Source organism: Felis catus, chromosome B1 (assembly GCF_018350175.1).
Source record: "Felis catus isolate Fca126 chromosome B1, F.catus_Fca126_mat1.0, whole genome shotgun sequence".
Taxonomy (NCBI): domain Eukaryota; kingdom Metazoa; phylum Chordata; class Mammalia; order Carnivora; family Felidae; genus Felis; species Felis catus.
The window spans coordinates 63,545,065-63,689,243 of record NC_058371.1 but is presented as its reverse complement, the minus strand read 5'-3'; the positions used below and the strand labels follow the sequence as shown (position 1 = coordinate 63,689,243).

At 36.6% G+C, this 144,179-nt stretch overlaps 1 long non-coding RNA gene across 1 annotated transcript; it reads right to left on the bottom strand.

The window, feature by feature from the left end:
- Nucleotides 1–44,238: 44,238 nt before the first annotated feature.
- On the bottom strand, nt 44,239–143,541 carry LOC123384887. The gene is made up of 6 exons (XR_006596602.1): nt 143,063–143,541; nt 107,423–107,543; nt 104,924–104,984; nt 92,356–92,513; nt 50,864–50,920; nt 44,239–44,274 (listed from the first exon to the last, which is right to left on the bottom strand). It is a non-coding gene; the product is annotated as an uncharacterized LOC123384887 (long non-coding RNA).
- Between the last annotated feature and the right edge of the window lie 638 nt (nt 143,542–144,179).

The following is a 144,179-nucleotide window of genomic DNA, read 5'->3' as shown; positions in this document are numbered from 1 at the left end:
GGGAGTCTGCTTGGGATTCCCTCTCTCCCTCTCTCCCCGCCCCTCCCCCACTCATGCACACGTGCTCTCTCTCTCAAAATAAATAAATAAATCTAAAAATAAACCTCAATCTTGAATTTTTTTCTTTGTTCGTATACCAAAATTTAATACGATATCTAGGTATTAAACAGAATAATTTTTGATCATATTAATGCTTTATAAATGAATAACCTTACTTTTAATATTAAAATGAAACTTTATCTCCTAGAAATTGTTGCACTGCAACATTTCCAAAAATACCTATTTTGTTTATATTCCTGATTCAATCCTGGAAAGGTATTTATATAGTATGTCTCATTTGACCATGTCATTGTGGCAACTGCCTACTGTTTAATGATTTCTTTTGTCTTAGTTGCCTAATAATGATTAACTAACCATATACATCAAGGAACATAACTTCTTCAGTTAACTTTAATTGACTTGGTTCATATATGAATACTTATAGTAGTTACCTTTCTGTTATCAATATCATATATTGTAAATTAGCCACACAATAAAAAACTGTTGGGGCACCTGGCTGGCTCAGTCCATAGAGTGCGCTACTCTTGTTCTCTAGGTTGTGAGTTTGAGTCACAACCGCACTGGTTACAGAGACTACTTAAAAATAAAATATTTTTAATGAAAAAGGAAAAGAAAAACACTGTTTTTCTGAATGTCCTCATTTGTAATTTATATTATTTCTTATTTACTCTGCTACATAGACCAAATTTAGAAGATGGAAACACAGTCAAACCTCTATATTTAAACCATAAGATCAATGCATAAGAAAGAAAACTAAATATTTAAGCCATATCCTTTGGCCATAAAATTTCTTATGAACATGATAAAATTGATCAAAAATCTGGTTAGAGCCCAGTTAATTCCATGAAAACATGCAATAATGATAGCTAATGTTTATTGAGGTCTATTATGTGTCAGCTATTTTTCTAAATACATGCATTAACTCATTTAACCCTCGTAACAACTTTATGTGATAGGCATTATTATTTTGCCCATTTTGTAGATTGGAAAACCGAGGTGCAGAAATGGAAAGCAACTTGCAAAGGCCATGCAACTACTGATGTCCCAGGTAGTATTTAGAGCCCAAGTAGTCTATACTCTGAGCCTCCTTAATAACTATGCAATACTGCCTCTATTTAAAAAGTAGCAAATGGAATTATTATTAGTGAGGACACACACAAAACATTATAAATAAGGGAGGACTTTGGCCCATATTCCTGACCTGACTGGTCTCTGGGGCAGTATTCTGCTTCCACCATGTACTTCAAGTTCCTCATCTGTAAAATAAGAGCAATAATAGTATTTATTTTATAGGTTGTTGTGATGATTGCCTGTCTTTATACATATGAAGTGCTTCAAACAATGCCTAGAACAGACTAAATGCTACTTATTAGTATTTTCCAACTAAAAGGAGATGATTTATCCTCTTGGTGAGCATTTACTTAGCTACTATGCAACTGAAAATTAATAAACTATTATTCCAGTTTATACATAAGTCTCTTGTGTACTTATTAAAATTGGTTCTCTTTCAAGAGTTCTGATGTACATGCAAGGCTGAGGCATGATATTAGACTTGGATTGACTAATAGGTTTTAATTTTTGAACCATCTCTAAAAAATTGATGGCAGTTTCTTAAGTGTATAGTTCAGGTTCCTATAGTCACATAAGTGTACAGCAGGAAAGAGTGTTTTGCTGAGTTCATGTTAGGCTGTGACCTTGGGTCAGAAACAGCAGGAAAGAGTGCTTTCTGAATTCATGGTTAGGCTGTGGACTTGGGTCAGAAAGGCCGTCTTCAGTACCATGGACAGAACTTTGCATGCCTGAAGGTGCTGACACCACTTGATCATTTGGAGGTGGACGAAGAAGCATGATGAGAAAAAAAAAATGCTCTATTTTCTAGAAAATTTAGCAAGTATACATGCATGTGCATATACTTTCATTAATGTCTTGTATATATAGCAGCATTTACCATTCTGATAACAAGAAATCAAGATCAATACAAATATGTTAAGCAACACATAAACGAGGAAGAAGTGAAAAGAATAGCTAAAGCTTCAGAAGCGCTGTATTGTTCCCATGTTTTTAGTTATACCCAAAGGAATGCATGTGGGTATTTTTCTAAGCTTTCTAAAATCATTGGTTTATACATCTGTACTTCAGCAGAGCATATTTAAAGTGGCAAGATTCATGAGATTGGTAAGAGTTGGCAATAATATTTTATAAGTCTTATTTTACTTAATAGAAGTTTATGTACTGCATGAAGTTTATAGGATATTTAAAGAAAAAGTGCAATATGCTTTCTCACCCAAAATGTTTACACACGTTTTTTTAAATATTTTACCATAGAATTAAAAATTTTCAGTGTGCTTTCACTTTAGTAGCATTTTTTTTTAATTTATTCATTTAAATTCAAGTTAGTTGACATACAGTGTTGTATAGGTTTCAGGAGTAGAACCAAGTGATTCCTCACTTATTGTATAAGACCCAGTGCTCATCCCAAGAAGTGCCCTCCTTAATGCCCATCACCCATTTAACCCATTCTCCCACCCCCCTTCAGCAATCCTAAGTTTGTTCACTGTATTTAAAGAGTCTCATGGTTTGTCTCCCTATCTGTTTTTATCTTATTGTTCCTTCCCTTCCCCTATGTTCATCTGTTTTGTTTCTTAAATTCCACATATGAGTGAAATTATATGGTATTTTTCTTTCTCTGCTTTATTTTGCTTAGCATAACCCATTCTAGTTCCATCCATGTTGTTGTAAATGGCAAGATTTCATTCTTTTTGATCGCCGTGTAATATTCCATTGTATATACCATATCTTCTTTATCCATTCATCAGTCGATGGACATTTGGACTCTTTCTATAATTTGGTGGCACTGGAGCCTACAGTGAACCCAGTGCTGCTATAATCATTGAGGTGCATGTGCCCCTTAGAATCAGCATTTTTGTATCCTTTGGGCAAGTTCCTAGTAGTGCAAGTGCTGGATCATAGGGTAGTTCTGGTTTGTTTGTTTTTTTAAGTTTTATTTATTTTGAGATAGAGGTAGAGATAGAGAACACAAGCAGGGGAGGGGCAGAGAGAGAGAGGGACAGAGGATCCAAAGTGGGCTCCAGGCTGACAGCAATGAGTCCAATGCAGAGCTCGAACTCACAAAGCCTGAGATCATGACCTGAATTGAAGTCGGAGGTTCAACTGACTGAGCCACCCAGGTCCCCCCTCTATTTTTAACTTTTTTGAGAAACCTCCATACTGTTCTCCAGAATGTCTGCCCAGTTTGTACTCCCACCAACAGTTAGTAGCAGAAATATTAAGTTTGCTTCTGCCTCCTTGCATTTAAAAATAAGACAAATTAACTTCTGAATGGACCTTACCACCTGGTAAATTCTAAGATAATGGCATTGTGTAAGTTCCCATAGCAGGCAGTCAGTTTTCCTTGGCAAATGTTTATCTTTACATGTGACTTCCACTCCTAAACTCATAAAGCCTTTCTAGATTCCCTTTTTATAAAATGACATCTCTCCTTCTTCTGGATCCCTCCTCTAGATTTCTGTAGTACTCTGTAACTACCTGTTTTTACATTTTACATTTTTTGTTCTATTTTGCAATGAATATTCCTTGCTGTTATACATCAGTTCCTTAAAACAAAGATTGTATCCCCTCCACATTTGTAACTTCCACATTATCTAACATAATGCATTACACATAGAAAGCCATTAAACAAAGTTTATGAAAGAGTCATACAATATTTTGGGTATCAACTTTTTTGAAGGAGTGTGGGCTGGAGGATGCTTTGTGGTATTCAATACATTCTTTGGGTAACTTCCCAGAAAAACAAAATAGATATGCATTTCTACAAATATATTTCAAAATATGTGTAGCAGAATTAACAATCATCAAATATACCAGCCGAACTAGTATTGCAATAATATCTAGTAGTCCTGCCTTAGAATAGAATATTTCCTGTTAGGAAGAAACCTGTCATGATGCAAATTATTTTGATGTAGTGGTAACCTCCAAATATACAGGCAGGCAAGATCCCCAAGGCCACAGAAGAATAAAGCATACAGAACAATTAAAAGGTTCAAACAATATGATTTATTTAATCATATTAAGATACGTAGTGAAAAGCAAAGGAGAAAAGTGGCATAGGTTAATGCACTTGCGATAGTATGCAAGCAGAGTGGGAGACAATACTACCTATCTTCTGGGTTATGCAATTCTCCCTCTCTGTGTCTCTGTCTCTGTCTCTGTCTCTCTCTCTCTCTCTCTCTCTCTATCTATCTATACACATAAATACATACACAAAGAGGGATATCATCTCCCTCTGTCTCCCTTCTGAGTTTCACTATCCATTAATGGCATAGTTACAAGCACCAGAACTGAGGTTTGAGTAAATAGACTCCACAAACAGAAGAAGCCTAAGACCAACATACATACTTGCTCTACCAGAGAGACGCAGGGCAAGTATGCCTGAGCAATCACAGGACTCACCATTTGAAAATGAAGCTATGGATTTCATTTGTGTTTCTTGAGTAGAAGACAATACGAGGCCTGAATGGGCATTACCAGTGAGTGACCAAATTAAAGCCTAAGAATACTCAAGGGCTTACATATATTTTAGTGCCTCCCGAATACTATGTGTCTCCGATATATTTACAGTGCCCCAAACTTTAGGTGTCTTTTGATCTATCTTTTTATATCTATGTTCATCTCACACAGGATCTGCTTACTATCTTATTTATCCTACCCAGCTCATCTTACAGATTCTGCCTACATCTCATGAGCTACTTATTTACACATTGTATATACACACCTAACACATCTTACGGATTTTGTCTATGTGCTCCTCTTCTTAGGATATTCAAATATTTTCAAATAATTTGTTCAAAAAACCTGTTTAGAAATATGGAAACAGGGGCGCCTGGGTGGCTCAGTCAGTTAAGCGTCCAGCTTCGGCTCAGGTCATGATCTCGCGGTCTGTGGGTTCGAGCCCCGCGTTGGGCTCTGTGCTGACAGCTCAGAGCCTGGATCCTGTTTCAGATTCTATGTCTCCCTTTTCCTCTGACCCTCCCCTGTTCATGCTCTCTCTCTCTCTCTCTGTCTCAAAAATAAATAAATGTTAAAAAAATTTAGAAATATGAAAACAATTGTGCCATTAGGTTACAAATATATTGTATATTTAAAACACTCAGGGGACCCCTGGGTGGCTCGGTCAGTTGAGCATCTGACTCTTGATAACAACTCAGGTCCTGGTCTCACTGTCATGAGATCAAGCCCCGTGGCAGGCTCTGCACTGAACGAGGTCTGCTGGGAATTCTCTCCCCCTCTCTCTTTTCCTCCCCAGCTCTCTGTCTCTCTATCTCTCCCAAAATAAATAAACTTAAAAAAATACAATGTTTTAAAAATATTTAAATAAAACTTCGGAAAAAAGTTAATAGAAAATAAGTTTAGCCTGAGGCTTATGACAGAATTTGTTTTTATAAAAACAAACAAACACGAACCTTCCACAAAGCCGTGTCAATGAAAAAATAAAAACTATTTATATATAATGTAATGGCATTAGAAGGAATTGGGGATATAAAGACAGAAAATAAGTAGCACGATTCAACAAATTAAAAGATCCTGGTAGGAGCTGCTGTAATGGTCAGGACAAGCTCGGTTATGTCATGTTCACAAACACCCCAAATCTCAACTTTAAAATTACAAAGGCTTATTTCTCACTCATTGTTGATGTCCAACACAGATTCTGCCAGGGAAAGAAGACTACTGTCTTATAATGCCACCATTTCAATATGAGGCTTTATGTTTTATCATGGCAGGAGATAAGTGAATGGAACAGCTGCATGGTTTTTAAGTGCTTCTACCCAGAAGTGACACAATCACTTCCACTCACATTTTATTGCCCACAAGTCACTTTGCCACACCTAGTTTCAAGGAGGCCTGTGGCAAGAAAGAGAGGAAAACTAAAAGTTTTGAAAAGCACTGGTAAAGTCTTTCATGGTAATTATTAACATGAAAGCAATAATCAGAGATTTACCAAATTGAAAAGCAACATGAGATGGTGAAAATTGAATCATATCTATATATCTATATACATATCAGATATCTCTACATTCATATACCTATAACATATATATGCAAATATTCGTATGTATACACATATATCTATAGATACACACACATCATTGGGATGAACTGAATGCAACCTCATCCCTAGTCAGCAGAAAATTTGAAATCAAAATAATCTACATTGGGGTAACTCCTCCTACACCAGATGGTTGGGCATTATTCATGGCTAATGAGTTGGTCCTTGTAATATAAAAAGCAGACCCTGCAATTTGTCGATTGTTTCTTAGAACAATGAGATCAGGATTATTCATTCATGTGGTAGGACAGCCAAAGTCACAAATTTAGTATAAACATGCTTTCCTCATATGATACTACCTTGGCAGCCTTGGAAAGAAAATCAACATTCACCTTTTGAAATGTCACAGTTTTAGGTGCCCTGTGAGAAATGTAGCGTCAACATTTGCTGGAGGTTGGGGAAGACTCAAACTAGAATGAGGACGCCCACTGACTTTGGAGAACAGAACCTACCCTGTTCAGCAGAAAGTGAGGAGAACAAGTTCCAGTTAGTCTGTAGGCTGCAGCTAAAATTGTTGAATTAACAAGACCTCAGAAGAATGCCTTTCTTCCTGGAAGGGATGGAAAGGTGGGGGTGAGGTAAGACTCTGGACTGTGAGATTTAGAGAAGCCTCCTGGGAGGAGGAGAGGGAAAGTAAGAAGCCATGGCTGAGAGGTAGGGTTCACACATCAACTTCCTTGGTTTGTTTTATCAATATATGCATTTTTTTATTTTATGTTTTTGCATAATATAAATCAGGCCCTTTACGAAAAGAACTGTGTGTTTTATTCTAGGTCAAGCAGTCCTCAAGGAAGATGGTATCTGATTTTTCATATTCTTGAAGGTTCCCAAGCAGGAAGACACTAAGAGACCTCTGAACCCTCCACCCCCATCCTTGAGGATGAGTGAATGAAGCTACTACAATTTCCCAACAACTGAATAGACAGCCACTGACCTACACATGGCATCCCTAGCTTCTTACCTGCCCCGAGACTGAATTTCCTGCTCCTGAACCTTCCCGCTGGCAAACACACACAGTCCATGGACACTCTGTGGGACTGTGAGGAGAGGTGTGAGAGCTGGCACCTCTGCTTTACTGGTAAGTCCTTGGAAAAGGCACTTCACCTCTCCTCACCTTCCTTTCCCTCATCTCTGATGTAGAAATGGTAATGTCTGTGTAGTTTCTATCACTAACACATTGCAAGGGTCAGATGAGTAAATGCACATGAAAATCCCCTGAAACTTTTAAGAGCTGGTTTTGCTAGTAATGATCTGTTTAGTTTTAATATTCAAATTAAGTAGTCTTTATATTTACACACTTCTTTTTATTTTTTTTTAATTTTTTTAACGTTTATTTATTTTTGGGACAGAGAGAAACAGAGCATGAACGGGGGAGGGGCAGAGAGAGAGGGAGACACAGAATCGGAAGCAGGCTCCAGGCTCTGAGCCATCAGCCCAGAGCCCGACGTGGGGCTCGAACTCACAGACCGCGAGATCGTGACCTGAGTCGAAGTCGGACACTTAATTGACTGAGCCACCCAGGCGCCCCACACACAGTTCTTTTTAAAAACAAGTCATTTTCTGAGGGAAAAATATCTAATCTGCTATGTGCATTATGTATTTTATCCTTACAGTAAACATATCTTGTGTAAGCATACTTTTTTCACATTTCACTGTGCAGCAAGCTATTCTACCTGTGGATATAAGAAGATGAGAATGTTTATTTTAAAAATTAAATCTTCCTAAGGGGAAAATAGAGCACTAACTTTTTTGGTGGTCAGCACACTGGTCACTAAAGAAACTTCTGCTGATAAATATGTATACTTTATTATTACGGCTATTCATAACACAACTGACAAAACACTGTAATTACATTGGTATCTATTTTTCATAAAAACTTGACACGGCTTGACAATTTCATAGAATTTTGGAATATTAAGCTTAAATGGACCTCAGAAATAATTTAGACCATGTCTAGATAAAGTAACTAAGACCCAGAAAGGTTAAGTGGCTTTTATAAGGTTCTACAGATAACCCTTGGCAGAATTACGACTCTGACTTAGAGTCACTTTACAAAATAGTGAATTTCAAGATTTTTATAAAGAAGCCTTCTCAATTTTACTTAGTAAAGAGAATATATACTATAGTGCTGTATGAGAAGAAGAAAAAATATTTTACTTTAACACTAAGTAGTACATTAAATTGAAATATATACCCATAATTAGTCAGGTACTGTTTCATTAAGTTTTAAATATTCATTAATTTCACAATGTATAAAAAACACTATTTATTAAAATAAAACATGAAGAGTATGTAATGTATCAAATAGTACCTGAAACAGTTGAATATGCTATATAAAGTATTTCTCTTCTAAATCAAATATTCATTCTAAAAGAGAATTAATGAAAATTGTCCATTATCATGTTTTTATGTGTCCAAAAAGTATCAACAACATAAAATTTGTGCATACGTGCACACACACACACACACACATAAGCACACTTATTTTGTAAAATAGTTGAGTCAACTTATTCTAAGGTGTGTTTTTTTTTAAAGATAACTATGCTAAATGTCATCAAAAGAGCTTTTAAACATGGTTCTTTGCAATTTAAGGTGTTACTATCTTTTTTTGGTTACTATATTTTTATGGCCAAATTCCTTGGTTACTAAATTGTCTCACAACTATCTAATGCTTTTGATAAACAGAATAGTTTTTTTCTTCTTTTGGGAAGTAGCAGCATTCATCTGCCACTAAATCATGTTGGTGGGAAAACAAAGGTTAATAAATAAGAGATTTAATAAAAGCATAGTTAAATAGGATTTGAGTTCAATGGCACCAAAATGGGAATTAGACAATCTATGTAGATTTACACAGGATAAGGCTTTCATAATATATAAGCAAAAAGAGGCAAAAATGTATTTCTTTCAACCTTTATTTCTTGGCATAGAATAAATAGGAAACCCCTCTTAAGAGAAATTTATAATATGTGAATAAATTTTATGATGTGATCTAAGAAGTCATAAAATAGTGAGTTGAAATTTATCATCAAATTCTACTATGTAAAGAGTTCATCATTCAGCAAGACATTTATTGACAAAGAAACAGAAAATTACATGAGAGTAACCCTCATTTGAAGAACTAGTGTGAGCAGCATCGACAAGGTCTTGACCTCTAAGACTAAATGGAGGCCTGTTATAGAGCTGTGGCAATCCCCAACACCTTACATGGCTTGGCAGTGTGACGTCATGTCTGGCCTCACATCTGTCTTTCCTCCTGTGGAGCATCTAAAGCACCAGGCTTTGCTGTTATCAAGAGCGTAAAATATCTGTCCTCTTAGAAGCTCTCATAGGATTTGAGCACAAATTGAATGAGCTCCGACATCTGTATAAAACTCATTTATAATTCTTGGTATTTGAAAGCTGTTTCATAATGAGCATGTTAATTACCCACTTAATAGAGAGGCGTCATGTTCTGACATTGCTTTGAGCTTGACCATTAGGAAAAAGTTTCTGCACAACTTCATCTTCACTCCTCACAGCTTTGCCATTTCCTAGTTACAATTCAGTGTCAAGCCCTCTATTTTTATGGAGGATTTATTAAAAAAAAACAGATTGTACAGCCTTTTCTTACTGATTGTGAAACTATGCTTAAGGATACTGTACCCTCCATCATTCAATGTCCTCTATCCAAGGACACACATGATCAATTTGTGCTGTAGTTTAGTTCAACCAAAAAAATCATCTTTATAGATGGATGTGCATGCTTTCAGTTGTCACAAGATGAAGGCTGTGTTTCTTTCTTTTTTAAATCTTAGCTGAATGAAAACAGCATCAAATATACTCACCAAACACTGTAATTCAATTCTGGTCCTGAAAACATTTCACTTTTTCTGCTAACTTTAGAGACACCATTCAGTTTTATACCTCCAATAGACAATTTTGAACTCTTATTAAATCTATAAACTTCCTCAAAACTTTTTTCAATCCTGCCTTCTTCTGTTCCATTTATCTGCCACAATCTTTGTTCTTCTTTGAAGGCCGAATCTCACATGGACATTGAGCCTAACTTTACCGGAAGAATGTATCAGGGAACCCTAACTAGTCAGATTTCCTGTCTGAGACAAGATATAATGCATTAGATTCAAGATCCAGTGAGCTGAATAGGTCATGGATACCTGGATCCCCACTTAGCAACACACTTCTCTCTTCTTCCTTCTCATTGTAAAGATTGGGTTTCTGCCTCAGTTTCTGGAATTACAAGTCTCTTGTTTGGAATAGAGACCTACTCTAAACACTAACTAGCTTTTTTAGAATACTGATAACAGAGGTGCCAGGGTGGCTCAGTTGGTTGAGCATTTGGTGAGATCTCACACCATCTCACAGTTTGTGGTTTCAAGCCCCGTGTCAGGCTCTGTGCTGACAGTTCAGAGCCTGGAGCCTGCTTCAGATTCTGTGTCTCCCTCTCTCTCTTTACCCCTCCTCCGCTCTCTCTCTCTCTGTCTCTCTCTCTCTCTCTCTGAAAAATGAATAAACATTAAAAATTTTTAATAAAAAGTAAAAAAAAAGAATACTGATAACAAATGTAATATCAGATCATGTCTCTCATACAAGAAAGATTCTGTGGTTATGTATCCCTATGTGAGAGCTGGTGTCCTCCAAATTTCAAAATTACTCAGGAAACTAATATAGTCATTTACTCAAGCTAAAATATGATCACTACTTAGAAACCACAGCTGCCAGACTCTTCACCTGCTATATTGGATTTGCTGATATACTGGTGTTTGCCCAAATCAAGCTCAAGTTTATGATTTGTCACTTTTATCCCAGGCTATTCCAATCTTCGTGAACTCTCATCATCACCTACAGTCCTACTGCATTAGTCAACTCATCCTGAATTTCTCAGGCAATTTTTTCCTACCTTCTATTCTCTCTTGAACCCCTCAATAATTGCTCCCCCTTCTCACATGTAAATGAAGACTTTCTCGTTAGATAGCTTCCTCATCCCCACATATTATATACCATCTGTATGACAGAAAAAATACACGTGCTTCCACTAAGGTATCAACTCTTCTTATTCCCTAGATCCAATTTCCTCTCATCAGCCCAAGAATTATCCTCTTCAAGTACTCTGATTCAATTTCGCATTATTAATTTTTCTCTTTTTATGGGGACTTATGGTCAGCATAAAAATGTACTGTTGTTTCTTCCATCTTTAAAAAAGCAACAAAACCAAACTTTAAGAAAAAATTTCAGTTGTCCACACTTTCTGATTCTATTGTCATACTCACTGGTTCTGTCTAGAAGTCACTCCAATCAGGGTTTCATTCCATCCACTCTACTAAAACAGCTTTTGTCAAGTTAATCAATGACCTCCACAACACTTCTACAGTTTTATTTTCAGTCTTCTTATTTGACTTCTTGGGAACATTTGAGGCATTCAATCCTGTCCTTCTTGAAATGCTGTAGATGGCCATTTGGTTTCTGGAACACTATCCTTTTCTAGTTTTACTCATAACTGACCATTCTGTATCTCCTGTGATGGATATCTTCCTTTCTCTAACTTGTAAATACTGGAGTGCTCCAGGGATTTATCGTACCCTGTCCCAATCTACATGAATTCTTTGGGTGATCTCATCTAGTTTCATTGGCTTTAAAGTTTATTTATTTATTTATTTATTTATTTATTTATTTATTTATTTATTTTTAGAGAGAGACAGGGAGAGAGCGCACAAGTGCACACATATGATTTGAGCGGGTGGAGGGCAGAGAGAGAGGGAGAGAATGAATCTCAAGCAGAGTCCATGCTATCAGCATGGAGCCCAATGTGGGGCTCAAGACCACAAACTGTGAGATTATGACTTGGGCAGAAATCAAGAAACAGTCACTTAACCAACTGAGCCATCCAGGCATCTCCAGTTTCATTGGCTTTAAATGGGATCTTTATGCTGAGGACTTTAAAATGTCACTTCAGACTCAACACTTTTGATGGACTTCAGATTAATATATGCAAAAGTCTTCACTTGAATACATTTCTCAAGCCTAACTCTTAGTACCAACCCTTCTCCCTCAAGCTTCTCCCTTTCAGTAAGCAGCACTGTGCTGTCATTCTTAGTGTCTCATTTTATATCACATCCCACATCGGATCCCCAACAAATTCTGTGAAAGTATAATGCAAATCTTATCACTTCTTGTCTCCTCCATTGCTATTACCCCATTTCAAGCCATCATAATCTTCATCTAGAATATGGTCAAATCATCCTATCTGAATTCTTGCTTTTACTCTGTCTTTCCTCCACAGAGCAGGCATAGTATTTCCTTTAAGACATTAAGGCTGATACATTCCTCACTTAACTACCCTTCTGTATCTTTCCATAATACTTAGGAAAAAATCAGTCTTTACCTAAATTTACAAAGTTCAACAGTTATATGACCTGGTGCTAGCTAACTGTCCATTAGCATCTCTTACCACCATCACTCTGAATCACTAATTGCAGCCACACTGGCCTCCGGCTATATCTTCAACCAGACAGACATGCTTTTACCTCGGAGCCTTTGCATTGGTTATTCTCTCTTCTTAGAATGTTCTTTCCCCATGTATCCTCTTCCTGACTTCATCCAGGCCTCAGTTCAAATGTTAACCTCCTCCAAGAAGCCTTTGCTGATAAAACCATGGTAAAAATCATAATTTGTTTCCTTGAATTCTTTGTTTATTTTATATCAGTTACCATTACCTGTCACAGAAACAACCAGTGAATTCAGTCCATTTTGCTTCAAAAATATCCAATTCATGAGAAGTTAAGCCTTTCTTTTCTGGCTTCATGAGAACAAAAAAACGAACTGATTGATTTTAAAAGCTTATTTGGGCATTGAAAAGACACAGAATGTGATCAATAGTACCTCCAAACTCTCTCTTTTAAAGAGTATTATGTGAAAATGTTAAAAAGTATATTATGGGAAATTCACATAATATTATTATGGTATTGTCTGGAAAATTCTGGGAGACAACTGTCAGAGAGAATAATGGTGCACTTCTCACATAGTCTGACACAGAACTAACAGTATTTTTCAAATGCTAAATGTGCTTATACTACATGCTAAAAATCTCATTTCTAAAATACTCATCCTGCTCATACCATTGAGATATACTTAGTTGAAAAATCTGGCACTGGGGCGCCTGGGTGGCTCAGTCGGTTAAGCAGCCGACTTCGGCTCAGGTCATGATCTCGCGGTCCATGAGTTCGAGCCCCGCATCGGGCTCTGTGCTGACAGCTCAGAGCCTGGAGCCTGTTTCAGATTCCGTGTCTCCCTCTCTCTGACCCTCCCCTGTTCATGCTCTGTCTCTCTCTGTCTCAAAAATAAATGTTAAAAAAAAATTAAAAAAAAAAAAAAAAAATCTGGCACTTTATGCCTGAACTCATAAACAACTTGAACAGATACTAACATCCTTTTGCTTTGATGTGTTAGGCAAATATGTGAAGTCTGAAAACCAGAGCTTCAGTCTTGGTTCCACCGTTTACTATGTCTGCAGTCTTGAATGAGTTATTCAATACCTTATCTTTGTGTTCTCATCTTTACAAAAAGAAAAAAAAAAGAAGCAGATACTTTGAGATACTTAAAATATATACAATGAAATTGTCTGAAAACTGGGAAGTTATTAGTAATCTCAATTAAATCTTCGCAAATTTTATACCATGTTTGTTGTATACAAATGATGGCATACAACTGGCAACAACTGTTTAGGCACAAAGTCATATACTGGGTATTTTACCACAATATAAGATCATAAGATTTTAGAGGGGCTAATATGTTTATCAAGTCCTTTAATTACTACCATATGTGGAGGAAATGATTATGAAGGGAAGAATCTGTTGCATATCCAAAGAATATAAGCTGGTATAGTAAAACAAATACATACAGTTATTTATTTGCATAAGATCTTCCTTAGAGTAGCTTCAAAATCCTAATATTCATGTAGCAGTTACACGAGGAAGATTTCAAGCTAGTAAAAGAATTATTCTTGTTTTATACATTTCACCATTTATAGTCCAACTGATGTCTGCCAATTCACTTAAACTCACACGATAAATCAGTGATAGATTAAAAATAAAGTCTTAAGACAGAAATGTAATTTTTCAATTACTTTTAACACTATTTCTTTACAACCATTGCTATGATGTGAGTATATTAATGTGTTCTTCCAATCTTGTGTTATTGAAAAAAAAAATCTCAAAAGATCCCAGGGAGGGCATTCTATTTAATTTGCTAAGAAGTAGCAAAATCATCTTATCACTAAAAGAAAATGGGTAAATATTTAAAGATTACTAACCATAATATAAATTTTTGAAGTGTACTACCATAAAGCTAATATGCATTTGATACGCAAAAGAAATTGCCACCTTCTAGAATGGTTCTTTCAAATGTCCAGTGGTACACATGGTATGGCACGTCATCTTGGATACAACATTCCTCTGCCTTTTCTTTATCTTCAGAGGAAACTCAAGCCATTACAAAGTCCATCTCAGCATTTTTGATGCTGCTATGGTCATTAATTTAGCTATAGTTTATATAAATATAAAATGTTTACAATAAAACATCATTTATTGTCTTTTTATTCTGCCATTAGTTAAGTTGACTATGAAGTGCATTTGAAAGAGAAAACAAGCAATAATCATCAGGAAAATACTGTAAATAAAAGCCATTGGGGATTGGGAAGTATTTGGCTGTGCCAAATATTAAAAGATCTTATATAGCTTCTGTAATTAAAACATTAGAGCATGAACAGGGCATCGGAGCATGAACAGACTGTTAGACCAATGGAAGTGAATTGGAAAATATAGAAATAGAACTAATCTCATATGAAAAATTAGCATGTGATAAAGTTATCTTAAATCACTGGGGAAAATATGGACATTTTAATAAATGACATTGAAATAACTGGATAGCAGAGTAACAAAACATATAATTGAATCTGTCCCTGTACACTATGTCATGACAGATTCTAAATAGATCAAATATTAAACTGTAAAAAATAAAATCATGGAATGATTAAGAGAAAACATGGTTATATTTTTCTATAACTTTGGGCTGGAAAAAACTTTTCTGACTACACTCAAAATCAAGATGCAATAAGAGAATGAAAAACTGGACTAAATACAATGTTAAAATTAAATAAATAAATTTGAATTTCCAAGTTCCATACTCTTATGTATGGAAAAAAATCTATATGATAATGATCAAAATATATAAAATTAAAAAACAGAAAAATATTTTTAACTCAAATCATTTTTCCAACTATATATAATGTCTTTCAAATTATATGATATTCTATTATTGATGGAGTATTAATAATTCTAATATTTAAATAGATTTTTAAAAAAAATTTTAACATTTATTCATTTTTTTGATAGAGACAGAGTGTGAGCGGGGGAGGGGTAGAGAGAGAGGGAGACACAGAATCTGAAGCAGGCTCCAGGCTCTGAGCTGACAGCACAGAGCCCGACGTGGGGCTCAAACTCATGCACGGTGAGATCATGACCTGAGCCGAAGTCGGACGCTTAACCGACTGAGCCACCCAGTCGCCCCTTAAATAGCTTTTTAATTTTTTTTAACGTTTATTTATTTTTGAGACAGAGAGAGACAGAGCATGAATGGGGGGGGACTAGAGAGAGAGGGAGACACAGAATCGGAAACAGGCTCCAGGCTCTGAGCCATCAGCCCAGAGCCCGACGCAGGGCTCGAACTCACAGACCGTGAGATTGTGACCTGAGCTGAAGTCGGACGCTTAACCGACTGAGCCACCCAGGCGCCCCCTTAAATAGCTTTTTAAACTAGAAGGAAAAAAAACAATATTAAAAATGAGCAGGATATATGAATAATTTGTGGAAAGAGAAAAGCAAATGATCCTTAGACATATAACAAGATGCTCAGTTGATCTTGAGCATTGATAATGGAAAATAAAATTTTGAAACAACTCTGAGATACCATTTCTCCTCTATAAGTCTGGGAAAAATCTGAAAGTTGGACAATAGATTTTTGCAAAAAAGACCTCACGTCAACGTTGCTGATTATGGCAAAAACTGGGAGGCAATACAAATGTCTTTCAGTCATTTTGTCTTTCAGTCAAGATCTACATAAATTATGACCCATTTATTCAGTGGAATTGTATGTGGCTATTTAAAGAATGAAATAAAAATTTTAAAAAATCATTTGATTTCTCACTGCTAATGAGTGCCATTTTAACCAGAATTTTCTGTTTAATTATCTGCTCACTAACCCAGAAAAAGGCATAATTTTTAAATGGATATTTTAAATAAAATTGAATCATCACAATATATGTTTTACTTTTAGTATTCTCTTTTCTTTTTGCCTTTTTAAAAATTTTATTATTTTTAATTTACATGCAAGTTAGTTAGCATATAGTGCAACAATGATTTCAGGAGTAGATTCCTTAATGCCCCTTACCTATTTAGCGCATCCCCCCTCCCACACACAACCCCTCCAGTAACCCTCTGTTTGTTCTCCATATTTAAAAGTCTCTTATGTTTTGTCCCCTTCCCTGTTTTTATATTATTTTTTCCCTTATGTTTATCTGTTTTGTCTCTTAAATTCCTCATATGAGTGAAGTCATATAGTTGTCTTTCTCTGACTGACTAATTTCACTTAGCATAATACCCTCCAGTTCCATCCACGTACTTTAAAAATCACAATATATATTTTGTTTTTAGTATTTTCAAAAATCAGCTACAGCTAAAAATTTTCTAAATAACCACTGCATTTAAACTTTCATTGAGGTATACAAGACCATGTATGGAGCTTCCAAACAAACTTAACTAAATGCAGTGAAAAGTACAAGCTGACAAAGTTATTCATGATGTGGAAATTCAAATCAGATAAAAAAGAACCTTGATTTGGCTAGAGACTTGAATCTATAATTCACATTCAACAAGATGAAAATCACCATTGCCGGGAATATTATAATCAGTAACCCAAGGAGTCTGTAACTAGCTTGGCGGTGAGGGGAAAGAGAGAAGTAATCAAGTCATCAACACTTGTCTTATTAATGTCAATCTTACAAGCACATTTTTTTGAAAGGAAACACTAAATAAGAAGGATTCATATTTCTATTACAAAGTCATACACTTTTATTTCAGCTTGAAAATTTGTGTTAGAAATATGACAAGGAATATAACAGTCTGGCACAAGAAAATCAAGGACTATCATCCATTCATTCATAAACTGTAAGATTGGTGTGTACATAACTATCATACCAAGGGTCAAGTTTTATGCTAGGGACTGGATATGTGAAGTTTACTGTTGTTGACAAATAAATGATTGTAACTCAATGTGATAAGTTGTATGTAAAAGTACTTATAAAAGACTATGAGGAAAAACTGAAACATCATGGATGACTTCATAACACAAATAACATGTGAGCTGTGTCTTGAGGAATGTTTTATTCCTTATTCTATTTCATAACCAGATGGATGAGAAGAACACCCATGCAAATGGATTAGCAAGTACAGGATATGGAGTATGATATTATATGATCTATTCGGGAAATGCAGAATAGTTCTGTGGTAGCAGTATTAATTGCAGGGAAAGTGGCTACAAATGAGGCTAAAATGTACCATGAAAGCCGTGATACGAAGAGTGTCACTTTCACTAAGCTAAAACGATTTGTAAACTTTATGATGGAAAATAAGATACTACCAATGGTACTTAAGCAGGATGATTAGATTTGGGTTTTACAAAGAAAACTCTGATATTTGGATTGAGGAGGTGAGAGACTAAAGAGATTTTCCTATTCCTATTTTCCTTATCTTTGGTTGGTACTAGTCAATTAGTCGTAACAACTAATTGGGTGTTTAAGGTAACAGACAAAAAAGTTAAGTATGACTCAGTAATTTCTATCTCTTACAACAAGACGAATTCATGTTGGCACAAAGGGGGTGTGGGAAGAGAACAAGTTTGGGGAAATAAAAATAAGATTAGTGTCAGATGCCAGGAACTTCCAGGAGATGCTGAAATGATAGTTGAATATACAAGTTTTAAGCTGAGATATGAAGACTAAAGAAACAGGTCTTGGAGTAAACAGCTTGCTGGTGATATAAAAACTGTGGAGGGTGGGGCACCTGGGTGGCTCCCCACTCTTGATTCCAGTTCAGATCATGATCTCATAGGTTCATGGGTTTGCACCCACCCGAGACTCTGAGCTGACAGTGCAGAGCCTGCCTGGGATCCTCTCTTTCCCTCTGTCTCTGCAACTCCTTCACTCACACTCTCTCAGAATAAATAAACATTAACTGTGGAGGAGGGTGGATAATATTGACCTGAAAAACTATGGGAAAAAGAGTTCCAACAACAGAATAGAACCTTGGACCATTGGCCTTTTAAAGGATGGAGAGAGAGAAGGAATCTAGAGACTGGGAGAACCTGGGTCAAAGATATCAAGGGAAGAGAGAATTTTATGAGGTGCACATTATTGTTAAATGCCTTACACTAGTCATAAAACATAAAAACTAAAATGTTGCCATTGTAAACTTGGGGACCTTATAAGAAGAGTCAATCATTGATGAGGAGTAAAAAAAAAAAAAAAAAAAATACTGCAGTGAGCAGAAAGTAATTAGAAGTCAAGCAAACAAAGACAGTGTGTCTATACCTTTCTCAATAAATCGCATTTTAAGGAAATGAGAGCTTCGTCTATATTTTAAGATTAAGTTATTCCCCAGTTTTACAACAAAATATTGTCAAACTAAAATACAGTTGAAATACTTAACTTGTTTGCTTTGTGTAAATAAGTTTATGAAGTGGGAGAATAGAAACAAAGTGAAATGAGAATTGGAATTTATTACTCACTTAACACAAGCCCCAGTAAGTTTAACAGAAAAATCAACTTACTACACTGTGATTTCTACAAGGATTCTCAGACCTTTGAGAAGCCCTTCCCTGGTTTTCTCTCAAGGGTTTTCCCTACCCTGGACTGTAAGGAACTTTAATTCTTCAGTTAATGAGACTTTTGTAGGTTCTGATTCAGACTTTTGGAAAGATTCCAATTTGACCACAGAAAGTTCCTTCCTTCCTTCTTTTCTTCCTTCCTTTTTTCTTTCCTTCCTTCCTTCCTTCACTCTTTCACTCCTTTACTCCCTCCTTCACTCCTTCCCTCCCTCTTTCCCTCCCTCCATTATTTCTTCTTTCAGCTTTTAGGCTAAACCACATTTAAACACCCATCTTTTACCTGTTTTCAAGGTCTCGATCCCTAAAATTCCTACATTTTCACCTTTTCTGTTTTCTTCAGTCTCATTTTCAAAGAACATGGCGTACCTATGAGCTGTTCCTTAAGTTCTTGCATCTAGCTGGGGTTATTGCTTCTTGTTCCTATGTCATTTATAAAGCAGAAATGATTGACATTCCCTGAGACAAAGCATGGTTAAGCCTTTCTTGGTTCTGGTTCCAATTTCTCTTGATCGCTCAAATGTTTCAACTGCCAAGGAAAATGACCCTTCAGAATTCTAGTTATTAAAATTTTACCACATATTCTACTTTACTTTGCAATATCACTGCAGAGTATTATCCACGCTAGATGTCAAACAGATACCTACAAAAATATACACTGTCTTGTGCTTTCTTACAGCATGTGGTTTAGTGTCTGTATGCTGCAACTTCTATCCTTTCAAAGAAAAATCTCTCCATGTGAGCGGTGACTTAGTAAGCGTAAGTTGAAATATCTAGTCCTAGGACCCAGCATAAGTGCTTAAAAGAAATATGCAGAAGCACAACTCTGAGCCTTTATATTGTTTAAGTGGAAAGAGTCTATAGAGGAAAATAAAATATAAAAGCGGATCAGTTAACTATTGGGGCATCACAAACCACCAACTATTGCTGCAAAACTTACTGGCTTAAAACAAAAACCATTTACTTTCTCAGAGAAGCAGCAATTTGGGTTGAGCCCAAATGGGTGGTTCCTCTGCTGGTTTCTCCTGCGATCACTTATGTGGCTTCAGTCATCCAGCTCATGGTTCAGCTGGGGCTGGATGATCCACAACGGCCTTGCTTACCTATCTGGCAGTTGGCACGGGATATTGCTTGGAGTGCCTTGGTTCCTTTCCATGTGGTCTCTTATCCTCCAGGAAGCTAGACAGTGATTCTTCATATAATGGCTAAAGTGTTCCAAAAGATCAAAAGCAGAAGTAGCAAGAACTCATAAGATCTGGTCTTAGAAGTCCTACAACATTGCTTTTGCCAAAGCAAACCTCAAGGCCTGTCCAGATACGAGGAATATAGAAGTAAGTTTCATTTCTGATGGGAGAAATTCTAGGATCACATTGCATAGAGGCATAAATACAACGCAGTGTGATTCACTGGAGGCCTTTATTCATAATTCTCTGGAAGTCATAGCAACAAAAACAAAATGATTTCTGCCTTAATAAGAAGCAATATACTTTTATCTATCAGACATGATTATAACTGGTTAAGTGTATTCTCCCAGACTACACTATGAGCACGTTAAGGGTTAACATCTTACCTTACCTCTTTTAGAATGCAGAGTTTACATTAAAATCTCCACACAGTAAGAATATAAATAATAATAATAATAATGTATAATAGCTACTGTTTATTGAGTTCACTATAGTCTAAAATCTTTGCATGAATATCTCATTTGATGCTCACAATAACACTACTAGGAAAATGTTGTCATCACCCTCAGTCAAAAGATGAGGAAACTGAACCTCAGCAGGAATAAATAATGTAGCCAAATTACATGAATGGGTAAAGGTGAGATTAGAAACGAGTTCTGCCTCACCACTGAGCCTATCATCTCTACCACTAAGCCACACTGCCTTACACGACGATGCCTGGGAGGAATGTGACACGCATGGCTTTGTCTAACTCCAGGCAAGAATATGCACACACTAAAGTATAACTGAGTCTTTCATTTACTGTTTCATATATTTCTTTCTTAGTTATTAGGATTTTGTAAGTCCTGACGGTGTGAGAGGTGATTTGTTTTCATCTCAATTCTAACACATTTTGAACTATTTTATCAGCCTATGGGGAAAACAGATTGTTATTTTTATTTTTATTTGGTTTGTTTTAAAAAAAAAACACCAAAAAGCTGGTTTACTAGTAAAACTATTGTAAACAGTCGCCTGGGGACATCTCCTTTGGCAGACAACCTGTTTGCAGAGTCCAATTCCCATCAGCTCAGTAGTTGAGATTAATGATATGGGAAGAGTTTGAACACTACAGGTGGCAGAATGGGTGATTTAACAGCAAAGCTGTGCAAATCAATCTACCCTACACCTCACAGTCATCTTGTAAGTTTACAGAAAAAGGGAAAAAGGAAGGAAGAAAGAAAGGAGAGAGGGGAGAAAAAGAATATTCCCCACTTCCAACATATGGAGTGATGTGTGATCTATGTTTACTTTTTATATTTCTCTTTTTCTTTACTTTACAACATCCATATGTTACCAAAACAACTTTGTTGTGATGTACTTCTCACTGATGGGAATTTGTGTATAATGCAAATAACACCCTTCTTCCTCTGAGCCCCGTTTTTAAATGAAAGATTGGCTAAAGTTGTACCTTTGAGCAGGAGGCATGTAGAAAGAAAATGATGCTGGACAGGGAACTGCAGGCGACTGCAGGAGAGGACAGGGTAGATTCCCATGTTTACAGGATTTTACCAACCTGATCTTCCCTCATGGTATCAACAAAAGCGGTACCATTTGACCTGACGATTTCTTAAATTGTCTCAGACATCCTGGAAAGCCCAGCTTGGCAGAGAATGCAGAATTCTCGCCAAGTAGCACGAAGTTACATTTGGATCATACGGCCCGACTGACCCTAGAACTCCATCAAGCTGCCAAATAGTCTCACCTTGGTCATTTTATTAACTGCACAGTGGCATGGCTCTACATTTGATTAGATGGAATTTTTTGGACGCTACTGCTTAAGTGACAACTGAGCTTTACTGTTTACATAATCATAAGAAAAGATGTGTTAAAAATATATGTGCAAAATAAAACATTTATAATAGCAACAAAAACTAAGAAGTATTTACTGTTGGGGTTCTGCTAGCTGTCCCCTAATGTCTATTTGCCCCGTTTTCCATACTAACAGAATGCCAGACTTTTTGTTGACTCATAGTGTCCCAAAATAAAGGAAATGTTTCTCAGACTTTCTTGCCACGAACGGGTGGCCATTTGACTTATTCTGGCCATGGGATATAAGTAGGAATAGGTGCAAGGATTCTGTTTCCAGAGGCTTCCTTGTAAGATACCTGGATGTTCGTCTTGACTCCTTCTTGTGTATCTTTTCTTCAGTCTTCCTCCCTGTCATACAGATGTGTTGGCTGACATTCTTACAGTTATCTTGAATCGTGAGGACCAGAACTGATGTCTGAAAGATGACAGGGGAATGTGGAAGACTGCAGCAGAGATATCATACCAACCCTTTGTGAGATACTTTCATGTGAGAAAGAAAGAAACTTCTTCCATATTTAAGCCACTATTACTTTGAGTCTTTTTTACTTTCAGCCAAACCTAGCCCTAGATGATATACCTAGGAATAAAATCCATAAAAAATGTACAAAACTTATGTAAAGCACACTTTATTTAATGAAGGACATAAATGAATACCTTGAATCAGTAGAGAATCATGCTAATTTTCTGGTTGAGAAGGCTCAGTATTATAAAGATATAAATTCCTCTCAAATTGATCTATAAATTCAATGCAAACATAATCAAAATCTCAATTGGATTTTTAAATTTTAAGGTGATTCTGAGGTTAATCTGGAAAATTAAATGTACAAGAGTACACAAAAAATGTGAGAAAAAGAATCGTGATTAGGGACTTGCCCTCTAATATGTCAAAATATATTATAAGATAAAGTAATTAAAATAATATGTTATCTTTAATGTTTATTTTTTTATTTTGAGAGAGAGAGAGAGAGAGAGTGAGTGAACAGGGGAGGGGCAGAGAGAGGGGGAGAGAGAGAATCTCAAGTAAGCTCCGTACAATCAGCACAGAGCCCCACGCCAGGCTCAAATCACGAACTGTGAGATCATGACCTGAATGGTAAACAAGAGTCAAATGCTTAACCAGCTGAGACACCTAGGTGTCCACAAAAAATGTGTTATTGGCATAGAAAGTACAATATACATCAATTAAATAAAAATACTCAAATATATATGTATATAAACACATATAGTATAAATGAATATAAGCAGGTAGCATATATACATATATATACATGCATAAGGCTATATATATTTATATGCAACCTGGTTATATTCATATACTAGCATATATAAAAATATAAATCTAAACAATGTAAACTCATTAGGCCACGAGGATAAAAGGAAAATCTACGATTTTAGAAAGGAAAGGTGGTACCTCTCAAAGAGACATCACAAATATGAGCAAAAGAGTGGCATTTACTCTTGTAAACAAGATGGGCGTGCGACAGTCCCAGAGTCTCATGCCAGCCTGTCACCAGGTCCCACCCTTGCTATTTACTGTGGATCCAAACCTATTTTCCTCTAAATCCAACAGTTTATTTACATTTTCCTGGAGAATGTTATCTTAACAAGAGAAATACTCCCAGACTTGACAATGTTTTGAATTTAAAGAAGGTTGGGTAAGATTGTGAAATGTCTTAGTATTAAAGTAAATATAAAGGACAAGAAAAATCACAGTTTTAACTGTATATAGTATTGACAGGGTATTTATCAATGAATTTAGATTTCGGAAAAACTGCAGATTCTACTAGCATAAGTCCTAGTAATGTGTACTTATAATTTAAATTTAGACAGGTGATTTAATTTATTCCTATGTAACAGAATATCACTTATTTTATATACTAGGAAATTACAAAATAGAAATGCATAATAGTTATGATTTCAAAATACCTTAACTAAAAAAAGAAACAAAAATATTTTTTTCTTTATTACTACCATAAAATTTTGGTCTTTCTCTTCAAACTGTTTTATCAAACTGGTCTATAATTATTGATCATTGAAATGTTTGCCATCTGTTATTTAAGAGTCACAGATATTTTATCCTATTTAACCATTGAGTTCCAATGATACAAAAAGGTATTTACTAACTATATAAACATGGAAATAATTGCTTGGAAGGGAAAGTATTTATCTAATTAATTATTATCCTTCTATGAATCCAAAACAAGTGCCTCAGAGTAGTATGACACAATGGAAAGAATCAGAATCCTGATTCTTATCTACCAGCTATGTGAACATACATTATTTACCTAACCGCTTTGACAATTAAATACAATTTTTAAAATGCAGGTAAATTGGTTGGCATGCAGTTGACCCTTGCTAATTATCATGCTTCCTTTCCACTAAGTGTGCCAATGGGTTTGGGAAGCTTCAGCTCAAGTCATAGTTTATGAAACCCTTTTTTGATTATTTATAGAAGCAATAATTTAGAAATCTATTTGATTTAATAATCATAAAATGATCTAGATTGAGATTTCTGAACCCTGACACAAAGTTACTGAATTAGAATGATAAGGAATAAATTCAAAAACTCTATAGAAACAACTTTCCAGGAAATTCTGATGATCAATTATAGAGGAACAATACTATCTTAGACATTTTAGTAAATGCAAAGAAGCATATTTAAAGTAGCTGGCAATAAAATTCAGCAAAATTAAAATGGTAAGAATGAACTATGAGAAATGCACATTTATTTGCATCTTCTAAAAGCTAAAGTCTCTTCATTTTAGCCATATGTTTTTTTTTAATTTTTTACAGTGTATACTAATATCCATATAGTAAAGATTAAATTATTCAAATAGATAATCTTGGCTATCTAGTACCATTATTATAAACTCCTAAGGAGCCATCAATGTTTCTATGTGGTCTGCCTAAATCTACATTTTGCATTACAAATTGCTTTGCTATTTGCTTCATCTTACTTAGAACTTCCTAATCATTCATGACATATGACATTGTGTTGGAAAGACACACATGGAGCCACACACTGTGCTCTATTAATTTTATTTGTTTACTTAGTGAAGGTTCCAGCCACTGCATCTCAATAGCTTCCCCTTTTTCTGGGTCAAGAACATGAAATGACAAATGGAGTGTGATGCTCCTGGAAGTCGTTCCAAGAGTTACTTCTCCTACCTATCTCAGGTTGCTATATAACCTAAGAGTCAGATTTCTGGAAAGGTCCTGCTGAGATATTTTAGTTCATGTTCCTGCCTCCAGGCTAGGTCTAGTATCCAGCTACCTAGTAAAATACACAGCTCAAAGCCAGCTTTATCTAGATGTACTGTCCACACGTAGAAAAGTGAGTATGCACATGTGTGAATGTGAGTGTGTAAAATAAAATATGACCCCCATAATGCTAATGTTTTTAAACTAACTGTAATACATTAGACAGACTTTTAATAATATAGAGAAACTACCCCCATGGATTTACTGATTTGGTAACTATGGACATTTTATGCAGTGGTTTGGAGTCATCAGGTTGCTTGATCCATTCTTGTTCTCAGCTTATCAACACCAGAACTTTGATTACCCAGAAACAGAGCAGAAAGTAGACCAAATGGTAGGATTTGATGGGTGCCAAAATCTTGTGTCCCCCATAACATCTGTGTACACAGCTGTAAGTCTATCTTCTCGCCTTAATAATGGGTTCAATTCAATGGAGACTCTGGAGCCTGACTTCCTGTATTCAAATCCTGTCTCCACCACTTCCTAGAACAGGCATTATAGTCAAGTTCCCTAACCTCCCTGTGTCTCTCAATCAACTATCTGCAAAAACATAAAATAAAATACCTTTTTGAACTGCTGAGATAAAGTGAGGTCACCTATGCATGCAAAGCACATACAACAATACTAGGCCCATTATAACTTCTCCATGTTGACTATTATCTTTACTACTATGATTATTACAAACTACTGTGTAAACATTTAGCTGCAGTGACTCTGCAACTCTTTCCCACCATTATAAATTGATACTAGGGGCTAATAACTTTTTTTTAATATGAAGTTTATTGTCAAATTGGTTTCCATACAACACCTAGTGCTCATCCCAACAGGTGCCCTCCTCAGTACCCAGCACCCACTCTCCCCTCCCTCCCACCCCTCATCAACCCTCAGATTGTTCTCAGTTTTTAAGAGTCTCTTATGGTTTGGCTCCCTCCCTCTCTAACTTTTTTTTTCCCTTCCCCTCCCCCATGGTCTTCTGTTAAGTTTCTCAGAATCCATAGAGGAATGAAAACATATGGTATCTGTCTTTCTCTGTATGACTTATTTCACTTAGCATAACACTCTCCAGTTCCATCCACGTTGCTACAAAAGGCCATATTTCATTCTTTCTCATTGCCACACAGTATTCCATTGTGTATATAAACCACAATTTCTTTACCCATTCATCAGTTGATGGACATTTAGGCCCTTTCCATAATTTGGCTATTGTTTAAAGTGCTGCTATAAACATTGGGGTACAAGTGCCCCTATGCATCAGCACCCCTGTATCCCTTGGGTAAATTCCTAGCATTGCTATTGCTGGATCATGGGATAGATCTATTTTTAATTTTTTGAGGAACCTCCACTAGCTTTTACCTGGAATCCTGATCGGATGAGACACAGAAGAGATAAAATTAGTTGCAGCATTACAATGATACACACTATGCCCTTTTTCACACATAGTGTGAATAGTAAAAATTCCTTCCATTCAAATATTAACCTTTTGTGCAAACCCAGTGCAAGTGATTTCGTTTTTTTTTTAAAATTTTTTAGTGTTTATTTATTTTTGAGAGAGAGAGTGAAAGAGACAGAGTGCAAGTTGAGGGATAGAGAGAGAGGGAGACACAGAATCTGAAGCAGGCTCCAGGCTCTGAGCTGTCAGCACAGAGCTTGACGTGGGTCTTGAACCCATGAACCAAACCATGGGATCATGACCTTAGCCAAAGTTTGACACTTAACAGACTGAGCCACCCAGGCACCCCAGCGATTTCCTTTTTTATAGCAGCCCCCCGTTCACTCCAACATGAGATTGCCTGACCTTCTGGAGCAAGAGTGGTACCTAACACATAATTCTATGTAATCAGGAACTGTACTACATTATAATACATTATATTACAAGACAATACATTAATTGTATTAATTTATTTACTCTTCACAATATCTCCTGAGTTGGGTACTATTATTTCCCCATTTCAAAGATAGAAAAAATAAAGCCTGGGGTCACACAGCAAGTAGTGGAACAGATTAAAATCTTGGTTTTGAGCTCCAGAAGCTGGTTCTTGACCTCCCTTCTTCTTTTGAATGTTTCTGGATTCATACTGACCTTGTGACATTTGATCTCATGAAACTACTTGAAATTGCCCATGGGGGTACCTACTGTAACAGAAGCAGAGCCCTTCCTGGTTCTGCTCCTTAGTCAGTTGGTAGAGGAGAGGGCCCAGGGCCCAGGGCCTCCTACAGTGATTAGGGCTGCTACACCTTCATTCTGAAAAGCCCCTGTGAAGTGCCCTGCAGGTCTGCACCACTCCAGGGACTATCCAAAATGACCAAACGGAAGAATTCCCCTCAAAAGAATCTCCAGGAAATAACAACAGCTAATGAACTGATCAAAAAGGATTTAAATAATATAACAGAAAGTGAATTTAGAATAATAGTCATAAAATTAATCACTGGGCTTGAAAAAAGGATAGAGGACAGCAGAGAATCTACTGCTACAGAGATCAAGGGACTAAGGAATAGTCAGGAGGAGCTGAAAAACGCTTTAAACGGTATGCAAAATAAAATGGAAACGACCACAGCTCAGATTGAAGAGGCAGAGGAGAGAATAGGTGAACTAGAAGATAAAATTATGGAAAAAGAGGAAGCTGAGAAAAAGAGAGATAAAAAATTCCAGGAGTATGAGGGGAAAATTAGAGAACTAAGTGATGCACTAAAAAGAAATAATATATGCATAATTGGTATCCCAGAGGAGGAAGAGAGAGGGAAAGGTGCTGAAGGTGTACTTGAAGAAATAATAGCTGAGAACTTCCCTGAACTGGGGAAGGAAAAAGGCATTGAAATCCAAGAGGCACAGAGAACTCCCTTCAGACGTAACTGGAATCGATCTTCTGCACAACATATCATAGTGAAACTGGCAATATACAATGATAAAGAGAAAATTCTGAAAGCAGCAAGGGATAAACGTGCCCTCACATATAAAGGGAGAACTATAAGACTCGTGACTGATCTCTCTTTTGAAACTTGGCAAGCCAGAAAGGAATGGCAGGAGATCTTCAATGTGATGAACAGAAAAAATATGCAGCCAAGAATCCTTTATCCAGCAAGTCTGTCATTTAGAATAGAAGGAGAGATAAAGGTCTTCCCAAACAAACAAAAACTGAAGGAATTCGTCACCACTAAACCAGCCCTACAAGAGATCCTAGAGACATCACTACAAGCATAAAACATATAGACATCACAATGACTCTAAACCCGTATCTTTCTATAATAACACTGAATGTAAATGGACTAAATGCTCCAACCAAAAGACATAGGGTATCAGAATGGATAAAAAAACAAGACCCATCTATTTGCTGTCCACAAGAGACTCATTTTAGACCTGAGGACACCTTTAGATTGAGAGTGAGGGGATGAAGAACTATTTATCATGCTACTGGAAGCCAAAAGAAAGCTGGAGTAGCCATACTTATATCAGACAAACTAGTCTTTAAGTTAAAGGCTGTAACAAGAGATGAAGAAGGGCATTATATAATTACAGGGTCTATCCATCAGGAAGAGCTAACAATTATAAATGTCTATGCACCGAATATGGGAGCCCCCAAATATATATAAAACAATTACTCATAAACATAAGCAACCTTATTCATAAGAATGTGGTCATTGCAGGGGACTTTAACACTCCACTTACAGAAATGGATAGATCATCTAGACACACGGTCAATAAATAAACAAGGGCCCTTAATGATACATTGGATCAGATGGACTTGACAGATATATTTAGAACTCTGCATCCCAAAGCAACAGAATATACTTTCTTCTCAAGTGCACATGGAACATTCTCCAAGATAGATCATATACTGGGTCACAAAACAGCCCTTCATAAGTAGACAAGAATTGAAATTATACCATGCATACTTTCAGACCACAATGCTATGAAGCTTGAAATCAACCACAGGAAAAAGTCTGGAAAACCTCCAAAAGCATGGAGGCTAAAGAACACCCTACTAAAGAATGAGTGGGTCAACCAGGCAATTAGAGAAGAAATTAAAAAATATATGGAAACAAACGAAAATGAAAATACAACAATCCAAACGCTTTGGGATGCAGCGAAGGCAGTCCTGAGAGGAAAATACATTGCAATCCAGGCCTATCTCATGAAAAGCCCCTGTGTCACCGGCTGCCTCTATTCCCACATTCCCTGGACACTGTGGGGGTTGGCCAAGAGGGTGTTATTAGCACTAGGTGCTGCTACCCACCCACATCCTATAGGAAGGGAAAAATAATTTTCCCACTACCCTTCCAGGTTCTTGGCTGAGACTGCACTGTCATAAAGATAGATTAACAGGGGGGAAACACAGAAGTTTAGTAATATGTATACCACCAGAATGCATGGGAGAGACCCAGGAGAATTGGCCTCCCTGAAATGGCCTAAGCCATCACCTTAAATAACATCTCTGGCTAAAGACAAAAGAAGATGTTGGTAGGTGGGATAAAGTCAGAGCTGGGGAGTATCAGGTAAAGCATACTAAACAAGAGTAAGGTTGTTAAATTGATTTAGGCCATTGCCTTCTCCGTTGCTAAAAGTTTCTAGAGTTTTAAGCACCCCTCTCTTCCTGGTACAAAGAGGAAGACACCCTTCCAAAGGGAGATTTCCCTTATGAATGTAAATGTTTCTTACAAAAAGGTAACTTCTGTGTGGTTTTCAGAACTTTTCCTATGCTGTTTCTTAAAAATAATCTTTATGCCAAAGAGATATTTTGGGATGGCAAATTCTGCTTTCGCTTACTACCCTCGCTGTAGCCTTCCGTCTTCCCCCTACCAAGCACCTGAGCTCAAGGACCACAGAAGGGCAACTGCAGGTTGTGACATGTTAGCCTGGACTGGTCCCTGCAGTCCCCCAGCCCTTAGGCTGGGAGAGACCTGCTCTGTCCAGAAGCATAGCAGGACAGCCAGGGTGTTTGGGCAGCACAATGAGAGGGTCGAGGTGGATCTGGTCAGTAGGTCCTCAGCCATCTAGCCCCATAGCTCCACATCCTGTCAGTGCTGATATGGGAAATAAAGACAGAAAGAAATGGTAGATAAAATTAAATTTCCTTGTAACCTGCAGCCCACTGACAAATACTTGAGGCAGGCAGAGTATAACATTCCTCCAGGAACTCCCTACTATCTTAATGTTAATGCTTTGCTAGAGAAAAAACAACCTTAGCTTGACAATAGCTAGGCCTCCAGTATCCTGTGAGTCTTCTTTAGTATATGAAAATCCTTTTGGAAACTTCCCCTTGCCTTTACCTCCCCCGACTCCCAAGTATATAATCAGTCACTCCTCACAATCTGGCAGGTCTTTCTGCCCACGGGCCCCATCCTCATCCTTTAATAAAACCACCTTTTTGCACCAAAGATGTCTCAAGAATTCTTGGCCATCAGCTCTGAACCCCAACACTCCAAACCACATCAAGTGCCACCACCCACAGTACCACCTCGCCCAACACATGCCCCCTTGTGCTAATTGGCCCTCTCCTGTGTGGTGACCCATTCTACCCCAACTCCAAACTCCCTGGGGCATTTCCTTGCTGATTTTTCAATGTTATGTTTAAAGAGTGGAAAATGAGAATATGAGTTTTTATTTAAAAAAAATGGTGCCAAAAAAAAAGCTTTGGTGAATATTTTATTGCTATTTACTTTCCCCACAAATTTATGTAATTACTCTGCAATTAGATTATAAGCTCATTGAAAGAAAAGACAATACTTTATAAATTTTGTGTTCTCCCCCAAATACCCACCACAGCAGTAGTAGTTCTAAAATTCCTCTATAGCAAGGGATTAATAGTACCTTCTACTGAGGGGGAAGATAAGGGGTAAACTAGGGGATGTGCTTAAAGCTTCATTTTCAAAGCAAATGTTTTAACTTATGTTATATATTTACCGGGGCCACTTGTGGTAGTAGAAAGGCTGAGAGAATTTTCAGCTGATAAAGACCCCCAATTACCCTCTGGCCCAAATTCTGTACAATAGTGCTATGCATTGTTGAGGAAGAAAAATTTTCTTCTACCCTTCAAAGTTTCTTTCAGATGGTCTAAGAATTATATTGAGACAGATTAATAGGAGAAAATCAAATTTAATTTTGTATGTATGGAAACCCTACCTATATAAGATTCGAAGATGAAAGGTACAGTGAGGTATATGTAACATCTTTGGCTAAAGAGTAAGATCAGGGTTTGGGGCTTCAAAGGGAGGGGGACAACTCTAAGGCAATAAGAAGAGCAGATGTTTGATAATTAAATGTTTTCCCTGCCATACAGATGGGTCACTCAGACAAAATTTATCTCTGGGAGTAACTTCAATTGTGGGAAGGGCCTCCAATTTAGATTCTTCTAAGTGATTAAGGGAACAGTAAAAAGTTTCTCTTGAATCCACAGGGTCTCAAAATAGTCCATATGCCAAAGTGGCACATTTTGGGAAGACTTGCTCTGAAGTCCTTTAGCACATAGGAAGCACTTAATGAATACTTGATGTATTATTTCATATATGTGATAACACTAAATGACAAAAAAATGTGATGGTGCCTTCATAGATTAAGAAGGGCAATATTCTTAAGAAAAAATGGATAGTCTGCCCCACCCACAAACTAGATAACAATTAAACCCCCTGCTCCAGTTCTCATTCCAGAATGACCTACTATACAAGCCCAGTGATCTATAGTCACTCGGAACCAGTAGCAGACAGATGGTAACCTTAAAAAGAAAGTCTAATCTTAGGAATTAGAATTGAGATTTTATAGCACAATAAAGTCCAAGACCATATCTTTTTCCTCTATAAAGCTTGCAGAAAAGAGCCAGAATTTAATTAAACTGCCATTACTCCTGAATTACGTATTCTGTTTTCTAATTTTCCCCAAAGTTCTTCATTATCTTTTAGTTTTCAGCCCAAAACAAAGGAGGACGAAGAGGAGGAGAAAGAGGTGGAAGAGGGGAGGGTAAAGGGGAGAAAATGGCCACTAGAGGAAAAGGGCACTATTTAAGGGAACTATTGGGGAATTAAAAAAATCTCCCTTCTTCTTATCTAGGTTCTTTGTCTGGAACTAATAATTTCAATTGACATAAGACAGATTAACAGAAGAAAAACAAACAAAATTTTATAACATATATTCTATACACACACACACACACACACACACACACACACACACACATAGGAGACATCCAGGAAAACTGAGTAACTCTTAAATGGCCAAAGCCGTCACCTTAAATACCACCTTCAGTTAAAGACAAAAGAAATAGGTTAGGGGTGGGGAATTAGTTATGGAAGGTTATGAGGAAAAGACAATAAACAAGAGTGAATTATTATGCAGAACTTTAAGTTGTTAGAATGACAACCACAGGTCCAAAATGGAGTTCTTTATGCTGGACCAGGTCTCCAAACTGGTGCTTACTATCTAATAAAATTACAGTTTCAACTTCTCCCACAGTAGGAGTCTTAATCACTCAATCAGGAATTTTCTGCTCAGCACCAACAAGGTAATCTGTCACATGAGCCCTCTCCATCTACCGATGGAAGATGAGTTAATCCAGCTAACAAACCTTCCTGCTTTTCCCCCAAAGGGAAGGTGACCTTGCCTGAAACAATCCTTTTGTGTCTTTTGCTAATTGTTCTGCCCCATTTCTACCTATACAACCCTTCCATTATGTACAGTTCTTTGGAGCTCCTTTCTACTTGCTAGATGGGATGCAGCCTGATTCATAAATCATTGAACAAAGCCAGTTAGATCTTTAAATCTACCCAGTTGAATTTTTTTTTTTATCAAACTCCATACCTTTTCCAGTTTCCATTTCTAGAGATCTGGGTATTCTCTTAGTTGTGGTACAGAGAGGGAGACACTCTTACAAATGGATATGTCCCTTATAAATGCAAATGTTTCTTACCAAAGGTTAACTTCTACTCAGTTTTCAGAGCTTCGTCTGTATCTGCTATATCTTTAAAAATAACCACCTTAAAATATCAATATGACAAAGAGGCATACTTTGGGGTGGTATATTTTGCTTCCCTGCGGAAAATTAGCAATCATTTAATCTATTTCCCACTGTGAGGGAGCAAAAATAACTTTCCTCTACCTTTCTAGGTTGTTGGCTGAGACCCCACTGTAATAAAGACAGAATAACAGAATAACAGAATTCTAAAGATAGAATATTCTGATGGAATTGTAAAGGTAGAATAACAGAAGAAAAACTATCTATCTAAAGATATAATAACAGGGGCACCTGGGTGGCTCAGTGGGTTAAGCATCCGGCGTCCGACTTCGGCTCATGTCACGATCTCGCAGTTTGCGAGTTCCAGCCTTGAGTCGGGCTCTGTGCTGACAGCTCAGAGCCTGGAGCCTGCTTCCGATTCTGTGTCTCCCTCTCTCTCTGCCCTTCCCCTGCTCACGCTCTGACTCTCTCTGTCTTCCAATAATAAATAAACTTAAAAAAAAAAAAAAAGAACAAAAGAAAACAAAAACAAAAGTTTAATAAACATGTATATTTCCTGTGACATGGGAGAGACCCAGGAAAATGGAGAAACTCCCTGAGACGGTCCAGGCCACCACCTTAAATATCATCTCTAACTAAAGAAAAAAGAAGATATTGGGGAAGAGGGGAGATGAGTTATGGGAGGCTACCAGGCAAAGAACAGTAATCAAGGGTATGGTTGTTACACAGTTTTAAGTCCTTGCCTTCTCCATGGATAAGAATTTATAGAAATTTAGCCTTCCTCCTCTTTCTGGTACACAGAGGGAGACAATGGAAATTTCTTTTACAAATGGAGATTTCCCTGGTAATGTCTCTTACAAAAGGGTAAGTTCTTGGTTTTCAGAGCTTTTCTTATGTCTGCTTGTTTCTTAAAAAATAATCAGCCTAAAATAATCCTTATGCCAACAAAATGTATATTAGCGTGGAAAATTCTGCTCTTTCACTGTCTCAATGCAAGGGAATATCACAAGGGATCACATGGGAGGACAGGGATTTACAGTACTTGAACTCAGGCAGACCTGTTTTACTTCCTGGTTTTACTAGTCAACCAGCTATGTCAATGAAGTTAGACTATTTAACCATTCTCAGTCTCATCTTTCTCATTTGTTAAATGTACGTCTACATATCTTAGTGAATTAAATGAAATAATGTGTACAAAATGCTCAGCACAAGGCCTGGCACATTAGAACGCAGTCACTGTTAGTCATATCACCATTAGTGTTCCCAGGGCTGATGCTGCCTATTGATGGCACAGGATAGGTTCAATGTAGAAAGCTGAAATAGAAATTCTTCCTTACAGTGTGCTAAGGCAAAACGTCTTACACACTGGTTATTATTGTGATAGAATTAAACAACATTCTTTTTAACAGCCTTATTCCAACATAATTCACATACCATACAATGTACCCTGTGAAAGCATGCAGTTCAATGATTTGTAGTCTATTTATAGAGTCGTGCAAACATCACAACAATTTTTGAACATTTTCATCACCTTAAAAGCAAGTCCCAAACAATGTATTTTTTGACAATAATTTTTATGTTTTTAGAATAATGTCATAAAAACATTCTCCTCTAGATTACAATTACCAGATACATAACACAAAAGTGGAAAAGTGGTAAACAAAGTAGAATAAGTCATATTTATGGATTATCAGTTTACTCAAACATACTATGATATAGAATACCATAATGACTTTATAAATAGGTTCAATGAAACACTAGTCACATTAAAACTGAGAACAATGCTAATAGAATTGATATAGCAACAGTCATAAAATAGTACATGTACATCTCTTCTGTATTTAATTATTTAAGTTTGTAAGTGTTCAAATGCATCACAGATTTTTTTAAATCTTAGAAAATATGCGACTATTATACAGAAATAGTAGTCAAGTACTCAAACATTTCAAAACCATAGAAAATAGAATAATTTCTCTGTTCTTACTCTTAGTGGTATTGGATAGGGAACCAGAAGTCTACATCCCTTCATGATTAATTTTCCAGGTTGTTTTTATTAATCAGGATCTATGGGAAATAATAGTAATAGTAGAGGATTAAAAAAAACACCTATGGAACTAGATGCTCCTTATCAAATCTAACTGGGTAAACTTAATAAGGTTAAATGACCTCCCCAGGCATCAGTTTTCTCATTCATAAATTCAGGATATGGTAGCACATGTAGTCCATAAGATTGTAATGAGGATTACATATATAACATGCATAAATCAATGTCCAAATAATTCCAAAAATATATAAATAACCCCTCCTAGGAAGTGGAGCTTAATTCTCCTCCCCCTGAATATTGGCTGGACTCATTAACCTGATTACAAAGACTAGTGCATGGAGAGGGAAAAATGGTACCCTTACAGTGGAAAAAACTGGCAAACAATCTCCCCTGTTCAACACCATCTTCCAAAAAAAACCAGTAAAAAAAAAAAAAAGCTATAGTCACACTCTGCTTAAAACTTTCCAATGGTTTCCGTCTGTGCTTACAATACAATTTTGATTCCTTGCTATCACTTTCTAGGTCCATGGTCTCATTCTCATCTACTTCATAATGGATGCCTCTTCCCTCTCTCACTATGCTCTGGCCTCACAAGCCTTCTCAATATAACTCAACTGATCCAATATTTTCCTTAAGTGCTTTCCTTGTGGTGTCTCTGATCTTGCCATGACCAATCCTTGCTTATCATTGTCACTTCTGCTCAATAATTGCCTCTTCACAGATGCCTTCTCTGACTATCCTACCTAGACTGCCCTCTACTTGGCCACTCTGTCAGCTTACCTAGTTTATTTCCTTCACAGAGTCTATCATACCATAAAATTTTCTTGATTATTTGTTTACTTACTTGCTTGCAATCTCTCCCATCATGAGAAAGGTTGTTCAGTGAGGGAAGGAATTCTGCCTATTTTGTTAAACTCCATACCCTCAGTTCCCATAAACTTGTGGAAGCCAAATAATAACGTGTTGAATGAGTAAATGACAGAGAAAATAGTAGGGATGTCCCCCATAGTTTTCATGTATTTTAGTAATTACAAAGACGGTCAACCCTTAAATGAGGACTAGATGAAGAGAAGAATGTCTGTTTTTTAAATTTCTGTGGTTATTCTCTGATAGTTACCAGTCTTTCTCAGCTGTAGACATTTACTATATCTTTAACTTTCATGCTTGGCACCATTCATTTCTGATTTAGCATTGATCATGGACTCCTTCATGCTAGTCAATGAGCTGTAGAATTAATCTCTCTGCCAAGGCTGGGGCCATATTAAGGGAGGGTGTCCTAAATACTTCCTTCCCTCAGATCACAGCTTTCCTTTAACCCTTACCATATTTTCTCAGCTCCAGTAAGATTGTCGGTGGATTTCCTTGTCCCCCACTAGGATTGTAGCCCTTTCCGAGCCCAATGTAATTAATTGGGACTTTGCATCTTGTCTAGCTGTCCAGAATTTTCCACCTAAGACAGATTCCCTTACCTCTGTGATTCTTTTTCTCTTCTTTCCCACATCTTAATTGTGTCACCCACCTAACTTTAGATATGGCCCACCCCATACTCTTACAGCACCTAAAGAACTAAGTTAGAACCCCTTGGTTCATGTATAACTGAGTTCCTATGCCTCCTTGGACCCAGAGCATTAAATGATAGCTATTAAACTCAGGCTTTCTTCTTTTTCCACCAGCCCCTGCAGCTGAGGTCAGAGTATTCCTAAGGAAAAAGCCCATTAACATCATAAACCCTCTTTAATATATGTGGCAAAATATTCTTAAAGTTATCAACCATAGCAGAACCTATTTCAGTTTCAAGATACTTAAAAATAATAAGTAAATCATCATTGTATATATAAAATGTAGTAACAGACATTAGTAAACTGTGTAACATTCACCTGAAAGTGAAGACCCATTGGCAAAGTTTGATAATTACAATTAACCATGACACAGTTCCAAAATCACTTGGACTGTCCAATAACTTTGAAGGTAATATTATGTTAAGGAACCACATACCTAAAGAAAATGTTTACAATGTTCTGTGTTTTTGTAACAGATTTACTATCACCTTTCACAGAACCCAACATTTTATACTTCAAGTGGTACAATCTATAGAATATTGATTTGTTTTTATTTGTTCAGATTCAACTGTCAGTAAAACATAAAGAAGAAAGAATTCAGTCCCACTTAGTGGAAACTCACAAGATATAAATGTAGCAATATAATATCACATACAGGAAATATTGTGACTATCAGAATATAACAGGAACCATGTTTTAAAAATATTAAACCAATGTGTTTTCCCTTATTAATCCTGTTCTTTCCCCTATAACTCTTTTGGCCACTATGGGTATACCATGAAGGTTATTACCCAGAAAAAGTATGACTGCAGTTTGCCTAGACTCCAGCATATAGTGTAAGTAAAGAAGAAAGGAAAATAACATAGAAAAGAAGTTCTCAACAGAATAAGGGAAAATCTAAAGAAAATGTTATTTGGAAAAGATGAGATGATATTAAAGAATTACATTCAGGATCCCTTCATCCCTCATTTGTGTTGAGAAGATAGAAACCTCATTGAATGTCTAACTCAGACAGCTCCTGCACCCTGCTCCCACCTCATAAAGGACACCTCTTTGAATAGCACTTTACATCAACACAAAGTGGTAATATAAGAGGAATCATATAGCATATTTGGGCAGCAGGTGGACTGGAGGTAGCATTCCAAAAATCTTCCTAGATTCATGTGTGATATGAAAGGTATCCAAAATCCCTTGTGCTGTAGGTAGAACTAGAAAGAAGATGTGGGGTTCCTGGCTGCCTCAGTTGGTGCAGCATGCAACTCTTGATCTCAGGGACATGAGTTCAAGCCTCACATAGGGTGTAGACTGTACTTAGAAGAAGAAGAAGAAGAAGAAGAAGAAGAAGAAGAAGAAGAAGAAGAAGAAGAAGAAGAAGCAGAAGCAGAAGAAGAGGAGGAGAAGGAGAAGGAGAAGGATGTTCTAGCAGATGTTACCTGGCTAGCAAGCTTGCTAACGGTGATGCTAGTGTTGGTCGCTGTGGCAGAGGTAAAATGTTTATATATCAAGATCTACTGGATGAACCACCAGGTCCAGGACTAAATGAAAGTCAGAGCCAGAACTAGAGATAGCTTTAGTGCTGGCCCGAACAAAAATGGGATCTTACTCCATGGAGGGCAATATATATATATATATATATATATATATATATATATATATATCCATATCCATATATCTATATCCCTCATATATATATATCTATATCCCTCATCTATCTATCTATCTATCTATCTATCTATCTATCTATGGCCATATAGATCTATCTATCTATCTATCTATCTATGGCCATATAGATAGATGAGGGATATAGAAAGATAGATAGATAGATGATATAGATATAGATATAGATATAGATATAGATATAGATATAGATATAGATATAGATAGATATAGATAGATATGCATCCAATAGCCAATATTCCAGTTTGAGTCTGAAGACTGTCAGCTGTAGAAACAGGAAGAGCCAATGATGCAGATGAAGGAAATCTGCTAGAGAATTCTCTCTTGTGCGGGGAGTCTGGTCTTTTTGTTTTTGTTTTTGTTTTTTCAAGTCTTCAACTGATTGAATGAGGCCCACTCCCATTATGGAGGGGATCTGCTTTACTAAAAGTGTACTGGTTTAAATGTTAATATCCAAAAACACTCTCACAGGAACAATGTTTTATCAAATATCTGAGTACTGCATGGCCCAACCAACTTGTCCCATTAAATTAATTGTCATTTGGTTGAACAGTAAAACACTTTGTTGATGTAATTATTATATTAGAAGGGGAAAGTTAACTAGATTTAATGGAACAGAAATGAGCAAATATCTGTTAAGCATATTTTGGACCTATATAATTATGGTATAGCCCTGCAGGGAATCAGATTAATGGGACTGAGTGCCCAGACTATGGGCTGGCATAGAATGAGAATGCTTTGGGTGGAGAGGTAACAGGTATTTACTCTACGGAGCTATGTGCAGATATTCAATCAGAAAATAATTCTTTGATCACACATTCCCTTTAGTCTTCACTATTCTTTTCAAATCCAACAGAAGTTTTAAATTAGGGAAAGATAGTGTTAATAAAATAGTAAAGGCTTAAAGAAATGTTTTTATCTCATTTTTGTAGTTGACACAGGCAGTCTTTCCTTTCTTCACCTTTTCATTATTACCACTCTTAAATTGGGTGTCTCACACCACAGGACTTTGTTAATATCCAATGGTCAATCGGGTAGCTCATTCAGTAAAGGTTGGAAAAGAAATCTTTTTCCAACTCACTGTGGCCAATTCTATGGAATCAAGAAGCTACTAATTAAAATTCACTTTTTTTTAGAGTCAGAACACAGAAGGTGTTAGTTAGGCTAGTAAAGTTCTGAATGTTATCTAAAGTTGTGCCATTAATAAAAAACAAAGTTTAAGCAAAAATATTTTGTCCTAAATCTGGAGGGATTAGAAGAGCAAGAGAAGAAAGGAAAACTGGCACATCTATGGTGATCAAAGGGGAAATGATATGGAGGAAAAGAAGACTCTAGAAGGAAGAGTCATCCCCTCAAATGTCAGCAATTTTAGCCTGCTCATTAGTACACTCTTCTTCTTAACATTCTATTTGAATAATTTACAGTTAAAACAGGTATAATCTAAAAACAGTCCATTACCCTAAACAAATTGATGACACATTAAGGCAATGCTCCAGAAAAGGAGAAATAGGCCCAAGGGCAGAATGACAAGGCCAGTCTGAGTATAGTCAACACCATTCATGAATGTGTCTTCACTAGCCATGAAAGTCTCACACTCTCATATTTAGGATAACATCTGATTGTGCTATGATCATGTGCAAATACTAGGAAGGTATTACAGAACTACTGATGTGTTTAGATATTCCTGTATTTGGTTGAATTTATGACAAAAAATGAATGGCCCTTGCAAGATTCATAGGCAATAGGACAACTGAAAATCAACTTGCTTCTTCTGCATATTTTATTATCTATCATAAAAGTAAAACATGACAGAAATAACTAAAACTGAATGGTTAAATAAGAATAGGTCATTCTCACAAACTTGGTTTTAGTCCTTTGTAATCAAGAGGCATAACATTTTCAGGATTGACCTGGCTGGTTGTTTCTGTTTCAGAGGAAGGTGCAATCTGCCTAGAGGTCTGACCTTAGAGTTTAGAGTGTCATTGTCATTTTTTTTTGTTTTTGCTTTTGTTTTTATACTGAGATGATCTCTTCTATCCTCCTCCAATCTATTTAAACATGAATAAGCCTAAGTCACACTAGACAGATATCTATCTATATAGATATCTGGTTCAAAGTAGAAGAGAAGGAGGTAGGTTTGGGAAGTTTACCTTCAGCCTAAGGTGTCAGGAAGAAAGAAGTACTATGTATGAGGCTCCAAGTAGGTGAAGACCTGGGAAGAGAGCAGAGCCTATTTACAAAGGTTAACCTTTGTCCCAAATGACATTCATATATCCTGGTGATGCTATCTACTGAAATCGTGACCACTACCTATACCACAAAATCATTATTTTGAGAAGCCAATCATAAGTCCTCACATCTAGAAAATATCAACACTCCACTCATTTGAATACCAAATCCAGTATTCTTTGTTTGAGTTTGCATTTAACTTTCTCAGGTAAGGCCTCTTGCTAATTACAAAGTTGTGGCAAAGGACTAACAAGGAATCTCACCAACCATGGAAAAAAGAAAAAACTCCATGCATTTCATGACTGGGCAGGAAAGAGGATAGACTTTAACAGATGAGGATGAAAGAGGTTTCAGGAGAGGATGAGAAACTGGAGCCTTTCATTAATTCCATACTTTCCTTTATTACAGGATTTCCCTCCATCACTCTTTGCTTACAGTTGCTACAGGAGGACTGAATGTTCCCAATGAAGGCCTGAAGGTCATCAAGGACCTCAACCAGAGGGAGTGAGGGCTAGTGTCACTGTGAGGTTCAATTCTCTGCACACTGGTGCTACATGAGTAAACAACTCTGTGGTGTTTTGCATAGCTGCAGAGTTGTTATGTAAACCTAGGCAGGCCCTAGCAGAGGACACAGCAAAGGGAGCAGAGTAAGATCTTCCTGAATGTGCTGTGCCCATTCAGAGTGGACACACTCTTCCAGAGTGACTGGCAGAGGATGCTGATCTTTTGAAAGAATGAGGTAAAGCATGATTACCAATATCTGATCCTTGATTCACTTTTAAAAATAAACTGTACTACTTTAAGAGTGACCAAAAGTTCTGAGAGTCTTCTTATCAATAAGTGGGGTCTACGTCCCCTCCCTTGCATCTGGATGGGTTTGTCACCAGAGACCACAAGACTTGACATTTACTGCCCATGGGCTTTTACTTATTAACATTGGTCTTATGTTTTTTTCTTAAGCTCTTCTTTCTGGCTTATCCCTTAACTCAGACAAATGAAACCAAAAACCACCCCTTAGGTGATGGCAGCTGCCCTGACAAGATCTCTTGTCTTGACCTTTTGAGCTAAACCCTCAACTCACGTCTGTGCAGATGCACCAAGGAGTGACGTCTAGAATGACCTACCATTACCTACCATTGTCTTGACCTTTTGAGCTAAACCCTCAACTCACGTCTGTGCAGATGCACCAAGGAGTGACGTCTAGAATGACCTACCATTACCTTTATCTTATAATAAAACTAAGATTTCCACCTAAGGAGCCTCAGCCTCACTTATATACAATGTATGTATGAGCATGTTTCTTTAAAAAAAAATTTTTTTTAACGTTTATTTATTTTTGAGACAGAGAGAGAGAGCATGAACAGGGGAGGGTCAGAGAAAGAGGGAGACACAGAATCTGAAACAGGCTCCAGGCTCTGAGCTGTCAGCACAGAGCCTGACGCGGGGCTTGAACTCACAGACCGCGAGCATGTTTCCTTGAGGCACTTACAGGACCCTATGCCTTCTTCTACATACAGTGACAAGGCTTCTTTGTCTAAATATTCATTTGGACCCTAAACAAAAGGACCCCTTTCATCCTCCTCAGGGAGTCAAGGCTTTGGAAGCTTAATCTCCTTATTTTCTATAAATAAAAATTTCTTTGTGCAACAACTCACCTGGTGCAGTTTCTGATTCACCAAGGAGTGAATTTATTCATGTTGATTCTGTGAAATCTTGACCAATAAAGTATGGGAGAAATGATGCTATACCAAATTTCTGAGCCCAGAAATTAAGTGACCAGTCGCTTCTAGTCCTGTCTTGTGGAATAGTCACTCTTAGAACACTGCATCCAAGCTGTGAGTAAGCCCAATCAGCCTATGGTGAAACCCACATGGAAAGCAAATTAGGCTCCTGGCCAATAGTCTAGTTGAACTCCCAGCCACCAGCCAGCACCCAACTTTGGTAACCATGTGAGCAAGCCATCATGGAAGCAGATCCACAAGCCCCTGCAGACACCACATAGAGCAGAGATGAGTAATAAGTAATTATATCATATATAGCGACTTGGCAATTTTGGAAAGACCACTGAGTTAAGCACAGCTAAGAAAAAAGGTTCAAACATCTATATGACACAATAAGCATTGTCCAAAGTTAGGATAAATAAAAATAAAACATTTATCAGGTGGATGGGAACTTAAAATTATTTGATAACAAAAATTGACTCCCATTTTGAAGTGACTGAAAACCACTATTTTGTCAGAGAAATATATTTTAATTTAAATAGTTAATCAAATAAAGTGTTGTGTAACAATTAGATACATATACATACACATGTCTCTATAAACCACACTATTATTGTCATCTTATACCACAGCAAATGTTTGCAAATTAAACTCTGAGACAAAACAATTGTTTAGTTTCCCCCTAGCCTCTTGAGAAAGAGGACTGCAGGAAACCTAAGAGGCCTCATGGAAAGTCACTGGCACCCAGACCACATAGGGTTTTAAAGATCAAAGTAACATATGCAAACTCCACTGACTTCGGATGTTAAATCAAAACATGAAAGCCTTTTCATTCTTGAAAAACTCTATTGGATTTTGTCAGAGAATTTGTGTAGGATTGTACTTCTCCTGTTTCTCTGTTTTAATTATTAGAGGTATTTGCATGAAAACAGGGTCTTTATTTTTAAGAGTTCATCTGTTCCTGCTGTGCTTCCCTCACTTGAAGTCATAATCCAGCATAAGATAAATACCAACAGGATGAGATAAACTCTTTAAAAGGCAAAGATTTTGTTTTCATGCAAATGATTCAAATAATGTTTTTGAAGTCAAACATAAGATTGATGGTATACAAATAACATTGTCTGTAATATTTGTTCTGTATAGTCTAGGATATTTTTTTCCAGTCTTTGCTGTACAAAAAAAACTTAGTGTTCACAGGACATAATAAACATTTTACTTATTAAGAGCCAAGATATATTAGCAAAAGAGTCAGTTATGGAAATGCAGCAAAATAGATCAAATATCACTTTAAATAAGGTTCACATCATATTTAAGCTACACTTTAAATAAAAAAAAAATGTCAAAATAATTCTATTGTGACTTTGGAAAGTCCCCAAGCCAGACACAGGATCTTTTATAATAATGTGTCATTTCCTCATGATTTTATTTCTCTAGATTTAAAGGTTTTTTGTGTCTCCTCAATACTATTCTGTCAAATACATTGAGAGATGGTTATTTCTTAGTCCACTGTCCATAGAATTATCTTCAATGTACTGGGTCAAAAAATTTATGATGCATATATACTTAAGAACTATTGCAAAGATTTTAAGGACAGATCTTTCAGTTATAATTTCAAATATTTTATTTCTAAATTATAAAGTATTATTAATATCAATTAATACCTTCAAATATGTGATCTTGCTTGGTTTTTCAAAAATCTTTGGAAGAAAAGAGAAAAGATGTTGTTAAACCACGTTTTAAAGTGAGTGCTAATTAGAGAAGTTAAATTACTTGCTTAGAAGTCATGTAATTATGCAACATTATTTCTGGGTCTAGAATTCAGGTATTCTGGCTTTCAGACTCAGCATTTAACCACCACATTATGCATATGACAAAAGATCCTTGGTATAAATATAAAAAAATGAATTATCAAAGTAACAAAACTATAATGAAGTATATATTTTACTATAAAGGTGTCAGAGTTATCATAAGCCTGAATCAAGAAGAAAGACATTAATTAATAGTGAGTTCATTTGTTGTTTTTGTTTGTTTTTATTTGAGAGAGGGAGAGAGAGACAGAAAATGCAAGTGGGGGAGAGGGGCAGAGGGAAGGGAAGAAAGAGAGAGAGGGAGAGAGAGAGAGGGAGAGAGAGAGAGAGAGAGAGAGAGAGAGAGAGAGAGAGAGAGAATCTCAAGCAGGCTCCACACTCAGTGTAGAGTCTGACATAGGGCTCAATCCCACGACCCTGGGATCATGTGAGCCCAAATCAAGAGCTGGATACTCAGCCAATTGAACCACCAAGGTGCCCTGTGAGTTCATTTATTTTGCAAATGATAAGGACAGTTAGTTTATAGCTGGAATAGGGATTTTAAAATTATGGAACAAATACTACTTAAATATAAATGATATTTATATTTTGTTTCTATATGTCCTAAAAATACTTCAAGACATAACATTTAGAAAACATTGGTTGAGAAAGCAGATCATCATGATAGAAAAACAAATGGGAATATGATTCTGCCTAGTTTGAAAATTAATTCCATATCTAGTAGCTTACAATCACTATCTTTCACTAACAGAATAAACACACACAGGGATATCTTAGAAAACAAGGACATAGTGTAATATGCTGTATGATTGGTTCCTCAGTCATTTGCTTCTTAAAAATACAGTCAGAATGGCAATCTCATTCTTATCCTCTCTCTTCCTCTTCCTCTCTTTCTGTCTCCCATCCTGAGTTTAACTTCCACTAAAGTTTCTGAAATTTAAATACAAAATACTTAAAGGTTATTATGATACATTATTCTAAAATTTTAAAAAAGTGTTGTTATATGGATAGCCTCCTAATGCAACTAACCAAAATGTCAGTCTTTGGTCAGAGCTTACACAATGCCCAAGTAGTTAATAGTTTCCTATAATTTCTGTCGAACACATAAAAGATGAGGTAAGTTTTTTTGCTAAGGTGATATCAACATATAATCTATCTCTTCTTATGAAATACATATATACTTCTTCCACTTAAAAGAAGTTTGTATATGTGAATGTATCTGTTACCTACAGCTGAGTAACAAATCACCCCAGATTTTACTTGTGCATAACAATAATGATTTATTATTTCTCATGACTCTGGTTCTTCTGGTATCTCACTCAGATTCACATAGACAGCTTTCTTCAACTGGAGGGTTATTGAGGGGTAGGCTCAGCTGGAGAGCTGGGACAATTGGACCCTTCTCTCCACGTGATTTTTCATCCTTAAGGAGGCTAGTCCTAGCATCTTCACATGGTGGCAGCAACATTCTAAAAGGGTAAGTTCCAATGTGTAAATATATATCAAGCTTCTGCTTGCCATATGTTCGCTGATGTCCCATTGACCAAAGCAAATCACCTGGCTAAGCTGGGTGTCAGTGTTGTTGGGGACGATCACTACATGAGGGCATTGCTTGCAAGAGGTATGGTTCATGGAGAGCCAATTTTGTTGCCTATGTACTACAGTGGGGAAAAAATGCTACTTTTAAATAAAACAACCTGTATGTTTAGAAAAAAATACTCTAAAGGAGTGTAACCAGATTATCTGAATGCTTTCACAGTGAGGCAGCTTTTAGGTCAGGGCAAGTCACTATTATACTATTTTGCAATTTATTTTATAAATAAAATATAAAATACTTTATTTACAATAAAATTTTACAATATTACAAATATTACAAATTATTACAAATTTTATTTTACAATAAAAATAAATAGCAAGAACTTTTTAAAGGAAACCCACTGACTTTAATTAGAAGGAGGAAAATATAATTATTATTGAGCAATCATTATGCACTTGGTACTTAATCAAGTGGAGTATATATATTCTCACTTAATAGACAACACTGAAAAATTTTTTGTTAAATTTAATTTGTTAATGAAAATTATAATCTTGAATGCTCACTTATTAAGTATTGTGCTCAAGTATTTTCATTATTTTGACTAATATTCTGAAGACATTAGTTCTAAATTAAACAACTGTAGTTTAATGAGACATTCACACTCTTTTCCTTATAGTTCTGGCTTCAGCAACACATATACTGAATTTGGAACACATGATTTCTTTCCTTATAATAAAATCACTTAGGATTTGAACCAATCCTTTACTGCTACTCTTGAGTAACAGAGACCCAGAATAACATTGGCTTCAACAAGACAGGAGTTAATCTCTTTCTCAAGGAGAAGGTTGGACATTGGCAGTTCAGGGTTGAGCTCTCCTGCTCTGAGGCTTAGGTACCCAGGTTCTTCAAGCTTACCATTACCACCCCTACAGTATAGCTTTGGGCACATGGGCACACCTTGCTGCAGTGGAAGCTGGGAAATGCTGACTAGCCTTTTTCCTTAGTGTTTATTCACTCTTTCTGTGGAGAGAATGGAGACTGGATATCAGGGGACATGGGCAACCTTTGCTTTACCTTATATGCAATGACCTTATATGCTTTACTTTGTATGCTCAATCTCTGGGGTCAGAGATTATTATCCCTAATAGTACCCTTAAAATGGATGATTTCTCTGAGTGATACTAATTAACCTATAATTAGAATAAAAACACTTGGCCTTATTAGGACTCTATTCTAAACATCATGTTTCACGCTATCGAGAAAGTTGGTGCATTTGCAACTACAGAACTAGCTATGTTGAATTGTTATAATAGGCACAGTCACTATTACTCACTGAAATTCACATGAACAGGCAAGAAGCATCAAGTAGAAAGTCAGACAAGCAATGTCTCAGGGAATGAAAATGCACTAAGACAGTTGGGGAGGGGCTAATCGGCAACAGGGGTTGGCTTAGAAAGGAAAGTGCTAGGGGTGCCTGAGTGGCTCAGTCAGTTAAGCATCCCACTTACGCTCAGATCATGATCTCAAGAGTTCGTGAGTTTGAGCCCTGCTTTGGGCTCTGTGCTGACAGCTCAGAGCGTGGAGCCTGCTTCAGATTCTGTGTCTCCCTCTCTCTCTGCCCCTCCCCCACTTATGCTCTGTGTCTCTTTCTCAAAAATAAATAAAAAATTAAAAAATTTTAAAAAAATAAAGAAAGGAAAATGCTCCCTTAGACTGGTGAATTATAAGGAAAATTTTTTAAAAAAAGGAGAAAGGAAATTTTCTAGTAAATTAAAACTAAGGGAAAATTGTATTACTCTACCTTTGTGGTAAAGGTGGTTCATTGGTTTTAGATATTCATTTCACATTGACTAAATGACCACATGATTTATTAACTTTTCATACCACCTTTCTCATACATTTATTCAGAAATTCCTACAAACATATACATATTGGGTTCTCCTTGACACTGTAACCAGCTCTAGCTCAAGACCATCATTCTTTCTGGGCATCCAGAATATACCAGCGCCACTAAAGGAGAAGAGCTGGACCTGACCCACATCATGTCAAGGGCCTGCCTCAGGGAAGGAAGCCAAAAAATTCTAAAAGGTTAAGGTAGACCACATTTTCAAAAAACACCTGCCACAAATTACAATTGTAGCATTTCCTCAATTCATTTTAGGCACTTCCAAACTTTCTCAGGTAAATTTGATTTATTCAGTCACTTCATTGGATCTCACTGGTTTTACCATGGAAACTACTTCAATTATTCAAATGTTATCCATAGCTTTATGAATGCTGAACACTAGTCTCTGTCTAAATAACATCATTCAGCCAGTGAGTGACATAACCAGCCCCTGAATGAAAGAAATTTAGCTGCTGACTCCAGACCCATGCAATGACTGATTCTAAAGAAAATGCTTAGTTTCCACTATAAATCTCAGTTCTTCTGTCAACTACGATGACTGAAACTCTTGTATATTTCTTCAAAACAGCCCTGCCACACTCCCTGTTGTGCTGATTGTTCCAAATTAGAGATCTGCTGCTTCCCTGTGGGCATCCTGTAGGAACATATAGATTTTCTATTGAGCTGCGAGGGCTTCACATCAGTTTTGCACAGTAGCCAATTTAAGCAGATTGGAGCATTATATGCAATCCTACTGCGTAGTCAGCATTGGAATTGTCTTACTAGGATGCATATGATTAGGAAGAAGTCCTATCCCCTGTCACACACACAGTGAACCAGTGTGACCTGCCAGAAAGAGCACAGGCTGAGGAGCTTACTGTGGCCTGACTGTTCTAACTCTCACTTCTCCCATCTATAAAACTAGGAGGATAATGCCTAACTTTCATGATCACATGAATTAGCGAGAACACATGTAAAATACCTACCATAGTATCTGAGATAGAATACTACTCCTCATTTATTATTACAAAAAGGGAAAGATCCTTGGTTTAGAGAATGTCGAAAATCAAACATTTTTCTTCAATACTAATATTCAAAATGGAATCCTGTTAAGGCTGTCAGTGATCCTGATATTATGGGCCCTCTTGTATAATTAAAAGTAAAATCAATGATAAAGAATAGTTTTAGGAACTTTAACAAATTTCTGACTTTTTTCATCAGGATTACTTTTTTTTCTTCTCAAGAAATGTCAATATTCAAAATCTCTCGCCTGAAGCACATTTTTAATTTGCCTTAGGATAATCCAGCACTATTTGAAATGTGCTTTAATCACTTTCTCTCAAAAGCATCCATTCCTTTCTGATCTTTTTACTAAAGATTTCAAAAGAAAGAAGAAAAGAAAGAAAGAAAGAAAGAAAGAAAGAAAGAAAGAAAGAAAGAAAAAGCCTGAGAAATTTATTACTATGAAAACCTGAGCTAGTGCCTAAAATAGAAAACAAAGTGTAAATGTCTGTATTGAATATATTGAGTATTCCTATTGGAGCCCTGTGGCAAATATTTAAATTTCATGATATGAAAATTAAATAGAAATGTATCTAAAAGCAGACTGGGGTAGTGTAAAGAGCCGAGGCTTGGAACTGGAGGACCCAAGTAGGATTTATTCATTAATTCTAAAAATATTTACAGAGTGCTTGCATTATGCTAGACAATCTAAATATTATAGTGAGCATGACTGTATTTCCTGCCTTTATGTGTTCTATGTCTTATGGAGAAGATAGTATACATACAATTGTGAGGTGTTAAAACAAAAGTAAAATGGATTGTCAATTTATAATAGATGTACCAAAATGATTGTAAGGAATCAAGGAAATCCTTCTGAAGAAGTGTTTTCTAAACTAAGACCTGAATATTGAGAAATGATGAAGAATGGAGAGTGGAGACAGCAGATGAAGCAGAATGGAAAGGTAAATGTTTTTTTCTATAGAACAGTGTTTCAAAAGGAAGTGACATGAGCATATTGGCACTTTAAACTATGCTTTCGACTGCAGAGTGAAGCACAGTTCAGAGGCAACAAGGGTGGATGTAAGGAGATCCATTAAGAGCGTCTTGCAGTGGAACAGGTAAGGTATAAGCTAGGTGACAGCCATGTAGATAAAGAATGGTTGGCCCTTTGCAATGCTAAAATTGACTTCTGCAGAGGACTTGATTCTTCATTAATCAGAATGAAGAGGATGAACAACAGGCCAAATATGATGTCCAGAACTAAGACTAAGGGGTTGAGTGGACAAAGATGCAGTTTACTAATCTAGAAAACACAGAATAATGGAAAGTTTGAGGTTGAAGATGATAAGATGCCTTCAAAATACTCAAGGGAAGATGTCCAGTAGGCAGTTAGTTATACAGGTTTGGTTTTCGTTCAGGAGTCTGGGCTGAGAAAAATCTCAAAAAGTTCTTACAAGACTACATGGCATGTAGTCAACATTCAATAACTTCACCTATGTTTATTAGTAATAGTATTATGAGTTCTATCACTATCAGTATATAGAAATGTAACCATTACCAATACGCAAAAGACTCCAAGAGAACCAAAGCCAATCAGTCATAAAGTTCTTTTACTCATTTTGAAATGGTGGTAAATTTATACTTGATGAAAATATAAACATAATCCACTTTATTTAAATAAGCAAAAATTCTATCTTCATATGCCTCTGAAGGAAACATCAGTACTGAGGCTAATGTTCACCTTGGACTCCAAGTCAAAAGTTCCATTAATCGCTCAACCTCTGGTTAATCAGTTGCTTTTCAAAGTTTATCAGGCCTTTGCTTAAATTTCCTCCAGTAATGGAAAGTGAGATCATCAACCTTGGAGAATAAGAGTTTTCTATCATTTTTCCCTCAGAGAATACTTACACAAACACTATTAAACAAACAAACAAACAAACAAGTCTTTGTAGAAGTTCAGGAGTCCTGCAAAGGAGTTTCAGCACACTCTTGGAGAAAAAACAAATTCAGGATTAGATGCATTGAAGAGAATAAGAGGAACAGTTTCACTTTACCTGTGTCACCCTTCCCTTAAGACAGCATAACATGGACACCAAAGCCATATCAGGAAACTACAAGAAAAGAAAACCAGAGGTTACATCACTACTGAATACAGATGCAAAAATTCCCAACCAAATTCTACCAAATGAACTCAACAGTACTTTAATAGGATCATACACCATTATCAAATGGGATTTACCTCTGGGATTCAAAGACGTACAACATCTGTAAATCAATCAGTGTGATATATTACATATAATGTGAACTATTATATATAATATGAACTATTATGTATAATATGAACTATTATGTACAATATGAGCTATTATGTATAATATGAACTATTATATAAAATATGAACTTTTATGTATAATATGAACTATTATATATAATATGAACTATTACATATAATATGAAATATTGCATATAATAAGAAATATGATATATCATAAGAAATATATCATAAGAAATATATCATAAGAAATATGACATATCATACGAAATATAGTATGAAATATGATATATCATATGAAAGAGGATATATCATATGAAATATATGAAATAGGATATAGCATATGAAATATGATATATGAGAAAGGATATATCATATGAAATAGGATATATCGTATGAAAAAAGTATACATCAGATGAAATAGGGTATATCAGATGAAATCTCATATGAAATATGAAATGCCATATGAAATATAAAATACCATATGAAATATGATATGCCATATGAAATATGATATACCACATGAAATATGATGCATAATATGAAATATGCTATATCATATGAAATATGAAGATGAAAGACATAAGTTATTCAGTTATATTTCATTTGTATACCTCCTTAGATATACAAACAACAGTGACCACAAAATAAGAGGAGACAATGTAGATGCATGTTTTCTCAGACAGGGTGTTTTGCCCAAAGCTAGATTCTCACGCATTTTCTCGTCCTCTCTTTACCTACCCTGTCTTCTGTTCTCATCTAATCCCATGGTTTAAAAACTGTATTTAGTTGGATGTCTTTGAATTTTCTCTACCAGATGCTTCTAACTCCCCTGAGCTACAGACTCTAGACAGACACTGTCACTCTTACTTAGATCTTACTGGAAACCACATCCTAGACATGTCCTCATGCCAATTCCCAGGCTTTCCTCCTGATTTCTCTGTAGCTCTCACAGAAAGAAATAACAATGAGATTAAAGCCCAAGTCTTCATGGAAAGCCTTCCAAGCCCTTCTCTGTATCCTATGACCTGCATGTGTTCCCAGTGCTAGAGGGCCTGAACCAATGCCAGGATATGAAATATTATATGTAATAAGAAATATTATATATAAGAAATATCTATAATAATAAGTATTATATAGAATAAGAAATATTATTTATAATATGAAATATGCATACTATGAAATATTATACATACCATGAAATATTATATATATGGAGACATAAGACATAAGTTATTCAGTTATATTTCAGTTGTATACCTCCTTAGATATACAAACAACAGCGACCACAAAATAAGAGGAGACAATGTAGATGCATGTTTTCACAGACAGACTAGTTTGCCCAAAGCTAGATTCTCACAGATTTTCTCATCCGCTCTTTACCTACCCTGTGTTCTGTTCTCATTTAATCCCATGGTTTAAAAACCGTATTTAGTTGGATGTCGTCTGAATTTTCTCTATCAGGTCCTTCTAACTCCCCTGAGCTACAGACTCTAGACGGACACTGTCACTCTTACATAGATCTTACTGGACACCACATCCTACACATGTCCTCACACCAGTCCCCAGGGCCAGTGGCCCTTTGCTTTCCTCCTGATTTCTCTGTAGCTCTCACAGAAAGAGATAACAATATGAAATATTAAACATAATATGCAATATTATACATGTTATGAAATATTATATAATATGAAATATACACAAGAAATATTATATACAATATGAAATATTTATGCAATATTAAACATTATATATAATATGAAATATTGTATATAATATGAATATACCCCATTAATAAATGAAAGATATAAATCATATGATCATCTGAATAGATTCAAAAAAATATTTGACAAAATTCAACATTCTTTCATGATAAAAACTCTCAACAAATTGGTTGTAGAAGGAACATACCTCAACATAATAAAAGCTATATATGAAAATTTCACAGTTAACATCACACTCAGTGGTAAAAGGTTGAAAGCTTTTTCTCTCATTTCAGGAACAATGCAAGGGTGCATACTCTCACTACTTTTATTCAGTACAATACTGGAAGCTCTGGCCAGAGCAATTAGTCAAGAAAAAAAAAAAACAGGTAAAAGGAATACAAATCAAAATGGAAAAAGAAAAATCATCTCTGTTTACAGATGATATGATCTTATATATAGAAAATTCTAAAGACTCCACCAAAAAAATTGTTAGAATAAATTTAGTAAAGTTTCAGGATACAAACCAACATACAGAAATTAGTTGCATTTCCATACATTAACAGTGAAATATCTGAAAAAGAGATAATAAATAAAATATACAATAAAAACAATAAAATAGTTAAGAATAAATTTAACCAAGGAAGTGAAGTATCTGTATACTGAAAACTATAAGACTTTGATAAAAAGAAATTAAAGAAGACACAAATAAATAGATATCCTATACTCAAGTATCAAATGAGTTAATATTGTTAAAATGTCCATACTGTTCAAAGACACTTGTAGATTCAATGCAATCTTTACCAAGATTCTTATGGCAGTTTTTATAAACATAGAAAAAAATTCTAAAATTTGTATAAACCATAAAAGACCTTGAAACCAAATCAATCCTGAAGGAAAAAAAAAAAAAAAAAAAAAAAAAAGGAAGCTAGAGGCATCAGACTTCCTAATTTTAAGCTATTATTACAAAGATACAGTGATCAAGACAATATGGTACTGGCATAAAAACAGACACATAGGTCAATGGAACAGAATTGAGAGCCCAGTAATAAACCCTCTGTATATGGTCAACAGATATTTGACAAGAGAGCCAAGAAGATTTGTTGAGTAAAAGAGAATCTCTTCAATAATTAGTTTGGGTGTGTTTGGATATTCATATGCAAAAGAATGAAATTGGACACCTATCTTACATCACTTAAAAATTTAGCTTGAAATGGACTGAAGATTTGAATATAAGATATGAAACCATAAAACTCCTAGAAGAAAACACAAGGAAAATCTTCTTGACATTGGTCTTGAAAACAGTTTTTTGGTTATGACACCAAAAGCACAAACAACAAAATAAAAAAGAAATATGTGGGGTTACATCTAATTAAAAGCTTCTATAAGCAAAAGAAACAATCAACAAAATGAAAAGGCAACCTATGGAATAGGAGAAAATATTTGCAAGCCATCTCTCTGATAAGGTGTTAATATCCAAAATATATAGGGAACTCATGCAGCTCAACAACAACAGCAGCAACAACAACAAAACAACAACAAATAATCCAATTAAAAAATGTGCAAAGGACCTGAATAGAAGACATACAGATGGCCAACAGGTACATGAAAAGATGATCAACACCACTAATAATTAGGAAAATGCAAATCAAAACCACAATGAGATATTACCTCACACCTGTTAGAATGGTTATCATCCAAAGTATAAGAAATAACAAGTGTTGGTGAGAGTGTAGTGAAAAGAGAACTCTTGTGCACTGTTGGTGGGAGTGTAAACTAGTATAGCCATTATGGAAAACAGCCATGAAGTTTCCTTAAAAAATTAAAAATAGACCTACTATATGATCCAGCAATCCCACTTCTGGCTATATATCGAAAGGAAATTAAATCATTATCTTGCAAGGATATCTGCACCCTCATGTTCATTGCAACCTTAGTCACAATAGTCAAGAAATGGAACCTAAGTGTTCATCAATGCTCATCAATGGATTAATGAATAAAGAAAATGTGATATATATATATATCTACATATATATACACACATATATATAGGTATATAGGTATATATATGTGTGTATATAGGTATATATATGTGTGTATATAGATAGATATATATATGTAGGTATATATACCTATACATACATATGTAGGTATATATGTATGTATATATAGGTATATATGGATATATATATATAGATAGATATATATAGATATATATATGGGTATATATATGGGTATATATAATATATATATATGGGTATATATAATATACACACACACACACACACACACACACACCCTAAAAAGAAGGAAATCTTGCCATTTGTAACAATATGGATGGACCTCGTGGGCATTATGCTAAGTAAAATAAATCAGACAGAAAAAGACAAATACTGTATAATCTCATATATGTGTAAAATCCAAAAAACATTGAACTCATAGAAACAGAATAGAATAGTGGTTGCCAGGGGCTGGGTGGGAAGGGATGGAGACATATTGTCCACAAGGTACAAACTTCTAGTTGTAAAGCGAATATGTTCTGGGGATCTAGTGTGCACTATGGTGACTATAGTTAACAATACCGTATTATATACCTGAACGTTGCTAAGAGATTAGATCTTAAATGTTAAGCACACACACGCTCAAATGATAATTATGTGAGGTGATAGATGTGTGAACTAACCTTATTATGGTAATCACTTTGCGATAAATGCATGTATCAAATCATCATGTTGAACACCTTAAATTCACACAAGATTGTATGTTAACTATATTTCAATAAAGCTGGAAAAAATAAGATAAAAACTTTTTCCATTAATGACAGCCATAAAACGGCAAAAAAAAAAATCTTAATTTCCCAAAAGACACCAGAATCAAGTGCAATGTATGCAAACACCTGGGAAGGTTAGTTACTATAGCTAGGGCTAAACTGAGTATAATTTTCTAAGATCAGTGACATCATAATACCAAAATTTGTGCCATCTCTTTAGACACTGAGAGTTAGATATACATAGAAATATATCTAAACCACGGGCATAAAGTGACATGAAGGATTTCAGTTTCCATTTACTTTCTGCTGTTGGAGTTTGTATTTCCTTTCCTACGAACTAAACTCCATTTCCAATAATCTTGTGTTAGTAGTGCTAGCAGGAGGACTGAGTAGATCATACCAGCCCCATATTTCAGACATTGTCCACAATATTAGGAGAAGAGATAACCAACAAACACAATAATCCTGGAACTAATGACCCAGGGGACTTGTGAAGTGTGCTGACGTAGGGTTACATTGTAATGAGATCATTTAGAAAAACTGATGCTCTGGGTATCAGCCTTTTGTTTGCTCCACAAAATAAGACCCTCAGCAGAAATTTCTGGATTGGAGCATAGATTAGATTCTTAATTCAATGAAGAATTTCTTACCTCCCAAATAGCAGGACCAAGTATTTTTAATATTTAAAAATTTTAGCATTTAAAAGTAAACATTTTATATTTATTTTTTGTCATCAATTATAGTTGATAATCTTATTTTCATCATCCATCATTTATATAGCTAACTTACAAAAATCATATTTGGTCTTTGGTAAAAAAAAAAAAGCTGGCATTTTTAAATGCTTTGCCATAAAATTCAGTATTTGATATGCATTTTTTCCATTAGTTCTGCCCTAACAACATGATTTTCCTACAAAGGGATTCCATATCACTTGTAAAAAACTTTGAACTATTAGAAACACTGTAGTATAACTTTTTTTTTTTTACCATACAGCATCTAACCCGCTTCTTATGATAATCATTTGATAAATTTTATATGAAGACCTACTAATGTCCATCATTAGTCCCCACGGACTGCACAGGACTACCCACTCTCCTCAACCTGTTACCAAGAGTGGACATATGACCCAGACTTGGACAAGTAAAGCATAACATTTCTCTAAGCACAGGGATTAGCTTAAGAATGGCCACATGACAAAATCAGATTCAGTAAATTTAGCTCTGGAATATGTGTGGACCTATCTACTGGGGAAAGAAAGCAAGTTCTCTTTTATGTCTTCAGTACATGAAAACATGATACTGGTGGCAGCCAGGATTGTCCCTACTTAGAAAGAAATGTGATCCTGATGATCTCTAGAGCCTCTGGATCAAACTGTCCCTCATACTATCCCTGGACTTTTTCATCCCATAAGTCAATATTTTACTACTATGCTTTCTGCTTAAACCAGTAAGTACTTTCTTTCTTTTATAACTAGAAGAATACTAACTGATACTATGTAATTTAATCTTAAGAGAGGCATATGAAGAAACTTCAGAAAGCAAAACAAATTCAATATGTTCCTTTGCCGTGAAAAAAAAATGCAGCCCCTAAACTCTTGGATAGAAGAACACAACCCTCATTTACAGAAAATATAATTTCTGCACACATTTCTTTGGGAATCAGTGATAGATGATAGATAGATAGATAGATAGATAGATAGATAGATAGATAGATAGATAAATAATTCACTGGCTATCTTCCTGGATTGCCAGATCTGTGGCAATCCTGATTTCTTCTGGGTTTTGGAAAGCCTTATTTCAAATCTTAGCTCTATCTCTGCTAAGCCTCAGTTTCCTCATATGTGAAATAAACACAATAAAAATAGAACCTATCTCATAAGCTTTCATGAGATTAAAGAAGATGGTGCTTCTAGAACTCTGTAAAATGAGTGTTCAGTAAACATTAGCTGTTAGCTATTATTCATAGATGGCATTAAGGTAAGGATACATTTATATTCATTGAAGCTAAAGCAGAATAGAAAGTTAAGTCATGAGTAGGCAAATTTCTGTTAGACTTCTGGTCTTGTATCATTCTGCTTGGACAAAGAGACAAATCTTGCTAGATAGATGTAAGTTTTTTAAAAATTTAAATATACTTTAATTCCAGTGTAGGTGTGTATCTGGCCTTAAATATTTGCATTTGTTATTACCTCTACAGAAATGAATTACTTCTAGCATTTGGTCAAACTAAGAATGACTATAAATGTTTGGGGCATTCTGGTAAGTTTCCATTTTCTCTTTAATTTCATTTATTTGGTGTATTAAATGGCCAGCCTCTACCTGTAGAAAGATTGAATTTTTTCCTATTGAGAAGGGAAAGATAGCAATGACAGCATTTGCCACTTTAGTGGGAGCTCGTATCTTGGCACAGCCAAAGAGTAGATGGTTTAGAATGTGGGTCTTCTTGCTGTTGCCCTGAATAATTTCACCACCAACCTAATAGTGACTATAAAATAAAACAAACAACTCTACACATCCTACTTATCTCATGTATGAGCCCATAGTCATTATAACTCATTGTAGAGTCAGATCTAAGAAAAAGCTAATTGATACTTTAAAAAAGATGTATACAAAATAAAATCAAATTCCATTATGACATTTTAACACGAACCATCCATTATTAAACTCCTTAGATTTTTAACAAATTCAATAAAGTTATCTCTAGCACAAAAGAACTCTCAACTCTCATCAGGTCAACTTCCACTTTAAGGCAATTTTTAATTGAGGGAGCATTTAAATCAAGATGATACAAAAGGAAAAGATTAGCATAGAGATGGAGGCTTAAAGTTTTGATGGTTGCAGTCCTAAGAACTACATGAATGACATGAACTATAATAGAAATAAAAACTGAATAAAAGTGGGAGGAGACAAGATGGCAGAACAGCATGGAAGATTTTTGTGTGTCTTGCATCCAGGAAATACAGCCAGACCAACAGTAAACCATCCTCCACACCTAGAAAACTGACTGGAGGATTAACACAACAATCTGCACAACCTGAACCACAGAATTCAGCAGATACGTGGCATGGAGAGGTGAACATGGGGAGTGAGAAGCTGCAGTGGGCAGGGAGCCGCCTTTGCAGGCAGAGAGAGAAGGGACACTGTGGGGGGCGACACAATATGGGAAAAGCACCCCTCCCCAAAAGCAGCTGGAGAGAAAGTTGAAAATTGGAAACAGCCACAGGGACTAAACTAAAAAGGGAGAAAGGAGGAAGAAGAGGGTTTAAATTCCATTAAGACTGCAAACAAGGGAAGGGCAAAGTCTGCAATTCCGCAGTTCAATACCTGGCAGTGCTCTGGTGGGAAGGGCAAATCCCTGGGAAGAGTGGGGTCCCAGAGGTTCTCAGGCCACACAGGGAAAAGCGGTTCCACTGCTGGAAGGACATTTGGTAGAGACTGTTGAGACCACCTGGTCCCAGCAGATCCCAGAAAATGGCCACATTCGCTGGTGCTGGAACAAGGTCGTTAAGGGTGAAGCCTGGTGCCAGATGTGTGTTGTGATTTTCCATAATCCCTGAAACGCTGCTGCTACACTATCTCGCGAACTTTTTCTGGGGCTGGCTGGAACCTGGCCACAGTCACAGGGTACCGGCAGCAGCAGGGTCCAGCAGGCATTCCTGGGTGCAGCTGGCATTCGGCCATTGCTCCATGAGACCCTCCCACAGAGGGGCTGAAAGGGTCAAAGCTGCAGTCCTTTAGAAATAAGGGGCCGGTCGGGGTGCCTGGGTGGCGCAGTCGGTTAAGCGTCCGACTTCAGCCAGGTCACGATCTCGCGGTCCGTGAGTTCGATCCCCGTGTCGGGCTCTGGGCTGATGGCTCAGAACCTGGAGCCTGTTTCCGATTCTGTGTCTCCCTCTCTCTCTGCCCCTCCCCCATTCATGCTCTGTCTCTCTCTGTCCCAAAAATAAATAAATGTTGAAAAAAAAATTAAAAAAAAAAAAAAAAAAAAAGAAGTAAGGGGCCGGGGAAAATAGCCACATCTGAGACAAAGCTCGAGACAGAGGTACTGCTTGGGGCTTGGGCACGGACAGTGAAGAAGCAGGAAGTGGACAAAAGCTAAAGACAGAGGATGGGTGTGTGATTGCTGATCAGGGAGAACAGTTCCCATACTAGAGACTGGGTAGCTGGGTGACGCCATTTTCACCACTCCGGCGCATGCGCATACGCACCAACAAGCACTGCCACAATCCACCCCAGTAGGCCAGCAGTGCCATCTAGTGGAGAAGGGAGCCATTACACTGAGCCCTGCCCAAATGGGCCAACCTACCTCTTCAAGAACACAAGTCTCACCGCCTACTTAATTTATGGACTATAAAGCGCTACATAGTCTGATTCTAGGGGAAAACGAATTAATATCAGTCCTATTTCAATCTGTTAGCAGGTCCATCTATTCAATTTTCTTTTTTTTCTCCTTTTCACTATTCTTTTTCTTGAATACAGAAAGCGAAAAAATTCATTTTTATTTTCAATTTTTATTAAAATTATTTTTAATTTTTTTACTATATTTTTCTTTTGTGTCAATTTTTTCAAATTCTATCTTACTTCCATCATTCTATTTTTGTCTACTTCAGTGTATTCACCTTTTCAAATTTTCAAATGATTTCCTTGCTTTCTTTTTTCTTTTACTTTTTTCTCTTCCATTTCTTTTCTTTTTCTTGAATGCAGAAAGTGAAAAACTTCATTTTTACTTTCAATTTCTATTCAAATATATTTCTCTAATTTTTAAAATATATATATATATATTTGCTTTTATGTAAATATTTGCAAATTCTATTTTACTTCCATCATTTTATTTTAGTCTACTACAGTGTATTCACTTTTTCAAATTTTCAAATGATTTCGTTTTTTTCTCTTTTTTCTTTTTCATTTCTTTTCTTTTTCTTGAAAACAGAAAAAGAAAAAAAAGTCATTTTTATTTTTAATTTTTATTAAAAATATTTTTCTTTAACTTTTTTCCTACTATATTCTTTACTTTTATATAATTTTTTTCTAATTCTATTTTACTCCCATCATCTTATTTTAGTCTACTTCAGTGATTTCATTTTTTTCAAATTCTCAAATGATTTCCTCCCCTTTTTTTTCTCTAATCTGTCAAACCACCTTCAACACCCAGACAAAAACACACATAGGATCTAGCATCATTTATTATATTTGTGTGTGTGTGTGTATATTTTCAAGTTTTTAATTTTAATACTTTCTAATTTTATTTTTTTTAATTTTAATATTTCTACCTCATTAATTCCTTTTCTCCCTTCAAAATAACAAAATGAAGGAATTCACCCCAAAAGAAAGAGTATGAAGAAATGACAGCCTGGGGTTTAACCAACACAGATACAAGCAAAATTTCTGAGCCAGAATTTAGAATCACAATAATAAGAATACTAGCTGGAGTCAAAAATATATTAGAATCCCTTTCTGCGGAAATAAAAGAAGTAAAAAAACCAGTCAGAATGAAATTAAAAATGTTATAACTGAGCTGCAATTACAGATAGATGCTGTGGCGGCAAGGATGGATGAGGCAGAACAGAGAATCAGCGATATAGAGGACAAACTTATAGAGAATAATAAAGCAGAAAAAAGAGGGAGATTAAGGCAAAAGAGCACGATTTAAGAATTAGAGAAATCAGTGACTCATTAAAAAGGAACAACATGAGAATCATAGGGGGCCCAGAAGAGGAAGAGAGAGAAATAGGGGTAAAAGGGTTATGTGAGCAAATCATAGCAAAAACGTTCCTAACCTGGGGAAAGACACAGACATCAAAATCCAGGAGGCACAGAGGACCACCATTAGATTCAACAAAAACTGACCATCAACAAGGCATATCACAAGTCAAATTCACAAAATACTCAGGCAAGGAGAGAATCATAAAAGCATCGAGGGAAAAAAAAATCCCTAACCTACAAGGGAAGACAGATCAGGTTTGCAGCAGACCTATCCACAGAAACTTGTCAGGCCAGAAAGGAGTGGCAGGATATATTCAGTGTGCTAAATCAGAAAAATATGCAGCCAAGAATTCTTTATCCAGCAAGGCTGTCATTCAAAATAGAAGAAGAAATACAAAGTTTCCCAAACAAAAATTAAAGGAGTTTGTGACCAATAAACAAGCCCTGCAAGAAAGTTTATGGGGGACTCTCTGAGGGGAGAAAACGTGAAAAGATACATACATACATATATACATACATATATACATACATATATACATACATACATACATACCAAAAGCAGCAAAGATTAGACAGAACTAGAAAACATGACAAGAAACTCCAACTCTAAAAGCATCATAATGGCAATAAATTCATATCTTTCAGTATTCACTCTAAACATCAATGGACTCAATGCTCCAGTCAAAAGACATAGGGTAACAGAATGGGTAAGAAACCAAGATCCATCTATATGCTGTTTACAAGAGACCCACTTTAGACCTAAAGAAACTTTCAGATTCTATCATGCTAATGGTCAACAAAATAAAGCCAGAGTAGCCACACTTATATCAGACAATCTAAATTTAAAATAAAGACTGTACAAGAGATGAAGAAGGGCATTATATCATAATCAAGGGGTCTATCCACCAAGAACACCTACCAATTGTAAACATTTATGCACCAAATGTGAGAGCACCCATATATATAAATCAATTAATCACAAACATAAAGAAACTCGTCGATAGTAATACCATAGTAGTAGGAGACTTCAACACCCCACTCACAACAATGGACAGATCATCTAATCAAAAAATCAACAAGGAAACAATGGCTTTGAATGACACACTGGACCAGATGGACTTCACAGATATATTCAGAACATTTCATCCTAAAGCAGCAAAATATACATTCTTCTCCAGTGCATATGGAACGTTCTCCAAAATAGACCATATACTGGGACACAAATCAGCCCTAAGTAAGTACAAACATATCAAGATCATACCGTGCATACTTTCAGACCACAACGCTATGAAACTCGAAATAAACCACAAGAAAAAAATTGGAAAGGTAACAAATACTTGGAGACTGAAGAACATCCTGCTGAAGAATGAATGGGCTAACCAAGAAGTTAAAGAGGAAATTAAAAAGTATATAGAAGTCAATGAAAATGATAACACCACAACCCAAAACCTCTGGGATGCAGCAAAACAGTCAAAAGAGGAAAGTATATAGCAATCCAGGCCTTCCTAAAGAAGGAAGACAGATCTCAGATACACAACCTAACCTTATGCCTTAAGGAGCTGGAAAAAGAACAGCAAATAAAACCCAAAACCAGCAGAAGATAGGAAAAAATAAAGATTAGAGCAGAAATTAATGCTATTGAAACCAAAAAACAAAACAAAACAGTAGAATGGATCAGTGAAAGCAGAAGCTGGTTCTTTGAAAGAATTAACAAAATTGATAAACCACTAGCCAGTTTGATCAAAAAGAAAAAGGAAAGGACCCAAATAAATAAAATCAAGAATAAAAGAGGAGAGATCACAACCAACACAGCAGAAATAAAAACAATAATAAGAGAATATTATGAGCAATTATGTGCCAATAAAATGGGAAATCTGGAAGAAATGGACAAATTCCTAGAAACATATACAATACCAAAACTGAAATAGGAAGAAATAGTAAATGTGAACAGACCCATAATCAGTAAGGAAATCAAATTAGTAATCAAAAATCTGCCAAAAAACAACAGTCGAGGGCCAGATGGCCTTCAAGGGGAATTCTACTAACATTTAAGGAAGAGTGAACACCTATTCTCTTGAAGCTGTTCCAAAAAATAGAAATGGAAAGAAAACTTCCAAACTCATTCTATGGAGCCAACATTACCTTGATTCCAAAACCAGACAGAGACCCCACTAAAAAGGAGAACTATAGACCAATTTCCCTGATGAACATGGATGCAAAAATCCTCAACAAGATATTAGCCAATCGGCTTCAACAATACATTAAAAAACTTATGCACCACGACCAAGTGGGATTTATACCTGGGATACAGGGCTGGTTCAATATCTGCAAAACAATCGATGTGATTCATCACAACAACAAAAGAAAGGACCAGACCCACATGATCCTCTCAATAGATGCAGAGAAAGCATTTGACAAAATACAGCATTCTTTCTTGATAAAAACCCTCAAGAAAGTAGGGATAGAAGGAGCATACCTCGAGATCATAAAAGCTATATGAACTACCCAATGCTAATATCATCCTCAATGGCGAAAAACTGACAGCTTCCTCCCTAAGGTCAAGAACAAGACAGGGATGTCCACTCTCACCACTCTTCTTCAACATAGTATTGGAAGTCTTAGCCTCTGCAATCAGACAACACAAAAAATGAAAGTCATCCAAATCAGCCAGAAGGAGGTCAAACTTTCACTCTTCGCAGATGACATGATACTCTATATGGAAAACCCAAAAGATTACACCAAAAAACTGCTAGAACTGATTACTGAATTCAGCGAAGTTGTAGGATATAAAATCAATGCACAGAGATCAGTTGCATTCCTATACACCAACAATGAAGAGAAAGAAAGAGAAATCAAGGAATCGATCCCATTTACAGTTGCACCAAAAACCATAAAATAGCTAGGAATAAAACTAACCAAGGAGGTGAAAAATCTATACATTGAAAACGATAGAAAGTTTATGAAAGCAATTGAAGACACAAAAAAATGGAAAAAGATTCCATGCTCATGGAGAGGAAGAACAAATATTGTTAAAATGTCGATACTACCCAAAGCAATCTACATATTCAATGCAATCCCTATCAAAGTAACACCAGCATTATTCACAGAGCTAGAACAATAATCCTAAAATTTGTATGGAACCAGAAAAGACTCTGAATAGCCAAAGCAATCTTTAAAAAGAAAACCAAAGCAGGAGGCATCACGATCCCAGACTTCAAGCTATACTGCAAAGCTGTAATCATCAAGACAGTATGGTACTGGCACAAGAACACTCAGATCAATGGAACTAATTAGAGAACCCAGAAATGGACCCACAAACATATGGCCAACTAATCTTTGACAAAGCAGGAAAGAATATCCAATGCAATAAAGACAGTCTCGTCAGCAAGTGATACTGGGAAAACTGGACAGGAACATGCAGAAGAATGAAACTGGACCAATTTCTTACACCACACACAAAAATAAACTCAAAATGGATGAAAAACCTAAATGTAAGACAGGAAGCCATCAAAATCCTCGAGGAGAAAGCAGGCAAAAAACTCTTTGATCTTGGCCACAGCAATTTCTTACTCAACACGTCTCCAGAGGCAAGGGAAACAAAAGCAAAAATGAACTACTGGGACTTCATCAAAATAAAAAGCTTCTGCAGAGTGAAGGAAACAATCAGCAAAACTAAAAGGCAACCAACGGAATGGGAGAAGACATATGCAAATGACCCATCAGATAAAGGGTTAGTATCCAAAATCTATAAAGAACTTCTCAAACTCAACACCCAAAAAACCAAAAATCCAGAGAAGAAATGGGCAAAAGACATGAATAGACACTTCTCCAAAGAAGATATCCAGATGGCCAACCGACACATGAAAAAATGCTCAACATCACTCATCATCAGGGAAATGCAAATCAAAACCACAATGAGGTACCACCTCACACCTGTCAGAGTGGCTAACATTAACAACTCAGGCAATAACAGATGTTGGTGAGGATGCAGAGAAAGAGGATCTCTTTTGCAATGTTGGTGGGACTGCAAGCTGGTGCAGCCACTCTGGAAAACAGTATGGAGATTTCTCAAAAAACTAAAAATAGAACTACCCTACGACCCAGCAATTGCTCTACTAGGCGTTTATCCAAGGGATACAGGTGTGCTGTTTCAAAGGGACACATACAGCCCAATGTTTATAGCAGCACCATCAACAATAGCCAAAGTATGGAAAGAGCCCAAATGTCCATCGATGGGTGAATGGATAAAGAAGAGGTGGTATATATATATACACACAATGGAGTATTCCTCGGCAATCAAAAGAATGAAATCTTGCCATTTCCAACTATGTGGATGCAACTGGAGGGTATTATGCTAAGTGAAATTAGTCAAAGAAAGACAAATATCATATGACTTCACTCATATGAGGACTTTAAGAGACAAAACAGATGAACATAAGGGAAGGGAAACAAAAATAATATAAAAACAGGGAGGGGGACAAAACAGAAGAGACTCATAAATATGGAGAACAAACAGAAGGTTACTGGAGGGGTTGCGAGAGGGGGGATGGGCTAAATGGGTAAGGGGCATTAAGGAATGTACTCCTGAAATCATTGTTGCACTATATGCTAACTAATTTGGATGTAAATTAAAAAATAATAATAATAAAACAAGTTAAAATAAATAATAAATAAATAAATAAATAAATAAATAAATAAATAACGTAACTGAGAAACAAAAAAAAAAAAAACAACTAACTTAGGAACTAAGAAATGCAGAGGTAATTCACTTAAATAAATAGAATGAAAGATTTTTGTTGGATTTACTTTCCTTCTTACCACACCTATAATTTGTATCTCTCATGTTTCCAATTCTCTCCAGGAGCAAGTTCAAAATCTTAGATATGCAGCTTTATGAAGAAATTTATTCAGTCAGATGAGAATGTTCTGCTTGGTATTTTTTCCCCAGCCCAATTCATTCTTAGTCCTTATTTCCCCAGGAGAATGAAAACAGGAGTTTCTTCCTTTTATCCTTAGCTAGAATCTCACGGCTGGTGCTGCCAATATTTTTGCAATGAAGATTCGTAACAAAGATGAATTAACTCCAACCGTGCTCTCCTTGATTTTTTTTTTCTCTCATTATCTCCTTCTTTGCTAAGCCTAGAATCTTTCTGACCATTGATCTGAAAGAGAGTGCATGATTCACAAAGTGCTGTGTATTTGCCTTTAGTATATGTAATGAGACAGTTTCTGGAGCAGCTAGTGACAGGAGGAAAACTCTCTGGTTCACCTGCTCTGCTTAATACATAGTCACTGAAGCAATGACTTAAGTTTGTATACTTCCCTATGCATCCGACATGGCAGGCACGTTCTGTTATTAAACAAAGCGGGGAAGGGGAGAGATGAGGTAAGGTGTACTGTAAAATGTAAATGGGGGAAAAAGCAAAATGTGGGCACCTTCAGTTCTAATATTCTGTGGGCAGACTACCACAGAAAAATTCCTCCCTGTAGTTAAAAAAATTGTTTTTAGTGTTTATTTATTTTAGAGAGAAAGAGAGAGAGAGAAGCAAGGGAGGAGCAGAGAGAGAGGGAGACACAGAATCTGCAACAGGCTCCAGGCTCTGAGCTGTCAACGCAGAGCCCGTGGGGCTTGAACTCATGAACCACAAGATCATGACCTGAACCAAAGTCAGATGCTTAACCGACTGAGCCACCCAGGCTCCTCTCCCCCTGTAGTTTTCAAATTAGATTTTCAATTCATTACTGCAACTGTTGTAATAATGAATGCAGTTAAGTATTGTAAGGTTTATTGGTATTGAACATATACAAATAGCATCTTTATATAAAATAAAAGGAAATGACATTTGCTCATGAGGGAAAAATGACATATAACCTTATATCAGTTTTAGATGTACAACAGAATGATTCAATATTTGTATATATTGCAAAATGATCACAATAATTCTAATTAACATATGTCACCATACATAGGTACAAAATATTTTCTCTTGTGCTGAGAACTTTTAAGATCCATTCTCTTAATTTGTTCATTTTAAGAGAATGGACAGATACCATATGGTTTCACTCTTATGTGGATCCTGAGAAACTTAACAGGGACCCATGGGGGAGGGGAAGGAAAAAAAAAAGAGGTTAGAGTGGGAGAGAGCCAAAGCATAAGAGACTGTTAAAAACTGAGAACAAACTGAGGGTTGATGGGGGGTGGGAGGGAGGAGAGGGTGGGTGATGGGTATTGAAGAGGGCACCTTTTGGGATGAGCACTGGGTGTTGTATGGAAACCAATTTGACAATAAATTTCATATGTAAAATAAAAAAAACAAAAACAAAACAAAACAAAAAAAAAGATCCATTCTCTTAGCAACTTTCAAATATACAATACAGTATTTATTATTAACTATAGTCCTCATACTGTAGGTTACAAACTTATTTATTTTATAACTGGAAGTTTGCACCTTTGACCTCAACCCATTTCATCTTCCCTCTTCCCCTGTCTCTGGCAACCACCAGTCTATTTTCTACATCTGCAATCTTGGATTTTGTTTTCATTTGGTTCCACAAACCAAAGATCTCACCATAAGTGAGATCAAATGGTATCTATTTATCTCTGTCTGACTTATACCATTTAGCATAATGCCCTCAAGTTCCATCCATGTTTTTTTCAAATGGCATGATTTCATTCCTTTTTATGGCTGACTAACATCCCATTGTATATTATACCATATTTTCCTTAGCCATTCACCATGGATGGACACTTACATTGTTTCCATATCATGGCCATTGTGAATGAACATGGGGTGTATGAAATGGGGTGTGTATGTCTGTGGTGAACATGGGATGTGTATATCTTTTCAAGTTAGTGTTTTCATTTTCTTCAAATAAATATCCAGAAATTAAATTGCTGGATCATATGGTAATACTATTTTTAATTTTGGGGGGAACTTCCATATAGTTTTCCATAGAGGTTGTACCAATATACACTCCTACCAACAATGCACAAGGGTTTCCTTTACTTTACATCTTCACCTCACAATTTATATTTGTTCCATACTTTTTCCTTTTTGGAATATTTCACATATATTACTGCCAGGAGCACACCTGACCTTAATTCTACTCTCTTTGACACATAATAAGGTCCATGACTATGAGGGTTCCAGGTAAAAAATAAACCACCAAGAAATCTTGGGCCTGACTTAACACAGATTTTGAATTCGAATTGGTATATGGGCCAGAAAGCTAGGATTTAACATTGAAATTAGCCCCAGAATAATGATATACATAAGATACCCAACAGAAGGTTAGATACCTCTAAACCTCTTTGCAGGAATTGCTTGTTGTCATGAGGGATTATCACAGGAAAAAAAAATCCTAACTAAAGGTGAACATATAATCAATGCTTACAAAACAAACACAATTGTGAGAGTCATCAAATAAACACTAATATAAAAAAAAAACTTTGTGAAATGGAATATAATCTGAAAGAGAATATAAGCATGTTTAAAGACATAAGAAAGTAAACACAATCATAGGGATAGAGTTAGACTTCAATGGAACTTCAAGACAAAAATTTAATATTGATGGAATGATTTACCAGCAAATTAAATATTCAGAAGAGAGAATTCAGAAAGTGGCAAACAAATCTGAAAAAATTACCCAGAATCTTGTGTGTATAAATACAAAAACATGGAAGGAAAAGGCCAACTCCTACAATAAACAGATGTTTTAAAAAATAGAAGGAATTTCAACCAGTAGGGTATTGGCACAAAGACAGACCAATGGAATGGAATAGAGCCTTGAACAACACCCATATATGGACACACAAATTATGAAGGAAGTGAATTATAAAGCAGTGGTGAAGGGCACCTGGGTAGCTCAGTGGGTTAAACATCCAACTCTTGATTTCAGCTCAGGTCATGATCTCACAGTTCGCGGGTTCAAGGCCCGCATCAGGCTCCATGCTGTCAGTGCGGATCCTGCTTGAAATTCTCTGTCTCCCTCTCTCTCCCTGCCCCTCCCCAATCTGTGTTCATGTTCTCTCTCTCTCTCTCTCAAAATAAATAAATAAATAAATAAACATTTAAATGAATGAAAAATAAAGCAGTGGTGAAAGGCCAGTCTTTTCAAGAAATCACACGGAAAAAATTGGAAGTCTTTGTGAGAAAAAAAAATTACTGTCAATTCTCTACCTTATATCATGCACATAAAAGCTATTTCAGGTGACTTATAGATGTGTAACAATAAATCAACTAAACAATAGCATGAGAGAATGTTTTCAAGGTCTTGAGGGTAAGCACATATTTTTAAACAGAGCACACACACAAAAACACTAACCATAAAGAAAAACTTGTTACTTTGGAATACATTAAAATTAGGAACATCTTATTATCAAAACACACTATTAAAAAAGCAAAAAGCCGGGGCGCCTGAGTGGCGCAGTCGGTTGGGCGTCGGACTTCAGCCAGGTCACGATCTCGCGGTCCGTGGGTTCGAGCCCCGCGTCAGGCTCTGGGCTGATGGCTCAGAGCCTGGAGCCTGTTTCTGGTTCTGTGTCTCCCTCTCTCTCTGCCCCTCCCCCGCTCATGCTCTGTCTCTCTCTGACCCAAAAATAAATAAAAAAGGTTGAAAAAAAAATTAAAAAAAAAAAAAAGCAAAAAGCCTAAAACATACATGTAATGTGTTTAACTGACATAACTCATCCAGAAAGCCTAAAGAACCCTTACCAATCAATAAGAAAAAAGGTAGACAAATCAGGAGAAAAATGTGTAAAAGACTTGAACAGTCACTTCAAAAAGGAAAAATGCAAAAAGGTCAATACGTAATATGAAAAAGTGTTCAAAATAATTAGCAACCAGGAAAACGAAAAGCAAAATCACAGTAAGACCCCACTATTTATATTCCACAATAAGTAACATTAAAAACTGTGGTAACACCATGTTTTGGTCTGAGTGTTAGCAAGTTACATACTGCTGTCGGGAGTTTACACTGGCACAACCACTTTGGAAAGCTGACCGCATCAACTATACATATGCATATTTCGTAATCTTATTTCACTTTCAGGAATACACTTAAACATATGGTATAAACATGCATCCAAAGACAAGAACAAGAATGTCCATAGGAGTATTGTTTGTAATTGTCCCAAACTGGAAACAACCTACTTATTCATCAGTCTTTGAGGAGATAAACACATGGTGACATAGTCATACAAAGGAAGACTGTACGTCTATAAAAAGAAACAAACCTTGTGAAACAACATTGATAAATTTTTCAAACAAAATCTTGAAGGAATAGAAGCCACACTAGAAGAATGTATTTATATATAAAGTTCAAAAACAGGCAAAATCCAATATACAGTGACAGAAATCAGGATTGCGATTGTCTCTGGACAGGAGGTCATAGTGATTGAAAATAGATTCTAGGGGTAGCTTTTGGGTTGCAGGCAATATTCCATTTCCTTGAGTATTGGTTCTATGAATGTTTTTACTTTGTGACTTCACCAAACTATACATGTATTATTTGATGCCTTCATACCTTTATATAATACTTCATTAAAGACATTTAAAATAAAATATGAATAAAACAAAATAAATTCTAATTAGGACTTTTTTTTTGAGAATGAGCTTTGTGAAGACCCTCCTTCTAAAGGAAGTATTTCTAGCAGCTCATTGAAGTAACATCAACAGAATACAAAATTGGGAGTCAGGGCACCTAAGTTCTAGTTCCTCTGTGACATAAGTACTTCTTTTACTGGAACAGTCATGTAACATGCCTGGTCTTCATTTCTCCTTTGGTAAAAGAGAGTATTTAAGCTATTTTTTAACATTCCTCTGAATTCCAAAAGTCTCATGGTTCCAATGATTCCCCTAATTAGATGTAAGCCATATGAGGCATACCCTTTCCATCTAACCTAGTTGCAGTAAAATCCAGATTATAGAGGGGGAAATGTTGTTAAGAAGAGCTTATTACATGACATGTTGGCAAAGGACTCATTTACAAAAAAGCACATGATATGTCTGAGACACATGAAATACAAAGATGATCTTTTTCTTCCTTCTCATATGACCTTTTAAAATCAGAAATATTATTTATAGGATGCCCCCCATGCTATTTATGTGCAACACATTCCTGACCTTTGCAAATGCAAGGCATGGAATTCTGAATATGACTTTTAAAAATCAATTAATGTAGACTACAAAGATATTTACCCATGTCGTTAAAAAGAAAAGTTTCTGGAAAAACTTTTTAAAGCAGCCAGATAAACAACCTAATAAATGAAAAAGGTCATGTTGACTGTAGAACAGACTCCCTTTCTAATTCTTCTAAATAATCATTGCAGTCTGGCTGTTGTCTGATAAGAGAGTTAATTATCCCATATTTCATTTTTAAAAGCAACCTAAGATCTCAATTAAATGCTCAAGATGGGGAAAAAGTGCCATTTTTGTTGTTTGCATCCATTTTCTTTGTGACATGAACATGACAATTTGGTGAGAGAAAAATACTTCCCCTCCTTGTTCCCCTCTGAAGTCCATGCCCCCTGCTGGGGTGTTCATCTGAGCGCTAACTCTTGCTGTAGCTTCACACAGTTGGCGGAGAGAGCTAATTAATTTCACTACTGTCATAAGTTTTCACAATGGGATTATTGTCTGCCACTGCAGCGTTCTGAAGACCTGGCCATTACTCCTCACACATACAGTGACTTGCCCTTTCAAATCTTTGAGCCAGTTTCTTGAGACCCAGTAATGGGTGTGAAATGAATTTTACACTTTGCCAACTTACCTCACACATTTCTTTTTCAGCCTAGTTCCTCCAGAAATAATAACAATAAAGAGGTATTCAAAGAAGAGTAGACTTTCAGCAACTGGCTTACCTCTCTCTCAGATTGCAGGACGCAGAACATATTCATACAGTCCTAAATCAAGAGACCACAGCTCTTTTCTTCCTTATTCTTCACACAAATTCCCCCACTAATTTTCTGTTCCTCCCTTTTCTTCCTAATCCCATTTCTCTTTGCCTCATCAGCATGTCCTGTCATAAACGTTTTCAGTCTAAGTATTGCAAAAATAAGCCTGGCCAGAAAAGACTTCTGCCACAGTCGCTCCAGCTCAGGGAGATGGTGACCTGAGCCGAAACCATGAGTCGGACGTTTAACTAACTGAGCCACCCAGATGCCCCTGGAGAACTATCCTAGATCAGCAAAGTGCTGCCTGGCCTGGTGGCACACTTTGATAGTCTTCACAAACTCTCAGTAATTATAATCTAAATGTGCCCTTACCATAGTTGCATGTTCCTATGTTTTTATTGTTAAGCCCTCAATGGGGGCCCTTAGCAGCAGGTCTACTTAGCTCTTATCAGTGAGAACAGATAAGATGATGATATCCTGACACAACTTACTTCACTATTATATCAAAACGACTTTATTTCTGAACGTGACCTCATTTTTTTGTCTTTGTCATAAACACGTGGATTAAAACAACTTCACTTAAGTCACAAACAAGTGGATTTGAAATCATATCAAGCCAATACACAACGATGTCACTCTTAATTCTCATGCTAATGAGAAATTAAAGCAGACTTACTTGAAATACATAGACATCCATAGTTCCACAACCAATTGTATGGTTAGGAACTGTTAACAAAATATAAGAAACACAAAGATAACTACATATGATGTAATTGGTTGTAATACTGGATTTTAATGTTTTGAAAAACAAGCCAGTTTTTTGTCAAAGTTATATTTTTGACAAGGACTATGACATGTATAGAAAAACACACTCTCAGGAAAAAATGGAAAACTATTGGTGGCAAAACTTACACAGAACAGATCACTCAAGAATGTAAACAAATCCTTTCTCACCGAAGCATGAAAAGTGAGTGAAGCCCAATCTTTTTATGCCCTTGAAGTCACCAGCTATATTGGTTCCCAGGATATCAGTGTATGTGACAGGTCCCTACTAAGTCTGAAGTTGTTTTGAGATGCCAAGTCCTAGCAAGCAGATGTGGAATGAGAATAGGTAAGTGAGTCGGCATACAGACTAGGGTGAGGCTAAAAGCTATGTGTAGACACATGCCCACCAGTCAAAGATCATGACAATTACTCAAACATGCTTGATGGCCTGGGTGGCTGATGGATAGCACTGTAGTAATGAGTACCAATCAACTATTTCAAGAATAAAATGAGTTTAAGTAGCTGGCCAGCACTTTGTGGATTACAGTCTGAAATCAAATAGTGAGTATAATTCTGTCATTAAGATCCCTACAGTCAACCCCGTGGGTTTTCTTTCATCCCTAAAGGTCTGTTTTATGTTACATAGGTACTGCCTGCGTTTGACTTTCAACTTCTTTTATTTCCATTTCTCATCCTCTGAGAGAGGCACTAATGAGCTATAAAAATAGCCAAGAGGCAGACAAAAAAAAATGGTGGAGAAATGAAGAACAAGGATAATCTACAAACTAAAAAAATTACTCCCACAAAAATCAAGAGTTGGTTAATGATTCAGTGAAATTATGAGATTATCTCCAAAAATATGGCTTTGTTTTGTTTTGTTTTAACATACTGAAGAACAGAAAGAATTCTTTAAGGTCTTTGCCCCCCCCCCCAAAATCTCATGTTTATAGAACTTTTATTTTGGTTTCTCTTACAAAGGAAATCTCTTCATAAAAGAATTGCTGAGTCTAGCTTGGCTAAGGGATCTTGCATTGGTGGGCTATATTTTCCCATGGACCTAAATTGCCTAAGGATTAAGATGTGAAGGATGTTGCGTACTAGAGGGGAGAGAACAACATTGCAAAGAGCTTAACTAAATGTCAACTGGGCTATGGAAGAACCTGGGCAGGAAGAGTAAAAATTAGACTGGAAAAGTAATATTATTTTCAAGATCACATTGTATGCTTAGCCAATATTGGGCGCTGTCACATATGTTACCTCATTCAATCTTCCAAGGAATCTAGTGGGTTCACTGCTGTTATTATCCTTATGCATATGATAAATTGAAACTGACTAAGCAACCAATTTGCTCAGCATCACAATTAAGAGGTATTAGAAAGAGAAATCTGACAGCAGAGCCATTCCTCCCTTTACTTCAGTTTATTCTCTCAGAATTAAGAGCAAATAAAGAAAGGGGAGGAAGGAGTTGGGGAGGAGGCAGAAGGCAAAGGCAAAGTGAGTTTCCCTTTATATTTTAGTTATTTTGTCTAACAAAATAAATTGGAAATACCCTTTTCACAGTAAATTAGGTTTCATTAAAATTAATTTAAAAAACTAATAACCAGATTTAAAAATGGGCTGAGGGCTTGAATAAGTATTTCTTCAAAGAAGACATAAAGTGGCCAACACATACATGAAAACACATAACACCACTAATTAGCAGGGAAATGCAAATCAAAACCTCAATGCAATATCACACCCGCTATTACCAAGAAAAACAAAAGATAACAATTATTGGTAAGGATATGGAGAGATTTGAAGGTTTGCCCACTGTTGGCAAGAAGCAAAATGATATAGCTGCTATAGAAAACACTATGAAAGTTTCTCAAAAAATTTTGTAGAATTACCATATGACCCAGTAATCCCACTTCTGGGTATTTACCCAAAAAATTTGAAATAAAGATCTCAAAGATATATTAGCAGTCCTATCTCATTTCAGCATTATTTACAATAGGCAAGATTTGTGAACAATCTAACTGTCCATTGATAAATAAATAAGGAAAACATGACATATTCATGTAATAGAACACATACCATTGTATATATTTAGCCTTAAAAGGGTAGTTATCCTTAAAAAAGAAGAAAATTCTGCAATATGGGACAGCATGGGTGAAACTTTAGACATTATGCTAAGTACAATTAGCCACAGAAAGATAAATACTGCATGACTCCACTTATATGAGGTATCTAAATTAGTTAAATTCATAGATTCAACGAGTGGAATGGTAATTACCAGGGTCTGGGAGAAGGGGGAAATGGGGAGTTACTAATCAACAAACATAAAGTTTCAGTTAAACATGTTGAATAAACTCTAGCATTCTGATAAACAACATTGTGACCACAGTCAACAATAATATATTGTTATACTTAAAAATTTAAGAGAGTAAATTTCATATTATGTTCTTACCATAATAAAATAAGATGTTTACATTCAGAAAACTTTCTGAAAGTGGAAATTATATTAAATTTTTGTTACACATAGAAAGATTTGGTCATTTGTGTATATTAATAATAATAATTGTTATTATTAGACTGCTTGGTAAAGTATCTGCACAAAGTATTTGGTAATTAATGAGAAGACAGAAACTAGATAATTTCCATAAGAAAAGATCTTTCTTAAGATCCCCCAATGAATAAGCCAGATTGCTCATTGTGTCATGGTATTCTGTCATGGGTAGAACTTCTACAGAATTCTGCTGGCTTGCATTTTGGATAGGGCACTACAGTGCTACTTCTCTTGTGCTTCAAAAGCTCAGATGATTCAGATAAGAAAGGAGCTCAACATGTGAGCATATCAAGCAGGATAACATTCTGTTTAGAGTGATTTTATATAAAACTATATTTTATATCAATGAACCAGCACACATAAAGTTACCTGTCTTAATATAAATGAATTTCATGTTCTCACCTGTTGCAATCCCACTCCAAATTTTAGTTATATAAATGACGTACCTAAGTTAATTTAGGGGGCTGCTGGGTGGCTCATTCGGTTAAACAGCTGACTTCAGCTCAGGTCATGATCTCGTGGTTCGTGAGTTCGAGCCCCGTGTCCGGCTTTGTGCTGACAGCTCATATTCTGTGCTGAGTCTGCTTCAGATTCTGTGTCCCCCTTTTTCTGCCCCTCCCCCAATCATACTCTGTCTCTCTTTTTCTCCCCAAAATAAACATTAAAAAAAATGTTTAAAGTTAATTTAGCTGCCCATTAAATGTAATATAAAAGGCCATTTAATTTGGTATCATATAAGCCAAAGTCTAATGATTCAATCATTTTCATTTGAAATTCATTTCATTTGAATTCACTTGAATTCATTTTCATTCATTCATTCATTCATTTCATTTGATTCATGTTCATTTGAACAATGATATTCATTTGAATAGATATATTATTGTCAACAATGAGCTCTGAATTCTTTTTTGGTCATGTACTCTTATCAATAAGAATATTTTGAATATATATAAATACATGTATATTTATAACATGCACATACAAATATTCATTTTCCAATGGCCTCCAAAATTGTTTAACTCCCTGACTTACACAAAAAAATCAAAGCACAAAAATCTAGAAGTTTTTCTCTAAGTAAACTAAAATTAAATGAATATTCTGCCTTCTGGGATTGTGATCTGGGCAACATGGCCCCAATATTGTCAATTAGTGTTTACCAGTCAAACATATTAAAGTGACACCTAACCATCAAAAGACAAGCTCAATACACCAGTCTTAAATCAACTTTTATTTTATTTCAGTCATACACAGGACAACTAAAAAGTACCAAATGTTTAAGAAGCACCTTGAATGTAAAAGAGGAATTTCAAACTTAAAAATAAAAAATCTCAGTGCGCCTGGGTGGCTTGGTCGGTTAATCGTCCGACTTCGGCTCAGGTCATGATCTCACAGTCCGTGAGTTTGAGCCCCGTGTCGGGCTCTGTGCTGACAGCTCAGAGCCTGGAGCCTGTTTCAGATTCTGTGTCTCCCTCTCTCTCTGCTCCTCCCCTGTTCATGCTCTGTCTCTCTCTGTCTCAAAAATAAATAAACGTTAAAAAAAAATAAAAATAAAAAAATAAAAAAAATAAAAAATCTCAAAAAGGGACAATTCCAGGAACAGAGGAGAACTTAAAAAGATTAATACTTCAGAGTCACTTAATAAGATAATGCATACATAGAATAAGAACAGAATGTTTGTTCAGTGAATAAGAAAAAGATTATGAAATTAAGATGATTGCAGAAATTAATATAAATCCAATAGTAGAACTGAAGATAAAGAAGAAATGCAGTGTGCAAAATACTTATGGCTGTATATTTCTTGACTGATTAAATTTAAAAGATAGGAGGAAAGATAAAATACACACATAAATGAAATAGTCCACCTTCTGATTTTAGAAATTCTAGAGAGAAAGAATAAGGAAAATATGGACAACGGAAACATAAAAAAGATAAGAGCATTTCCTAGAACTGAAAGACCCAAGTCTTCATATTTAAACATCTACAACTACCCAGTATATTAGCCAAACACACATGCAAACAAATACCAAATAGAATACTGAGCACTGAGTGTTACATGTAAGTGATAAATCACTAAATTCTGCCCCTGAAATCATTATTACTGTGTGTGTTAACTAACTTGGATTTAAATAAAATTAAAAACAACTACAACACAAAGAAAGGCATATAATTATAAAATTTCAGAATACCAATAATGAAAAGTAGATTTGAAATGCTTCCAAAGAGGAAATAAAAGAGTTTATTTACAAAGGGACAAAAACTAAACTGATGTAAGACTTCTCATCAGCAATGAATGTTATAAGACAATGAAGACGATTTTTTTCTTTATCTATTCCTTTGTTGATGGACATTTAGATTATTTCTATATTTTTGGCTATTATGAATAATGCCGCAATAAACATGGGAGTGCATATGTCTCTTTAAGATCCTAATTTCAATTGTTTTGGATATATCCTTCTGTGGAATTGCCGGACTTTGTGTTAATTCAATTTTTAAAGTTTTGAGGAGCCACCAAAGTCTTTTCCATAATGACTGCACCATTTTACATTTCCACCAACAGTATATGAATGTCCAATCTCTCCACATCATTGACAACACTCATTATCCTTTTGCATAATAGCCATCATAACAGGCATGATGTAATGTTGTGATTTTTAAAAAAATTTTTTTTAACATTTATTTATTTTTGAGACAGAGAGAGAGCGTGAACAGGGGAGGGTCAGAGAAAGAGGGAGACACAGAATCCGAAATAGGCTCCAGACTCTGAGCTGTCAGCACAGAGCCCGACGCGGGGCTCGAACCCACGGACTGCGAGATCATGACCTGAGCCGAAGTCGGCCGCTTAACCGACTGAGCCACCCAGGCGCCCCTATGATTTTTGATTAACCCTTCCTCTGTTGACTCCCCATTGAACATTTTATCATATTCCTGTTGACCCTTAGAGAAATGTCTATTCAAGTCCTTGCTCATTTTTAAATTTGGTTATTTACTTTCTTGTTATTGAGTTGTAGGGATTCTTATATATTTTGGATATGAATCCCTTATCAGATTGATTTTCTCCTATTCTGTAGATTACCTCTTAACTCTTTTGATTGTTTCCTTTGCTATGCAGAAGATTTTTAATTTGATGTAGTCCCACTGGTTTTTTTTTTTTTTTTGTATTTTTGTTTTTGTTGTTTGTGCTTTTGATGTCCTATCCAAGAAATCATTTCCAAGACCAATGTCATGAAGTTTTCCCTACGTTTTTTTCCAAGAGTGTCACAGTTCCAGGTCTCATATTCAAATCTTTAATCTATTCTGAGTTAATCTTTGTGTACGATGTAAGATAAGTTTCCAGTTTCATATTTTTGCATGTGGGTATCCATTTTCCCCAGAACTATTTGTTAAAGAGACTGTCCTTCCCCTATTGTGTATTCTTGACAGCTTTGTCCAAGATAAATTGACCATACATGTGTGGGCTTATCTTTGGGTTCTCTATTTTGTTCCATTGGGCTATATGTCTGCTCTTATGTCAGTACCATATGATTTTGTAGCTATGTAATTGTAGCTATGTTATATATTTTGAAATCAGGAAGCATGATGCTTCCAGGTTTGTTCTTTCTACTGAAGATTGCTTTGACTAGTGGGGTCTTTGTGGTTCCATGTGAATTTTAGGATCGTCTTTCTGGGTCTGTAAAGAATTCCATTGAGATTTTAAGAAGGATTGCATTGAATCTGTAGATCTCTTTGTGTAGTATGGAAATTTTAACAGATTTTGATTTGAATTTTTTAATTACTGCTATTAAAAGCAGCCATGTGTTAATACACTTAATCTTTACACAGGCCAATTTATTGTCTGTTTTTCCACCTTTTATGTGTTGACCTAGTTTTAAATTTGTAACTAGAATTTCATATTCTGCATTCAGAGAAAGGAAACTCATGGGGACTAATGTGTTTAGTGCCTACGATATGCTGTGCCCTCTCCTGAGTCTTTTAGATGCATCCCTTTTTTACTTCTCACGACTACTCTGAAAAGCTTATAATATCATCTACATTGTATTAATTTTTATATTGCTGCATAAAAAGTGACTACAAATTAGCCACTTACAACAACATACATTTATTATTTTATAATTTCTGTGGGTCAGAATTCCGGGCATAGCTTAGCTGCTTTAGGCTCTTGCCATACTGCTTATTTAGGTTCTGGCTATGGGTGCGATCTCAATAAAGGTGTGAGTGGGGAAAGATCTTCTAATCTTCCTTGGATTGTTGGCACAATTCATCCTCTTGTGTCTGCATGATAGCAATGCTTCAGTTTATTGCTGGTAAACCCTTAACTCCTGGAGGCTGCCCATAGGTCCTCACTACATGGGTTTTTCCAAGATGGGCACTTACACATGGCAGCTTGCTTCTTCAGAGCCATTGAAGGGCAACCTCTCTAAGATGTCTGCAAGCAAGACAGTCTTGTAGCAAATATTGTAATGTAACCACAGTAATGACATCCCATCATGTTTGCCATATTCTATTTTTAGAACATCCAAACTCAAAGGAGGGGATTATACAAATAATATAATATATACTTTACCAGAATGTAAACAGTTTGTGGGATGTACACATATTTATATTTTCTGTTTTAGAAATAGCATCTGTTATGAGCTAGCTGACTTGTGTCTGCCAAAAAATTCTGTTTAAATTCTAACCTGTTACCTGTGAATGTGACCTTTTTTGGAAATAGGGTATTTGCAGATTAAGATGAGGTCATTAGGGTAGGCCCTGATCTAATATGACTGGTGTCCTTATAAGATGAGATAAAGACCATGTGAAGATCCAGATACAGACAAACAACATGTGACAAACAACATAGGCAGAAATTGGAGTAATGCAGCTACAAGCCAAGGAATATCAAGGATTGGTAGCCTCTACAAAGAGTTAGGAAGAGGCAGGGAAGGACTTTCCCCTCCAGGCTCCAGTGGGAACATGGCCCTGCCATCACTTTGAATTTGTGGCTTCTAGCCTCCAGAACTGTAGAAGAATATAGTTCTATTGTTTTAAGCTACCAACTTTGTAGTACTTTTGTGGCAGCCCTAGGAAACTAATTTAGCACTGAATTCATTTATTGTCTTACATGTGGGAAGCAGTGAAGTAATACATTTCAAAGAAATTAAAATCCATTGCGCTTACTGGCTAAACACAAAATATTTTATCTTTTATTTCAATGAATCTAAAATGATGCTTACTGTATTTATAGATCATTATTTTATGTAGCATTTATTAAAATAACTAACTAAATACTACAAATTACGCTATGATATGATGTTTTCTTTTCACTTAGGAATGTTTTTCACATTATGCTTTCTGAAATGCCTCTTTCATTACACCAGTCTTTCTTTACTTTGAAATTTAAAAAAATCTCATCTGAAGATTTTAACAATTTATCTTGCCTCGACTTGCATTACTGTGAAAGATGTAATCATTGAGAAAATAGTTTGGTAACGAAACATAAAACAACTTTATCTTCTTGTGAGGCTCTGCTCTTGTGAGTTTCCACAAAGCATGTATATTTACCTTCAAAGAAAATAATGCAATTGTGGTTACTGCTGCAATAACAAATATTTGTTTCATCAATATAAAAAAATTAGGCCTCATTGTTCTGTTTCCTTTGCTTTTCTTTATGGCTTTTAGGGGGGGAAAAAAAGGCCAAATCATAGGTTAATATATTTTAGACATTTGAAATCACAATTCAACTCAAATGTGTAGTATCCGCAATGCACGTAACTCCAGTGACAATATGTACAGTTATGACTAGATTCATGTACACACAATGACAGCCACTCTATGACGAATGGAGCATCTCTATGACAGCAGCTAGTAAACTCTATGGATTGTAAAATGCATCCCAGTTTCAGAGACATGGAAGTGTGAAAAAAATATGTCGTAAAATAAAATAAAGTAATCGGTGTCATAATGTGATAACTGCTATAGTCCTCTTCAGCATGGAAATAAAATGAACTCTTATGGAAAACAGAGAATAAATCAAATCTTAATTTAAACATCATCTAGGCATGACTTTGTTTACCTGCTTATTTAAGTTTGCTGTACCTTTTTTCTGAAAGCTATACATTCCCATTTTATAATCCCCCAAAAAACATTGTGGGAAAGGAAAAACCATTTTCCCTCTATCCTTCTAGGTTCTTGGCTGAGGCTGATCTGTAATAAAAAGACAGACTAACAGGAGAAAAAAAACAAACAAAAGTTTAATAGCATGTATACCTCCTGTGGACATGGGAGATACCCAGGAAAACTGAGTAACTCCTGGAAATGGGCCTCTGAGTGACCACTTTAAGTACCATCTCCAGCTGAATGCAGGAGAAACTGAGGGAGATGGGATAGGTTGGTCGGGGGAGACCAGTTATGGGAGGCTACCAGGAAAAGTACAATAAACCAGGGTAAGGTTGTTATACATTAAGTCATTGCCTTCTCTCTTGATTAAGAGTTTCTTGAAACTTAGAGGCATCCTCCTGTTTCTGGAATAGAGAGAAAGACACCCTTATAAGTGGAGATTTCCCCTGTAAATGTGATTTACAAAAGGGTGACTTCTACTTCTCCTGTGTCTCCTGTGTTTTAAAAATAATCAGCCTAATGGGGTGCCTGGGTGGCGCAGTCAGTTAAGCGTCCGACTTCAGCCAGGTCAAGATCTCGCGGTCCGTGGGTTTGAGCCCCGCGTCAGGCTCTGGGCTGATGGCTCAGAGCCTGGAGCCTGTTTCCGATTCTGTGTCTCCCTCTGTCTCTGCCCCTCCCCCGTTCATGCTCTGTCTCTCTCTGTCCCAAAAATAAATAAACGTTGAAAAAAAAATTAAAAAAAAATCAGCCTAAAATAAGCCTTTTCCAAAGAGGCAGATTTGTAGTGATATATTCTGCTCCCCTTCAACATTGAGCCAATTTTATATGGCTCAATTAAATATAAAATAGATTAGAAAATTGTTATAAAGGGGCACCTGGGTGGCTCAGTCAGTTAAGCGTCTGACTTTGGCTCAGGTCATGACCTCATGGTTCCTCTGTGGGTTTGAGCCCTCATCAGTCTCTGTGGTGTCAGCTCAGAGCCTGGAGCCTGCTTCGGATTCTGTGTCTCCCTCTCTCTCTGCCCCTCCCCTGCTCGAGCTCAGTCTCTCTCTCTCTTAAAAATAAATAAACATTAAAAAAAAAAAAGAAAATTGTTAGAAAAAGGATGCAGCAATTAAGGGGACACTACTTTGGAAGAGAGAAAGAAAGAAGAAAGGAAGGAAGGAAGGAAAGAAGGAAGGGAGAAAGGGAGGAAGCAGGGAGGAAGGGAGGAAGGAAGTCAGACAGAGAGAAAGAGGGAGGGAGGGAACTAGGAAATTTAGAAATAGTAAATAACACTAGGGAATAGGCACACTGTCATTTCCATTTTCCAATTAGGGAAATGAAGCAATGAGAGTTACACAGCTTGTCCAGAGACTAATGACTTGGGAGGCACAGAGCCAAGATTTGCACTCAAACAGCCAAACAGCCTGGCTTCAGAGTTCATCCTCTTGGACCTCTATGTCAATTTGCCTTTCACTGGGGGAGGACAGGGGAGGGTAGCACTTGTGTATTAATATCTAAGAAATGGTTCTTAGAAAAATTCCATCTACATTTATCCAAATGATAACAGGTTATTCCTATACTATTTTTTACCAATAAGCATTATTCTAACATGAATAGCAAACAGAAATATCAACCATTACCCAAATAATTCAAATTAGGCCTAACTGCACTGTTTCTTTGCTTTTCTCCATAACTTTTAATTTTAATATCAACTCATAATTAGGCATTTTGATTATGCAGTTATGATTAATGCCAAATCACAGTAACGATGCTTATAATTATTGAAACTGTGGTTTTAACTTTTTAAATACGAGGCAACTAGACATGTTAAGGCTCTTATTTCTTTATCTAAAAATGAATTAAGGGTGATTTTGCCATTTTTATTCTGTTGAATCTTAAAATTGTGTTCGTTTACTCATTCATTCGACCAACATTCATTGAAACTCTACCATGTGGCAGACATTGGGCCATGTGATAAACAAATAACAGGAAACAACACAGCCAGAAGGTCTGCCTTTGTATAGTCCACAATCTCATTTAGCAGTGAAGACAGACTTAAAACCCCACAAGGAAGTACTTAGGTACTCACGAAGACAGTGATTTTAAACATTCACCTTTGAAGAATTTAGACTCGCAAAAGTAATCCTGAAAAAACTAAAAGAATAAAGTTTCTCAATGAAGCATTAAACAGATGCCCATAACAAGTGCCATATCTTAGTCTTGATCTGGCAACTGTGAAGATATTGAATAACATCTGCAAGTGAAGATATTAAATAACATCTGCAAGTGATTTCAAAGCAATAAAAACTGATCTTGTTTAAAGATCTTCCATAAATAGCTAAATTGCCTCCTCAAACTGACGATGCCAAAAACTCTCTGTAAGGATTACATTATTTTGTTATTGAATTCTATAAAAGGATATGATCTCCAAAAAAAGAGAAATGTATTAATTAGAGCCAGATCACTTTTTTAATACCTGTCACTAATACTCTTAGACTAATTGAATCTTAAGAATCTGATCATTTTAATGAGAAAAACTCCTTAGAGGAGTTTTGGAGCTTTTGCTCATGGAAGACAGGGAGAAGACCAGCAAGGAGAGGCGACAAAGACATATATGTGAATGTAGACAAAATGGTTTCAGAGGAGAATCTGCCACACCGAAATAGTTCTCTTTGGCAAAAGGATTATTTTAGGGTGATTATTTTTAAGAAACAGCAGCTAGGAAAAGTTTTGGCAACTAGGTAAAAGTTACCCTTTTGTAAGAGACATTTACATTTATAAGAGAGATCTCCATTTGGAAGGGTGTCTCCCTCTCTGTACCAGGAAGGGGAGGATGCCTCTAAGTCTCAAGAAACTCTTATCAAGGGAGAAGGCGATGGCTTAATGCATAGCAACCTTATCCTGGTTTATCGTGCTTTTTCTGGTAGCCTCCCATAACTGGTCTCCCCCCACGAACCCACCTCACCCCCAACATCTCTTGTTTTTAGCTGGAGATGGTACTTAAGGTGGTGGCTTGGGGGGACATTTCCGGGTATTTCAGTTTTCCTGGGTATCTCCCATGTACACAGGATCTATACACATAATTAAACTTGTTTGCTTTTCTCCTGTTAATCTGTCTTTCTAAAAATTTTTTTAAATGTTTATTTTTGACAAAGATAGAGAGATAGAGCATGAGCGGTAGAGGTTCAGATAGAGGGGGAGACACAGATTCCAAACCAGGCTCCAGGCTCTGAGCTGTCAGCACAGAGCCCGACGCAGGGCTCAAACTCACAAACTGCAAGATCATGACCTGAGCTGAAGTCAGACAATTAACCCACTGAGCCACCCAGGCACCCCACTCTATCTATTTATTACAGATTGGTCTCAGCCAAGAACCCAGAAAGATAGAGGGAAAATGATTTTTTTTTCCTTTCTTGCAAGAATAAAGATGTCAGATATTCAATTTAAGCTTTTATATGATGCAAAGACTTAATTTCCCAAAACCTTTATTAATATTGCTACATCTTCAGAGACTTGACATGAGTGTGTATATCTGTGTAGGGATGAGTGTATGTAGTTGTTGACAAGGAAAAATGCTGTTCTATCCTTCAAAGATTCTTCTGGCTGATCTAAAAATTAAATTGACATGAGATAGGTGAACAGGAGAAAATCTAATGTTGTGTATACAGGAAGCGCACTTACATGAGAGGTTCAAATGCAGAAATGTAAAGGTATATGCGCCATCTTGAGCTAAGCAATGGGATAGGAGCCTGGGGCTTCAAAGGAAGGACGGCAACTCACAGGCAATAAGAAGAGCAGATGTTTGATAACTAGATGTTTGTCCTGCCATACAAATGGGTCACCCAGATAAAATTTAACTCTGGTAATAACTCTTAAGTCTGGGAAATAACTCCAACTCATATTCTTCTAGATTTGTTAAGGGAGGAAAAAAGTTTTCCTTGAGCCCAGTGGATCACAATTGCCTTCAGTTCAAAATAGCCCACAAAATGTCCCCAAAGTGGCACATTTTGGGGAAACTTGTTCTGAACCCCTTTAAAATCAAAAAGGGTCTGAATTTCATGTTTAGATTGACTCCAGGAGAAATAAAGGAAGTAACATAACCTACATAATAGAAAGCAAGACTTCAATGGAGATAAAATCTCAGAGCCTCAGATGCCGGAGAAATGTAACTGCACCACACAAATACCTCTCCCTCCCTCCCTCCCTGCCTGCCTCTCTCAACCTCCACTCCCAGAAATTTATAGAAATTAAACAATGACCTTTTTCAAAAAAATGGATTCAAATCAAACTTACCTGGATCCATTCTAGCTCTTAAGGATTTAAGTTACACAAGGAATGGTTGAAGAGAATAAAAATACAGTAAAACCTTGGTTTTCAAGCATAATTCATCCCTGAAACATGCTTATAATCCAAAGCACTTGTATATCAAAGCAAATTTCAAGAACCATTGGCTCTGTTTTGATCATGTGACATTCGGCGTCATGTACTACTTGCATTGCAAGACATCACTCTTGTATTAAGCTAAAATTTGTTAGATATTTTTGCTTGTCTTGTGGAACACTTGCAGAACAAGTTACTCGCAATCTAAGTTTTTACTATAGTAAAAAATAGTTAAAAGTATGGGTTGCTATTTAATCATCAGAGATGTATAAGGTTACTTGCTTCTTCTCTATTTTATAGGCAAGGAAATTAAGACTTAGTTCAGTATTGTCACACAACTAGGAAGAGGCAAAGAGGAACTTTATCTCAGCTTGGCTCCAAAGCCTGTGTGTATAACTCACCTTAACCTAAGCAAGAAAAGACTGAGAATAACAAAAAAGTTTTCCTAAAGCTATTATGATTTTTTTAATTTTATAAAATGGCATCAGTAAATTAAAGGAATAAATCTTCTCTCCTATTCAGAGGCAGATCCAGTAACAATTAGTGAGCATTTCAGGGAGGAGTCTCATCTCCATATTAGGGACTTCAGCAACTAGAAGTGTCCAACAGTAGAACTGCTGGGACATCGGAGGAGAGGTTGAATGATCATATGACAAAAACACCATGGGAGATATGAGAGATGGTCTTTTAATGGGGGTGGTGTGGGGTTGCTGAATGATATCCAAGCTGCCTGAGATTCTATGAACTAAAAATCTCCATACAGAGTAAGATTTTCTTATCTTTTCCCCCCAGTTTTGTAAAAATAAGACTGGAGTTATTAGACTATTAAAAATTTGGTGGTAACCCAAATTTCAACTTCTGATTTTCTCCAATGGTTCTATTGAATCCTATTTTATTATTTTAACTTGAGCAGGAAACAACTTGTGATGCATAATATACTCAAATATTTTTTACATAAACTATTGCAAAGCAAGATGGCCCCATCGCCGAATGTGTTAAATTTTGCATTTGTCCTTAGAATTTCAGAAAACATTCTCTATGATTTTTGGAAAAGAATCAAATGCCTAAATATCCAATAGAAATTTTATCTATCCTTATGGTATAAGAATTCTTCTTAAGTAACTATGAAGTGTGCAGTTGAAGGTGGCCCTAAAATTAATGAAGCATGGGATCGCTCCTGGAAGAAATCCCAGTCTCTCTTGGATTGTCATAGAGGAACATAAAATGTTGCTCAACCATAAAATGATTTTACATAGATCCAGCCTACTCAGACTTTCTTCTCAACCAAAATGAAAACATTAAGGGAAAATTTCAGGATCATTAGAAGTAAAGAGAAGGAGGATAGAGCCATGATTTACTTTAAAATATATTTTTTCATTATTTTCAGTAATTTTTTAATCAAGAAGAGTCACACACTGAAGGCTCTTATGTATATCTTTCTGGCAAAATGACAAAGTATATCCATGTATGTACATGTGTGCATATGCACATGCATATGTATATTCCTTTATATTGTGGATTCTATTAGCATTTAATGCATTTTCTGCTTTTTGCCTTTTATAAGCAGATCATAAATCTCATTGATGGATTAGGAATTGAGGTCATTCTTGCTGCTCTGTGTAGCAAAATCAACCATACCCTAAGGGTCAGCTAATGCTGTTCTTCATGGCTTGTTCAGGAGAACTTGAAAGAAAAGACATCTATCTCTCTGGAATGCCAGCATTTTAGGCATAAAAGCTTACTATTTCATCACTGGCAAGGAAGAAGCCCTGGGAATGTTTTTTGCTAAGTACAGTAAACTCTTCATGGTCTACTGCATTTTTATGTGGCATATTCTCATAATAATATTTTCTGTAGGTCATCAATTCACTGTCTTCTGTAAATATTCAGAAAATAGCTGTCAGCAATCAACCGAGTCAACTGAAGTTTCTGATTAATGGGGAAAGTTAAGTCATCTATGACTGGCCTATTCATCTTTTACTGTTGTGCTAACAGAAAAGAAAGATAGCTTTAATACTGGATTTTTTTTTTTTTTGCTAAAATTATTGCTGTATCTTTTGGTCGATTTGCAGGCCTTAAATCGTCTGATGTTGATTTAACTATATAACATTTAAAATTTGTTGATCATTTAATAAGCATTTGTGAATAATATTTTTGATTAATAAATATATACATATAATATTTATTGAGCTCATACTGTATGCTAGTAAATAGTCTAACAGCTTTAAATGGTTTATGGGGTTTAACCTTTATTATGTTCCAAGAAAAAGATAGCTGTATTATTTTAACTCACTTTACAAATGAGAAAAATGAGGTATAGTTAAACTTTGAACTTAGAGCCACATAGCTAGAAAGTAACACAACACTTGTAGTCATATATGAGTATTTTTATAGTACTTTTCCTAGGAAACTGTGAATTTCAAAGCCAACTTCTTACTTATGAGTAAGAAAAAAAAATCAGGTATCAACAGCAATGAATAATGATATACACACTTGTAATTTTTGACAAGGCTAATTATTTTTTTAAACGTTTATTTATTATTGAGAGACAGTGAGACAGAGCATGAGCAGAGGAGGGGCAGCGAGAGGGGGATTCTGTGTCTTCTAAGTCCAAAGCAGTCTCCAGGCTCTGAGCCGTCAGCACAGAGCCTGATGCAGGGCTCAAACCCACGAGCTGTGAGATCATGACCTGATCCGAAGTTGGACACTTAACCGACTGAGCCACCCAGGTGCCCTGACAAGGCTAATTATTAAGACCACATAGTCATAAGGAAAATATTCACACCAATGTCAATTTTTTAAGCATGGGATTTAAAAATGGTATGTGCAATACAAACATAACTGTGCAAAGTAGGTATTCATGTAGTAAAGAACTGGAAGAGAATATTAATAAGCAAAACTAGATAAGCAACATTTTTTGATGACTTCAGTTTTTTGAAATTTCTCTTAATATTTTTACTGCATTATTCATACAATAAAACTATTCATGTTAAAATTAGTCAAATGCACCCCTCAAAATGAAATAGTTACAAATATAACAAAATATGTATAGGATGTCTATGAAGAAAATTACAGAGCTCTGATGAAAGAGATCACAGAAAAACTAAATAAGTGGAGAAATATTCCATGTTCATTGACAGAAAAATTCAATATTGTCAAGATGTCAGTTATTCCCAACTTGAAATATAGATTCAATGCGATCCCAATCAAATCCCAGCAGATGATTTTGTGGATATCAACAAAATGATTCTAAAGTTTATACGGAGAGGGAAAATACTCAGAATAGTCAAACACAATGTTAGAAGAGAAGAGCAAAATTGGGGGATTGACACTACTTGACTTCAAGATGAATGATAAAACAGTAATCCAGAGAATGTGGTATTGGTGAAATAATACAATGGGACAGAATAGAGAACTCAAAAAAAAAAAAAAAAACCCATGTAAATATAGCCAACTAATCTTTGACAAAGCCAAAGGCAATACAATAGATAAAAGGTAGTTTTTTCAACAAATAGAGCTGGAACTGAACATGAACATTCAAAGAAAAAAAAATCTAGACACAGACTTCATACCCCTCACAAAAATTAACTGAAAGTGGGTCACAGATCTAAATGCAAAGTACAAAACTGTACAATTCTTAGAAGATAACATAAGAGAAAAATCTAAATGACCTTGGGTGTGGCAAAGATATTTTCGGTACAACACCAAAGGCATGATTCATGAAAGGAAAAATGGATAATCTGGACTTCATTGGGAGAGAGCCAAAGCATAAGAGACTCTTAAAAACTGAGAACAAACTGAGGGTTGATGGGGGGTGGGAGGGAGGAGAGGGTGGGTGATGGGTAATGAGGAGGGCACCTTTTGGGATGAGCACTGGGTGTTGTATGGAAACTAATTTGTCAATAAATTTCATATAAAAAAAATCCTTTCTGTTCTGTGAGAGACACTGTTAAGAGAATGACACAAGAAACACACTGGGAGAAAATATTTGCAAAAGACATATCTGATGAAGAACTGTTACCCAAAAAATAAAAAGAACTCCTAAATTCAACAATAAGAATACAAACAACCTAATTTAAAAATGGGGGAAATTCCTGAACAAAAACTGCAACAAAGAAGATATACAGATGGCAAATAAACATATTAAAAGACGTTCCACATCAAATACCATCAGGGAAATTCAGATTCAAACAAAAGTGAAGGCACCTGGTAGGCTCAGTTGGCTAAGCCTCTGACTCTTGATTCCTGCTCAGGTCATGATCTCATGGTTCATGAGTTCAAGCCCCACACTGGGCTCTGCACTGACAGCGCAGAGTCTGCTTGGGATTCTCTCTCTCTCTCTCTCTCTCTCTCTCTCTCTCTCTCTGCCCCTCAAGATAAATAAATAAACACTAAACAAAATATTTTTAAGTGAGATAGCACTACACACCTATTAGAATAGCCAAATTCCAGAACACTGACAACAACAAATGTTGATGAAGATGTGGAACTACAAGAACTCTCATTCATTGCTGGTGGGAATATAAAATAGTACAACCACTTTGGAAGACAGTGTGGCAGTCTAAACGCATTCTTACCATAAAATCCAGCAATTCATCCCTTACTATTTGCTTAAAGGAATTAAACACTTATGTTGACACAAAAACCTGCACATGGGTGTTTATAGCAGCTTTATTCATAATTGCCAAAATTTGGAAGCAGCCAAGATGTTCTTCAGTAGGTGAATGAATTAACTGTGGTACATCCAGACAATGGAATATTACTCAAAGCTAAAAAGATATGAGCTATCAAAACATGAAAAGACATGGAAGAAACCTAAATGCTTATTACTAAGTGATAGAAGCCAATCTGAAAGACTACATACTGCCTGATTCCAACTACATGACATTCTGGAAAAGCAAAACTCTGGGGACAGGTAAAAGATCAATGATTGCCAGGTATTAGGGGAGAGGGAAGGATGAATAAACAGAACACAAAGAATTTTCAGAGCAGTTGAACTACTCTGTATGATACTATAATGGTAGTTACATGTAATTCTAAGTTTGTCCAAACCCATAGAACACATAAGACTAAGAATGAACCCCATTTCAATTATGAACTCTGGGAAATAATTATGTGTCAATATGTCCATTAATTGTAGTAAATGTACCACTCTGGTAGAAGATGTTGATAATGGGGGAGGTTATACATGTGAGGGGGTAGGGGGTATATGGGAAATCTCTATACCTCCCACTCAATTTTTCTGTTAACCTACAAGTGCTTTAAAAAATAAAATTTTTAGAGGTGCCTGGGTGGCTCAGTCTGCTAAACATGAGTTCGAGCCCTGCATGGGCTCTGGGCTGACAGTTCAGAGCCTGGAGACTCCTTCAGATTCTCTGTCTCTCTCTGCCCCTCCCCCTGCTTGTGCACTGTCTCTCTCTCCCTCTCTCTCAAATATAAAAAATAAAATTTTAAAAAATTACTGCAGTGAAAAATCACAATGCTTTATAATTGTTAGCACATGATTCAAATTATTATATACTTCAAATGTTTTTTCAAATTCAAATATTTTTATGTATACACATATTTATAATATATTTCATATATTTACATATATCTTCAAGTGTTTTATATATATATTTTATACCTTTACATATATATGTGTGTGTATCTACCTATCACACTATGGACTGAATTGTGTCCTCCCCCAAATTTGTATGTTGAAGTCCTAACCCAATGGGATGACATTCAGAGATGAGAACTTTGAAAGGCCGTCAGTGTAAAATGAGATCTTGAGAGTAATCTCTCATGATGGGATTAGTGACTTTATAGGAAGAGGAAGAGAGAGATTTCTCTCTCCACCATTTTAGGACACAGTGAGAAAGCAACCATCCACAAGCCAGGAAGAGAATTTTCACCAGAAACCAAAAAGTCTGGAACGTTGATCTTATACTTCCCAGCCTCCAGACCTGTGGTAAATAAATGTCTCAAATGTCTGTTATTTAATGCACTCAGTCTAAGGATTTTGTTATAGCAGTCTGAACAAACACTAAACACACACACACACACACACACACACACACACATTTTGAAAAGATACACAAAAAAACTGTTAAGGGTGGCTATTTCTGAGGAGTGTTAATAGAAATTTTGGAGGGAGGAAGGAGATCTTTACTTTCCATTTTATGTCAATCTTGTGTAATATTGAAATTTTAATAAAGTGAGTATATTAATTTTTATTTTAAAACCCAAAGAAAATCAAATGTGCTAACTAAGGGACAATGCCTATCTTCTTGAGTAGCTAAAGAATACAATGTGATATTAACACCTTAAAACTTTTGACATATATTCAAAAAGTATTTCTGGACTGAATAAAAATATATTGTTTTGAACAGAAATATGTTTTGATGTAGTGACTTATACCTATATAGCATTTCTGATGATTTTTTAATACATACCTTATGCATTGTATGCTGTATTCCTATTGGCAAAACACGTCTCAGGAAACATCCTGTCACTCTCTCACTTAATGAAATCAGACTACCTTTGCAGAAGAATGCCACAGTAAGACCAACGAGCTCCAGGATATAGAAAGATAGTTAAAAGAAAGACAGCCCTGTTGGAAGAAAATAATGTCGGTTCAAGTTATGCCATGAAAGAATTTTCTTATTGTATAATTTCACATATATGGCCACATATTACTCAATGCAAATAGTATTCTTTAACTAAAATAAGAAGAAAAAAGAAGAGAAAAAAAAGATGATTAGAATTTGCATATACATGAATATGTGAGCAAGAGTACATTATATAAAAACCAACAAGTCCTCAACAAATACATGTAACTGTAGATATTTCAAATTCAGAGGTACATGGTCACTTAGCAAGTGAATCTGGCAAAAAGACTTCTGTCTGATTGCACACTCTATGATGGACAAAGCTCAAAGGCACAAAGATCGTCAACTTGAGTCATAGTCAAGATGCCCTTCCAAGCTGTAAAGGCTCTTTGTGGTTAAGTAATGATGACTTCTTGATAGGAATATGTTTGCCTCATTTTCCTCACAAAATACCTAATAACTTTTCTCAAAATAAGCCAATTCTGTTTTCTAGTTTTGAAAATACAGGGAAAAAATTTGATACCAGTATAAACCTTGTTAAGCTTACAGAGTGTTTTCGTGCACACCTTCCCATTTGGTGACTACAACAACCTGAAGAAGTTTGTTATAGACCACAAAATCAGATCTAAAGGGAGTTAAATAATGCCATTTTTGCATGACAGGTGAGTAACAGAGCTGTGATATAAATGTCGGTATGTTGACTTCAGACCCAGCCTTTTAAAACTGTGATATTGGAAATTCCATAAGGGTTTTAGAAAACTAGAGAATAAAAATACTCCAGGAAGAGGAGTATTTCCTGGGTTTTTCACTGTTACATTCTTCAATTTCTGAACAGCTAGCCAACTGAAGCTGTAAAGAGCTTTATCTTATTCTATAAAAGCAGATTTTCATCTTTTTCCCCCTACATATTGTATGCACTTGGTAATTAGAAACTTCATATTTGAGCCAATTAACTCAATAAAAACCATTTCAGCATTAGTTTAAAATTTAGAAACCACAGGATAGGGTACTAACATCATTTTGCATGTTTAAAGGTTCATAGAATTGACTTTAAATGGCCCAAATGAATCTCCTACCACATAGAGATCTAGGAAAGCTCATTAGAGCAGGCACGTATAACAACAGTTACTGAAGCAACATTTTTTAATAGCTGAAGCTTGTATGATTACAAGTCACTTTCTTTTATTAAAATGACCAATTAGAAGGCAGTAGTCTATTTTATCAAGCTGGGAACATAGGATGCATTTTTCCTTCTTAATGAAAAAGACAAGATGGTGCTTAAGTTTGAGCTTAATGGTCTGCAAATCCCCACCTTCATTTTGTAGCACTAAATTTTGGTCAAGAAAGGATACATGGATTTGTAAAAACTGGTTTCACTCCCTTCATGCAACCAGAAGTCCTGGGGAGCATGAGCAATAATAGAGGTTCTCCAAAAAAGACTGAATTATATTACATTTTCTCTTTAATTCTTACATTTCTGGTGAGAAATTGGAGATCAGAAAGAAAACTAAAAGCTTAAGGTGAACTTTACAAGTCTCCAATGGCAGTTGGGTTCTGACTTGATATGTCTCCAGAGGCAAGGGAAACAAAAACAAAAATGAACTACTGGGACCTCATCAAAATAAAAGGCTTCTGCACAGTGAAGGAAACAATCAGCAAAACTAAAAGGCAACCGACAGGATGACATATCACATAAAGGGTTAGTATCCAAAATCTATAAATAACTTCTCAAACTAACACCCCCCAAAAAAATAATCCAGTGAAGAAATGGGCAAAAGACATGAATAGACACTTCTCCAAAGAAGACATCCAGATGGCCAACTGACACATGAAAAAATGCTCAACATCACTCATCATCAGAGAAATACAAATCAAAACCACAATGAGGTACCACCTCAAACCTGTCAGAACGCTAACATTAACACCTCAGGCAACAACAGATGTTGGTGAGGATGCAGAGAAAGGGGATCTCTTGCATTGTTGGTGGGAATGCAAGCTGGTGCAGCCACTCTGGAGAACAGTATGGAGAACTACCCTACAACCCAGCAATTGCACTACTAGGTATTTATCCAAGGGATACAGGTGTGCTGTTTCAAAGGGGCACATGCACCCCAATGTTTATAGCAGCACCATCAACAATAGCCAAAGCATGGAAAGAGCCCAAATGTCCATCGATGGATGAATGGATAAAGAAGAGGTGGTATATATATATATATATATATATATATATATATATACACACACACACACAATGGAGTATTCCTCAGCAATCAAAAAGAATGAAATCTTGCCATTTCCAACTACATGGATGGAACTGGAGGGTATTATGCTAAGTGAAATTAGTCAGTCAAAGAAAGACAAATATCATATGACTTCACTCATATGAGGACTTTAAGAGACAAAACAGATGAACATAAGGGAAGGGAAACAAAAACAATATAAAAATAGGGAGGGGGACAAAACATAAGAGACTCATAAATATGGAGAACAAACAGAAGGTTACTGGAGGGGTTGTGAGAGGGGGGATGGTCTAAATGGTTAAGGGGCATTAAGGAATGTACTCCTGAAATCATTGTTGCACTATATGCTAACTAATCTGGATGTAAAATTAAAAACAATTAAATTAATAAAAAAAATCTACTTCTTGGTTTCTTGCTCTTTTTTTCCCCTTTCCTCATTTGTTTTATTTCTTAAATTCCACAGATGAGTGACTATTTATAATTTTTAAAGGACAAGCAGGTAATAAAGGTACAAAAAATTTATGCACAAGTGTTCAAAGTGGGGGTCAAAATTATAATCAAGTTAAATCTTTATAGAATTTACTTCCTCTTTAGAGTGGCAGAGCATCATAGCAAGACTAACACAGCTCTGATTATAGCTCCCCACTTTCTACCTTGGTAACTCAGGCAAGTTTGGAGATGGAAATATGAATGCTTCTAATGCATAAAGTTATTGTGAGACATAGGCTAATACATTTAAAGCACTTAGAACAATGGATCATTATTCAGGAAAATAAACTGAACAACTTAGATATAGGAAAAGGCCCAATTATTGATACATACTGGTTTTTCAAAAATAGGATTAATTATCCATAACTAATAGAAACTAGAAATTTTATAATGTATTTGTTTAAAGCTTCTCTGGTATCAATTTTCTAAAAGTACCTGGGCAATATGACTTGGTGGGAATAGCACCCATCTTCTTTTAGTACATATTTGTATACTTTAATACACATGGAGATTATTTTGTAATGCAGAAGGAGGTAGTAGTTTGGTTAGGTCAAGTTTCCCTAGGGAGGAAAGTGAAAAGGAAATTAAGTAAATTTATTATATCTCTTACCCTTTAGGCTCCCTTAGGCCAGTTCAAATCACATTGATTAAAGAAGTAAAAGCTAGAAGCTGATGAAACTATTTTTCATAAAATACTTGATGAGACTCTGTGTGAAGAATGAATGCCAGAAATTGACCTATTTTAAGAGAGATTTGGGGAAACACTCCAAACACTTCCCTATAGAAACTAATCCTGTGCTATTACTCTAAGAATCAGGAGATGATGCTCTTGACAAGGACTATGATATTTTCACCATGAGTGCCATCAGCTGTATCTGCAGAGTGGCTTCATAGTGACTTTATACACAGTGGATGTCAAAAATGGTGGATGCTATATGATGAACTGCAGGTGATTCATTGGCATTAAGATTGGTTTATAGGCATTATGAAACATGCATTGGGGGTTCCCAGAAATAGCTGAGATATGCTTTGAGACACTGCTTGAACATGAAGCTATTGTCAAGAATCATCAGAATTGGGGTATAAAAAAATAAATGTGATTTCACTTGTGCCCCAAGGCTAGTATTTCCTGGAGAACTTTAGAATTACATATGGTTACACACAATTGATCCAGGCATCTTGTTTAGAGAACATAACCATATATTGTCAGCCAAATCATAAATCAATAGTTTTAGTGTTTTAGAATTTAAGAAATATAATTAGTACCTAAAGAAAATTTACCAATAAAAATAATGCAATTAATTAAAATTTTTAACTAATGGAATTTTTTTAATGTTTATTTATTCTTGAGAGAGAGAGATACAGAGCATGAGTGGAGGAGGGCAGAGAGAGAGGGAGACACAGAATCCAAAGCAGGCTCCAAGGCTCTGAGCTGTCAGCACAGAGCCCAACGGGGGGGGGGGGGGCTCGAACCCACGAACTGCAAGATCATGACCTGAGCCGAAGTTGGACACCCAAACGACTGAGCCACCCAAGCGCCCCAACTAATGAAATTTTTTAATGTTTATTTATTTTTGAGGGGGGGGGTAGGGGCAGAGATAGAGAGAGAGAGAGGGAGACACAGAATCTGAAACAGGCTCCAGGCTTTGAGCTGTCAGCACAGAGCCTGATGCGGGGCTCAAACTTGGGAACGGTGAGATCATGACCTAGGCCAAAGTTGGATGCTTAACCAACTGAGCCACCCAGATGCCCCTACCTAATGGAATTTTTAAAATATATGATTACAAATATGAAACAGGAAAAAATAACATTTTCTTCAATTCATCAGTTAATAATAAATACTATGATGCTAAAACAGAAAATTACAGTTACTTAATGAGGCAAATAATTGCCAATTATAATCTTCCTACCCATCCACTTAAGGTATGAGAGTCAAGAATCAATATACTTGAAAAACATATTAAAATTGATTTTACTTTTAAGGGACATTGCCTTATAGTACAGCCTTACCTCATGTCCTAGATATAAAATTACATCACAAGAAAATCTCCTCCCACATCCCATCAAAACCTCAGGCCCAGAATTTCTGCTTTCATTCATTAAGGAATGGCAGGGACTAGACATTCCCTCTCACCAAAAAGACTTAGACAAAATATATGAAACAACAAGCAGCATTGAGAGAGAAGAAAGACACAAAGTGAAAGCTGAAAATGCCCCAGCTTACTGCCAGGAGAGAGTTTTTTTTTTTTTTATATGAAATTTATTGACAAATTAGTTTCCATACAACACCCAGTGCTCATCCCAAAAGGTGCCCTCCTCAATACCCATCACCCACCCTCTCCTCCCTCCCACCCCCCATCAACCCTCAGTTTGTTCTCAGTTTTTAAGAGTCTCTTATGCTTTGGCTCTCTCCCACTCTAACCTGTTTTTTTTTTTTCCTTCCCCTCCCCCATGGGTTCCTGTTAATTTCTCAGGGTCCACATAAGAGTGAAACCATATGGTATCTGTCTTTCTCTGTATGGCTTATTTCACTTAGCATCACACTCTCCAGTTCCATCCACGTTGCTACAAAAGGCCATATTTCATTTTTTCTCATTGCCACGTAATATTCCATTGTGTATATAAACCACAATTTCTTTATCCATTCATCAGTTGATGGACATTTAGGCTCTTTCCATAATTTGGCTATTGTTGAGAGTGCTGCTATGAACATTGGGGTACAAGTGGCCCTATGCATCAGTACTCCTGTATCCCTTGGATAAATTCCTAGCAGTGCTATTGCTGGGTCATAGGGTAGGTCTATTTTTAATTTTCTGAGGAACCTCCACACTGCTTTCCAGAGCGGCTGCACCAATTTGCATTCCCACCAACAGTGCAAGAGGGTTCCCGTTTCTCCACATCCTCTCCAGCATCTAGAGTCTCCTGATTTGTTCATTTTGGCCACTCTGACTGGCGTGAGGTGATACCTGAGTGTGGTTTTGATTTGTATTTCCCTGATAAGGAGCGACGCTGAACATCTTTTCATGTGCCTGTTGGCCATCCGGATGTCTTCTTTAGAGAAGTGTCTATTCATGTTTTCTGCCCATTTCTTCACTGGGTTATTTGTTTTTCGGGTGTGGAGTTTGGTGAGCTCTTTATAGATTTTGGATACTAGCCCTTTGTCCGATATGTCATTTGCGAATATCTTTTCCCATTCCGTTGGTTGCCTTTTAGTTTTGTTGGTTGTTTCCTTTGCTGTGCAGAAGCTTTTTATCTTCATAAGGTCCCAGTAATTCACTTTTGCTTTTAATTCCCTTGCCTTTGGGGATGTGTCGAGTAAGAGATTGCTACGGCTGAGGTCAGAGAGGTCTTTTCCTGCTTTCTCCTCTAAGGTTTTGATGGTTTCCTGTCTCACATTTAGGTCCTTTATCCATTTGGAGTTTATTTTTGTGAATGGTGTGAGAAAGTGGTCTAGTTTCAACCTTCTGCATGTTGCTGCCCAGTTCTCCCAGCACCATTTGTTAAAGAGGCTGTCTTTTTTCCATTGGATGTTCTTTCCTGCTTTGTCAAAGATGAGTTGGCCATACGTTTGTGGGTCTAGTTCTGGGGTTTCTATTCTATTCCATTGGTCTATGTGTCTGTTTTTGTGCCATGGAAAGAAAACTTCTAAACTCATTGTATGAGGCCAGCATTACCTTGATTCTAAAACCAAAGACCCCACTAAAAAGGAGAACTATAGACCAATTTCCCTGATGAACCTGGATGCAAAAATTATCAAAAGGATACTAGCAAAATGGATCCGGCAATGCCTTAAAAAAAAAAGTATTCAGGGGCGCCTGGGTGGCGCAGTCGGTTAAGCGTCCGACTTCAGCCCGGTCACGATCTCGCGGTCCATGAGTTCGAGCCCCGCGTCGGGCTCTGGGCTGATGGCTCAGAGCCTGGAGCCTGTCCGATTCTGTGTCTCCCTCTCTCTCTGCCCCTCACCCGTTCATGCTCTGTCTCTCTCTGTCCCAAAAATAAATAAAAACGTTGAAAAAAAAAAGTATTCAAATGATCAAGTTGGATTTATTCCTGGGCTGCTGGGCTGGTTCAATATTCACAAATCAATCAACATGATACATCACATTAATAAAAGAAAGGACAAGAACCACATGATCCTCTCAATAGTTGACAAAATACAGCACCCTTTCTTGATAAAAAACTTTCAAGAAAGTAGGGGTAGAAAGAACATACCTCAAGATCAGAAAGGCCATATATGAAAGAGCCACAGCTAATATCATCATCCCTGGGGGAAAAACTGAGAACTTTACCCCTGAGGTCAGGAACACGACAAGGACGTCCACTCTCACCACTGCTGTTCAGCCTAGTGTTGGAAGTCCTAGCTTCAGTAATCAGACAACACAAAGAAATAAAAAGCATCCGGATAGGCAAGGAAGAAGTCAAATTTCACTCTTCATAGATGATATGATTCTCTACATGGAAAACCTGAAAGACTCCACCAACAAACCTGCTAGAATTGATCCATGAATTCAGCAAAGTCGTAGGATATAAAACCAATGTACAGAAGTTGGTTGCATTTCTTTACACCAATAATGAAGCAGCAGAAAGAGAAAATAAGGAATCAATCCCATCTACAATTGCACCAAAAACTATAAAATGCCTAGGAATTAACCTAACCAAAGAGGTGAAAAATCTATACACTGAAAACTATAGAAAGCTTATGAAAGAAGTTGAAGAAGACACAAGTTGAAAAACATTCCATGCTCATGGACTGGAAGAACAAATATTATTAAAATGTTGACACTACTGAAAACAATCTACACCTTCAATGCAATCCCTACCGAAATAAAATCAGCATTCTTCACAGGGCTATACCAAATAATTCTAAAATTTGCATGGAACTAGAAAAGACCCCAAATAGAGTAATGTTGAACGTTGTAATGTTGAAAAAGAAATAATGTTGAAATGTTGAAAAAGAAGACCAAAGCTGAAGCATCACTATTCTGGACTTCAAGACATTATTGTATTGGCACAAAAACCAACACATAAATCAATGGAACAGAATAGAAAACCCAGAAATGGACCCACAAGTGTATGGCCAACTAATCTTTGACAAAATAGGAAAGAATATCCAGTGGAAAAAAAGACTGTCTCTTCAGCAAATGGTGTTGGAAAACTGGACAACGACACGCAGAACAATGAACCTGGACCACTTTCTTACACCATACACCAAAATAAACTCAAAATTGATGAAGAACTACTTGTGAGACAGGACACCATCAAAATCCTAGAGGAGAGAACAAGCAACAACCTCTTTGACCTTGGCTGCAGCAACTTCTTACTAAACACGTCTCCAGAGGCAAGGGAAACAAAAGCAAAATAAACTATTGGGACCTCATCAAGATAAAAGGCTTCTGTGCAGTGAAGGAAACAATCAATAAAACTAAAAGGATACCAATGGAATGGGAAAAGATACTGTAAATGACATATCAGATAAAGACCATCCACAATCTATAAAGAACTTACCAAACTCAACATCCAAATAAAAACCCAAATAATCCAGTGAAGAAATGGGAAAAAGACATGAGTAGACACTTTTCCAAAGAAGACATCTAGATGGCTAACAGATATGTGAAAACATGCTCAATGTCACTCATCATCAGTGAAATACAAATCAAAACCATGATGAGATGCCACCTCACACCTATCAGAATGGCTAAAATTAACAACTCAGGAAATAATAGATGCTGGCAAGGATGCAAAGAAAGGGAAACACTAATGGGAATACAAACTGGTGCAGCCTCTCTGAAGAAAACAGTATGGAGATTCCTCAAAAAATTAAAAATATAATTACCCTACAACCCAGCAATTGTACTACTAGGTATTTATCCAAAGGATACAAAAATTCTGATTTGAAGGGGCACATGCACACCAATGTCTATAGTAGCACTATCAACAATAGCCAAACTATGGGAAGAGCTTAAATGCCCATCGACTAATGAATGGATGAAGAAGATGTGGTGTACACACACACACACACACACACACACACACACACACACACACACAAAGAATGAAATCAAAAAGAATGATCAAAAGGTGATCAAAAAGAATGAAATCCTGCTATTTGCAACAACATGGATGGAACTAGAACGTATTATGCTAAGCAAAAGAAGTCAGTCAGAGAAAGACAAATATCATATGATTTCATTCATATGTGGAATTTAAGAAACAAAACAGGTGAACATAGGGAAGGGAAGGAAAAGTAAGATAAAAAGAGAGAAGAAGGCAAACCTTAAGAGACTGTTAAATACAGAGAACAAACAGGGTTGTTGGAGGGGTGTTGGGCGGGGGGATGAGATAAATGGGTGATGGGCATTAAGCAAGGCACTTGTTTGGATGAGCATTGGGTGTTATATATATGTTAACTAACTTGGATTTAAATATTTTTTTTTAAAAAAAGTTGGAAGAAATAATGGCTGATATCTTCCTAAATTTGGTGAAAATTTTAAGCCCTCAGACCCAGAATCTCAACAAACCTCAAGAACAAGGTATATGAAAAATGTTTCATCAAGACATATCATAAACAAATTTTTAAAAATCAGTGATGAAGAAAAGTAATCTTAAAAGTACCCTCTCTGCCCCCACAAAACTATAGACAAATATCATCTCACACTTAAATGGCTATGATCCTAAAGAGAAAAGATAACAAGTGCTGGCAAGAATGTCAAGAAAAGGGAACTTCTGTACATTGTTGGTGGGAATGTAAATTGGTGCAGCCACTCTGGAAAATAGTATAAAGTTCATCAAAAGATTAAAAATAGAACTACCATTTGATTCAGCAATCCCACTTCTGGGTATATATTTAAAAGAAATGAAAACAGTATCTTAAAATATCTGCACTTTCATGTTCACTGTGGTATTATTTACAGTAGCCAAGATATGAAAAAAAACCCAAATGTCTGTCAACAGAGGAATAAATAAAGAAAATGTCCATATATATATGTATATGTAGGTATATAAATTTGTATGTATACATGCACACCCACCCCCACTCACACACTTGGGATGTTATTCAGCCATGAGAAAAAAAGGAAATCCTGCCATTTGTGACAACATAAACCTGAAGGAAATAAGCCAGACAAAAAATACTTTATGATCTTTCTTATATGAGGAATCTCTAAAAAAAAAAAAAAAAAAAGAGTCAAACTCATAGAAGCAGAGAGTTAAACAGTGGTTATCAGAAGCTGTTTATGGGGGTGGGGTGGGTGATATTATTCAAAGGGTACAAAGTTGCAGTTATGTAGGGTTAATAAGTCTAGAGATCTAATGTATAGCATGGTGACTCTAGATAATGTTGTATGGAATACTGTAGATTTCAGATGCCCTTATCACACACACAAAACGGTACCTATGTGAGGGGATGATACATTCATTAGCTTGACTAGAGTAATCATTTCATCGTGTATATGTATATCAAATCATCATGTTACACACTTTAAACATAGACCTTAAAATAAACGAGCAATCCAAAAGAGCAAAGCAGATGTCAAAACACCTTTTATGATCTAGCCTAAAAAGTCACATATCATTATTTCTTACACATTCTATAGGTCAGTATTTATTCATTGTGCTACGGTACTAAACAAAGGGACTGAATACCAGAAGGCAGGAACATTGAGCACCATCCTAGAGGTTGGCTATCACACCTTGCCTTTTCTAGAACTGGAATATGATTAAATCAAGTTTTACATACCTGCTTATCATGTTCCTTTTTTTAACAAAACTTTTCTATTAATTTTCCACTCATAATTGAACCTATAATAAACTTATTTAAACTATCAGGCATATTGGTTCTATTATTTTCATCATACCCTTCAACTTCATTCTTGATCCTAACCCTCCTCAGCCCTTGTCAGTCTACTTGTCATGTAAGTTATAACAACACAAATATAGTGTATCTAGAAACAATACTCTCCTAGCTTCCATTCTCTAAATGGAGACTAAAACTCAAATGAAATATTCATAAAAATAGCATGTCAGAATAGAGGCAGAATACGTCAAATTTTCCTATATCTGATTTTTTTAAAAATCTGCCAGGGTCCCTGGGTTTCCATAAGCAACGTTCTTGGCCAATTCTTATTTATTTACCTAGTGGTATTACAAATTCTTAGCAAATTCAGATGACAAAACATATGCCTCTAAAATAGGAATTATCAATTAGTGGTTTTTTTTCCCAAGATCTAAGAGGTCAATTTTAATAGCAAGTCATCCTTCTATTGACCAAAACAGAAATGAAAGTATCAATAACTAGAGAAGTTCTCACAACACAAGCCAATTCTTAAATTAATGGGCTGGATAATTCATTCTGTTTAGTAGACTTCCTGACTGTAGTGATCTAAATTCATTACTTCTATCTTTTGACATTGACAAATCAGTTACATGTATTTTGTAATCTCTGCAAAAAAAAAAAAAAAAAAAAAAAAAAAAAAAAAAAAACCAAAAACACAACTCTTATACTCCCTTAAAATTTGTTCAATGAAGAAAATAATGGCCATTTGTTTTTCTTTTACTTCCCACCAACTAACCTTAATATATCTTCACATATCCCATGAATTGAAATAAAGTTAAAATAGCTATTTTTGCAAAACTCATTCTATGGAATGCTTTTACCAGGGGTTGAAGCAAAGAGACTTTTAAAGTTTAGGGGTTTTTTAAGAAGAGTTTTCTCACTCTAGATATGTTACTATAACTACCGCTCGCCAGCCAAATCCAGCCCACCTCTTGATTTTGTGGATAAAGTTGTACTGGAACACAGTCCCGCTCATTCATTTACCTACTGCACGTGGCTACTTTTGCACTATAACAGCAGAGTGTAGTGGTTGTGACAGAGACCACATAGCCTGGAAAACCTAAAATATTTCCTATAGTGAAAGTTTGTAACTCTGACACATCACAAAGTAAACAGGGAGAACTGTTATCTAGCTGAGGTAAGATACAGGTACCCAATTTTAACATCTGGGTGTATTCTCATTGCATTGTACCAAGTGACAGTAGTGAGAGGAAAATGTCCCACCAAAACTTACTCATTAATTTTTTTTTCTAGAATTTAAAAACCACAGCAGTGTTGCCAATAAAAATATTTGTAGGTTTGCAAACCACTGGTTCCTTGATAATACACTACTACAGTCATCATGCATCTAACTGCAATTAGAATTGTATCTAGTAAGTATGGACTCATGGTTACTATGCATGCAAGCCACTCAAAATGGCAATTTGTAGTCAGACAGCAGCTAAGATTTTCAGCTTGACCTGAGGATGCCAAGGCCAAATTGTGGTTCCCAACAAGTAGTTCCTATAAGAACTTCTCTTTACTGGGAAAGCAAAGGGTAAGTTCAATATCATTTCTCGCTAACCAACTTTTATGTGCCTCGGTCTATCTGACAAGGCAAGTGTGAATTCAAGTTCTATCATATCATGTGTTCGTGCTTTCAGGGAAAATACAGGCTAGAACCCTTGACATTAGCGCTTACCGACTGAGCTCCAAATGACCATGGGCTGTTATAGAATTTTCGTGTGCACCTGTAAACTCTTTTAAGAATATTTAAAATCCACTGGCAACAGCATTGCTATTGAAACAATTCACTGAAAAGACGCTGAAATCCAGCCAAATGCATTTCTTGTTTCATTTTAAATATGCTAACCTTAGTAAAAGATGTTTAACTTGCTGCTCACTCTTCTTGGGGTTTCTGTACAATGTAGTACCTATGGGAATATAAAAGGTGATCAAACTATGGAAATTAGTAACCAACCACATCCAACTGGAGAAAGCTCCTCATTTCCCTAATAAAACTTTTTAAACCCCTTTCTGTTGTATTTTTTTAATGGAGATACTGACAGCTTGTGTACTGTTGTTTGGCACTTCTAGTGGAAGCAGGAAAATTTTATAAAGAATGAAAATGTTTTCCTTTATTTAAAAGTAGCAGGTGTTAACTTAAGTTTCCAAAATAATTTGGAAACTATGTCCTATGGAAGTCCATAAATAGTTCTGAAAATCACAGTGTAGTACTTTTATATTTACTTCCCACAATTAAAACAAATTCTGATGCCTCAACAGTGTGCTGTGAGATCGCTGAACTAAGAACCAGGAAATCTTCACTTTCGTCTCAGCTCCAATGCTGTCTTCACAACGTGAGGCAAATAGCTTTATCTGAGTCTCAGATCTATCATTTGTTCATTGCTAAAGTACATTTCAGAGCAATGTTTTGTCTGCATTTGTATTTGTACAAAGTGAGTGCGGGATTTGAAAAATACAAATCTGGTGCCATCTCTGTTCATCTTCCAGAGAGCAAAACAAGGTAGAAACAATGGGTCTGTAATCATCTCACTCCACAGGTTAGTGATAAGCCATATGAAATGATCTGGTCAATGCAAAAGATTAGGAGATTCTCTAATCATGTATTTAAAACTTCACCATTTTAATTGTCAAATTCTATTGAAAATATTTTGGGGAACAACTTCACAGGCAGAGAGTATATGGAGAAGGTTATAAAGCATATAATTACTAACTTTTAGAATAGGCTGGTTAAGAATGTTGGTTGATGAAATCTTATTTCTAAGTTCTATAACCACTAAATATGCAGGTCATGTTTATGACTTGATATGTGATCCGAGGTAATTAAATTATTTCCAAATAAGCCCATGATTATTTCAATTTCCAACAGTTTTTAAAAAGAAGAAAAATATTTGTGTGTGGTCTAGAATTAAGTTTAGTTTGATATCAAAAGATGTTTTTCTCAAACTCAGTAATTTTTTTCTTGAATTGTTTTCTAGAATTATATTTCATCTTTAATTCTCTTTTCCAGTTTATGAAATTATTTCTCCCTGAAAGTTGTGAATTGATCTAAAATAGCAAGTAGATGGACTATCAGTAAATAAATTTGATGACTCAATTCACCACTGTAAGCCATTACGCTCTGTTATATTCGGACAGAGCAGGCTAACCACAGTTAAGTGTTTCCAGTTATTCTTACTCTTTCTGCACATTTCATTTACCTTCTTGATGCTTTTTACCTTACAGAAACATAGACACTTATGAGGCAGAGATTATGGGTAGATATTTTTAAACCAGCCTGTCGGGTTTACTTTTGAAGAAGAGCTTAAAAACAGCTAAGCTTTACTGATATGCAACCATGTTAAACTGAGTGGTTTTAATTTTTTTCCTTACACTACTGATTATGAACAAAGCATGTAGTGCTATTAGGAACATACTGTGCTGCCCATAACTTATAATTAGAAGAATATTAGCATTTTCACTCTTAGTTTCTAATAGTTATTAGTATAGTAATACTGAAAACTGGGGAATAAAATGGCATATTTATTTTTTCAAACCCTTATCCTTCTCATATTCCCTAGACAAAATTTTCCATATAACTTGCAGTAATTCACACATCTGGCCTCGTGTAACGTTACTTTTGCAGATGCAGAAATTAAAATGGCTGCCTTTTTCTTTAGAAAGTTATAAATTTAAACCTTATTAGGATTAAATGATAATTAGAAACGGAGTTCATATAGTTCTTTTAGTATCATAAAAATGACTATGACTGGGGCGCCTGGGTGGCGCAGTCGGTTAAGCGTCCGACTTCAGCCAGGTCACGATCTCGCGGTCCGTGAGTTCGAGCCCCGCGTCGGGCTCTGGGCTGATGGCTCAGAGCCTGGAGCCTGTTTCCGATTCTGTGTCTCCCTCTCTCTCTGCCCCTCCCCCGTTCATGCTCTGTCTCTCTCTGTCCAAAAAATAAATAAACGTTGAAAAAAAATTAAAAAAAAAATGACTATGACAAAATAGTGATACAAACCAGTTTTCAATATTACATTTTAACTTTTAAGTTGAACTAAAGAATACATTTTTTATTTTGTATTTATTTGAATTGTATTTATGATTCTCAGTGTAACATTGGTTACACTTTGGCTGTAATAATTTGAGAATTTTTTTTTAGAGAACTTAACAGCCTGACTTAACAAGCTTTAATGTCGCCACAATAGTGAATAAAATATCACCTCATGAACACAGACATAGGCTCACAGAGCACAGATACATGAAAGACACATTCCAAACAAAAAGAAGAAACAAAATAGCCATTCCCTTTATTAGGTAACGATCTGTAATTCACATTGTAGCAAACTGCCTGCAAAGCTCTGCTTACCCAGTACATGGGCTTTCGATAACTCGGGTTCCTGAATCCACACTCCTCTCCCTAGCCTCTTGATGAGCATGGGCCTTTTGAAGAAATAGGAGAGAATCTTCAATAGCACACAGTTCTTCACCTAGGAGTAGAGAAGAGAAGCCATAAAACCCACTTTGGGATATTTTTCCTACGGAGACTAACAACAGAGGAATTAGTGACATACAGGCTACACACAAGGCCAATCCAGAATAAAATTCTCCTCAGTTTCCACACGCCTTTTCATTTTAGATTTTAAGTGAGGCTAATCAGGGCCATGTCCTCAGGCATACACCATTGTTATGTAACAATATGTCCATAGGTCAGAATATTCTAGTTACTATCTCTTTGCCCCATCCTGTCCCATCTCCACATTTTCACAAATAAAGTATCCCCCAGAATATCCCTGAAGAGACGTCAACCAGAAGCTCCACTGGGCCTCAAGAGATGGTGGCAGGCAGTCTGGCCTAGCAGTTTGGAGGCTTGTCTCAGTGAGCCTGCTCACCAGGGCACTAGAAGAGGAAGCCTCTTACCGTGCCACGAAGAAGAGTTGGCTCTAAAGGGTCTGAAAAGGCAGCATTTGGGGTCAAACTTCATCGAACTTATTTTATTTTTTTATTGTATTTTATTGTATTTAAAAAATTTTTAGACCTCAGCCGTAGCAATTTCTTACTTGACACATCCCCAAAGGCAAGGGAATTAAAAGCAAAAATGAACTACTGGGACCTTATGAAGATAAAAAGCTTCTGCACAGCAAAGGAAACAACCAACAAAACTAAAAGGCAACCAACGGAATGGGAAAAGATATTCGCAAATGACATATCGGACAAAGGGCTAGTATCCAAAATCTATAAAGAGCTCACCAAACTCCACACCCGAAAAACAGATAACCCAGTGAAGAAATGGGCAGAAAACATGAATAGACACTTCTCTAAAGAAGACATCCGGATGGCCAACAGGCACATGAAAAGATGTTCAGCGTCGCTCCTTATCAGGGAAATACAAATCAAAACCACACTCAGGTATCACCTCACGCCAGTCAGAGTGGCCAAAATGAACAAATCAGGAGACTATAGATGCTGGCGAGGATGTGGAGAAATGGGAACCCTCTTGCACTGTTGGTGGAAATGCAAACTGGTACAGCCACTCTGGAAAACAGTGTGGAGGTTCCTCAAAAAATTAAAAATAGACTTACCCTATGACCCAGCAATAGCACTGCTAGGAATTTACCCAAGGGATACAGGAGTACTGATGCATAGGGCCACTTGTACCCCAATGTTTATAGCAGCACTCTCAACAATAGCCAAATTATGGAAAGAACCTAAATGTCCATCAACTGATGAATGGATAAAGAAATTGTGGTTTATATACACAATGGAGTACTACGTGGCAATGAGAAAGAATGAAATATGGCCCTTTGTAGCAACGTGGATGGAACTGGAGAGTGTGATGCTAAGTGAAATAAGCCATACAGAGAAAGACAGATACCATATGGTTTCACTCTTATGTGGATCCTGAGAAACTTAACAGAAACCCATGGGGGAGGGGAAGAAAAAAAAAAGAGGTTAGAGTGGAAGAGAGCCAAAGCATAAGAGACTGTTAAAAACTGAGAACAAACTGAGGGTTGATGGGGGGTGGGAGGGAGGGGAGGGTGGGTGATGGGTATTGAGGAGGGCACCTTTTGGGATGAGCACTGGGTGTTGTGTGGAAACCAATTTGACAATAAACTTCATATATTGAAAAAAAATTAAAAAAATAAAAAAATTTTAATGTTTATTTTTGAGAGACAGAAAGACAGAGTGCAAGCGAAGGAGGGGCAGAGAGCAAGGGAGACACAGAGTCCGTGGCAGGCTCCAGGCTCTGAGCTGTCTGCACAGAATCTTACCGGAGGCTCAAACCCATGAACTAGACCATGACCTGAGCGAAGTCGGATGCTTAACTGACTGAGCCACCCAGGCACCCCTGCATCAAACTATTTTAGCTAAAATTCCAGACACCTGAAAATAGAACTGCCTTTTAAAAGTGTGACTTGAACCACAGTATGTATGCAAGAATGTGATCATTTAAGCAATATGAAAAGTCTAATGACATACTAAGTAAGAGTACTAAAAAAATTCTCTGAGACTCTTTCTTGACTTAGTGCCCAGGCACAATCTGAACAGAAGGGGAAGAGTCTATAGCCTCTTAGCCATGCCCTTCTGGAATGAATTTTTCTAGCTTGCCCAATATCCCTTCAGCTTCTCATGTTTTGCTGAGACCCAAAGATTCTGCCAAATTTAAAGGAAATTTCTAGACAAAAATAGCAAGGGAAAAGAGGGGGTGAATCTTGAATTGAACCCCTGAGAATAAAACCTTTTCAGCAAGATACAAGATAACGGATTTTTTTTTCATTTGAGAGGATTGATATTTTTTCTTTGTTTATTCTCACCAACAAAGCACAATCCCTGTTCCTACGGTGAAGAGTCTTGAATATGTCTCTTTTCTAAATAAGCACAGCAAAAGGTTGTGGTTTCCCTAGCAACAGATGACTTCTTTCTATTTTTCTTTTTTGGGAAAAAAATGTACTTTGGATTTATAAAGAAGCCTTTCATCATGGGTATCAAAGCATTCTATGGCCAAATTGTCACCCTGCCCCAGCAAAGTAGATAAATAATATCCTCCCCACTTACATGGGGGAGAAAAATGGCAGCTGGAACCAGCAGCTTCAGTGGAAACTTTATCTCTTGTACTCTGGGCTGTGTTTGTTGAACCTTCAGCAGCAGCCCTGTGAGAATATTGGAAAGGGAGGGTGGCAGAAACACCTTAATGTGACCCCCAATTAGATCCTCCCTATGGGATCCCCTCCACTCGAGTGTGGGTATGACTTGTGATTTGTTTCTAATCAATGGAATATGGCAAAGGTGTGAGAGATGACTCCTTTAATTAGGTTAAGTTGATAAGACTCTGTCATAACACACTGCAGAGAGATTCTCCTGCTGCTCTTCAAAAAGTGACCACCATATTTTGCCAATGCAATTGGGAGAAGACCTTTAGGACATGACGGTAACCCCTAGTCAACAGCCAGTAAAGCCAGAGCTATCAGCCATGCAGCTGCAAGGAAATGAATTTTGTTAATACCTTGGAAGAGGACACGAACCTTAAGAAAGGTACAAAGCCCAGTTGACACCTTGATTGCACTTTTTGAGACCTTGAGCAAAGAATCCAGCTAAGTCATAGCAACCTCTGACCAATGGAAACTGAGACAATAAATGTATGTTGTTTTAGGTCACTAAGCTTGCTACCAGCAATAGATAACTAATACAGGGGATTCTGCAAATGGATAGTTTCTAGGCTGAGGTGAGTAGTTGGATGACAATAAAAAGAGAGAGAATGAAATACAGCCTTGGATAACAGACACATCCAAATCTGTCCCTTTATGTCTGATGTCTGACTTTAACCCCTCTAAACCACAACTTCATTTGAAGAATGGAGATAATACTTATGCCTGCATGCAGCAATACGGATTAAAAATAAAGAAAAAAAAGTATCTGGCATGTGCCTGTCATGTAGTTGTTGTGCAATAAGAGATAGTCAGCAATAGATACAGTCATTATACAAAAAGAGTTTTGACCCTGTTCCCAGAGCTCTAGTAATTGCAACATGGACAGGAGGCATTCTGTAAGCTGGCATCCCCCTAGTGAGAAAACTGATTGATGGTATCAGGTCAATGGAGAGGTTTAAGAAGTCAGTTCACCTTCCATCCCACTGGATCTCACAAAACTTGGAGCAAAGGTGGTAGCATTTCAGAGCTTAATCTATTTGGAGCTTGGCAGTAGTTGTTTGGTGGCTTATTTGTCTTATTCTGTTGTAAAAGATACATTGAAGACATTGTCAAAAACATTATGAGGCAGGGGTATGACTGAAGAATGAGTCAGTGCAGGTGCACTTATTCCGGAAGATGCCCGAGTGGAGTATCCATCTGCAGGAGCTTGTACGAAGAGGTAGAGAAGAGAGGAAAGTAAAGGAGGAGCAGAGAGTCAAACCGAGTGAAACCAAACACCATGGTACAATGAGAAGGTCCAGAGGCAGATCAGGGATGGGCTGAAAAATCCTTCAATCAGGGCAGAACCATAGAAGATGAAGAATGAGAACAAGGAAGGTGTTAATTTCATGGGTAGAAAGTGTGCTTTACATGGATGACTCTAGCTGCTTTAAATTTGAGACTCGAGCATAGATATACATGACTCTGGGTTGTAGAAAACTGAAGAGATATGGCCCATCTAATAAGAGGATAACCTACATTTAAATGGTTCTGTGTTCAATGAGGAGCCTACTGCCACTGAAGGATAAAATCTTTGGGTTTTCTCTGTGTTTGAGATAGATTTTTACACAAGATGCCCAGCAAAAGAAGCTCACGGTTTTGACTTGAAGTGGTCTGACTTCCTCTAATACACAGAAAATACCAGAGACTCCCACACCTCCCTGCACCATAATTTGCTCCTAGATGGCCATGTGAAAAATCCTGCAGTAGACATCACCACCTAGCAACTCACCAATGCTCTCCTTTTGGAAGATTCATTTATAGTTAGGAGACTTGCACATAGTTAAATTTGTGAATTCTACTATTTATGTATGTTTTTTTCTTTCATGAAGCCATAGAGGCATGTAGTTTTGGATGACTGAAAAACAAGAGTTTGTGATAGATTCCTTTTCTTACTGCCAATGTTTGATTAAGACATATAGAGTAACTGAGCACTCAGGAGATTGTGTGGCCTCCCCCATGTAATCCAAAATAAAAGCAATATGAAACTCTTCTAAAAAGTCAAAATTCTGATTTTCTCCCTGATGAGCGCTTCAATGCTATTTTTTAAAATTTGAAATACCAATTTTTTTTCTGCAAAAAAATGCCCCTCCTTTCTCTCCAGTCTCATGCTTTGCTGGTTCCCAAAGCTTATTCTCAGGGTCTTCAGTCAAGTCTCCTAGAAGCAAGAGTCTAAAAGTACATTCTAGTGCAACTCATTTTTCTTAATGCTTTATTTATTTTTTGCGAGTGTGGGTGGGGGAGGAGCAGAGAGAGTGGGGACAGAGGACCCGACGGGGGCTCAGTGCTGGCAGGCTGACAGCAGTGAACCAGATGCAACGCTTGATCCCACGAACCCACGAAATCATGACCTGAGCTGAAGTTGGACGCGAAACCAACTTATCAATCAAGGTGCTCCTGTGCAACTGATTTTGAGACAGTTTTCTCAGGATAACTGTAGAGGGAGGTGAAGGAAACAGAGTATGCATACGTAGTATCCTAAACAAAGATGTGAGTTAACCGAAACCAGTTTCAGGCTGAGTTTATGGGTTCAGGAGCCTGAATGGTAACCCTCAGTAGTTCTAGCTTTGGGTGGGATTTTGTACTGTGTATCAGTCAGCCATTGGCCATAGCTGTAGACTGTCCCAGAGATGGGCATAACTTCCCAGAAAATTTCAAGCTAGGTGGCTTCAATCGGTGAATGGGAATTCTTCTGGGAGGGTATAGCTGTGAACTATTAGCAGCTAACACTATAAGTGACCAGGGATGGCTATACCAGCACAGCAAGGGGGGTCAGAATGGGAAACCAGAAGTTTCCACTACATTTGCTATGCTTATCAGGAATCCAGATCAATCTACTTTATAATGAGACTTTCTTTAAAGACTCCCAAACAAATAGAGTATGTAATTACTATATAATGTGGTTGAAATGAGCCTGGATATTCAACTCTTATTTCTTTGGGTTGAATTCTTCTCTCTTCACATGGTACTCAAATATAATGGAAATAAGAGGTAACATGTGTAGCCACACCCCCAGCAGACTCTAAGCCAAGAAAAGACCCAGAAACAGGGAAGGAGACCTAGGTTTATTGGGAGAACTTATATACAGCGAGTCCAAGAGCGGCCAATTGGACAAACCATGTGCTACAGGATCTATATGCAGCAAGTTTTTATATCATAGTAACTTCACCTAGCAACTATCAACGGCCCTTCCCCTTCCTGCACAGCCACTGTTTCCAAGGATATCAAGGCCTGCCATCCAGATGCTTTTCATTATAAGGGAGATGCTCCTGGATGGCCATCCCCAGATCCCCTGACCTTGAATGCCGAGCAAACATTCTTCTGCATATTCTGTTTGATGGGAATATGGAGGGGGGACAGGATCTTTACATTCTCTATATAGTGATTAACAGAGGCATTCAGGGTGTGCTTGCACAAGCTACCTAACCAGCATGTACCATGCAACATGAGATCCTTAGCTCCTAGATGAAAATTAGCTTCTTGGAGAAGCTAATTAGCTTCCTTAAAGCTGAGGAAGAGAATTGGCTGGGGAAATGGAAAGGGAGCACAGCTTCCAAAATTGGAGGCATGGGGGTGCCTGGGTGGCTCAGCTGGTTAAGCTTTCAACTTCAGTTCAGGTCACGATCTCACGGTTCGTGAGTTTGAGCCCTGCTGTCAGCACAGAACCTGCTTCAGGTCCTCTGTCTTACTCTCTCTGCCCCTCCCCTGCTCTCTCTCTCTCTGTCTCAAAAATAAAAATAAACATTAAAAACAAAAGAATTGGAGGGGTGGGCACCCAAGAGGAGAGGCAAAGGACAGCATAGCATCGTTGCCTCATTTTCTCATTTCGCCCAGTTGAGCAGCTAGTCCAGCCCTCTGGCAGGCTGAGTTACACCAGTACCCGCCTAGCACACCTGCAACTGCAAAGTGAGCAGAGGCCTTTATAAGATTAACTATTAATAAGGCTGAGAAACAAAGAACACAGGACAAGAAGAGAGCAGCAGAACAATGCTTTCTCATACCCAAAGCGGCAAAACGTTCTGCACACAGAACGAAGTCCCAGATGACAGGAGAGGGGAAAGAAAGCAATTCAAAGTCTGTAGGGGGGAGAAAAGGAGCCAAGGGTGTTTATAATAAAAGTTAGTAATTTCAACCCATCTTGGAATAAATGGAAAGTCAGAACAGTCGCTTGAGAAAAGAGATGATTTATTAAGGAGTCTGAGTAAAGAGTTCCTGACAGATTATAATAATAATAAAAAAAACTTCGATAGAATTCACAATTAATGAAGAAAGGGAGATCATCATCACTGTCAGAGCAAGAAACTGCTGATCTCTGAACTTTGGACTTCAGTTGTTAGATGAGCACGTGGGCAGCCGAAGCCAGGCGGTAAAGGATCCTGCAATGAAACAGGTGCAAGGAGGGAAGGCCAGGCTGCAGCCTCGTGCGTTGGTGAATGATTTATCTGGCAGAAGGCCCACTCCTCCTGGGAACTGCATATCTTTCATAACTTTTCTGGTTGGAATGAACCTCTCCATTTGAACTAAGTGTGAATAATGTAACTATGCTGCTGCCTAAGATTTTATGCGATGGGCCTTTATTTTATACTGATTTCCCAGCAGTAGCAAAAGGGAGAGAGAAAGATGAAGAATGAATTCTAACTTTAAATAGAAGCAAGCTGCTTTTCCTGACCAGATTTGAAGAATTGAACTCTCTCTTGCCACTGGAAAGGAAAGAGTTGTATCTCTAAAAGTGCCAAGGAGAACGAAGTAAAAGAATTTTTTTCTCAGCGTGTTTACTTTGGGATAGATACATAAATGCATTTCTCTTCACAAAAGTTCGATTTGAATGAGAACATCTGATAATTTACTAGGAAGTTCCTATCTACATCATGTTCACTATTTTTCATGCTCACTTAAAATGTCTCTCACCATTCCTATACCAGGTATAAAACAATAGTCTTTTTTTTCCACTACCACTCTAGGTCACTGCTTGAATATTAATAACAACAAAATAATAGGATTTAATATTCAGTGAGTGTTAGGTGCCAATGTCCTAATACAGTGTTTTACATGTATTAAATAATTTAATGCTCAGAACATTCTTTTGAAATAGTATGATGGTTAATTTTATGTCAACCCGACTGGGCCATGACATTCAGATATTTGGTCGAACATTATTCTGGATGTTTCTGTGAAAGTTGTTTGTTTTTGCTTTTGTTTTTAATGAGACTAACAATTAAATCAGTGAGTAAAGCAGATTGCTCTCTGTAATGTGGAGGGGTCTCATCCAGTCAGTTGAAGACCTTAACAGAAAAAGAATGGCCTCCCCCAGCAAGAAGGAATTCTGACAACTGACTGCCTTTGGGCTCAGATGACAATTTTTTCTGCAACACATTCTATCGTTTCTGTTTCTCTGCAGCACCCTGGCTAACACAGATAGGTACTGTTATTTTTTGTCCTTAGATGAGGAAACTGAGGATTGTTAGCTACATTTGTCTTGAATCAACTTGCAACCCCTAGCCGGGTTTTCACAATTTCTTAAGCTCATTTTTAATTCTACTGTTTAAAGCACTGAACCACAAGGCACTTAAATAATCAGACATTCCACATAGCTGAGAGCACCCATAAAACGTGAGTTTGTTTATTCCATGGACAGGAAATTTACTAAGAGCAACTCACACGTAAAGCAGCTGTCAGTTTGACCCAGTGTCATCACGAAAGCCTAGATTCTGCAAATCTTTTCACTTCTTTGACCAAAGTTGGCCCTAAAATGGTCCTCTCCCAAACGTGCCAAGATTAAAACGTCCTGTTAAGTATTAGAATTATACAATTCAAAATTGTACAGTTTTGTGGAAAAAAGAATTTGTTTTACTTTAGAGTTCCATTGACAAAGTTTCATTTAGTCAAGTAAAAGATTTCTACAAGAAATCTAAGAGTGATTTTCTTATTTATAGATTAGTGTCCAGGTAAAAGGCAGAAAAAGTTTAATCTTCATCTTATTTTTATTATAAAATAGAGACATTAAACAGTATATTAAATTTAATATACATGAAAAATTTTAAATGATTCCAAGTAGTAAGCAAGCTTTGATTTTATTGAAATTTACTAAAATTCTATCAAATTTTCCCTATCTGCATAATTTTTACAGATTATTTCCCACCATTCTATAAGTAAATGAGAGAGAGAGAGAGAGAGAGAGAGAGAGAGAGAGAGTGAGAAGTCTAGACAAATGACTTAGGATCAGCGAACCTATTCAGAAATAAAAACAAGTTGTATTAATAAATTTTTAAAGTACATTCCCCCCCACCTTAGGGATTCAGACTAACTCAGAGATACTACTATTAGTAATAACATTGCCAAAAAGTAAGTAAAATGTATTCTCGCAGCAGTTTTGTCAAGAGTAAATATAACATTGCTAAAGTAAAATGTCTAACCGAGGACACATGGTGCCACATTAGAATTACTGTTGTGCTGGGGCACCTAGGTGCTCAGTCGGTTGAGCTCAGGTCATGATCTCATGGTTCGTGAGTTTGAGCCCCACATCCGGCTCTGTGCTGACAGCTCAGAGCCTGGAGCCTGCTTCAGATTCTGTGTCTCCCTCTGTCTCTGCCCTTCCCCCTCTTGTACTCTGTCTCTCAAAAATAAGTAAACATAAAAAAAAAAAAAGAATTGTGTTGAAGAATGCCCCCTTTGGGCCATACAGAGCCTTTGGGTGTGAAGAAAGTGGTCCTCTTCCTCCAGGGAAGCAGATGGGACCCACCCAACGGAATGCAGCTTGGAGGCTGGCCCTGGCATTAGAGTTAACAGAGACAGATGTTTCAATCTTGATTTTTCTCCTTCCCAGCTTGTGTGGTCTTGGGCTAATTACTTAGCTTTTTTGAGCTTTGATTTGTTCACTTGCGGCATGGGGCTATCAATACCCACCTTATCTTTTCTGTCATCTCTTCTTGCATTTCCATGGTTCCCGATGCTTCACAGCAAATCCCGCCATTTCTCAGTGGTCTCCTAACTTGCCTTTCCACTCCAGTTTTTAGCATTTTAATTCTCCCTAGGTTCTGCTCCAGGGAGATTTTTTTTTTTAATTGGAAAAAAAACAACACCACCACCAAAAGCAATACTTACAGGAGACCAGTCCACCAACATGAAACCCATTAATAGCTTTCCCGCTGGTTCTGATTATAAGCACTCCACTCTACAGCGCTTGCTTTGACTCTTGATTCCTGCATCTTAACTCAGGTCTGCTCAGCTGGACTCACCTCTCTCCAGCTGTTCCCTCTCGCCACCCGCCCCCTACTGCTCCCTCCCTTACACACAGTATACAGACAGCTAAATTGCCTGCTGTCTATTTTGCACACGCATCATGGTTTTTGTTGTCATTCTTGTTCATCCATACTTTTGCACGTGTTGTCATTTGGGGGGGCCGGTGTTCTCTTTCAGGTCCTCCCACCTTCTTGTACACACACACACACACACACACACACACACACACACACACACACGATGTGACTCATCAAAATTAGTGTCTCCTTTTTCAGAAATCTACCCTGTCCTCTCTGGTCCCCTTTTTAATTATTATTGCTGACCCTTTTTATAAAAACATACTTCTGTTAAAGCGCATATCCCAATTTATTGCAGCTCTTTTCAGACACATATATTCCTCTATTATTTTGTGGTTGCTGGCGGACAATGGTGGTACTTTATTTATTTTTATCTTTAAATTCCCATTCCACATCAGGTATTCAGGAAATGTTTGTTATTTGGAAGAACCCATAGAAAATACCTGAGACAGGGTTCACAAAATCAATAAACACGGGTTTGTATCCCTATCCTTTGGGTAGGAAGGGAGAATGGAAGAATAAAAAGATTACTATCAGGAGAGATTCAGAACACCTGAGCCCTCAGTCCTGCTCTAATTATTAGTGAGCTACTTCTTTTTCCTTGGGTTTCTCCCTTCTCTGTACCTCTGTTTCTTTAGCTATAATACAAAGAGAGTAGATCACCTCTTTAAGGTTCTTTACTTAGGAGTGCCTGGGTGGCTCAGTCGGTGAAGCATCCGACTTCGGCTCAGGTCATGATTTCACAGCTCATGAGTTCAATCCCCATGTATGCTGAAGCTCAGAGCCTGGAGCCTGCTTCAGATTCTGTGTTTCCATCTCTCTCTGTCTCCCCCCCCCCACCCCCACCCCATTCATGTTCTGTCAGTCTCTTTCTCTCTCAAAAATAAACAAACATTAAAAAAAAATTTTTTTAAAGCTTCTTTACTTAAATGCTTAACTAGATTCAAGCACAATTGGTTTATGGCTACTTGGATGATTCTACACAATGCCAAATATATGGAAGAAAAATAAAAGCTCAGTTGCCTGGATGCTCTGATATATGGTTCTAGACAATTACAGTGAGGAAATGATGATGTGTAAAATGTATACATATCTTCTTTTTGCATAGTTTATAAAATGTATAGTTTTTAACACTGTCAGATGCATTTCTTCATTTTGATTATCATATCACTCCTAAATTATGATTTTCTTCATATATATAAGGAATCTGGGGTTTGGAGATGTTAAGTGACTTGCTTAAGACTACACAGGTAGCAGAACACTAATTTAAAGGGATACATGCACCCCTATGTTTATAGCAGCATTATTTACAGTAGCCAAGATACAGAAGTAGCCAAGATACAGAAGCAGTCCAAGTATCCATCAGTTGATGAATGGATAAAGAAGATGTGGTATATATATATATGTATATATATATATATATATATATATATATATATATATATACATATATATATATATACATATATATATATATATATAGTATACATATATGTATATATGTATATATATAATGGAATATTATGCATCTATAGAGAGGAATGAAATATTGCTATTTGTAATGACATGGATGGAGCTAGAGAGTATAAAAGTCAGTCAGAGAAAGACAAATACCATATGATTTTAAGAAACAAAACAAACCAGCAAAGGGAAAAAAAAGAGCAGTAGAGAGAGAGAGAAACAAACCAAGAAAGAGACTCTTAACTATAGAGAACACACTGATGGTTCCCAGAGGGGAGGGAGGGCGGGGAATGGGTTAAATGGGTGATGGGAGTTAAGGAGTGCACCTGTGATGAGCATTGGGTGTTGTATGAAAGTGCTGAATCACTATACTGTAAACCTGTACTCCTGAAATTAATACAACACTATGTGTTCACTCGCTGGAATTAAAATAAAACTTAAGTTTAAAAAAATTACACAGGTAGCAGGAAACAGCTGAAACGAACATGCCAGTTTTCTAAAAAGATGATGATTCTACTTTCAGAGCTATCAACTGTCATCAAGATATTTAAGTCAAAGGTTGACTTTTTCACTTTTCATGGGTAATACGGATTCAAAATCAGAAGTTCAATAGTTTGCATTATAGTCATCTTTATCTGGATTATAGTTTTGCATTTTTTAAATGAAAGAAGAAAGGAGGGGGGACAGAGAGAAACAAGATATTTAAAATTATCAGGTAAAACATAGTTGACTCTATATTTTAGAAAACACATTTTAGGATATTAAAAATGTTATTTTTTCCAAAATCCACTTCTAAGCAGTCTGTTCTAAGCTTAAATGTCAAAAATTTTGTTTCTTATTCATACACAAATTGTGCATGCCAAAGTTCTCCTACATTATTATTCAGTCCATTGGCAAATGCTCCTCTTCCAGGTTGTCAAGTTCATTTATTTTTGGTTATTACAATCTGTTCATATTTTTCTAATTCATACTTTTATTAAATGAGAAAAGCTATCAAATAAATCTATTTAGGAAATGAGCAGCTAGTCCAAAAGGAGCATCTGTAATGCTTCATAATACTGTTCCTGTTCAAAAGTGTTTTTATGTCCTGCTGTTCATTCAAAGCACTATCAATTTACAAATTTGAACATAAGACAACACGTTATTTTTTATCAACTTTAAAACATGTACTTTCAGAACTCAAACATTTTTCTGATTAGCTCTACAGAAGAAAATATCACCTTATGAGAAAAAAAATTAGAGTGAGGGCAATCCAAAATGATTATCAAATGAATAATTCTCTACAAACTTTTGAATATCTTCCCTGTAGTTCCCTCTTAACACTTGGCATACATTTAATTCTCTTTTCCTTTCCTGGTTTCTGTTTATGAATTTATTTGTGCAAGTGCTTTCTGTAGGTATTTTAGAGAACAATATTATATCATATCAAAAGAACCCTTGTAAGGAAGGCAATAAAGTCTTTCTATACTTAAAAACCTAGGTTATAAATTATTATATCTTGAAGACATATGGCTGTTCCAGTAAAAGTTAACATTTACATAGGTTCTCTGATTTCATTTGATGCTTATCACAATGAAGGAAATTAGTATATACTGCCTCCATTTTACAGATAAGAGAACAGACACAGAGAAAGTAAGTCAGAGGGATGAGGTTGCAGATACAGTGAAAGGGAGGAAGTGCTCTAGAGAGGCCTATGGTGCAGCACCAAGTTCATAAAAGGCGGGACCTATCATCCTCTGAGACTAGAGAGGAAAGGGAAAAGATGGGAGCAGATGCAGGTATCTGAGTTCACTCCCACCTGGCATCCCCTCGGGGACAGGTCACTGGACAAGAATGAGAAAACAAGATTGAATGTAATCAGGGAAGAGGGTGGTGAAGATATGAAATGGGCACTATTGGAAGTAGTACAGAGAATTGCCAAGTAACCTGCCAATAAAAACACTTAGATGCCCACTGACTTGTAACAAGACTTAATCTCTATATTTAAAATACAATTAAAGTTTCTGCTACCAGATTTTCTTCATTAGGGGGGCATACTAGAAAAAACTGCCCCCTGGAAAAAGTGAAGAAAGAAGCTGAAACATTTTTAGAGTGACCTATGGCATGGTACATCTAATATTTTAACTTAACCCCTGAAGTTTCTTATTTTTATGCCTAGATCTTTTATCTTCACCTTGTTTACATTTTGTAAAATATTTCATGAAAAAACGATATAACAATATAGTTAACACAAGCTTTGTCAACCTTAATATTACACTATATTTGCCTTAGAGTTTTTTTTTTTTTTTTTTTTAGGAAATTAGACATTTCAGATAGAGTTAAAGCCTACTGTATACCTTTTCTATTTTCCATTCTCCTTCTTTTCCCAGACATAACTTCCATCCTGAATTTGGCATGAATCATTTTTGTGCATAATTTTACAATTTTGCTACATGTGCATGTAGCCATAAACAATATTTTATATTACTGTACAAATTTTTAAAATTTGTTTAACATTTATTTATTTTTGAGAGACAGAGAGAGACAGAGAATGAGCAGGGGAGGGGCAGAGAGAGAGGGAGAGACACAGAAGCTAAAAAAGGCTCCAGACTCTGAGCTGTCAGCACAGAGCCCGATGCAGGACTTGAACCTACAAACCATGAGATCATGACCTGAGCCTAAGTCGGATACTTCACCGACTGAGCCACCCAGGTGCCCCTATATTACTATACAAATTTTTAATTCTAAAATGGTATCAAACTGTACCTATTATTTCTCAACTCACATTTTTTATTCTCCATGCTCGGTATAGCATTGTCAATGTTGATACATACAGTGCTATTCATTCATTTTAACTGCTGAATAGTACTCTGCTGTATGAAAATACCACAACTGATACATTTATTATCCAACTAATGAATATTTAAGTTGTTTCCAGTTCTTCTCTTAAAAACAATGCTTCACTTAAGATTCTTACCATATATTTCCTGATACATATGTACCTAGAATGAAATTTCCAGGTTGAAATTTCAATAGTATCCTGTAAATATAAGCAAGTAACTTTCCAACATGGTTGTACTGAATTACACTCTCCCCTTCATGCTGTGTATGAGAGTTCCTGTTCCTCCAAATCTTCAACAGCATTTAGTACTTTCAGATTAAAAAAAAAATCCACCCTACAATCCAGCAATTACACTATGACGTATTTAGCCAATGCATACAAAAATACAGATGTGATGTATTTATACCCCAAAGTTTACAGCAGCATTATCAACAGTAGCCAAACTATGGAGAGACCCCAAACTTCCATCTACTGATGAATATATAAAAAAGATGAATGAGTATATACATATATATATAATGGAATATTACTCAACCATCAAAAAGAATGAAATCTTGCCATTTGCAATGTGGATGGAGCTAGAGTGTATTAAGCTAAGTGAAATAAGTCAATCAGAGAAAGACAAATACCGTATGATTTCACTCAAATGGAGAATTTAAGAAACAAAACAGATAAACATATGGGAAGGCAGGGAGAAAAGAGAGGGAAATATACCATAAGAGACTCTTAATGGTAGAGAACAAATCATGGGTTGATGGAAGGAGGTAGGTGAGAGATGGGCCGGATGGGTGATGGGTACCAAGAAGGACACTTGTGATGGTCACTGGGTGTGGTAGGTAAGTGATAAATCACTGAATTCTACTCCTGAAACCAATATTGCATGGTATGTTAACTAAAATTTAAATTAAATATAAATTTAAAAACATTCCATATGGAGAACAGAGGTTTAATGGAGGGGTTGTGGGAGGGGGTATGGGTTAAATGGGTAAGGGGCACTAAGGAATCTACTCCTGAAATCATTGTTGCACTATATGCTAACTAATTTGGATGTAAATTTTAAAAAATAAAACAAGTTAAAAATATTCCAAATGATGAGCATAAAGTATTTCGTCCATATCTTTACTTGTATTTCCCTGGCTAATAATGATGCCACTTCACAGTTGTATTGCCAGTTTGGGCTTACTTATCTATGAATTGTGTGTGATGTCTTTTTTCTTATTGATTTGCAGTTCTCTAAATCTTCTGGATACTAATCCTTTGTCAGAAATATTTTTTTTCCTCAAGCTATGACTTTGAGTATAGTGTCTTTTGAAATGCAGAAATTTGTAATTTTGATGTAAACCAAATTATCAATTATTTTAACTTTTTGTTTGTGTCTTTTGCATCTTACTTAAGAAAGTCTCCTCTATCTATGCTGACACAATATTTTCCCCAATATTTTTGCTAAATATTTGAAAGTGTTGCTTGTTCATATTTAGGCCTTTAATCTATCTGAAATTAATTTATGCATACTGTGAGATAAGAATATAATTTTATTGTCCCAATTGTCCCAGCACCATGTATTGAACAGACCATCTGTCCTTCCTAGATTTGTAATGACACCTCTATAATTTACAAAATGGCTTCATACGAATGAGTCTCATTCTTAGCTCTTGGTTGCATTACGTTAGACTGATATTCAAACTCTGCATCAGTTTGTAACTTTTTGCATTTTGACAGCCTCATCATGGGTCTTCATATCTGCCGAGGTGAATCTATCCTGTCTGTACTCCTTAAATTTTTACGGTTATTCTTCACCCTTTACTGATAAATGAGAATTTTTGAATTGGCTTTTAAATTTCCATATAAAATCACACAAGAAAACAACTGTATTGAACTTTAAATGCGATTGTAATAAAAATAAATTAGGAGCTAAGTGACACTTTTGTTCTTTTGAATTTTCCAAACTCCAAACTTCCTTTTACTCAGGTATTCTAATATATCTTCCCACGGAATTTTATATTTTTCTCTTTAAAAGTCTAAAACTTCATTTCTTAGATTTTACCTAAGTGCTTAGGTTTCCTGTCTTTGAAAAACTACATTTTCAATTAAAATAAATGTTGCTGATGTAGAAAGGTGCAATTGGCTTTTGTATATTTATTGTGCAATCGCAGTGTGCTGAGTTCTCTTAGATAGTCTGCCTGTAGATTCTTTTGGATTTTCCTGGTAGACCATCTTTTTATGTAAAGAGTGAGAGCTATATTTATTTTTCTTTTATTTCATATTCCCACCTACTGAGCTGATTAAAGCTCCAAGCACAATCTGATTAATACCAGAGATAGTGGGCATCTTTTCATTGTTCTTGACACAAATTGGAATGCTCTTAATGATAAATATGAAGTTTAGTTTTGATATTTGGTAGATAATATGCTATTTAGTCTTGATATTTGGTAGGAATATAAGTTATCCCTATTTTTCTATTTCTAGTTTTCTGTGAATGTTTCCCCTTAAAAAGATATAGTGAATTTAATCAGATGCCTCTTCCGTTTATATATTTTTACTTTGTGTCTTTTGTTTAATTACATTAACATGTTTTCTAAGGTTAAGAAAATCCTTACTTTCCTGGTATAAATTCAACTTGCTCAAGATGTTTATTTTTCAATATCTTAGTATAAATAATTTAATATAAATACTCTAACAGAAAATAAATTGCTTGATATAGCTTCCTAATATCTGTGAAAAAAGTGAAATGCATTTTCTTGCAAATACTTTTCTGACTTGTTTAATCAAAATTATATTCCCTCATAAAATGAGTGGGAATTGTCCTCTCACTTTTTAGTGTCAGAAAGAGTTTACTTAAGATTATCTGTTACCTATTTAAAAATTTAATGTTTATTTTTGAGACAGTGAGAGCACGAGTGGGGGAGGAGCAGAGAGACAGGGAGAGAGAATTTGAAGCAGGCTCTGCACTGTCAGCGCAAAGCCCAACATGGGGCTCAAGCCCACAAACCATGAGATCATGACCTGAGCTGGAGTCAACAGACTGAGCCACCCAGGTACCTCAAGATTATCTGTTTTTTAAATGCCATCTACTATAACATCTAGATCTGTGCTATAGAATGAATGTTCATGTGCCCCTGAAATTTATATATTGAAACTTAATCCCCAATATGATGATATTTGAGGAAGAGACCTTGGAGGTTATTAGGTTGTGAGGGTGGATTCCTCAAGAGTGGGATTAGTGTCCTTATAAAAGAGACCCCAGAGAGCTTTCTTGCCTCTTCTATCATGTGAGGACTCCACAGAAAGACAACAGCTCTATGAATCAGGAAGTAGGACCTCACAGGACAAATCTCCTGGCATCCTGATCTTGGACTTCCGAGCCTACAGAACTGTTACACATAAATTTTTATTGTTATAACCAGTATGGCATAATAGTCTATTGTATTCTGTTAAAGCAATCTGAACAGACTTAGATAGGCTGATTTCTGCTTAAAGAATATTTGAAGATGAATATGTGCCTCTGCTCCCTTCCCAGATGGAGGGATTTATAAAGCTGAAAAATAGATGAATAAGTGGTAACTGTCATAGAAGAAATGTAAAGTTAATTCTAAATTGGGTGCAAAGAAAGCCAGGAAGACACACAATTGTCACCAGAGATGGTGAAACTCATCAGGAATTGGTGTTGAAACATACATCTAGAAGTGAGGATGAAGGTAGAACTGAAGGTAGGTGTAAACATGGAACTAAAAATAGGTGTAGGATTTTAAAAGTTGATTAAGAATATTTAAGTTGCTAAATGGCCTTCTCCACCCCACAGAAGACTGGAAGTTTATTCTCCCGAAGGAGTAAAAAAGCAACACTAAAAACTGAGGCTTTCTTTGAAATTTTATATAGGAAAAATGGTAGCTCCAGTCTTTTGTTTGAAACTAACTCTAAGAATCCTGGCAGCAAAAATTCTACAACTCAAGAAAGAGACTCTTAACTACAGAGAACAAACTGGTGGTTTCCAGAGGGCAAGTGGGTGGAGAAATGGGTGAAATAGGTGATAGGGGTTAAGGAGGGCACTTGTGAAGAGCACTGGGTGTTGGAATGCTATGGAAGTGTTGAATCACTATATTGTACACCTGAAATTAATGTAACACTGTATGTTAACTACACTGGCATTAAAATAAAAACTTAATAAAAATAATAAGAAATTGGTAGAAACGTGAAAAAAAAATGTCTACATCCCAAGCAGCAGATTGTAAGAGACTTGTCTACAGGGTTGTCAGATAAAATACAGGGTGCTCAATTAAATTTGAATTTCAGATAAAGAATGAATAACTTTTCAATGTAAGTATATTCCCTTGGGATAATTGGGCCACATTTCTTCTACAAAAATTACTCTTTGCTTAAATAAAATAAAATTTAATTGAGCACTTTAAATTTTTATTTGCTAAAAATGGCAACCTACTTGTTTGAAAAATCTGAACAGTCTTTGAGAAAACCTAAAGATACTGATACTCAGTGTCCCCTAAACAGTTTAAATTTTAAAAAGCTCCATTCATGTGCAAAGAGCTCCCAATCAGCTTTTTAGTGTCCCATTTTTTTAAAAAGAATTTAGTAAATGAAAAATCCCTTTATTCATTAATAGCAACTGTTAATACCCTGAGTCGATACGACCCCAGCTACACTTTCTGGAGAGTGTACACCTTATAGAGTAATTCTCCAAATATCAGTTATCTGAGCTCTTATTTCCCTACCATGCAAATCCAATATTTCTCACTGTAGAATTTTTTTTTCCTAAAAATCTAAGGAAACAGAGACTGTTATGGAAGAATGTGGAGCTATATCATGCTATTCTGTTGACTTTATTATTATTGTGCTCTTAAGGGTTGTTGTTAATCCTGCTGCCAATTGCTACTTTCGTTTGAGATGAAATTCACATGAACATAAAATTAACCGCATTAAAGTGAATAAATAATTCAGTGGCAGTTAGTGTATTCACAATGTGTGCAACCTTTATCTCTATCTAATCTAATTGTAACTTCAGGTAATAACTAAATACTGCTTCATTAATTAATTAATTTTGTTCCTCTAATTGTTTAAGTTTTGGCCACTGGGAGATTTTTCAGTTGGCTTTTGTTGTTGTTGTTGTTGCCCCTTTGACATAACCCATCAATGTGTGTTTTTTTTTCCAATTCTACTTTTGTTTTTTTTCCAATTCTACCTTTGTTTTTTTTTCCAATTCTACCTTTGATTGACAAATATTTGAGTTGGTCTTGATTATTATTATTATAATAAATTGTGCTGCTAGAGACATCTTTGTACATCTCTGGTACAGAAGTTAATTTAGAAAATTCACTTTAAATGGGAATATCTCTATCACATGAAAATGCCAAATATCTTTCCAATTTGTTAGCACTAATTTATACTCCTACCAACAGTGTATTTAAGCTGTCCTACTGAGTCACATTCTCTGCAACACTTGATATTAATAGGCTTCAGGTATTGCGAATCTAGTAGCTATAAAAAATGTTATATTTCATTTCTCTATTAATCAGGTTAAGTATACTTTGAAATACTTATTTGTCATTCATAGTTTCTTCCTGTGAAAGTTTCTTCACAAATTTTGTCCATTTTTCCATTTTGATTTTGAGTCTATATTCTTATCGATGTAAGGCAATTCTTTGGCAGTTGTATGTATCACAAACATCTTTTATTTTTCTATCTTATCACTTTCCGTCAAGCATCTTTAATAAAGAAATAAGTCCTTAAGTTCAATGTAGTAATTTTATCTTTGTTATTCTGATTATTAGTAAAATCATGAATATTTTATTTCAGTATTGTTCCTCTATAAGAAGGTATTAGAAAGTACTTGCTATAGGATTTATACTTGTGTTAGGTGGTGTCCAAGAGGTTTTAAGGAAGGGGGATTTTTTTGGATGGGGCTATTTCTCTGATTATCTTAATAAATATTATCTAGGAAAAAAGACTAGAATAAGGCTATAGTTTTAATTGGTAAAGAAGCAACACTCATGCATAGTATCCAGAATATGGAGATGTTTGGACATTTTGTGGTTTGGGCAATATTTATGTTTTCATCTTTGGTCAAATCCTAACCCAGCCAGTTCACAGCAATATCAGAGGAGATCAGGCGCGCTCAGGGTAGTATGGCCGTAGACAGTTCATAGCAATATCAAGGGCTATATGGTTATACCAGGCCAAATCCTGGATCAGGAGCTATTCTTCTCTTGCTCGTAAGATATTTCCATTGTTTTAAAGTATCTCTTACACAAGATACTTACTAACTTCAAACATAAAAATAGTAAATTGACAGTGAAAAAACTTAGCAAATGACACTTCAACCAAGTGGTCAAAGTTAACATCACCAGTAAAAGGCAATCAATACTATATGCCTTCTGATATAAGTCATGGATAAAGGCAGAGCAGCACTCTCATGGTATTCCAGCCCCAAATGTGTAACTTGAATCTAATCATGAAGAAACATCAGATAAATCCATGTTGAGGGACATTCTACAAAAAAAACAACTTGTTCTTTTAAAAAATATCAAGGTCATGAGAGACCAAGACTATGAAACTATTCCATTAAGGACACTAAAAAGGCATTATGTAAATGCAATGCGTGATTCTAGATACACTCTAAATTATTATTTTCTCTGCTATAATTTGTGAGATGGTTGTAAATATTAATAAGATCCATAAACTTTAGTACTGTTCTGTTTATGTACTGTAATTTTCCTGATTTTAATTACTGTGGTTGTGTAAGAAAATGTCCATCTTTAGGAAATTTACACCAAAACATTTGGGGCAAAATATCATGTCTGCAACTTATTCTAAAACTTCTTAGGAAATAATAATAATAGTAATAGAAAATAATAAAGGAAGAGAAAGTGAGAGAGAAAAATGAAGCAAATATGGTATAATATTAACATTTGGGGAATCTGGGTAAAGTGCATACAGAAATTCTTTGGATTACTTGTGAAACTTTCCTATAAATTTGGAATTATTTCTCAAGAAAAAGTTTTCTAAAACACTAAAAGAGAAGACAGTTATGTGCAGAACAATATTCACTGGTACATTATTTATAATTGAAATATTGGAAGCCTTCCCAGTGTTCTATGACAAAGTAAGTTATGATGCATATGGTTAAGGAATATTACTCAGACATTAAAATTAGCCTAAAATCTAGGTAAGAACTAACTAATTAACCAAATAAATAAATTAAAATAAAATCCAGGTAAGAACAACTCAATTTGCTCTCAGAAGAGAGAACCACAAAATAATTCTCTTGACTATTTTGGCATATAAATGTTTTAGGTGTTTTATAATAAAGAAACTTTTTAATTTCAGTTTAAAGGCTTGATTCTTTGATCTGCCTCAACCACTCTTGAAAGCTATCAGAAGCAAGACTAGAATTCAATGCTATGGGAGCTTTGTGTTCATCTTTCTATAAAATCCTTTCATTATCTCTACTCAGATGTTGAAAGGATTTATTCCAAGTCCCTGTGATGGTCAACGTTATGTGTCAATTTGTCTAGGCTACAGAACTCAATTATTCAACTGAATACTAATCTAGTTGTTGCTATGAAGGTATTTTGCGGATGTGATTAAAGTCAATAATCAGAGGACTACAAGGAAGATGGCAGTGTAGGAGGACGCTGGGCTCACCTCGTCCTCCTGATTGCTTAGATTCCACCACATCGGCCTAAATAACCCAGAAAACCACCAGAAGACTAGCAGAACAGACTCTCCACAGCCAAGTGTAGACAAGAGGCCCACAGAAGAGGGTAGGAAGGGTGGAAAGGCAGTGTGTGCTACACAGACTGGAGTGAGGGAGCCAGGGTGGTGGAGAGGCAGCCCATCTGGCAAGGCAGAGCCCCTGAAGTCTGGCTTGCAAAAGCGGGGACCTGGACTGTGTGAGTTCTGACAGCCAGTTGGACTTAACACCTGGAATGTTAAAAGTCAACAGCTCTGCTCTTGGAGAGTGGGGAGGGCGAGAGGACACCGGGAGGGAGAATTGTTGAGCCCCAGAAGGACAGAGCTCGGTGGGGGAACAAGGCGCTGGCAAGCGCCATTTCGCTCTCCCATCCCCCAGCCGAAATTCCAAAGGGAACCAGTTCCCCTCACCAAACATGCCTGTCCACGCAAACGCCCAACGCTGTGCTTCTGTGGATTCATCCCTCCGATGGGACTGCCTCCCTCCCAGTGCTGCAGGGCCCCTCCCTCAGGGGACCACCTACAGCAAAACTAGCTAAGCCTGCCCCTCCCAACCCTGTGCACCTTGTGGATCCACCACAGCTAATACACCAGATCCCATCCAGGCAGCACCACAAGCCTGGCAGTGTGCAAGCAGCCCAGACAGCGGCCACACCACTCCACAGTGAGTCCTTCCCCTGGGAGAGGGGAAGATAAGGTACACGCCAGTCTGACTGTGGCCCCAATGGTGGGCTGGGGGTGGACATCGGGTCTGACTGCAGACCACCCACCAACACAAGTTACTCCCGACAGCACAGGGGAAGTGCCCTGCAGTTTGGAGCTATTGTGGGGACTACCCAGAATGACAAAACAGAAGAATTCTCATCAAGAGAAACTCCAGGTAGTAGCAACAGCTAACGAAGTGATCAAAACTGATTTAAGCAATATAATGGAACAAGAATTTAGAATAATAGTCATAAAATTAATCACTGGGCTTGAAAAAAGGATAGAGGACAGCAGAGAATCTACTGCTACAGAGTTCAAGGGACTAAGAAACAGTCATGAGGAGCTAAAAAATGCTATAAATGAGGTGCAAAATAAAATGGAGGTGGCCACAGCATGGATTGAAGAGGCAAAGGAGAGAATAGGTAAATTAGAAGATAAAATTATAGAAAAAGAGGAAGCTGAGAAAAAGAGAGATAAAAAAAGCCAGGAGTATGAGGGGAGAATTAGACAATTAAGTGATGCAATAAAATGGAACAATATCTGTATCATAGGAATTCCAGAAGAAGAGAGAGAGAAATGGGCTGAAGGTGCACTTGAACAAATCATAGCTGAGAACTTCCCTGAACTGGGGAAGGAAAAAGGCATTGAAATCCAAGAGGCACAGAGAACTCCCTTCAGATGTAACTTGAATCGATCTTCTGTACGACATATCATAGTGAAACCGGCAAAATACAAGGATATAGAGACAATTCTGAAAGCAGCTAGGGATAAACAGCCCTAACTTACAAAGGTAGACCCATAAGAGTAGTGGCAGACCTATATACTGAAACTTGGCAGGCCAGAAAGGAATGGCAGGAAATCTTCAATGTGATGAACAGAAAAAATATGCAGCCGAGAATCCTTTATCCAGCAAGTCTGTCATTCAGAATAGGAGAAATAAAGGTCTTCCCAAACAAACAAAAACTGAGGGAATTCATCACCACTAAACCAGCCCTACAAGAGATCCTAAGGGAGATCCTGTAAGACAAAGTACCAGAGACATCACTACAAGCATGAAACCTACAGACATCACAATGACTCTAAACCCATATCTTTCTATAATGCTGAATGTAAAAGGACTAAATGCTCCAACCCAAAGACATAGGGTATCAGAATGGATAAAAAAAAAAACACACAAGACCCATCTATTAGCTGTCTACAAGAGACTCATTTTAGATCTGAGGACATCTTCAGATTGAAGGTGAGGGGATGGAGAACTACCTATCATGCTACTGGAAGTGAAAAGAAAGCTGGAGTAGCCATACTTATATCAGACAAACTAGACTTTAAATTAAAGGCTATAACAAGAGATGAAGAAGGGCATTATATAATAATTACAGGGTCTATCCATCAGGAAGAGCTGACAATTATAAATGTCTATGTGCCGAATACAGGAGCCCCCAAATATATAAAACAGTTAATCACAAACATAAGCAACCTTATTGATAAGAATGTGGTCATTGCAGGGGACTTTAATACCCCACTTACAACAATGGATAGATCATGTAGACACAGGATCAATAAAGAATCAAGGGCCCTGAATGATACATTGGATCAGATGGACCTGACAGATATATTTAGAACTCTGCATCCCAAAGCAACAGAATATACTTTCTTCTCAAGTGCACATGGAACATTCTCCAAGATAGATCACATACTGGGTCACAAAACAGCCCTTCATAAGTATAAAAGAATTGAGATCATACCATGCACACTTTCAGACCACAATGCTATGAAACTTGAAATAAATCACAGGAAAACGTCTGGAAACCCTCCAAAAGCATGGAGGTTAAAGAACACCCTATTAAAGAATGAATGGGTCAACCAGGCAATTACAGAAAAATTTAAAAAATATATGGAAACAAACGAAAATGAAAATACAACAATTCAAACGCTTTGGGATGCAGCAAAGGCAGTCCTGAGAGGAAAATACACTGCAATCCAGGCCTATCTCAAGAAACAAGAAAAATCCCAAATACAAAATCTAACAGCACACCTAAAGGAAATAGAAGCAGAACAGCAAAGACAGCCTAAATCCAGCAGAAGAAGAGAAATAATAAAGATCAGAGCAGAAATAAACAATATAGAATCTAAAAAAACTGTAGAGCAGATCAACGAAACCAAGAGTTGGTTTTTTGAAAAAATAAACAAAATTGATAGACCTCTAGCCAGGCTTCTCAAAAAGAAAAGGGAGATGACCCAAATAGATCAAATCATGAATGAAAGTAGAATTATTACAACCAATCCCTCAGAAATACAAGCAATTATCAGGGAATACTATGAAAAATTATATGCCAACAAACTGGACAACCTGGAAGAAATGGACAAATTCCTAAGCACCCACACACTTCCAAAACTCAAACAGGAAGAAATAGAAAATTTGAACAGACCCATAACCAGCAAAGAAATTGACTCAGTTATCAAATATCTCCCAACAAATAAGAGTCCAGGACCAGATGGCTTCCCTGGGGAATTCTACCAGACATTTAAAGCAGAGGTATACCTATCCTTCTCAAGCTGTTCCAAAAAAATAGAAAGGTAAGGAAAACTTCCAGACTCAGTCTGTGAAGCCAAACTACTTTGATTCCTAAACCAGAGACCCAGCAAAAAAAAAGAGAACTACAGGCCAATATCCCTGATGAATATGGATGCAAAAATTCTCAACAAGATACTAGCAAATCAAATTCAACAGCATATAAAAAGAATTATTCACCATGATCAAGTAGGATTCATTCCTGGGCTGTAGGGCTGGTTCAACATTCGCAAATCAATCATTGTGATATATCATAGTAATAAAAGAAAAGAGAAGAACCATATGGTCCTGTCAATGGATGTAGAAAAAGCAATTGACAAAATTCAGCATCCTTTCTTAATAAAAACCCTCGAGAAAGTCGGGATAGAAGGAACATACTTAAACATCATAAAAGCCATTTATGAAAAGCCCACAGCTAATATCATCCTCAATGGGGAAAGACTGAGAGCTTTCCCCCTGAGATCAGGAACACAACAGGGATGTCCACTCTCACCACTGTTGTTTAACATAGTGTTGGAAGTGCTAGCATCAGCAATCAGACAACAAAAGGAAATCAAAGGCATCAAAATTGGCAAAGATGAAGTCAAGCTTTCACTTTTGGTAGATGACATGATATTATATGTGGAAAACCCAATAGACTCCACCAAGAGTCTTCTAGAACTGATACATGAATTCAGCAAAGTCACAGGATACAAAATCAATGTACAGGAATCAGTTGCATTCTTATACACTAATAATGAAGCAACAGAAAGACAAATAAAGAAACTGATCCCATTCACAGTTGCACCAAGAAGCATAAAATACCTAGGAATAAACCTAACCAAAGATGTAAAAGATCTGTATGATGAAAACCACAGAAAGATTATGAAGGAAATAGAAGAAGATACAAAGAAATGGGAAAACATTCCATGCTTATGGATTGGAAGAATAAATATTGTTAAAATATCAATACTACCCAAAGCAATCTACACATTCAATGCAATCCCAATCAAAATTGCACCAGCATTCTTCTAAAAGCTAGAACAAGCAATCCTAAAATTCATATGGAACCACAAAAGACCCTGAATAGCCAAAGTAATATTGAAAATGACCAAAGCAGGAGGCATCACAAACCTAGACTTTAGCCTCTACTACAAAGCTGTAAACATCAAGACAGCATGGTAGTGGCACAAAAACAGACACACAGACCAGTGAAATAGCATAGAAACTCCAGAATTAGACCCACAAATGTATGGCCAACTCATCTTTGACAAAGCAGGAAAGAATACCCAATGGAAAAAAGTCTCTATAACAAATGGTACTGGGAGAACTGGATAGCAACATTCAGAAGAATGAAACTAGACCACTTTCTTACACCATTCACAAAAATAAACTCAAAATGGATAAAGGACCTGAATGTGAGACAGGAAACCATCAAACCCTTAGAGGAGAAAGCAGGAAAAAACCTCTCTGACTTCAGCCGCAGCAATTTCTTACTTGACACATCCTCAAAAGCAAGGGAATTAAAAGCAAAAATGAACTATTGGGACCTCATGAAGATAAAAAGCTTCTGCACTTCCAAGGAAACAATCAACAAAACTAAAAGGAAACCAATGGAATGGGAAAAGATATTTGCAAATGATATGTCGGACAAAGGGCTAGTATCCAAAATCTGTAAAGAACTCACCAAACTCCACACCCAGAAAACAAATAATCCAAGGAAGAAATGGGCAGAAGACATGAATAGACACTTCTTTAAAGAAGACATCCAGATAGCCAACAGGCACATGAAAAGATGCTCAATGTCGCTCCTCATCAGGGAAATACAAATCAAAACCACACTCAGATATCACCTCACACCACTCAGAGTGGCTACAGTGTACAAATCAGGAGACTATAGATGCTGGCGAGGATGTGGAGAAATGGGAACCCTGTTGCACTTTGGTGGGAATGCAAACTGCTGTGGCCGCTCTGGAAAACAGTGTGGAGGTTTCTCAAAAAATTAAAAATAGATCTATCCTATGACCCAGCAATAACACTGATAGGAATTTACACAAGGGATACAGGAGTACTGATGCATAGGGGCACTTGTACCCCAATGTTTATAGCAGCACTTTCAACAATAGCCAAATTATGGGAAGAGCCTAAATGTCCATCAACTAATGAATGGATAAAGAAGTTGTGGTTTATATGTACAATGGGATACTGCATGGCGATGAGAAAGAATGAAATATGGCCTTTTGTAGCAACATGGATGGAACTGAAGAGTGTTATGCTAAGTGAAATAAGTCATACAGAGAAAGACAGATACCATATGTTTTCACTCTTATGTGGATCCTGAGAAACTTAACAGAAGACAATGGGGGAGGAGAAGGGGGAAAAAGGTTAGAGAGGGAGGGAGGCAAACCATAAGCGACTCTTAAAAACTGAGAATAAACTGAGGGTTGATGGGGGGAGGGAGGGGAAAGTGGGTGTTGGGCATTGAGGAGGGCACCTGTTGGGATGAGCACTGGGTGTTGTATGGAAACCTATCTGACAATAAATTTCATATTGAATAAATAAATAAATAAACAAATTTTAAAAATGAATTCATAAAAAAATCATAAGGACTAAAATGAAAAAAAAAAGTCAATTGGTGTTAAGTAAGGGAGATTTATCCTAGATAATCTGGATGGACCAGAGTCAACCAGTTTCAAAGGAATTTCAATTCAGCAGGGCTGAAATTTCCCTGAGGATTAAATTCCACCTGTGGATTGCCACTTCAGCCTGCCCAAAGATCTTCCAGCCTGCCCTTTCTGAAGGCTTGTGCTATGAATTTCAGACTATCCTAGCCAGCCCCCACAATCATATAAGCCAATTACTTGAAATCTACCTCCATAATATCTCTTACTGGCTCTGCTTTTCGAGTTAACATTGACTGAGACAATCATCAACCATATGACTAACTCCCAGCCATTGACCTTGCATTAGCTTTAAAAAGTCATTATTCTAAAAGTCATTGACTTGTATACTTAAGATGAGTGGTTAAGTTTTACCACCATCTTGGAGCCTGTGGAGACCACTGGAAACAGGGCTCCTTAAATGACAAATATATCTGGAAGACTGTGGTTCAAGACCATATTTTCTGGCTGTAAGCGAGGTCTCTGGAACCAGAGGACACACAGCTCTTATTAGAATTGAAGGTGTTTATGCTTGAGATGAAACTGAATTTTATGTAGGCAAGCCATGTGCTTATGGGTATAAAGCAAAGAAAAACACAGTGACTCCTGGTGGCAAACTGAACAAAACCAGAATTATCCAGGGAAAAGTAACTCATGCTCATGGAAACAGTGGCACAGTTCAGGCCAAATTCTGGAGCAACCTTCCTGCTAGGGCCATTGCTTTTTCCTGTGTGATGCTGCCCCCTACCCCCGCCCAAGGGTTTAAACTTATTGAAAAGTAAGTAAACAAAGGTGTATATTTGTCCTCTTGTTTATATATATATATATATATATATATATATATATATATATCATACAAAAAGTACATATATTTATATATAATAAAAAGTGAAGTGAATTTAATTGGACACAAATTATATCTCAATGGAGTTGTTACCAAAAAGAAAGAAAGGAAGGAAGGAAAAAAGGAAGGAAAAGAGAGTGCAAGGGAGAGAGAAAAAAAGGAAACAGGACAAAAAAGATCATTGCTCCTGTTGATAGTCTTTGCCTCCAAACCTCTAGCCTCCATTTGGCAGCTTTATCAGTTACTGCTCGCCACCAGCTGGCTAACTAAGTTGAAACCATACAAAATTGCTGACTTTTGACAATTTGGAGCTACAAAAACTGCAGTTTTACATGATTCACCTAATGTTTTCATCCTTTTCTTGCTTTTGTGACCTGCAGAAGTTTTTGCTCTGTTAAAATAAGGAGATGTAGTTAAACAAAACTTTTCAAACTTCCAAGTGATAGCTAACTATGCACAGCACTTCAGGAGCAACTTCCATTGTTTAATTTTGATTAACAAAAAGAGTAATTCACATTGTCAGAGGTCAAGAATATACTAATCTTAGCTTTCTTTTTTATATCTCATAAAGACTACATATTTAGGTCATAGGGAGGTATGATGATAGTCAGGATTCTTGAAATATTTTTCCTAAATTTAAAAACTAAAATTTAAAAATACTAAATAAATCAAGATGCACTTATACAAATCATAAGACAATCAGTGCAACCTTATAAAATGTGGGTAGACATATTTACTTTCCAACCCAATACACTTAAGGAGCACTGAAGTACTTAAAGTTCTGTCTTGCTCCTTCACATATTCCCAGATACCACACCTTAGAGCCAATTGCCATGAAGTAGTATAATAATTTAGATTATGTTAAAGAATCTTAGCAAAGGAGAGTTACAGATACTACCGATAATAACTTATAAGGCAGAAATACAAACATCTATAATCTTTTAGGTGGAAATTTTTGCTTTATGTTCAATTGAATATACATTCTGTGCATTTTGATAACATAAGAGGACATAATGTTCTGTATTATGAATGAGCATATAAATATATGACCTAATATTCAGCATGCTGAATATATCCTGTCACTCCCTTCTGACCTGCCAAGTTTCTGTGGAGAGATTTTCTGCGAACCTGATCTATCTTCCATTGTAGGTTAAGGACTTTTCCCCCTTGCTGCCTTCAGGGTTCTTTCCTTGTCTGTAATATTTTGTGAACTTAACTATGATAGGTCTTGATGAAGGCCAGCTTTTGTTGCATTTAGTGGGAGTTCTATGTGCTTCTTGGGTTTCGATGTCTGTTTCCTTCTCTAGGTTATGCAAATTTTCAGTTATAATTTACTCTAATAAACCTTCTTCCCCTTTTTCATCTTGGGCACCTATGATATAAATGTTATTACACTTTAAGAAGTCGCTGAGTTCCCTAAGTCTACATTTGTGATTTAACACCTTTCTTTTCCTCTTTTCAGCTTCATTATTTTCCATAATTTTTATCTTCTATATCACTGATTTGTTCTTCTGATTCACCCATCTTCATTGTTATCATATCCATTTGAGTTTGAATCTCAGTTACAACATTTCTAATTTCAGCCTGACTAGTTTTTAGTTCTTTTCTCTCTGCAGTAAGGGATTCCCTAGTGTCTTCTATGCTTTTTTTTCAAGACCAGCTGGTATCTTTATAATTGTTCTTTTAAATTCTAGTTAGACATCTTACTTATATCTGCATTGATTAAATCCCTGGCCATTGTTTCTTCCTGTTTTCTTTTGGGGTCAGTTGCTCCATCTTGTCATATTATCAAGGTCAAAAAAAAAAAAAAAAAAAAAAAAAGGAAGCTAGATCCTAGGTGTGTTTTGGTCTGTTTCTTAAAAACAGCTGATGCAACCAAAAAAAAAATTAAGTATAAATAAGTAAAAATAAAAATAACTTTAAAATTTGCTTTTTTTCTGTAACCCAAGGAAAACAAAACAAAACAAAACAAAACAAAACAAAACAAAACAAAACAAAACGAAGCTAGGTCCTATTTCCCCTAGAGCTGAAGCTTTGCAGCACTCTCTGAGCAGTTAACTTTATACGAGAAAGGGGGTTCATGCTGGTCTTCTGGGGGTGGGGCATGCTGTGCTGATTCTCAGGCTGACTTGTCCTAGTGGAGACACACCTACAGGGCGCAGAGGGCGGGGTTTATTGTAAGCGGCTCTGGCCTCCACTCGGTGGCGCTGTCTTGCTCACTGAAGTTGGTCAGTGCTGATGGGCAGGGTGAAAATGGCAACACCCCACTCTCCACCCTCAGAGTGGGGAGCTTGCATCTGCCACTCTTCAGGAAGCTCTCATAGAAAGGAAACAATCACCTCTTCTCCAAGCAGGGGAAATGTTTCTCCCCTGCCAAGCCAGGAGATTCTCAGACCACACTGCCTGCTCCCAGGTCTCCATCCTACTTCCCCACCAGAGCACCGCTAAAGCCCACCATGTATGACCCTGGTGATGGTACGGACTTCTGAAACTTCAGCCTCTGCACTCAGCTGTTTATAAAAACTTGCAGTAGTCAGCCCCTCTCCTTTTCCCATACTATGGTTTTGGGGAAGAGTTTTTCTTGTGAAAGTCCCTGCACACACTTTCACTCTTTCTCTCCCTCCTTCTTTCTCTCTTGCTCCTCTCTCCCTGATCAGAATTCCCTTCCCAGGGAAAGAGAGCTCTTCTCTCCCCCAAATTAACCCTCCACAGCTCCCACCTTCCACAATGTGGCAGATTTTTCATCTCTAGTTGTGTATTTTGCTCTCTCAGTCCTTAAGTCAATTACTTGGGTGTTCAAAATGATTTGATATTTATCTAGCTGTGTTCAAGGGAGGAAGCAAGTCTAGGGTCTCCCTACTCCTCCATCATCTTATCTCTTCCCTCTTAATTTGTCAATTCTTGTTATTCATTGGTGGTTATGCTATATAAATTCACCATGAACATTGAATAGGTAGGTTCCTGCAAGCCCCTAGTCACAGCATTTTCATCAACTAATCAATACATGACATTGTTTTCTATGCTTTTCTGTTTTAAAGACACTTTATTTATTACATATTGTTGATTCAGTAATACTGAAATCGCAGCCAACAGCACTATTAACTCATGCCTAAAGGAAGCTTATCTAATATGCATACATTCTCCTTAAGGCACATCCCAGCCTTCTTGAGCTCAGGAACACTAGACAGCACTCCAGCACTATGCTTGGGGGGCCATTTAGAATGGAGAAACCATCCACAAAAAGTATAACAATGTGGAAAATGTGGCACTAAACAGGGCGTGAAAAGTACATTTGTTTACAGTATGAAAGCTAAAACGAGAGGGTAGAGCCTTGTCTTGTCCCACCTCAACTGGAAACATGCACACGTGCTGCAGGTTTCTTGCCACTCTGAACATGTCTTCAAAGGACCACAAAAGTTCATTTTAGCAGGTAAATGAATTCACAAATATGGAATCCACAAATAATGAAAATTGACTATTGCTTAATCAATGTCTGTCTTCTCTCATTAAATTATAAGACTAATAAAAACAGTGAATTACTTCCTTTGTATCCTTAATATTTAGCACAGAGCCACACATATAGTAGGTTTTCAATTTGTTAAACAAATGAATTATAAAAATACCCTGGAATAATTCCTATGGTAGAGAGCCTGGAACACCTAAATAGTGTTATCAATTGTTTCCTTTATTTATAAAAAAGTATCAAATTTATTTGTAGCTTGTTTCAGTTTTATTTTTTTTTTATTTTTTTTTCCAACGTTTTTTTTTTTTTTTTTTTTATTTTTGGGACAGAGAGAGACAGAGCATGAACGGGGGAGGGGCAGAGAGAGAGGGAGACACAGAATCGGAAACAGGCTCCAGGCTCCGAGCCATCAGCCCAGAGCCCGACGCGGGGCTCGAACTCACGGACCGCGAGATCGTGACCTGGCTGAAGTCGGACGCTTAACCAACTGCGCCACCCAGGCGCCCCTGGTTTCAGTTTTAAATTAGAGCTGTTGGGCAGTTTTTGTAACAAAATTCTTTATCAGAGGTAGGGCAAACAGTAATAAGCTGTTAAATCCTGACAGCAAATAAAATTGGGAGGTCATCCATTTATAAAAGCTACACTTAATAGTATAAAGTTTCAGTTATACTACTTAACTGAATAAAATCGTACAGCTCCCCTAATTGTAACATATTCTCATTTTAACATAATTTACATTTTTCACCAAATTACTACTATTCCTGACAATTTTTTTTTCAAATTTTAATACTTTACCACTTATTCAGTATAACTCAGCTGTTACTCTTTAAGAGTTCCTTAAAATGAATTTGAAATTTAAATTTTTGCTTTGAACCTGCTTGATCAAAGAGTACAGAACATCACTACCATGAGAGATGAAACAAAGAATGGAATAAAAAACAAAAGTGATATCTATATAGTCAGCAAATTAGCTGACAAGACATTTTAACTATGTCACATTTCTGCTCAGCACAAATAAGAATAAGCTGGCTCTGAGGGACCACAATATGTAACATTTTTACTGCAAGTTTTAAGTCACAGCATTAGTCTTCTCCAACAAGTCATTTCTAAGAAAATGTCAGTGTTCATAACTACCAAAACTGTTATATCCAGTAGATGGTTTTCTACATTTTAAGGTAAAGGAATTCTTTATAAAATTTGGCTTAAAAAATAATGTCAATAATTACTAATACCTCAAAGGCTAACATCAGAAAACCACAGAAAATAGAACTACTCACTCATAATGTTATTTAGTTTTGAGAAAGCCAGAAATAACTCTATTTCAACCAATTAGCAATAATGATAAAAGGTGTGATGAATCTACCATATCTCTTTTAAGCCAAAGCACATTTTCACCTCAAAGAGGACAGTTCTGACTTTTTCATTCTCAGTTTCCTTCATCCAGAACAGGATCCTCTTTTAAACCATTATTTGAATAGAATCCATATTCTAAAGTCATTTTTCTCCATATGATGTTTTCATTTCAGTGCATAAACTACAAAACAGCAAATGACTAAGTCAATTATAAAGAATTTGTAGCATAAAAAAATGCTAATTTACAATGACTGTCAACAAACCCAACCAATTTCTACTCCCAAGCCTACAACTTCATTTACTAAATAATACTTTCATGAAGTATTATGGTGGGGTGGGGTGTGGGGGAGCCTGGGTGGCCCAGTTGGTTAAGCATCTGACTCTTGATTGGACTCTTGATTCAGCTCAGGTCCTGATCTCACAGTTGGTGGGTTTAAACCCAAGGGAGCCTGCTTCGACTTCTCTCTCCCTCTCTCTCTGCCCCTCCCCCACTCATATTTTCTCTCTCTCTCTCTCTCTCTCTCAAAATAAATAAACCTATCAAAAAAATTCAAACAGAAAGAAAGAAAGAAAAGAAAGATCTTAGTGGGTCCCTTCCAGAGCTTCATAATATGCCAAATGATTTCATTCTAGCTGGAGAGCCTATTTCTTCAACTCTGTGTTGGTTGTGTAGCTTTTGCAATATTTATTTCTTACTTTGCTCTTTTTCTCTGGCCTTTGTCTTCTGGGCCAGTTTCCAAGACAGCTCACACTCACTAGGCGCAGAGGGGAAGGGGCCCACAGAACTGCTGTAAGGAAGCCATGTGGGGCTTTCACAGTCCATTCCATAACATACTGAGCAAACCTTTCCACCAAACATCTCTGTAGCAATATTAGGAAAATTTAGACTTGATTTGCCCTAGGATTATTAGTCAGCCAATCATAATTTCAGATGATGCTTGGCTGTTTGTCTTCTTCCTTCTGAAAGGAAATGGGGGCTAGATCCTGGCCCAGACTTGTGTGGTGCCTGTAGCTGCCACTGGTGGCACTTTACCACCATCAGCACCTCCTCCTTTGTGTTTTCCTCCCTTGCTCACTCTTAATTTCTTACTTCAAGGGGCCATGGGCCCAGAAGAACCACGTTCACCACTGACTCTGGGCCTTGACAAGCACGGGCTCCTCAGCCCGTCCTAGCCCTTCAGGACTGGCACAACAGAGGGTCCCCAGGAAGCCAGGGCTGCCCCGCCACACCTTGCACAACCTGCAGGTGGCTGCCTCCACAGGGCATTGGGCAAAACTGCTGCAGTGGCCATGACCACCCCTATGTGGCTCCTGGGACCAGGTGCTGGGACTCCCACTCCCAACTCACTGAGCCATTTTTTTTGTCCCAGCTACTGCAGTCAGGTAGACATTTAGTAATGGGAGACTAAAATTTCTTCTGTTGGCTTTCTTTAAATTCTCAAATAAAAAGTTCCTTCAAAAATTTGTCAAAAAAATACTGACTCTAACAAAACAAAACAAAACAAAACAAAGCAAAGCAAAACAAAAAAACAAAACAAAACAAAACAACCTAACAAACAAAGCTGCCACTTTCAGGGAAGATTCTAAAGCCCAGACTGGACAGTCCCAGAAAACACCCTGTGTCATGAACTTCAGTAGGACTGATTTCACTTTGGGCCATAAATATTAACTAAGCATTAAATTAACTGTGATTTATATGAACCAGGTATTCATTAAGTTACATTAGGAAGCAGAGCTGATGGCATATTCTCCCTTAATGAATTTCCTTGCTGGAAGCAAGGGGCAATTCAAATTCTTTTCAGAAACCTTGGAACTATATCAAAAAGTAGGTGTTTAAAAATATGTGTGTGTTGTTCATGATGGTGGTGATGTTTCTTACAGCGAAAAACATTTTTCAAATGTAATAGCTGATCCTTTCAAACTCCCTTAGCACCTCAGTTTACTCACCCTGAAAGTGCACTGGCTATTGGACCCAAACAGCAGCCCCAAGACGCAACGTCACTATGAAATCACTCTTTCTTGTCCTCAGAGGCCAGTGGGTTTTCTCGATATTGTTCTGCCAAAAACATTTTGATAGTACCATCAAGCATTTGCTATAGAAAGTTCTCCTTATAGAAACCAAACTCAAACCCCAAAGTCCTGCATTTGTCTCCCTAGCCTGCCCACTTCTCCCTAGGTATGTCATTCCCATACTCTTGTACACAATAATACGCTTGTTTTAAATAAACAATAAGAAAAGATACATTGCTTCTACATAAGTGTATTGGGTAAAATGCAAAGCAGAAAGACAAAATATTTGTTGCTAGGTTTGATTCTTGGCTGTCATTTATCTAGACACTCTTATTTCATTATGAAATTTTAAAAATAATTACCAGAACATTTGTATAATTTTTACTCTTTCTTCTTTTCTGCCCCCATAATTGGCAGTTTCCGGCTTCTCTGCTTTCTATTACCAAAATCTCTCCTCATCTGTACCCACTCTCCATGAATACTAGCGATAGTCTACTTCAGACCTCAACCAGTGGTCTCAACTCTGAACACGAGGAGATTTTAAATGTCATGAAAATTGTCTCCCCCTCCTACAAAAAGAAATTTACACTTTTAGTGTCTAATGTTTGAGAAAACCTATAATGGCAAAAGCTACTATTGATTTATTATTAACATATTTAAATGATTTCTACTTTATTAATCATAATAATATCAAAATGCATTTCCCAAATATGTGTATGTGGTGTGGTTTCTGCTTGCCTAGCACCTCTCTCTTATTTAGGAGAGACAGCCCTTTTTAATTCTGGTTGTGTTTTCTTAACCAAAATAATTGGCCTTGGGTCTTGGAGCAATCACATTATGCATGTTTGCAAACACCATTCCTTATGTTAGAGATTGGTCCAGGGTTTTAGCAAATGGCTCAGATTGGGACAGAGCTCCTTCATGTGACTGGGGAGAAGAGCCCTTTTGTGCTTAATGGTACAGCCATGAGGGTGTGAGCTTAAAAGCTGGAAGTAGCTGTCTCCTTCACAACATTGTGCAGTTGGAATGGAGACAACTCATAAAGAATGGCAGA